At 37.8% G+C, this 144,179-nt stretch overlaps 3 protein-coding genes across 12 annotated transcripts; 1 reads left to right on the plus strand and 2 right to left on the minus strand.

Annotated features, from left to right (window-relative positions):
• Positions 1 to 18,042: 18,042 nt before the first annotated feature.
• IFTAP (intraflagellar transport associated protein) lies at positions 18,043 to 78,265 on the minus strand. Of its 10 annotated transcripts, XM_033205030.1 has the most exons (7): positions 77,783 to 77,922; positions 74,529 to 74,605; positions 61,917 to 62,075; positions 41,925 to 42,079; positions 39,223 to 39,288; positions 26,959 to 27,099; positions 18,062 to 18,315 (listed from the first exon to the last, which is right to left on the minus strand). In XM_033205030.1, the coding sequence occupies exons 3-7, from the start codon at positions 62,050 to 62,052 to the stop codon at positions 18,151 to 18,153; spliced, it is 663 nt and encodes a 220-aa protein (XP_033060921.1). In that variant the 5' UTR covers positions 62,053 to 62,075; positions 74,529 to 74,605; positions 77,783 to 77,922; the 3' UTR covers positions 18,062 to 18,150. The 10 variants fall into 10 exon arrangements, with proteins under 10 accessions (XP_033060926.1, XP_033060927.1, XP_033060921.1 ...); XM_033205027.1 differs by lacking the exons at positions 74,529 to 74,605; positions 77,783 to 77,922 and adding an exon at positions 78,105 to 78,265; XM_033205029.1 differs by lacking the exons at positions 74,529 to 74,605; positions 77,783 to 77,922 and adding an exon at positions 78,056 to 78,199.
• A 242-nt stretch (positions 78,266 to 78,507) lies between these two features.
• On the plus strand, positions 78,508 to 80,761 carry RAG2 (recombination activating 2). The gene has a single exon (XM_033205037.1). The coding sequence runs from the start codon at positions 78,529 to 78,531 to the stop codon at positions 80,110 to 80,112; it is 1,584 nt and encodes a 527-aa protein (XP_033060928.1). The 5' UTR covers positions 78,508 to 78,528; the 3' UTR covers positions 80,113 to 80,761.
• An 11,605-nt stretch (positions 80,762 to 92,366) lies between these two features.
• RAG1 (recombination activating 1) lies at positions 92,367 to 98,820 on the minus strand. Its single transcript, XM_033205039.1, has one exon. The coding sequence runs from the start codon at positions 98,813 to 98,815 to the stop codon at positions 95,684 to 95,686; it is 3,132 nt and encodes a 1,043-aa protein (XP_033060930.1). The 5' UTR covers positions 98,816 to 98,820; the 3' UTR covers positions 92,367 to 95,683.
• Positions 98,821 to 144,179: the final 45,359 nt, after the last annotated feature.

Consider the following 144,179-nt stretch of genomic DNA (forward strand, 5'->3'; position numbering starts at 1 on the left):
AAGAGGGCTTCCAAAAGAGGTAAGTAAAAATAAAGGCCTGAATCATGGCAGGCGGAATACAAAGGAGAGATTGAAATCAAAAGGTTATTTTTGCCCCTGCAAAATGGCTCTGGCCACCAATGTGGTGCTATAAACAGGATGGAGGAATATCTGGGTGAGAAAGAGGTGCTGCTTTAGAGTACAATGTTCCAAACATATGAGTGACTTGTGCATGCACAAGGGAGCCCGCTCCAGAGAAGACCCAACACACTCATGCATTTCTTCCCTTTCTCAGTGTCAGAGACCCTAGAATTTTCCTAGCTACAACTGGGTCACACCTGAGGCTTTCTCCAGCATGATAAGAATACCCAAGACCCTCTTTCAATGCACCCAGTCTCTATTGCTCATTTATTCAGCATCGTAAACTCATGTGCTTTCCATCAATATGCTCAACATTATAAAGGATAAAGCACTGTGTTCATCTCCATGTTCTGATAGTCTAGTCCTGATGCAACTCTGGCAGAGAAGGATGTGTCTGCTTGGTGTTTACCTCTTTTAAAAAAAGGAAATGACTTTTTCTGCAAAGTTAAAATAAGAAGAAATTTAACAAAGAAAATATTACACACATTGCAATAAAAATACACAAGATAAAGTTGAGGCAATCTCAGAAAATAGAGCAAGGAAATCAAAATAGGAAAACATTACAGTAGCAACATAAGAAGTTCAACATCTAAAAAGTGAACATTCTGGAAAGATAATAAAGAGGAAGTGGAAGGAAGAAAAAATTTCAAGAAAATTTCCCAAAACTGAAAGATCTAAATTTCCAGGCTAAGAGGCTACTGAGTACTCTGCACAAAGGATGAAAATAGACCTATGTCAACACATATCACCATAATCAGAATACGGAGAATATAAAATTGAGATCATATAAAGTTCCAAAGAGAAAAAGCCAAAAAGCCCTGTGCAATCTGGCCCTGCACACCCCTCTAGGTTCACCTCTTCTCAATCACCTCCTCCTAAGGCCAGTTCCCTTTCCACCCATATTCCCTCAAGTATAAGTCAAAATCACATATCTCTTCTGTTTAAAACCCTCTCATGGCTTACACTGCACTCAGAATACATAAAATACAAAGAAAACAGGGGAATTAGGCTTTAAGTCTGCCTCTAAAGTTTGATAACTCTTACGAGCATTAACATTCTTGATGAATGGATAAAGGATTCTGTTTTACAGACAGCTACAAAAATGAAATTGTTCTTCCTACCCACTTCATTTTCCCTTTCTAGTTCTCCTTTGGTCCTAAGTCCACATGTTTTAGTGCACAATGTTGGCAATATTGAAATGGCTCCACTGTCTGGGGAATATACCCTGGCTCTTGGTCTCAGTTGAGAAAAAATTTAGGACACGGACACACATGAGGAGTGGGTTCAGGAGCAGAAAGTTTAATAGAAAAAGAAAAGAGAGAGAAAATGCTTCCTCATGTTGAGAAAGCAGGTTGAAGAGGGTCTCTTTTGTGGCAGAATGCAATCGGTTTTGTACAGAGGGCTGAAGAGGCAGTGACTGATTTACATAGGCCTCAGGGGATTGGGTTGACCAGGTGTGCCATTTACTTAGCTTAGGAAAAGACTGGCCCACCCACCCTAGTCTTTTATTATGCAAATACGGTCTGGTGGCAGCCACGATGGTTGTACATGTGGTTTTATCTGGAGGCTGCTATGACACCTGGCACACGTGGTGACAGAGAAAAGAGGGTGGGAGATGCCATATTGGGTGGACCTGGCTTTTAGCCATAGGCATTGGCATATCAATGCTTGCAGGTTTGATTTTTCAAGCCACTTTTTGTTAGAAAAGAAATGTTTTAGGGGTTGCTTTTTATTAAAGGAAAATTTCAAGAACGTTCACCCTGTCTAGCTGCCTAAAAATAATTTCTTTTTCTTATTTTATTTTATTTTTATTATACTTTAAGTTCTAGGGTACATGTGCACAACGTGCAGCTTTGTCACATAGTATACATGTGCCATGTTGCTGTGCTGCACCCATTAATTCGGCATTTACATTAAATATTTCTCCTAATGCTAGCCTTCCCCCTGCCCGTTACCCCATGACAGGCCCCAGTGTGTGATGTTCCCCACCCTGTGTCCAAGTGTTCTCATTGTTCAATTCCCACCTATGAGTGAGAACACGTGGTGTTTGGTTTTCTGTCCTTGCAATAGTTTGCTCAGAATAATGGTTTCCAGCTTCATCCACGTCCCTACAAAGGACATGAACTCATCCTTTCTTAAGGCTGCATAGTATTCCATGGTGTATATGTGCCACATTTTCTTAACCCAGTCTGTCACTGACAGACATGTGGGTTGATTCCAAGTCTTTGCTATTGTGAACAGTGCTGCAATAAGCATACATGTGAATGTGTCTTTATAGCAGCATGATTTATAATCCTTTGGGTATATACTCAGTAATGGGATGGCTGGTTCGAATGGTATTTATAGTTCTAGATCCTTGAGGCATCACCACACGGTCTTCCACAATGGTTGAACTAGATTATAGTCCCACCAATAGTGTAAAATTTCCTATTTCTCCATGTCCTCTCCGGGCACCGGTTGTTTTCTGACTTTCTACTGATCACCATTCTAACCGGTGTGCGATGGTATCTCATTGTGGTTTGATTTGCAGTTCTCTGATGGCAAGTGATGATGAGCATTTTTTCTTGTGTCTGTTGGCTGCATAAATGTCTTCTGTTGAGGAGTGTCTGTTCACATCCTTTACCCACTTTTTGATGGGGTTGTTTTATTTTTTTCTTGTAAATGTGTTTAAGTTCTTCGCAGATTCTGGATATTAGCCTTTTGTCAGATGGGTAGATTGTAAAAATTTTCTCCCATTCTGTAGGTTGCCCGTTCACTCTGATGGCAGTTTCTTTTGCTGTGCAGAAGCTCTTTAGTTTAATTAGATCCCATTTGTCAATTTTGGCTTTTGTTGCTGTTGCTTTTGGTGTTTTAGGCATGAAGCCCTTGCCCATGCCTATGTCCTGAATAATATTGCCTAGTCTAACATTTAAGTCTTTAATCCATCTTGAGTTAATTTTTGTATAAGGTGTAAGGAAGGGATCTAGTTTCAGCTTTCTACATATGACTAGCCAGTTTTCCCAGCACTATTTATTAAATAGGGAATCCTTTCCCCATTTCTTGTTTTTGTCAGGTTTGTCAAAAACCTGGTTGTAAATGTGTGGTATCATTTCTGAGGGCTCTGTTCTGTTCCATTGGTCTATATCTCTATTTTGGTACCAGTATCATGCTGTTTTGGTTACTGTAGCCTTGTAGTATAGTTTGAAGTCAGGTAGCATGATACCTCCAGCTTTGTTCTTTTGGATTAGGATTGTCTTGGCAATGCAGGCTGTTTTTTGGTTCCGTATGAACTTTAAAGTAGTTTTTTCCAATTCTGTGAATAAAGTCATTGGTAGCTTGATGGGGATGGCATTGAATCTATAAATTACCTTGGGCAGTATGGCCATTTTCACAATATTGATTTTTCCTATCCATGTGCATGGAACGTTCTTCCATTTGTTTGTGTCCCCTTTTATTTTGTTGAGCAGTGGTTTGTAGTTCTCCTTGAAGAAGTCCTTCACATCCCTTGTAAGTTGGATTCCTAGGTATATTATTCTCTTTGAAGCAATTGTGAATGGGAATTCATTCATGATTTGGCTCTCTGTTTGTCTGTTATTGGGGTATATGAATGCTTGTAATTTTGCACATTGATTTTGTATCCTGAAACTTTGCTGAAGTTGCTTATCAGCTTAAAGAGATTTTGAGCTGAGATGATGGGGTTTTCTAAATATACAATCATATCATCTGCAAACAGGGACAATTTGACTTCCTCAATTCCTAATTGAATACCCATTATTTCTTTCTCTTGCCTGATTGCCCTGGCCAGAACTTCCAACACTATGTTGAATAGGAGTGGTGAGACAAGGCATCCCTGTCTTGTGCCAGTTGTCAATGGGTGTGCTTCCAGTTTTTGCCCATTCAGTATGATACTGGCTGTGGGTTTGTCATAAATAGCTCTTATTATTTTGAGATATGTCCCATCAATACCTAGTTTATTGAGAGTTTTTAGCATGAAGGGTTGTTGAATTTTGTCAAAGGCCTTTTCTGCATCTATTGAGACAATCATGTGGTTTTTGTGTTTGGTTCTGTTTATCTGCTGGATTACATTTACTGATTTGCGTATGTTGAACCAGCCTTGCATCCCAGGGATGAAGCCAAGTTGATTATAGTGAATAAGCTTTTTTTTTTTTTTTTGAGACTGAGTCTTGCACTGTTGCCCAGGCTGGAGTGCAGTGGCCAGATCTCAGCTCACTGTAAGCTCTGCCTCCTGGGTTCACAGCATTCTCCTGCCTCAGCCTCCCGAGTAGCTGGGACTACAGGCACCCACCACCACACCCAGCTAATTTTTTGTATTTTTTAGTAGAGACGGGGTTTCACCTTGTTAGCCAGGATGGTCTTGATCTCCTGACCTCGTGATCCGCCCATCTCGGCCTCCCAAAGGTGAATAAGCTTTTTGATGTGTTGCTGGATTCGGTTTGCCAGTATTTTATTGAGGATTTTTGCATCGATATTCATGAGGGATATTGATCTAAGATTCTCTTTATTGCTGTGTCTCTGCCAGGCTTTGGTATCAGGATGATGTTTGCCTCATAAAATGAGTTAGGAAGGATTCCCTCTTTTTCTATTGATTGGAATAGTTTCAGAAGGAATGGTACCTCTGGTAGAATTCAGCTGTGAATCCGTCTGGTCCTGGACTTTTTTTGGTTGGTAGGCTATTAATTATTGCCTTAATTTTAGAGCCTGTTATTGGTCTATTCAGGGATTCAACTTCTTCCTGGTTTAGTCTTGGGAGGGTGTATGTGTCCAGGAATTTATCCATTTCTTCTAGATTTTAGAGTTTATTTGCATAGAGGTGTTTATAGTATTCTCTGATGGTAGTTTATATTTCTCTGGGATCTGTGGTGATATCCCCTTTATCATTTTTTATTGCATCTATTTGATTCTTCTCTCTTTTCTTCTGTATTAGTCTTGCTAGTGGTCTATCAATTTTGTGGATCTTTTCAATAAATCAGGTCCTGGATTCATTGATTTTTGAAGGGTTTTTGTGTCTCTATCTCCTTCAGTTCTGCTCTGATCTTAGTTATTTCTTGCCTTCTGCTAGCTTTTGAATGTGTTTGCTCTTGTTTCTCTAGTTCTTTTAATTGTGATGTTAGGGTGTCAATTTTAGATCTTTCCTGCTTTCCCTTGTGCGCATTTAGTGGAAAATGGAATCAAGTTGGAAACCACTCGGCAGGATATTATCCAGAAGAACTTCCCCAACCTAGCAAGGCAGGCTAACATTCAAATTTTGGAAATACAGAGAATGCCACAAAGATACTCCTTGAGAAGAGCAACTCCAAGACACATAATGGTCAGATAAACCAAAGTTGAAATGAAGGAAAAAATGTTAAGGGCAGCCAGAGAGAAAGATCAGGTTACACACAAAGGGAAGCCCATCAGACTAACAGCAGATCTCTCGGCAGAAACTCTGTAAGCAAGAAGAGAGTGGGAGCCAATATTCAACATTCTTAAAGAAAAGAATTTTCAACCCAGAATTTCATATCCAGCCAAACTAAGTTTCATAAGAGAAGGAGAAATTAAATCCTTTACAGACAAGGAAATGCTTAGAGATTTTGTCACCACCAGGCCTGCCTTACAAGAGATCCTGAAGGAAGTACTAAACATGGAAAGGAACAACCGGTACCAGCCATTGCAAAAACATGCCAAAATATAAAGACCATCGATGCTAGGAAGAAACTGCATCAACTAATGAGCAAAATCACCAGCTAATAATGACAGGATTAAGTTCACACATAACAATATTAACCTTAAATGTAAATGGACTAAATGCCCCAATTAAAAGACATACACTGGCAAAGTGGATAAAGAGTCAAGAACCATCAGTGTGCTGTATTCAGGAGACCCATTTCATGTGCAGAGACACATACAGGCTCAAAATACAGGGAGGGAGGAAGATCTGCCAAGCAAATGGGAAAAAAAAGGCAGGGGTTGCAATCCTAGTCTCTGATAAAACAGACTTTAAACAACAAAGATCAATAGAGACAAAGAAGGCCATTACATAATGGTAAAGGCATCAATTCAACAAGAAGAGCTAACTATCCTAAATATATATGCACCCAATACAGGAGCACCCAGATTCATAAAGCAAGTCCTTAGAGACTTACAAAGAGACTTAAATTCCCATACAATAATAATGGGAGACTTTAACACTCCACTGTCAACATTAGATGGATAAATGAGAAAGTTAACAAGGATATCCAGGAATTGAACTCAACTCTGCACCAAGCAAACCTAATAGACATCTACTCTCCACCCCAAATCAACAGAATATACATTCTTCTCAGCACCGCATCGCACTTATTCCAAAATTGACCACATAGTTGGAAGTAAAGCACTCCTCAGCAAATGTAAAAGAACAGAAATTATAACAGTGCAATCAAACTACAACTCAGGACTAAGAAACTCAATCAAAACTGCTCAACTACATAGAAACTGAACAACCTGCTCCTGAATGACTACTGGGTACATAACGAAATGAAGGCAGAAATAAAGATGTTCTTTGAAATCAATGAGAACAAAGATACAACATACCAGAATCTCTGGGACACATTTAAAGCAGTGTGTAGAGGGAAATTATAGCACTAAATGCCCACAAGAGAAAGCAGGAAAGATCTAAAATTGACACCCTGACATCACAATTAAAAGAACTAGAAAAGCAAGAGCAAACACATTCAAAAGCTAGCAGAAGGCAAGAAATAACTAAGATCAGAGCAGAACTGAAGGAGATAGAGACACAAAAAGCCTCTCAAGAAATCAATGAATCCAGGAGCTGATTTTTGAAAAGATCAACAAAGTTGATAGACCACTAGCAAGACTAATACAGAAGAAAAGAGAGAAGAATCAAATAGATGCAATAAAAAATTATAAAAGGGATATCACCACTGACCTCACAGAAATACAAACTATCATCAGAGACTAATATAAACACCTCTATGCAAATAAACTAGAAAACCTAGAAGAAATGGATAAATTCCTGGACACATACACTCTCCCAAGACTAAACCAGGAAGAAGTGAAATCCCGGAATAGACCAATAGCAGGCTTTGAAATTGAGGCAATAATTAATAGCCTACCAACCAAAAGAAGTCCAGGACCAGACAGATTCACAGCCGAATTCTACCAGAAGTACAAAGAGGAGCTGGTACCATTCCTTCTGAAACTATTCCAATCAATAGAAAAAGAGGGAATCCTCCCTAACTCATTTTATGAGGCCAGAATCATCCCGATACCAAAGCCTGGCAAAGACACAAGAAAAAAAGAAAATTTTAGACCAATATCCCTGATGAACATCAATGCAAAAATCCTCAATAAAATACTGGCAAACTGAAACCAGCAGCACATCAAAAAGCTTATCCACCATGATCAAGTGGGCTTTATCCCTGGGATGCAAGACTGGTTCAACATACGCAAACTAATAAATGTAATCCACCGTATAAACAGAACCAAATACAAAAACCACATGGTTACCTCAATAGATGCACAAAAGGCCATTGACAAAATTCAACAGCCCTTCATACTAAAAGCTCTCAATAAATTTGCTATTGATGGAACATATCTCAAAATAACAAGAGCTATTTATGACAACCCACAGCCAATATCATACTGAATGGGCAAAAACTGGAAGCACTCCCGTTGAAAACTGGCACAAGACAGGGATGCCTTGTCTCACCACTCCTATTCAACAGTGTTGGAAGTTCTGGCCAGGGCAATCAGGCAGGAGAAAGAAATAAAGGGTATTCAATTAGGAAAAGAGGAGGTCAAATTGTCCCTGTTTGCAGATGACATGATTGTATATTTAGAAAACCCCATCGTCTCAGCCCAAAATCTCCTTAAGCTGATAAGCAACTTCAGCAAAGTCTCAGGATACAAAATCAATGTGCAAAAATCACAAGCATTCTTATACACCAATAACAGACAAACAGAGAGCCAAATCATGAATGAACTCCCAATCACAATTGCTTCAAAGAGAATAAAATACCTAGGAATCCAACTTACAATGGATATGAAGGACGTTTTCAAGGAGAACTACAAACCATTACTCAGTGAAATAGAAGAGGACACAAACAAATGGAAGAACATACCATGCTCATGGATAGGAAGAATCAATATTGTGAAAATGGTCATACTGCCCAAGGTAATTTATAGATCCTATGCCATCCATTAAGCTATCAATAACTTTCTTCACAGAATTGGAAAAAACTGCTTTAAAGTTCTTATGGAACCAAAAAGATCCTGCATTGCCAAGACAATCCTAAGCCAAAAGAACAAAGCTGGAGGCATCATGCTACCTGACTTCAAACTATACTACAAAGCTACAGTGACCAAAACAGCATGGTACTGGTACCAAAACAGAGATATAGACCAATGAAACAGAACAGAGCCCTCAGAAATAATACCACACATATACAGCCATCTGATCTTTGACAAACCTGACAAAAACAAGAAATGGGGAAAGGATTCACTATTTAATAAATGGTGCTGGGAAAATTGGCTAGCCATAAGTAGAAGGCTGAAACTGGATCCTGTCTTTACTCCTTATACGAAAATTAATTTGAGATGGATTAGGGACCTAAATATTAGACCTAAAAGCATAAAAACCCTAGAAGAAATCCTAGGCAATATCATTCAAGACATAGGCATGGGCAAGGACTTCATGCCTAAAACACCAAAAGCAACAGCAACAAAAGCCAAAATTGACAAATGGGATCTAATTAAACTAAAGAGCTTCTGCACAGCAAAAGAAACTAACTTCAGAGTGAACAGGTAACCTACAGAATGGGAGAAAATTTGTACAATCTACTTATCTGACAAAGGGCTAATATCCAGAACCTACAAATAACTCAAAGAAATGTACAAGAAAAAAACAAACAACCCCATCAAAAAGTGGGCAAAGGATATGAACAGACACTTCTCAAAAGAAAATATTTATACAGCCCACAGACACATGAAAAAATACTCATCACTCGCCATCAGAGAAATGCAAATTAAAGTCACAATGAGATACCATCTCACACCAGTGAGAATGGCAATCATTAAAAATTCAGGAAGCAACAGGTGCTGGAGAGGATGTGGAGAAATAGGAACACTTTTACACTGTTGGTGGGACTGTAAAATAGTTCAACCATTGTGGAAAACAGTGTGGTGAATCCTCAAGGATCTAGAACTAGAAATATCATTTGATCCAGCCATTCCATTACTGGGTATATATCCAAAGGATTAAAAATCATGCTTCTATAAAGACACATGCACAGGTATGTTTATTGTGGCACTATTCACAATAGCAAAGACTTGGAATCAACCCAAATGTTCATCAGTGGCAGACTGGATTAAGAAAATGTGGCACATATACACCATGGAATACTATGCAGCCATAAAGAAGGATGAGTTCATGTCCTTTGTAGGGACATGGATAAAGCTGGAAACCTATCATTCTCAGCAAACTATCGCAAGAACAGAAAACCAAACACCGCATGTTCTCACTCATAGGTGGGAACTGAACAATGAGATCCCTTGGACACAGGAAGGGGAACATTACCCACAGGGACCTATTGTGGGGAGCAGGGAGTGGGGAGGGATAGCATTAGGAGATATACCTAATTAAATGATGAGTTAATGGGTGCAGCACACCAACATGGCATATGTATGCATATGTAACAAACCGCACATTGTGCACATGTACCCTAGAACTCAAAGTATAGTTAAAAACGAAAAAAAAAAGTTTACATATGACCTTCCCATGCCACATTTTGGATGAATATAATTTATGCCGATTAAATGTTATGTAACTGATCCTTAGGGTGATTGTGATGGCACAACATTCATTTTCCCAAGTGAAAAAAAAAGAAAAAGAAAAAAAAGAAATACCATGCGCTCACCAGAGAAATGGAAGAGAGATGCTTATTGAGTTACTGCCTGCCACGTTTGCCAATCTTTTCTCACAGACCTGTTTCCTTGAACTGTAAAAATTTCCACACATCACATACACAGAGAACAGTCATAGCAACCGTGGATAGAAAAGAAAGGAAAATTTAGCAACAGGATAGCTGGAAGAGAGCTGTGAGATTAAAGGATGGATTTGAGATTCCCTCCATACTCACCACTCCAATGTGTCTATCTTCTGTTCTGATCCAGATCCTGGGCGAGAACCCAAAATGAAATGACTTCATTGTCTGGGGTATATATCCTGGCTCTTGGTCTCGGTCAAGAAAGAATTCAGGACACAGACACATGTGAGGATTGGGCTCAGGAGCGGAAAGTTTAATAGAAGAAGAAAAGAGAGAGAAAATGCTTCCTCGTATTGAGAAAGCAGGTGGAAGAGAGCCTCATTTGTGGCGGAACAATTGGTTTGTACAGAAGGTTGAGGGGGCGGTGGCTGATTTACACAGCCCTCAGGGGATTGGGTTGACCAGGTGTGCCATTTACATAGTCCCTGAAAAGACTGGCCCTCCCACCCTAGTCTTTTGTTATGCAAATGCAGTCTCCTTCTGTTGGCGGCCATGATGCTAGTACACATGGTTTTATCTGGAGGCTGCCATGACAGCTGGCACACATGATGACAAGGAAAAGAGGGCAGGAGATGCCGTATTGGGTGGACCTGCTGGCATTGGCATGTCAATGCTTGTAGGTCTGGGTTTTCAAGCCACTTTTTGCTAGAAAAGAAATGTTTTGGGAGTAGCTTTTTATTAAAAAAAAATTCCACTGAGAACTTTCACCCTTTCTGGCTGCCTAAAAATAATTGATTACTGATATTAATACAGTATTACATCACATGAATTGCTCCTGAATAGGATTTTCAATTTAGGACATCATAACAATGTTTCAAAAGAGCAATTGAGGAGTGGGTAAAGTTCCCATGAGAACCACGCTTCTTGGAAGTTGATGGTAAGTGAACACAGTAACATGTGAAATAATGTGACAGAGACAACCTTACTGAGAATTTTCTCAATTCTCTATGGGATTCTGATGAATAAAAGAAAGAAACTTGTTGAACATGGAACGGTTCTGTACAACAGGCCATGCTTTCCAAATTTGCGTTGGTCATCAGATTTTCATCAGTCTAGGAAGTGAAAAGCTTGTGTATGCCTTGAATACAAAAAGTGCTCAATATACATCTAACCAAATTGAATTGATGAAATGGACCTCCAAATTCTTCAAGCTACTAAGCTTATATTTTTAGGTTTGATTCATTTAGTAAATATTTATTGAACCCCTACTTTACTACAGGATCTTTTCAGGAGTTGGGACAGCTGCAATGTAAAAGCAGACTGGGTTCATGCCTTCTTGTAGCTCTTGTTCTAAAGGGAGAGTCGAATAATAAACAAAACAAGGGTGCACAGTGATAGGGATGGAGGCTTGTGGGAAAAAGATTAAACAGGGCTGTCAGAGAGAGACTCTGGGAAGATATATTTCACCTATGGTCTGAATAATAACAAGGATCCAGTCAAATGAAGACCAGGGAAGACCAATCAGAAGGAAAAACAAGAGTGAAAGCCCTAAGGTGGAAAGAAGGCAGAGTGTTTGAAAAACAAACAAAAAAAGTACAAACTGGCCAGAACACAGTAAAAACTGAGGAAGATGGTGCTAGATGAGAATGGAGAGTCACGTAAGGGCTATATTACATAAAGCTGGGTAAGCCATGGTGAGGAGCATGGAATGCTTTTTGCATATGGAGTAATATTTTTCTAGAAAATTCTCAGTAAGGTTGTCTCTGTCACATTATTTCACATGCTACTGTGTTCACTTACCATCAACTTCCAAGAAGCAAGCAAATGAAATGAAAATGTGTTTTTCCTTAACTTTTTCATATGTTTACTCAACCACAGTAACTTAACACATAGGGAAAAGTTCTTTTTTAAAAGAACTTTTAAAGAAAGAGGATACTGTTCAGGAGCACTACCTCACACCTGTAATCCCAGTGCTTTGGGGGGCCAAGGTGGGAGGATCACTTGAGCCTAGGAGTTCAAGACCAGTCTGGGCAACATAGTGAGACCCTGTCTCCACAAAAAAATTAAAAATTAGCTCGATATGGTGGCATGCACCTGTGTTACCACCTACTCAGGAGCCTGAAGTGGGAGGATCGCTTGAGGCCAGAAGTTCAAGGCTGCAGTGAGTTATAATCATGCCACTGCACTCTAGTCTGGGTGACAGAGGGAGATTTGTGTCTAAATAAATAAATAAACAAAATGAGAATATAGTTGTATGTGTTTGGAGGAAAATAAAAGAAAATTATTGACAAAGGAAATTGAGGAAATTCAATATTGGAGCAGAATTTTTCTTCTTCTTCTTGTGCTATGCCACACAAGATGGATCCTGAAAGTAGAAAGATCACTCAGTGTGTCACCATGCTGAACAAGCCAGGACTGGTACTATAGGCTTGAAGTGATATTTTCCACTTCTATTTAGTTCGTGTTGCAATGGTCACATTATTTAAAGGTACTTTAAAAATTTTTGTGTTCTTCCCTCCCATTTTGGTGTATACACCCAGATGCTTCTCCTTATCTTCTACTCTTTATTAATCTTATTTTCGTTGCCACAACCTAATCCATGTAAGCATTTTCCATCCTTGCAAGTACAGGATTACTTGGTTAGGGTTTGCCAACGAGTGTAAAACATACCATTTCCATCAATTTAAGGGATTGCTAAGACTGAAAGGCGGTCATGAAGAACTATTTGCTAGTTAGGGCAAGGGTAATGGTACAATGGAGACAAAACAATTTCATTCAAATGCTTTAAGGGACTCATTTTCCACTGTCACTTTTGCCATAATATACAATTTCCCCTCAAATAATTCAGGGATCCAAAATTGTCAAGAGGAATGAAGCCAAGACATAGTATACCAACCCTACAGATAGAAATGTTCCACCTGCCATCTTCTCTGCCTAGTTAAGTAATTAACTACTTCACTGAAATGTAGTTCTTTGTAAACACTTAAAAAGGTGGTTTTGTTTCTTCTATTATAAAACTATTTAAGTCCATAAAATGGAGATGTTGTAAAAAATGATGAAGTCTTGGCCAGGTGCAGTGGTTCACACTTGTAATCCCAGCACTTTGGGAGGCCAAAACAGGAGGATCACTTGAGGCCAGGAGTTAGAGACCAGTCTGGGAAACATAGGGAGACCCTGTCTCTATGGGGAAAAAAAAAAAAAAACAGTTTTAAAAATTTCCAGACATGGTGGCTCACACCTGTAGTCCTAGCTATTCAGCAGGCTGAGGTGGGAAGATTGCTTGAGGTCAGGAGTTCAAGGCTGCTATGATTGTGCCACTGAACAACAGCCTGAGTGACAGAACTTTTGTCTCTTAAAAAAAAATAAAGTCTTTTTTATTGAAACTACCAAAATGCTATATATAGAGAACCAAGAGTATCCAATCCTGTGAACAATTATATAACAAGGTTATCTCAAGTCAAAGAGTACACAGATTGCACACTAAGATCTTGTCTTAACCTCACAATTCCTCTCATTTCCACATTGCACTAGTCAAAAATCCTTGCTACTTCTGCTCCCAGATCTCATCAAATCTATGCCCTCCACTTTTACCCACACAAACTATCCTTTGAACTTGTCTCCCTATTGACCTATGTTCATTTTACCTCTCACATTCATGCTGAAGTTATCTTTCTGAAATGTTTGATTGTGTTATTCTTCTCATGAAAACATTAAATAGCTCCATATCAACTAGAGAATAAAGTCTACAGTACACAAGGCCTGCAGAATCTGGCTCCAATCTACATTTCTAATTTCCTCTTCTGCAGTTATCCTGTTTATCCCATAAACTAGAAAACTATGGTTTTACTTTAACCAAGCAATAGTTTGTCACACTCCATTACACCTCTGTGCACTATTCCCTTGGACTGGAATGCTTTTCCCCCTCTACTGCCTCAAAAAATCCTACTAATTATTTACAGCCAAGCTTAAACATCAGCTTCTCTGTAAGGAGTCCCTAGTTCTCCAAAACATAATTTTAAAACTCCAATGTGCTTTGTCCCAGTAGCTCTTGGTATACACCAGTCTCACAACAAAGATTACCCTTGACTACGGTGTTGTCAAATACAAATATGCATGCCACATGTGTAATTTCAGATTTCCTAGTGGTCTCATGATAAAGGAAAAAAGAAATTGGTGAATTTTAATAATATATTTTATTTAACTATTTAATCAAAAATAGTACCATTTCAACATATAGTAATACAAAAAATATAACAAGAAATTCACAATTTTTTCACTACTAATTCTTTGAAATCCAACACATATTTTGTACTTGCAGCATATTTTAAATTCAGACACTAAGCTGTGATAGTTAATACTGAGTGTCAACTTGATTGAAGGATGCAAAGTATCGTTCCTGGGTGTGTCCGTGAGGGTGTTGCCAAAGGAGATTCACATTTGAGTCAGTGAACTGGGAGAGACAGACCCACCCTCAATCTAGATGGGCACCATCTAATCAGCTGCCAGCGTGGCTAGAATAAAGCAGGCAGGAGATGGAAGAGCAGACTTGCTGAGTCATCTGGCCTTCATCTTTCTCCTGTGCTGGGTGCTTCCTGCCCTCAAACACTGGACTCCAAGTTCTTCTGCTTTTGGACTCTTCGACTTACACTAGTGATTTGCCAGGGGCTCTCAGGCCTTCGGCCACAGACTGAAGGGTGTACTGCCAGCTTCCCTACTTTTGAGGTATCGGGACTCTGACTGGCTTCCTTGCTCCTCAGCTTGCAGATGGCCTATTGTGGGACTTCACCTTGTGATCCTATGAGTCAATTCCCCTAATAAGCTTCTATATTTATATATATATATATATATATATATTATATATATATATACATCTTATTAGTTCTGTCCCTCTAGAGGACCCTAATACACTAAGCTGTTTTCCAAAATAACTGATCTGCATTTACATTTCATAAAATTTATAATTGAAAAAGTAGATTCACATACCCAAATTGTTCTAAATGTACTTGAAAGTTTTCTAATAACTGAATCAAATATCATTTATTCTGAATTAAAATAAAAATTAAATAGCTGAAAATCAGTTTCTCAGTCATAATATTGCAAGTACTCTAGTGTACTAAAATGCCGCTAGTGGCTATTACATTGAACAACATAGCTCTATTATAACTATTTGTGTACACATCTCTCTTCCCTACTTAATTGGACCATGTCTAACTTGCCTGTATCCTCCCCACTGCCTAAAGCTTGAACACACAAATGGAGCTTTATGAAAGCTTGTTGAATAAGTAAAAATAAATGTGGAAGTCACTTGACCCTAGGGCAACATGAAATCAAGAGCATTCTTTTGTAAATAACATAAATGGCATTTTTATGAATACTTACACACATTCACACACACACACACACACACATAAGCACAAGTACATGCACACAAGCACAGGCCTGCAGCATTATTCACAATGGCCAAGATATGGAAACAACCTAAATGTTCATTGATGGATGTATAAAGAAAATGTAGTATATACATAAAATGGAATACTACTCAGCCTAAAAAAGGAAATCCTGCTATATGTGACAACATGGGCAAACCTGAAGGGCATTATGCTAAGTGAAATAAGCCAATCACAGAAGGACGAATGCTCCATGTCCACTTACATGAGTTATCTATAGAAGTCAAACTCATAGAAGCAGAAAGGAGGACGGAGGTTGCCATGGTTTAGGGGAAGGGGGAAATGGAGAGTTGCTGTTCAGTGGGTATAGTTTCAATTATACATGAATACATTCCAGAGATCTGCTGTACAATACTGTGCATATAGGTAACAAGATTATATTGTACACTTAAACATTTAAGAGAGTAGAGCTCATGTTAAATGTTCTTACCACAAAAAAAAAAAAAAGAAGAAAGAAAAGAAAAGAAAAAGAAAACTAATAGTGAAAAACAAAACAAAAAAAATGACTCTGGTGTGGGATACTGATAGCAAAGGAGTCTACGACAGGGAGGCACAGTGAGTGTATGAAAACAGTGCTGTCCTCCTCAATTTTTCTGTGAACATAAAACTGCTCTGAAAAACAAAGTGTACTTAAAGAAGAAAAGAAAATCAGTTAAGTTTAAGTACATTCAATTTGTTACTAATTCCTACAATAATAAAAATTACTTGAAACATATTACTCCCCCTTCCTCTGGGCCTTCATCTCTCTTTTCTCCTTCCCTTAATGCATTTATGGGTATGTTACATAATTAGCATTTCATAATGCATTTTTATATTCTCTAGTTGTTTTGCCTTCTCAAGTTGTATTTTAAGCTTCTGGAGATAGAGCTCATTCCTTGTGTTGTGGGAAGTCAGGGACCCCGAACAGAGGGACTAGCTGGAGCCGTGGCAGAGTAACAATTGTGAAGATTTCATGGACATTTATCATTTCCCTAATAATACTCTTATAATTTCTTATGCTGTCTTTACTTCAATCTCTGAACATAAATTGTGAAGATTTCATGGACATTTATCAGTTCCCAAATAATGCTCTCATAATTTCTTATGCCTGTCTTACATCTCTTAATCCTGTTATCTTCGTAAGCTGAGGATCTACCTCACCTCAGGACCACTATTGTACAAATTGATTGTAAAACATGTGTGTTTGAACAATATGAAATCAGTGCACCTTGAAAAAAAAAACAGAATAACAGCGATTTTAGGGAACAAGGGAAGACAACCATAAGGTCTGACTGCCTGCGGGGTCGGGCAGAATACAGCCATATTTTTCTGCTTGCAGAGAGCCTATAAACAAACATGCAAGTAGGGAAGATATAGCTGAATTATTTTCCTAGCAAGGAATATTAATAATTAAGATATTGGGAAAGGAATGCATTCCTGGGGGGATGTCTATATATGGCCGCTCTGGGAGTGTCTGTCTTACGCAGTTGAGATAAGGACTGAAATACGCCCTGGTCTCCTGCAGTACCCTCAGGCTTATTAGGGTGGAGAAAAAATCCTGCCCTGGTAAATCTGAGGTCAGACCGGTTCTCTGCTCTCAAACCCTGTTTTCTGTTGTTTAAGATGTTTATCAAGACAATACATGCACAGCTGAACACAGACCCTTATCAGGAGTTTTTGACTTTGTCCTTTGCCTTGTGATCTTGCTTTACCCTTTGCCTTGTGATCTTTATTGGCCTCAGAAGCATGTGATCTTTGTTCTCCTTTTGCCCTTTGAAGCATGTGATCTTCATGACCTACTCCCTGTTCATACACCCCCTCCCCTTTTGAAATCCTTAATAAAACTTGCTGGTTTTGCGGCTCAGGGGGGCATCATGTTCCTATCGATATGTGATGTCACCCCCAGAGGCCCAGCTGTAAAATTCCTCTCTCTGTACTCTTTCTTTTTGCTTCTCAGCCAGCTGACACTTAGGGAAAATAGAAAGAATCTATGTTGAAATACTGGGGACAGGTTCTCCCAATATCCTTGTATTTTGTAACCATTATCACACATGGTTTAATGGTAATAAAGAAATGCAATCATTTAATGTATGACATATCATCAATTCTCAATGCCTTTTTTCAGTAAAGCCTTTCCCAATCAATTCCAGAAGCCAAATCTCTCAACAACACTCACATTGATAGCACTATCTCTGGACCTACCTAGGATCCAGACCTACTTCATATTAGCAATTTTTCTCTAATGTGCTACAATGTGTTTTCATGTGCAATTGTCCTTTACTCTCAAGGAAGTAGGATCATGTTTCTGACCTTTGGTACAGCACCCCACATCACCTAGTGCAATGCTTTCATCAAAATGGATCCTTCCATAGATGCTGCTTCCTGTTCCCATTTCCCACTCCCATCTCCTCCAACCAGCCACAAGATGCAGCAACAACATGGCAAGAGAGAATTCTGTAAGGGCTGCAATCTCCTTGGCCTTATTGCTCTATATCCCTAATAATAGGTAACTCTGATAAATGAGTGCACATATGTAAATTTCCACAAAGGGAATTATAGTAGGTTTATCTTTTATTCTCATGTTGCTTGAATACAAACAAAATTAAAATAAGCACATACACACAAAAAAATGCCTCTGTGAATCAGTCACAGGGTTCCTCTAAGTCTGGGCTGGTGTTCTTTCTCTTCTGCTTGCATAACTCTTGGATGGTCTCTATCTCTGCAGGACTAAACTTGGAGGTTAGTGTCACATTGTCATAGTCAAATTCTTCATCAAGTGAGAAGGGTTGAACTTCATCTCCAAGTATCTATAAAAGGTAACAAAGGAAGAAAAAACATACACAATCATTGTAAATGAAGATAAAGTTGAGAAAATTAACTCCCTAGTGATATTTAATTAAACCTTTTTTCAGACTTCAGCACTCTCAGCTGATTAAGCTGTTTTTAAGTAAAGGAATAAATTCAATTATTCAGTTTGACCTAATTTAAGCCTCTTAATATGCCCCATTTATACCATGCTGTATCTGAAAGAATATCATTAACCAATGCTGCCCAAGGCAAGAATCAGAAAGTCTCCCTTGCATATACTCATTATACATTTTACCACTTGTAGTGTCAGGACTAGAGAAGCATACAGAAAAACCAACAGTTATATTAAAATGTGAGAAAAATATACACTAAGATTTTTTATCAACCTTAAATAGATTTTCACCATTTGCCAAAAAAGATCTATATTAATAAAACATAATTTTTTAAAGATAAAAGTACACTACATTGAATACACTTCTTCAGATAATACCTATAACTCTTGGCTAATAACAGTAAAACTTGAAACATAGTTTAAATTTAAAAGTCCAGGATCTCTTTTTTCCTGCCAAGAATTTAAAAATATTAGTTTATCTATAAGTAAAGTAGTTACAAAGAAATGTAATAATTTTGAATCTATTCATAATTTGTGAGTTTTAAAGACTTCCTAAAGGAAGGCAGATAAAAAAGCATATTTTCCAATAAACCAAGAATATGCCTTAAATCTCTTGTATCACGCCCTAAAAAGCCTCTCCAAAAACAAATGGTGTGTGAGACAATGAAATCATCCAGTGCTTCTATGTAGCTCTACAATATGTATAGTGATGCTGAAAAAATCGAAAACTATGGTTTATGCAAGAATGAAAAAATGTCCCAAAGCTATAATCAGCTTTAAATATTCCTGCATGGAAGATGATCTCATTGAGTGGCTTATGCAATGTTAGTAAAAATGTAGCATGTAGCTCAGAAGCTATCTGCTGTTACTAAAAGTGAAAGAAAAAATAATGAGTAGTTATCTCCTACCTGTTCTGCAAGTTATGTTTTGAAGTTAGGTGTGCAGTGCTAATAGCAAACGCTCAGCCATTCATCATCCTTTCTTAGTAAAATCAGCAGGAGAACAACTTCTGGAGATGTGCTCATTTCCTCTTTATTAGAAAGGACCTTAGTGCTTTCCTGACAAAACTGCCACTGAGTTTCCATGGTGAGTTTCCACCATGTGCCAGCCCTGATACTAGGAACCACGTGGCATCAGCAGTGATATTCAAACAACCCTACCGGTAGTCACTGTTACCCCTACTTTATAAAGCTCTGAAAGGTTAAGTAACTTGCCCAAAATACAGAGTTAGTAAGGGAGAGAAGCAATATTTGAATCCAGGGTAATCTGCTTCAAATAAAGCCTTAGCTGCTCAACAGAAACACCAGCAAGAATTAACCTTGAAGTTTTCACTAAGCCAAGTCATAGCTCTTTGGAGGGAAGACCTTTTCTAAATAAGATGATCAATTCTCACAGCCTACCATTAGAAAACCGTACCCAAGGCTACGTGTAATACCATGACTAGCTTTTAAAACCCAGCTGTATACAAAAAGCAAATCAGCCCGCAAGGCTGATCAGTCCATTTTGATCACTTTCTGAGATCAAATTTATCATCATCACAGCCAAAGTGACAGTGGGACAGTCTTGCTTAGATGGCTCAAATGCAGAAACACACACACACAATGACACAAGATGTTCATTTCCTGAATGTTAAGTGTTCTTGCTATCTCCAGCTCTACTCAGCAGTAAGTACTGAGACCTGCAGGCTTGGTTGGCCACAACCCCATCTGGAGCCGATTCTAGCTGATCCTGGCAAAGCGTAAGGAGGAGAACCTGTTTCCACCAATATAGTCAGTCTGATGGGAATTTTGCTGCTTTTTCATGCCTGGGTAAAGGCCTTTCATCACATGTCTATTAAGCTTCAAGCTGCCTATACCAGCGTATGTCCCCTATACTAGGTCTTTAAATTCTACCTTGAAACCTCTAAAACTTGCCTACACCTTACTAGCCATCCTTACTAGATGCAGTCACTTTGTCTTCACCCACCTCTCACTTAGGGGGTAGGAATACAATTTCAAATTAGACAGATCCCTTTGCCATGTTAAAATCTCAGTGACACCATACCATGCCCCCAACTCCCTCTACAGAACACAAATAACCTCAGTTCCCGCCTCCCTCCCCTTACCTCTTCACTCAATAAACATCTATTATATAGCAGATTCTGAGAACATAAAGTGATTATAGCAAAATCTGTGTCTACATGGTTTCATAACTTCAAGCAGAAGACAGAAATGTAGGAATGATTTCAGTATCACGTGCTGTGCTCTCCAATACAGGAATGCAAAAAAGGGAAACAGAAGCACAGAGAGGAAAGTGCAGAAGCTTCATTTACTCTTCAATTTTTTTTTTTTTTTTTTTTTTTTTTTTTTTTTTGAGACAGAGACTCCCTCTGTCACCCGGGCTGGAGTGCAGTGGCACAATCTCAGTTCTCTGCAACCTTCGGCCCTCAGGTTCAAGCAATTCTCCTGCCTCAGCCTCCTGAGTTACTGGGACAACTGGCGCATACCACCAGACCTGGCTAATTTTTGTATTTTTAGTAGAGACAGGGTTTCACCACGTTGGCCAGGCAGGTTTCAAACTCCTGGCCTCAAGTGATGCACCCACTGCAGCCTCCCACAGTGCTGGGATTATAGGCATGAGCACCGCACCTGGCCTCTTACTCTTGATTGAGTTTTGCCACTCTCCAGAAAATCCCACTTGCCTCCCCACACATCACTTCACTTATTACCTACCTCATCCTAGCAACCCAGATAAAGTACGTCCTGTATTTTGGACTTACTTCTAAACTTTGATCAGGGTTCCCATGGCCAAGTTAGTTCTAGATACGGCCCAACCCATTGCCTTCTTAAGATTCTCCCTTCCCTGAGGTCTCAAACTACCCTGTGGCTATAATATCCAGACTTATGGTACTAGAGATATAGAAATGTATTCTTAAATGGAAACATCTTATTTTCCTTTAAGTTTTTTTAAAATACATTTACATTGTTCTCTGTTATGGACGATGATTCTCTTCATCAGTCACTTGGTACTAACCATAACAATAACATGGAATAAAGTTTTCAGCAAGTCAGTAAAGATAATGTCAACACAAAGATTATTCATTTATAATATCCTTCAATGTATAAAAATATACTTAAAATATAAATTTCTTCACTAAGAAATTAAGGGTTATTAACAGCAGCTATTGTTAGATTTTCTAGGCAATCAGTTAGATACTGAGATATTAAAGCAATAAATAAAGAATAGTAATAATGTCACATTTGCAATGCCAAAACATGACATTCAGGACACTCTGAACCATTTTCGGGATATACTGTAATGTGGCCAGTACATCATGTCAGAGGAATAGCCTCCTGCAATCATTCAGATATTGTACATTCTTTCCACAGACTCTACATTCCTATTAAATTCTAGTCACTGTGTTAGGTGCTGGGGATACAAAGATGAAGACCTATGTGAAATCACAAACAAATGAGATGAACTCATAAATCATTAGAGTAAAATGTGGTAAGAACAGGGTGATGGGAACACAGAAGGAATACCTGACCCAGACTAAGTTGGAGGGGATTGGGAAGGAATCAGAGAAGGCTTCTTGGAAGAGGTGATATCTAAGCCGACTCTTAAAGGGTAAACATTAGTTTACAAGTTGACAGAGAAGAGCTTTGCTGATGGGGAGTTTCCATGAGCAGACCATGGAAATAAGATGCAGAATTTCACATTTGTGAATCTGAAAGTAGGTCAGCATTGTCAGAGCACAAAGTGTAAGCTGGAAAGTGGCAAGAGACAAATATGGTGCCAAATCATCCTAGAGATGATGAAAAGTCACTGAAGAATTTTTTGAAGGCAGGGAAGACACTCCTTCATCCATTTAATTTTTATTAAGCACCTACAGTGAGACAGGTGCTGGAGTTAAAAAAAAAAAATGCCCTGCCCTATTGGAAATTATATGAGACAGATCACTATGAAGGTTAAACAGAAGGTAGATTTGAGTGGGATAAGCCTGGAGCCAGAAGAGTACTCAAGAACCTGCTAGAGCAGTTCAATAAGACATCAGGAGAAGAGGGGACTAGTAGCAGAGACTTGAAAAATCCGTAGAAAGTGAAATTGGCAGCACTCGATAAGTGACTGAATATGGAAATGTAAGAAAAGGAAGAATGCAGAAAGGGAAGCAAGTAAAGCACAGTTTAATTTGAATGTACCTGAAGGAATCTAGATGAATTGAATATACAAACCTGAAACTGAAAAAAAAAAAAAAAGGTCTGAAGCTAGAGATGCCAATTTGAAGATGAAGACGGATTCAAGTATGTAGGCTGTGAAGAACTGTATGTTAAGCACCAAACCCTAAGGCACACCAACTCATAAGTGATGGATGGAGAGAAAACCCAAAGGAGTCAGGGAAAACACAATTTGAGAAATACGTAAAGAATCACAGAAGAAAAGTGAAATGAGAACCAATGAAGCAAGAGTGCCAGAGGAAGGTCAATGGTGTCAAACATGGTAGAGAGATCCATTAAAAGGAAGACTGGAAAGTGTCCACTGGATTTGGCAATCATAAAGCAATTGGTGCCTTCATTCTGAAAACATCCAGGCAGGTGACTGGAGCCAAGGATATTTTACAGTATACTGAAGAGTCTAATAACTTTTCAATTCTGGATGAAAAGAGAGAAAAAAGAACAGACAGTAGCCAAAGAGGGGTCCAAGATTAAGGGAAGCTTGTTTTCCTTATTTTGTTTAATTTTGTTAAGGATAGGAAAGACTTAAACCTGTTTACATATTGATGGGAATGAACAAATAGAAAAGAGAGAATGACCCCAACCACGTTATTACTGTATACCAGAAAATCACTCCCATTTAGTGGTGAGGTTTGTTTATTTATTTGTTCATTTAATATACGTTTACTGTATGTCTACTATATGCATGGCACTGAGCTCGGTACTAGTTCTGACTCTGCATGTTAATTACGTAAGCTTATGATGACATGCATGAGTGAATTTAGTCTTCCAAAACAGGAGACACATAAGTAATTCAAAGTGAGCCCAGGTAGGTGCACACTGCAATTCACAAGATATCACTGTGATCTTCTAAATGATAGCTTTGTTTGTTTGTTTGTTTGTTTTCTCGAGATGGAGTCTTGCTCTGCCGCCCAGGCTGGAGTGCAGCTGCGCGATCTCGGCTCACTGCAAGCTCCACCTCCTGGTTCACGCCATTCTCCTGCCTCAGCCTCCCGAGTAGCTGGGACTACTGGCGCCCGCCACCGCGCCTGGCTAATTTTTTTGTATTTTTTTTTAGTAGAGATGGGGTTTCACCATGTTAGCCAGGATGGGACAGCTTTTCAAATACAGAAAGGTTGCATTTCTATGTATATATTTCAGTTATTGGCTGTTGTGGCATACTTTGGAAATTCTCTTCTTTCAAATTCAGTTCGTGTTAGGGTTCAAAGCCAAGGTTTTTAGATTACAAACTGAAATTATGATTTACTTCAGTGAAGACTCTGTGCAATGGAGCACTAAGTCCCCTGTTGCCAAACAAAAAACAACTATGAATTAAGTTATTAACTTGTTATTTTTGCCTAAGGAGCTGAAAGAAATATGTGGATTTCAGGTGTCTAATTTCAAATCTAATTGAAACCTTTTTGTAGCCTCTCACGGAATAAAATTTGTGGAGTATTGGAAAACTTTCAGTCTCCTTAAAGTTGCTCATGTGACTTATTCTAATAGAGGCACCGCTGATGGAGAGATTGTTTTCATTCATAGTACCACATAGGCAAATTAAAGAAAATAGAACTAATGCTTAAATCAATAATGGCAGCATTTAGCTGTAGGCTACCATACAAAGTAATATGGTAAATAAACTGTCTTTATAGGAGAAAACTTTTAGAGTACCATTATGAATTAGACAAACAGGAGAGCTCCTATTAAAATACTACACAAGTTTCTTCTATGACCTCTTCTACAGTTTTCAGGGGGAGGGGGTGGGTATCACAATTTTTTATCCTCCTAGTAACAACTCTCTTTGTTCTGTAGAGCAGCTTCAAACTTCGAAAGTTCATCAAAATGGAGTAACTAAAGCAAGATAATTCTATACACATAATTCTATACACAATTATGCATGTGTGTAGAACCAGTGGTAAAATTAGGGAAAAAATCTGAACCAAAAATTGTTAAATGTTTGAAGTGATGGATATGCTAATTACCCTGATTTGATCATACACATATATATGTACTAAAATATCACACTATACCCCATAAATATATACAATTATTATATGTTAATTTAAAAATAAAAAAACTAAATTAGGTAAAACATTGAGTTGGTCCAATTCATATCAGAAAGTTGATGGATTCTTAATAGGCGATTAAGAGAAAATTAGGAAGGACATCCAGAATATATTTTCAGCTTCTCAGATTGAAATCACACAAAGAAACTATCATCTCTAATCCCAAAATGGTCTTTCATTAAGCCCTTCAGAACCCATTTGCTATAAATTAATGATTATGCTCTTTTACTAGCTCTGGGTGCTTTAAAATAAGATGAATGTTATCAAACCAAGGCAGAGTTGGTACAGTATAGGTTGAGTATCTCTTATCCAAAATGGTTGGGATGAAGTATTTTGGGTTTCAGATTTTGGAATATTTGCAGAACATATACCAGTTGAGCATCCCTAATCCCAAAATCTGAAATCCAAAATGCTCCAATGAGCATTGCCTTTGAGCATCAGGTCGGCACTCAAAAAGTTTCAAATTTTGGAGCATTTTGGATTTTCCCATTAGGAATGTTCAACCTATACTGTGATTCTAGATGGTTGTGAAAAGTTACTCTAAAAAATAGTAATTAGAAATAAAAATTCCCAACCAAGATATTACTTCAGATATTCAAAAAACAGCAAAAGTTATTCATCTGTGGCTTGTATCATTTTGATTCCAACATTTTTAAATGTCCACATTTCTGGTAAGAAATTTATATTCCTCTTAACACACCATCATATATGGGGTCTCAACTTGAATTATACTCTATTTGATAGATTCTGTTTTCATTCATAGTACCACATAGGCAAATTAAAGAAAATAGAAGTAATGCTTAATCATTCAGTTTTTTTAACCCATTAACTAAAATCACTTTGTAACAATTTCAATAATTGTACTAGATTCTATATATTCTCTAATTGTACTGAAATAAAATTGTATTTCTATAAAAGTACTAGGTGCCATGTCTACTGGCTGGTCCAATAACTTGTATGGCCACAAGTGAAGTCAACAGCATGAACAAATCTTAAAAAAAAACTGATTCCTTCTAGAAATAGCCTTATAATTTTAGCTTTTTACAACTCAGAGAGAGCAATCTAAAATTCAAAAAGCATATTGAAAAGTGACTGTCCCTAACAGTTTAGCTGGTAATCAATTTGGGAGTTTATTATAAGCCTGCATGCATCCTGGATACACTTTCATGATGTCAGTGAACAAAAGTACTTATTAGAAAGTGGTAATTTAAAAGTGAAATGTGTGGATTATTTCTGACTGAATGGCTAATTCTATAACAGAATATCTTCTAGTAACAAGACTAGTACCTCATGATTAAATAATCCAAAAAGACCCTAAGGATTTTATTAGAAAGCAATAATAAAGAGCCCTTAACAACTTCTTGTGCCTGATCCTGCTTTGTGTTCCAGTAAGGAGGGTGAGAAAGGTCACTACCAGCGCTAGCAACAGCCTCTATTGTACAAGTTTATTAAGCATATGTAGAAGAGCTGCAAAATGATAGCAAAAGATGACTTACAAGTTGCACATTTGCGAAAGATATGCCATAGATTCCATTTTCATAGCTAGGTGACATTTCTCAGCCTCCCCTGTGGCTAGTAGGAACATGTGACTAAGTGGTCACCAATGACATGTGAGCAGAAATTAAGGACCTTGAGTCCTAAGCCTTGGGGAAACATGCTGTCCCCACGCTCCTCTATTTTGCCCTCCAGGTGTGATGATGACCTGACCTGGAATACGCAGGTGAGGATGATGTCCTAAAATATAATGGACATCCAGAAAGAAGGAACCTGGGTCCCTGATGACCCCCCAAAAAGGAGCCACCTGCTCATTTTAAGGGCTCTATATAGGCTGTTAAATAAGAGAAATAAACATCTATCGCTTTTCAGCCATTGAATTATTATTGGGATTCTCTGTTATAGAAGCCTGGCCTTTCCTTAACTAATTCAAAAGTTTATAGAACCTTATCAATAATAATAAAAACAGCCTGTTCAGACTAAAAAGGGCAAGAAAACTGTCTATCCCTTCTATTGTGTAGTCCTTGGGTAGCACAGATCTGTAGCATGGCATACACTGTAAAGCAAAAATGGTTTCCACATAAAAACATAATTGTGCTATGTGTTTAAAAAGAAATGTATGCATTTGAGATAGATGGCTGTGAGAGGGACCAATTAAGCAACTTGAATTTTATATTTTCCCAAATCTTAGAAAAATACAAAAGTATACAGCACTTCTTTGAAGGGATGAATTACAAAATCAAGGCAGTGTAGAGAATGACTGAATTCCCTGTAGAGTACCTCTTCCGCCTGTTTGTCCATTCTTTTTACAGCGGGCTTTGGCTTCACTTCACAGGTAGGAGGCTGGGCCACAGAAGGGATACAGAGAGGAATGCTGGTGCTTGCAGCCTGCTCCACTTCTCCTGGAAGAAGCAGCAAATCTGTTGGATACAAAACATTTCAATTGAGCCTTTCGCCAAGTTCACAATTTACCTAAATCGTTTAAATGCCCAGAAGTCAAAGAAAATGAAGCAAATATGCTCATGTAAAGTAGGTCCATTTCACAGTGCCTGTCCCCCTTTGGGAACTGGACTCAAAGGTTTGCCCTTTCCTCATAATAGAAGCCATTAGTGCATTTACTTTTATTCTATCATTGCAAACTTACGAGTCCCCCCAAAATGTCTGGAGGAGTACTGTTTTTGGAGTAACCTGACTGTCCCTTTTCCTCTCTACTCAATTTCTACTTTTATATGAAAATAAGGTGGTAAGATGTTACTTTTGCTTCATTTTCCCATATTTTCCTGGAGGGATAAAGAGAAAGAAAATGGAGTGCTGATTTCATCCTGTAACAATATGGCAATATTTCAAAAATATATATTAAAAAACAGTAACGCCAGAAGGAAAGTACTTTAACTTTCAGCAGAAAAAATGAAATACTCTGTCATATTCAGAATGCATGGTCTAATTTTCAACACTTGCAAAGAACAACAGCAATGGGTTTCCTGCGTGTTAAGCACAATCTCAAGAATTCAATAACCAATCTTGGAGTTCTGATTGACCCATTATAAGCGGATATGTCTCCTGATTTTTGCATGTGTGACAGTACATGGATGCATCACAGAAAACTGATGATCTTCCATAGCTTTCTTCAAGGAGGACAAAAAAACAAATAGAAACACAACAGGTTTCCTCCTCAGTCTGTTTTCATAGGACCAGAAGGTCTTGCTAGAACTAGCCAATAACTTGGAGCCGACTCTGGATGATGCTGCCCACTTCTCAAGGATGTTCCTAATTAAGGCACCAATTAAGTTCTCAATGGAAGTGATTAATTAATAACAGGCATGACTTGACTGCTGCAAATGGCAGCATGCATAGGGAGATAATTGAGTAGGTATTGCTGTTCAAAAACTGAAACTTATTTGAAATGAATCTCTCAACACTATAGATATCCCCTTCACACACACAAAAATATAATTACAAAATTCTATGACTCCAGCAACAGAGAAAACAGTCTGGAAATAGAATTGTGGAGGGGAAATGGCAAAGAAGGTAATTCTGCTATGGCTAATTATTGAAATTTTAGACTATGATTTCATTAATTAGCAGAAATAAAAACAATAATAATAGCCAACACTTACATACTCATCATTTTGTATGCTTTAGCTCAGCTAATACTCCCAAAGCTCTATTATTTCCTGTTTTACAGGCAATGAGCTCTAAACACTGACAGCAGCCTCACTCAAGATCCCACAGCTAAAAAGGGCAGAGCTGGGCAGTCTATCTACAGAGCCCATGCTCTTATCCTACAATGCCACATTACAAACTTCTTTTAAATAAGCATTTTCATTACATATTTTATTTTACTGGATCAAATTAAACACTCAAACTCAGAACCAAGAAGTGTCATTACTATAACACATTAGCATGGTTAGGCAACATTAAGTACATTTCCCAAACATTTCATACCCAGAGAAACAACATTTTAAAATTCAATGAGGTTAGTGGGAAGACTGGTTTTCTAATGCACCTATTTATGAGTTCAAAGCCAAACCCTCACTGAGCGTCCTTGTGTAATAGCCCAGGACTGGTACCAATCTGGTGAGGGACCCACCAACAAGGAAAGCAACAAGAGAAAGGCTTGGGCCTCTCAACATGAAAACCATTATCTACCTGACCCACTGGCTGACAGAGCAAACATCAGTTCAAATGTGAAATCAAAATCAATTCTGCTTTCAGGGCTATTTAAAATCGTTGTTCTGGCTGACAGTATTGTGAAGCGAGGAGGATAACTGCAATTTCTTTACTAAAACTTCATTTCTCTAACCTATTTGCCAAGAAAGTAGGATTTTCAACAAAAATGGCTTCTTTCATAATAATTCTACTGCCATGGGAACAATTCTTTCAAAATAACAAGACTCAGTATTCTCCATGTCTTAAATTCTTGTCATTTGTTTCTTCAGAGTAAAAGCGAAATGCACCAATGCATATCTATTAGTGCCTAACATAGCACCTCATACATAGTGAATTCTCAGCAAATACTTGGAGATAGAAAATGAATTTTGTACACCTCAACTTTTAAACTGAACAGCAAGTATCAAGAGTCTGCCTGCCAATAAGATGTTGTGGATGATGTAAAATGAGTATAGCCCTTACCCTCAAAAACTAAACGTTACAGGAATAAGACTTTCATATATAAAATCAAAGAATAATCAAGAAAAAATTGAATGGCTCTAACTCTAAAGATGACAGATTTATAAAAGGGCAAAAACAATAAGAATGAGAAGAGCCTGGCAAGGCATATGTTATAAAGAAAACTACTGCAATCATTTAGCCATTTTACAATCATGGGTGGGTTATATATATATTTATATTCTCTCAGGAGAAAAAAATACTGTATTAACCCATGGTAGGAAATGAAATTTCTGAAGTTCTCTGTATAACCTTCTAAAACAGAAATGCTTTAAGAGACTTAATCTGATCATATTAGTTGTTTCTGTAACAACCAAAGGCTTTGTTTTCATCTTAATGAAATGCCACCATCTTGGCATTATAGAGTCAGGGACACTTTCAAAAATGAATCTTGAGGTTGGACGGCAAGACTGGTTGAAGTATTTTAATCTCTTCTTTCTCAACCATATGTTTAGAAATTCTACTATTTAAAAAGTAGCTCTTCATGCCATTTGTCTCTGTATTTTGTCAATGATCAGAAAGTCAAAGACTACAGCCATGTAATCAGTATTACAAAGTGAGCAATCTACTTGACCTCTGAAATTTTACATACAATAATATTTAATCTGCCTGGCATATTTATAAAATTAACCAATCTGTTCATTTGTTACCACATAAAACGTCCAAAATTTCTTGAAAGTTTGGGCATCCTAATACAAAAAGGATATAGATAAAAAATACTTTAGCCATCCAGGCCACTTCTAAATAGAGCTTCCAGCTATGATAGTCTCGTTCAGTAGTTCTTATTCTTAAAAATTATTGAAGATCCCAAAGAGCTTTTGTTTATATGGGTTATGTCTATCAACACTCACCATATTAGAAATTAAAACTGACAAGTGTTCTAATATTTGTATATTAGAATCATTACAAATAATCAAGTTATGTATTAAAATAAGTATTTTTATTAAAAGTCTATTTTCTAAAAACAGAAAATATTGAGAAGAGAAGCATTATTTTACATTTTTTCAAATCTGTTATAATATCTGGCTGAACAGAAGAAAGTTGGATTCCCTATTTGTTTCTGCATTCAATTTTTGAAATATGCTGTTTTTTAGTTGAAGTAAAGACAATCCAGACTCACACAGATAGGCAGTTGGAAAGGGGAGGAGTATTTTAATAGTCTTTTTATATAGTTGTGGATATTTTTCTTTGATACTACACCACCATCTGAAAAATGATAAAGTTTTTCAAAAGTTATTTTCAATGAGCATTCTGAAAACATGTCAGTGAACTTTTTGTACTGCTACATTAAAATCCATTGGTCTATCTTGCACACTGAATGGATCTTTCTCCTATGTATAATTTTGTAAACATTATTAATTGGTCATTTGGAAAATACTGTTTCACTGTGTTATGTAGATCTTTCAAATTTTGACATATTTCATTATACAGTATAAAAATCACATTAGTTAATATCACCAATTTTGCCAGAGAAGCCTTTAAATATTGAGAAGCTGTCAAGCTCACAGTACTAGATACAAGTTCTCTAAAAATCTAATTTTCACTTGATGCATTGCCAATTTTATCATTGGCAATGAATACCATTAGTTATTAGCCTTGAAGAGACAGGCTCACTTTATTCATTTTTGAGAAATATAGTTTGTCAGTCATTCTTTCAAATAAAAATGGTGATTCATGAAAGAGAAAAATAAACTAGTTCAACACACCACTCAATCACCCAAGTGTTTTTCCACAACCACTGTATTTCAGTATGTAACAGAAGTGCCATATGAACACTTACTATTTTGGCACAAAAATAATTAAAAAGAGGTATACTTAAGAATCAAGATTTAATAAAATTAATAATTTTTACTACATCAATAAATTTTCAATGAAAACTGGCATTTGTTTTTGATTATAAATTTATGACAGTGAAGATGAAAACTGCTAGTATAACTTGGTGCCACAAACTTGATTCAGACTAAGGTGCCAGCATCTTCACCCATCATTGTTTTTCCAACTTCAATGCAAACATCAACACATGACCTGCCAACCTCAGGGTTTCTGAGGGATTCCCAGACCACATCCTCAGGAGTCTGCTGGTCTAGCTAATGTCAGTCCAACCCTCCCACCATCAACAACTAGAAAAGCTAGATAAATTACAAAAATCAACTATTTAAAGGCATTGGAGAAGGATGAGGAACCAAGATTTCAGCCACAGTTCCTAAATATTTGTTGAATAAGAGTCCCTAGTCATTCAGGGGTAGCCTAAAGCTGCTTAAAGTTGCAAATTAAGAAATACCTCTTTTAAAAAAAAAAAAAAAAAAAAAGAGGTAACCAATGTCATCATTTGTATGCACTTGCTCATTAATGGCAATTAATCCCATTAATGGACTAAAAATGACTGGACATTGCTATGGTTAGGATATGGGTTGTTTGGCCTTAGCAAGTCTCATGTTGAAATTTGATCCCCAATGTTGGAGGGTAGGGACTGGAGGGAGGTGCTTGGTTTGAGAGTAGATCCCTCAGGAATGGCTTGGTGCCATTCTCTCCTGAGTGAGTGAGTTTTCGCTGAATTCTCACTCTTAGTTCCCAAGAGAACTGACTGTTGAAAAGAGCCTGGCACCTCTTTCCCTCTCTCTCAGTTCCTCTCTAGTCATGCAGTTTCTGCACATGTGACTACCCTTTGGCTTCCCCAGAAGCACATGCTGGCTCCATGCTTCTTGCACACTCTGAAGAAGCATGAGCCAAATAAATCTCTTTTCTTTACTCAGCCTCAGGTATTCTTTTACAGCAACATAAATGGACTAAGGCAGAAGTACAGCACTGGAGAACCTGAAAATAAAAATCAAACAAGGCTGCCAACCTTTGAGCAGGAATCAGTGCCCATTCTCAAGCAATACAATCAGTCACAGCATAAGTACACCCACTGGCCAAGAGATGTGTGTAAGACAGCATGAATCTCAGAAGTAGATTAAAAAAAAAAAAAAAAGTCTCTTGAGCTACTTGGGCTGGGCCCACTGAGGAAGCATAAAAATAAAGATGAACAGAAAATCTTCCTATTCTAATGGTCTCAGCACAATAACTAATAACTGATCCAAACAATAATCGTGCTGGGTAAAAGTTTGGGCCAGTTTGTCTGAGGCCTGACAGTCACCAGGTTAACTACCTTATCTCAAATTCAAAAAAGGAAGAATAGGTTAACTTGATATCAAATAAATACAGTGCACAAAACTCTGTGGCAGACGCTAACCTCAGAAAACTGCTTAATACCATTGCTTAACAGAACTGGCTCCACTGAAAAACCGTCTTCAATCTTTCCACCTGGGCTGCCAAATGATAAAACAAATATCAGAAAAGAATCATGCTCCTAAATCTTGGAGAATATTTATGAGAGTGAATGGGGTGAACAAATAAAGTCAGTGGTAGAAAAACAATATGCAAACCACTTCCTTGTTGCCCCAGGCAAATCTGTTGCTTAAACAATAACAACAGAATCTAATCAGTAAACCTCCCAGCTGCCAAAATTATACAAGCAACTTGACTATTTAAAATGTCACATTTCCCATCTGATATAAATATTTGCCTTCTGCTCACATTCCTGAAGTGTAATACAAATTAGGCCCAAAATAAAATTCACCTTGGCACAAACTATTTAATTTCTTTTTCCTTTAAATGACCCAGATTGTGCATTATGAAAGTTGTAAAGCCCTGGTGGCCTTTTCAGTAATTAGAATAGATTGCTGAAGCCTAGTTTGACTTTCAGCATAGGCTTCGCACATCATTCTATGTGTGGGAAGGTCTTGACTAGTTCATTCAAGTCTTGGTTCAGCCTCAGTAATCTTTTATACACAAATATAAGAAGGCTGTTATCTGATTTCTGGAAAAATCATATTAGTAAGATGTTTTTATCAATATTTTAAAATAAATCTGCTAATTGAAAAATGCAACTTGAAAAAAATATTTAAAGAAAGCAATGTGAAAATACTGGAGAAGGTAAAAAGGCTAATTTAAAAGATTGACGGGCTGGGCACGAGGACTCATGCCTGTAATCCTAGCACTCGGGGAGGCCGAGGCAGGTGAATTGCCTGAGCCCAGGAGTTCAAGACCGGCCTGGGCAATGCAGTGAAATCGTGTCCCTACTAAAATACAAAAAAATTAGCCGGGCGTGGCGGCATGCACCTGTAATCTCAGCTACTTGGGATGCTGAGGCAAGAGAATTGCTTGAACCTGAGAGGCAGAGGTTGCAGTGAGCTGAGATCATGCCATTGCGCTCCACCCTGGGCGACAGAGTGAGACTCCGTCTCAAAAAACAAAGATTGACATAAGAAAAATCAGATCTGTTGGCTATGTTGGTTTATGTCTATACACAGACTTCTCATATTGGCAAGAAGTGAAAAATTTAAACCATTCACAAAACCACCCAAAACATGTACTTTTGTGCCCTCTTATGAAATTTATTTTATATTGCATATGTATTACATGTAGACTAGAACCATTTGTATCCACGTGTTATCCTCAAATTAATTATATTAATATATATTTTATATTATATATAACATAGATTATATGTTTATATGTTATATATAAACATATAATATATTAACACATTATATATACATAATTATGTTATATTATTAATATTAACTTACTAATAATATTATATTATTATAAAATTATATTTTATTATGTATTATTATTATATTATGTTATTATATATAATATAGGAATTCAGGAATTGAACTCAACTTGCACCAAGTGGACCTAATAGACATCTACAGAACTCTCCACCCCAAATCAACAGAATATACATTCTTCTCAGCACCACATTGTACTTATTCCAAAATTGACCACATAGTTGGAAGTAAAGCACTCCTCAGCAAATGTACAAAAACAGAAATTATAACAAACTGTCTCTCAGACCACAGTGCAATCAAACTAGAACTCAGGACTAAGAAACTCAATCAAAATCGCCCAACTACATGGAAACTGAACAACCTGCTCCTCAATGACTACTGGGTACATAATGAAATGAAGGCAGAAATAAAGATGTTCTTCGAAACCAATGAGAACAAAGATACAACATACCAGAATCTCTGGGACACATTTAAAGCAATGTATAGAGGGAAATTTATAGTACTAAATGCCCACAAGAGAAAGCAGGAAAGATCTAAAATTGACACCCTAATATCACAATTAAAAGAACTAGAGAAGCAAGAGCAAACACATTCAAAAGCTAGCAGAAGGCAAGAAATAACTAAGATCAGAGCAGCACTGAAGGAGAGAGAGACACAAAAATCCTCCAAAAAATCAATGAATCCAGGAGTTGGTTTTTTGAAAAGATCAACAAAATTGATAGACCGCTAGCAAGACTAATAAAGAAGAAAAGAGAGAAGAATCAAATAGATGCAATAAAAAATGATAAAGGGGATATCACCACTGATCCCACAGAAATACAAACTACCATCAGAGAATGCTATAAACACCTCCATGCAAATAAATTAGAAAACTTAGAAGAAATGGATCATTTCCTGGACACTTACACTCTCCCAAGACTAAACCAGGAAGAAGTTGAATCCCTGAATAGACCAATAGCAGGCTCTGAAATTGAGGCAATAATTAATAGCCTACCAACCAAAAAAAGTCCAGGACCAGAAGGATTCACAGCCGAATTCTACCAGAGGAACAAGGAGGAGTTGGTACCATTCCTTCTGAAACTATTCTAATCAATAGAAAAAGAGGGAATCCTCCCTAACTCATTTTACAAGGCCAACATCATCCTGATACCAAAGCCTGGCAGAGATACAAGAAAAAAAGAGAATTTTAGAGCAATATCCCTGATAAACATCGATGCAAAAATCCTCAATAAAATACTGGCAAACCGAACCCAGCAGCACATCAAAAAGCTTATCCACCATGATCAAGTGAGCTTCATCCCTGGGATGCAAGGCTGGTTCAACATACGCAAATCAATAAACGTAATCCAGCATATAAACAGAACCAAAGACAAAAACCACATGATTATCTCAATAGATGCAGAAAAGGCCTTTGACAAAATTCAACAGCCCTTCATGCTAAAAAACTCTCAATAAGTTAGATATTGATGGGATGTATCTCAAAATAATCAGAGCTATTTATGACAAATCCACAACCAATATCATACTGAATGGGCAAAAACTGGAAGCACACCCGTTGACAACTGGCACAAGACAGGGATGCCCTCTCTCACCACTCCTATTCAACATAGTGTTGGAAGTTCTGGCCAGGGCAGTCAGGCAGGAGAAAGAAATAAAGGGTATTCAATTAGGAAAAGAGGAGGTCAAATTGTCCCTGTTTGCAGATGACATGATTGTATATTCAGAAAACCCCATCGTCTCAGCCCAAAATCTCCTTAAGCTGATAAGCAACTTCTGCAAAGTTTCAGGATACAAAATCAGTGTGCAAAAATCACAAGCATTCTTATACACCAATAACAGACAAACAGAGAGCCAAATCATGAATGAACTCCCATTCACAATTGCTTCAAAGAGAATAAAATACCTAGGAATCTAACTTACAAGGGATATGAAGGACCTCTTCAAGGAGAACTACAAACCACTGCTCAGTGAAATAAAAGAGAACACAAACAAATGGAAGAAGATTCCGTGCTCATGGATAGGAAGAATCAGTATCATGAAAATGGCCATACTGCCCAAGGTAATTTATAGATTCAATGCCATCCCCATTAAGCTACCAATGACTTTCTTCACAGAATTGGAAAAAACTACTTTAAAGTTCATATGGAATGAAAAAGAGCCCATATTGCCAGGACAATCCTAAGCCAGAAGAACAAAGCTGGAGGCATCATGCTACCTGACTTCAAACTATACTACAAGGCTACAGTAACCAAAGCAGCATGGTACTGGTACCAAAACAGAGATATAGACCAATAGAACAGAACAGAGCCTTCAGAAATAGTGCCACACATCTACAAATTTCTGATCTTTGACAAACCTGACAAAAACAAGAAATGGGGAAAGGATTCCCTATTTAACAAATGGTGCTGGGGAAACTGGCTAGCCATATGTAGAAAGCTGAAACTGAATTGCTTCCTTACACTTTATACACAAATTAATTCAAGATGGATTAGACTTAAATGTTAGACCTAAAACCATAAAAACCCTAGAAGAAAACCTACACAATACCATTCAGGACATAGGCATGGGCAAAGACTTCATGACTAAAACACCAAAAGCAATGGCAACAAAAGCCAAAATAGACAAATGAGGTCTAATTAAACTAAAGAGCTTCTGCACAGCAAAAGAAACTACCATCAGAGTGCACAGGCAACCTATAGAATGGGAGAAAAATTTTACAATCTATCCATCTGACAAAGGGCTAATATCCAGAAACTACAAAGAACTTAAACAAATTTACAAGAAAAAAACAACCCTATCAAAAAGTGGGTGAAGGATATGAACAGACACTTCTCAAAAGAAGACATTTATGCAGCCAACAGACACATGTGGCGATTCCTCAAGGATCTAGAACTAGAAATACCATTTGACTCAGCCATCCCATTACTAAGTATATACCCAAAGGATTATAAATCATGCTGCTATAAAGACACATGCACACATATGTTTACTGCAGCACTATTCACAATAGCAAATACTTGGAACCAACCCAAATGTCCATCAATGATAGACTGGATTAAGAAAATGTGGCACATATACACCATGGAATACTATGCAGCCATAAAAAAGGATGAGTTCATGTCCTTTGTAGGGACGTGGATGAAGCTGGAAACCATCATTCTCAGCAAACTATCGCAAGGACAGAAAACCAAACACCACATGTTCTCACTCATAGGTGAGAAATGAACAATGAGATCACTTGGACACAGGAAGGGGAACATCACACACAGGGTCCTATTGTGGGGAGGGGGTGGGGGGAGGGATACCATTAGGAGATATACCTAATGTAAATGATGAGTTAATGGGTGCAGCACACCAACATGGCACATGTATACATATGTAACAAACCTGCACGTTGTGCACATGTACCCTAGAACTTAAAGGATAATAATATTATTATTATTTATTATTATGCATTATTATATTAGTATATATTATTATATGCAATGTAATATATTAATATATCAATATTAATGTTGATTATTAATAGTGTATTGATATCAATATAATATCAATATTGTATATTATATATTATATTATATTATAATATTAATATTATTATAATATTAATTATATACATCAGTATATATACCAGTATATATGCCAGTATATATACTTATATTAATTAATATTATATTATAATATAAAATGTTAATTATATTAATAATATAGAATATTAACTGGCAATCTGGGGTGTTGGTTAAAATGCAGATCACCAGATGCCACCAAAGACCTTCTGAATTAGATTCTCTATTGGGAGGGAGATCCAGAAATCTGCATTTTTAACAAGGTTCCCTCTCCCAAATCACCCAAAACCCAAAACAGTGTGCTTCCTCTACAAATGTAGCTTCCTGACAAGTCCTTAGTTCTCCCTTCTAATCCAACTGGAGTCCCTATGCTGCTCTTATAGAAATTCAGAGCCACTCAGCATATTAAAGTTAGAGAACCTCTCCCTAGAGGATGTGATCCCTCTAGACCTCTGATTTCACTTAAACCAAGTAAGTCATTAAAGAATCTGCAACATCTACTGGTTAATAGTGTGTTTGAGAAGCAATCCCTTCATGGAGTAGTGTGATGTTTGAAAGCAGAATAAAAATGTTCATTGCTTCCAATTACCAAAGCCTCTCAAATTCAAGCAGCTGAAGAAGCTAGAGTCGAGGTTTATACAACCAATGTATAGATAGTCACCATCCCCAAACCAACTTTACCCAGTCACTTTAACTTCTGTCTGATTATAAATAAGCCATCCTTCCAACACTAATGACCATAAATCATGTTTATGACTACCTAAAGACAGTAAACAATAGTTAAACATCGACAACCAAACCTCCATGGAAACTGCTCCTTCTGTAAAGTTAGGCATTGACTTTGATATATTCTGGCATATTAAATCAGGAATGAGTGTTTAAAAAAAAAAAAACCTCCTGATTTTGAACATATTTCAAACGTCCTTTGAGAAACAAAGAATATCTATGCCTATCCAGAAATGTTAACTAGAAAGAAAAAAGTTTTCCTCTAAATAAACATCAACAGACTAGCATAAAGTCTTTTTCAATCCAGCCCATGTGGAAAAATGCCTCAGAAGAAACATTTACAATATATCTTTAGTATTAAGGGTTTAATTTACATAATAAATATTTTTAAAAGCAAAAAAAAAATGGATTTTCTTTTATTTTCTTTCAACTAGCTCACTGAAGCCTGCATAGATTTTCTGTCTAGGCTTGGCATGTTATTCTACATGTGGGACGGTCTTGACATTAGTTCACTCAAGTCCACTGAAACTTGGTTCAACCTCAGTAACCTTTAATATCAGGCAAGACAGCCTTATTTTTGTGATCAATTCTGATATTTTTATGATTTTTATGATCAATAGGTATTTCATGTGTCCCTCAAAAATAATCTCAGATTACAAGACTGTACTTCTAAGAAATAAAGAGTTGACTTACAATGGCTCCACTTGAGACAATTACCTAAGAATCCTGTGATGAATTGTTAGTGCAAGGGCACACCTTTATTTCATTTAAGACCAAAGATTTCACAATCTTCAAAAAGCTTTGACCTTTCAGCTGAAATTTTTGTTATTGAAAAAAATAGCTCACAACTTTAGTTTTTCCTATCTTAGGAGAGGTGGAGGTAAGAATTGCCAAAAACAGGAAAGCTGTCTAAAGCCTTATTTGTAGTTTCTAGAAAGAGGTCATATAGAAAGGAAATAGAAAGCATACTCACTCATTTGGGGTTTAGTCTCTTCATCCGTGTCCAAATCTTCTAAATCTAGGAAATTGTCTACCTAGAAAAAAAAGAATTAACATCATTTTAAAGCAGAACAGACCTAAAGAAAAACTGCAATGAAAAGTCAATGAATCCACTCCCACAACACCTAACTGAGCAGCGGAATCCACTTTTCTCATTAACTCTTGAGTCCCAGCTCAAGGCTTTTGTGTTCACTGTGCTTTCCCAAGAGACATCTGAAAGAAGTAGTAAATTTGAAAGCTGGCCTGGATTTTGTAGGCACCATAGTCAGACCTCTGCACTGAATGGGAAAAAAGTAGTCTGAGACTTTTTTAAAAGGGACTTTGTTCCAGATTCTATCCCAGAATGTATACCACCACCATGACAGTCAAAAACAGTGTTTCTGGGTTTTGTTTTCATTTTATTGCTTTTGCCTCTCAAGCAAATGGTGGTGGTGGCTCCGGCTACTGTCATAACAGCAGGCTTTCTTACAGCACCCTGAAGAGCCAGAGAGAAGAAACTAAAGAAAACAGGAGAGAAAAGTTCATTCAAAACAAAATCACAAGAGAGGTGAGCAGGGCAAAAACTCAAGTGTTTTCTCTTTTGAGCAAATAAAACTGAAAATTACTTCAAAGGCAAAAAGCAGGGCAAATGACCTTTACAGACACAATAGCAGCATTTAAATGAAAAACTATTCCACATGGAATACTGCTTTCCACTGCAAGCTGACAATGAGACATTTTAGATTAACAAAATGGTAAGATTTAGACAGGAACTAATTCATCTCAAGTGAATATCAAAGAGTGTAAATAAGAAAATGATCTCACCACTGGCACGAATGAGACCTAGTGAAGGAATAAGGTGGCAATGCCTTTTATGCTCATGACCTAAACATGTGCATAACAAAATACCATAAAATTACAAATTTACATTTAATAATTGTAATTCAAAAGACAGGCTGGGTCTTTCTTCCCTCAGCTCTACCTGTGAGACCATAGCTATTACATAGGAATTTTAAATGGTACTTCCATTGCTTTTAAGTACATACCTGCAGTTATTATCTGGCATCCAAGAGAAGGCAAAAATTTATCTTCCATATAATAGTTTCACTACTGAATTTTGAAATTCTCTCATATTATATTGTTATTTACTTAGTGGTGTGTGCTAAGGGGGACTAGAGTCATGTTCCTGTATCAAAGCACCCCTTTCATTTATTAAGCTCTAAGGAAAAAAGATCCAGAACCCAGCTGACCAAGAATAGTTTAAGATATTCAAACACCAATGAATCAAAACAAAACAAAACAAAACTTGCAAGGACAAAATCTGCTGAATTCTCCAACTTTGTATAAGGGACAGTAAATGAGTCCTGTGTTTTTAGTTTGTTATGTTTTTGGTTTTTGCCAAGAAAATTGAATCATGCCTTACCTTCACCTTTTCTGCCCAATTCAGATCACCTGAAAAGAACTGCCAACTTTTTGGCCTTCATCCATCACTATCTGAAAAAATACTCTTTGGCCTTCATCTGTCACATATTGATGGAAAAATGAAACAACCGAAAATAAAGCTGATCTTGTAGCCCTTCAGATGACAAAACTCCCCTTCCTGTTTGTTAATTAGCTAAGCATAACAGACCAAATTCAGTAAGCCATAGCAGAGGTCAGGGAATAGGTTTCAGGAGCTCTGATTCTACTTCTGTCCTACAGACTCATCCACAGTGTAAGCTACAATAGACTGCTTAACCTTAGTCTTCTCATGAGTAAAACAGGAATACTTCCCACTCCTATCCCATCCCAATGAACCTCTGATGAACAAATCAGAGAATGCTAACACAACATTTTCAAGTTACTAGAACACAATGTCATTCAACCATTCTTTTTTTCTCACGTGCTGGTTAAAGACTCTCTATATAATATAATCCCAGTGGTCAGTCATTGCCAGTAAAGAGTGAAAAAAGTTCATATCCCACAATTATCTCTCTGGAAGCAAGTTCTGGAAATAAAGAATTATAGGCATCTGCTGTATATAAACATATTTCTAACACAGAGATTTTTGTTCCCTTGTAAAAAAAAAAGAACACAATATACAATTCTGTCTACGATATTGCAAGGAAGACATGACGAAGCAGATATTAGAAACTTAAATGGCTTAAAAAGCAGAACAGTTTCCACTATAATTCCTTGATAATTAAAAACCATAGCTGAGGAGAATGTGAAGAGTTTATAAAGTCTTCAAGATTGGAAAAAGAGTATCTAACATTTACTGACCAAATCTTAGAGAAAAACAAAATAACCGATTCCACCTTGAGTTTGAAAGAGATGAATCTAGGAGAGGTGAAAGAAAGCCCCATTTTACACAGGTAATTATAGAAAGGAACTCTTTTGTCCCAAATAGAAGAAGATAAGCTAAAAGAAATAATTTCAATAATTTATAGATAGCAGATCCTTAAGAACTTTTTAATAAAACTTGTGGATAACCAATTATCATCATAAACAATAGCTGTCAAAATCATGAAATACATGTAATGATGACCTTCAATAAAGTGCCCCAATGGTACTCCTTCTAGAATTAGGAATTACAGATCTAACAACTATCTAGTGTTTAGTAGGGTCTCTTTTTTTTTTTTTTTTTTTTTTGATTCATGAAGAATTCTTTTCTTCTGAGATTGTTTCTATAAATGTACTGTGTTGGCATTACCTGTTCTTCCAAACACTGTGATGAAGTACGAAGAAAGATGGTTTTATTTCTAAGATGGCAGTTATTTGCTTCATTTTTGTGAGTAACTTTTGCTGAGGTAAAAATGTTTTCTGAAGAATCAGTTCCAAACACTCCCCTTTTGGACACACGATCCTCTGAAATAAGAAGTTATGCACTATTAGAAAACATCCACAACACCCAGTCTGGTTTATTTTGTGTATATTGAGAAAGTTCCTTGCAACAGAAAAGAATACTTTTCAAAGAATTCTACAAACCGAACCCTTGAGGCATTACGCACTCTGAACTGTTAAAATTGATTTCTAAAATTGGATAGAAAGATAACATTATGTCACTCAACATATATTTACTGAGTGCCTATTACATATCTAGCACTGTTGTTGGGCGGTGTTAAAAAGTTAATAAAATACGATATTTGCGAGACTCTTAGACATGACCTATCCCATCTTTTTCTAAATTTGAGGGATTTTTTTCTTTATATGAAAGCAATTTATGGATGATTTTAGAAAACTTGTGAGGGAAAAAAGTAAAATATGAAAATCACTCATAATCCTACAAGCCGGAAAGGCCATAACAAAGTTTTTTCAGTGGTTATCTAAAATTTTTTATGTATCCATGCACTTCTAAAAATCCAAATTCAATCATACTGTACATAACTCAACTTGCCAGCAGTATCTCTTTTCAGGTTATTGAACATTCCATGTAATTTTAATAGTTATCAAGAACTCCTTTGTATAAATGTAAGATAGTTTATTTAACCAATTCCTTATTCTTGACTGTTTAAAATTATAAACATGAACATATTTGTACTAAATCCATGTACATTCATAATTATCTACTTAGGCTGAGGAAATCATCTAAGAGTAATCCTAAATTAAGAGACTAAGACAATTATATCATGATGCTATTAAAAGAAACGTGGGGGAAAATAAAATGAAATAATTTTGGTAAAAGATAATGAATCTAGCTTTGGCCATGTGGCATTTGAAGTGCCAGTTGAAACTGTAGTGGAAATGACCGAACAGCAGCTGCAAATGTAGGTTAAAATCTGGGACAGATTTCACAGGAGGTAAATATCTGGTCATCAATTACACTGAGGTAATAGTTTAAGCCATAACATTATTTTTAATACTAACAGTAATATTAAAATTAATAATCAGGGTTAACATTCATTGAGTGTCTGGCACTCTTTTGTGAGCATCTCATGAATTATTTCATTTAATCCTCAGAATACCACTAAAAGTAGACACTGTTACTATCCTAACTTTACAGATGAGAGAACTAAGGCCTGCAGAGGAAGAGTAACTCACTCAAGGCTATACAGATGGTTAAGCAGCAGAGTGGGGATCTGAACACTGCCTTTTGACTCTAGAACCTATCCTTCTAACCACTGTGTCTTGCTACCTGCATTAATGCAGCAAATGAAAAGAAAAGGTCTTTAGAGAATGGAAGAAAAAAGAAGCAGAAAGGGCAGGGGGTGGCAGGGAGCCAGAAAGGAGACAAAGAAAAATGGCTTACAATAGTCAAAGAAGAACTAAGGGTGCAGGGTACATTCCAAAACTGAAACTTGCTTCTTCTGCCAATAGCAAGTACAGGAACCTACGTCAATGATCACTAAAAGAGCGATAAAGGAATTCAAAAGAAGTCAAGTGGCAGAAATCAAGCCATTGTTGGATTGGGCAATCCTACTCCATCCCCTTCCTAGCCTCTACTATAAAAATGTTCCAGAGACCCAGCAATTGTTTTATCTGTGAGTTCCTTAGGAACATCCCTAACTGAAGGAGTTACAGATAGCCTGACCCAGCACAATGCCCATGTTTGTTTCTCTTGACCGGTCAGTGCATGGCATCAAAATCAGTGAGATTCATGTTGTTGTAATGATCACAGCCTGGTACAAATCCAGTTAGCATCATTTGTTTGCTTCTGAATACCCTATCATTGGTAGAATTAAGACTTGTGAAGATATCTTTAGGACATAACACAGATATGCTGAGAGGAAACAGAGATAAGGTGACCTAATCTATAATACATCATTAATAAGCCAGAGAGGGAAGACACAAATATGAAATGCATCACACTCTCTTTAAAAAGGTCATATCCATAAATAACACCAGTTCAGGCCAGCTCTCTACTACTGCCTACTGCACCAGCACCAGTGACTTCAAACTAGCTACTAGCGGGAGAGGTGGCCCCTGCCTTTTGCCTCAACAAATCCTTGGAAGTTCTGGTGTGAAGCACTCAACCTTGGCTTCTGTGGGTGGAGGGCTGGGGGGTGCTGAGCAAAGTGTGGGTAGGGTTGCTAAGAATATGCTGGAGTAACCAGCCCTATACAAGATGAGATAAATGACGAAGAAATGATCTTAGGCCTTAGTCTCCCTGACTTCTTCTACTTTTACAGCCACAGAGATGTCCTGAATCAGTCCTAGGGCAAAAAGCACTGGTAGCAGAGTAGAGCAAGATAGGCACGGAGACACTTGGAAATAGGAGTTAACTGAGGGATGAAAGGGTTCCTCAAACTTCATCAATGTTGAAAGGAAAGCAGACTTCCTGTGGCTACTGCCATGCTTTAGTGCCCTATTCTAATAAAAGGTGAAACAGTTTCCGTTTTCCCTGCTCATCCTTTAAATCAAGTATAACCTAAATCTAGTAATTACTAAGAAAATACTATGTACCCAGCACAACACTATTGTAATAATCTATTGACTTAAATACTTGAAAAGCACAGCGATGTCTGAAAATCAAAGATGTTCTACAAGGACGAGTTCTATTTGTTCTCACAATCACTCAGTGTACTCTCTACTATTTCCAGTAAAACACACAGGTTATGTGACAGGTAACCAGATGAAACTCCTCTGAAATAAAGAACAAAATATAATGAAGTCTCGGCTTCTGATCCTGATGTTGGACTATTGTTGGGATCTCAGATCTAACAAAAATTCTTTCACTCTTTTAAAAATTCTCCTTTTATAAACACAAAGTTTTCATTTTTAAAAGACTGGATGATGTAGAAAAGAACTTGTTCGCTCTCTGACAAAAGCTACAGTTTAAGGCTCCTTTCTAAACTTCAAAATTGGTTTCACAAGAATATATGCTATATCCCTCCTAAGACTCAGAAGTGCTCCTTCTAAAGGTTTTTATCGTTGTTTTTAAAATCCAGCAAATAATAAATACCTTGGCACAATGAGAAAGGAAAAAAAGTAATTTTTCAATATGATAATGTCAAAATGGCAGATGCTGGCATAGCCCAGAATCCGAAGTGGCTGAAAGCCTGATTAAAGAGCCAGATGCCGCTTCCTATAGCAATCCTGGTGCAATCCAAAAGTGCCACCCAAGTGTTTGACTCATCTTCTTCTGTTTCTGTTTTTCATCAGGGTCCTTTTCCACCCTTTCATCTTATCCCTAATGTTTCTTGCTTTGAAATAAATGTCAGACATAATACGGTTTAGAAATCTAACAGCAATATTTCAGAGAACAAGTAGGTTATTGAGACCTGAAAAAGCGTTTCTTTGGGCATTTCTGAGTCAAAACTTCAATACAGATGAGACAAAAGTTTTTTTCTAAAGGTTTTTCGAGGTTTCATTATTCTGAAGCAATGGAATTTCAATTTCCTTTTGATACCAAACAGACCAGCTTCCAACAGATCTCCCTTACAAGGCCCCCACTACACCTATAGGGTCTAATTTCAGACCAAAGGAAAAGGTTACACACCTTGAAAAGGTTGAAACTTTTGATGTCTTGATAAATTAAACACTAACCACATATTGATTATATATCTTCCAGACAAAAGTGATTTTTTTAAAGAATTCAATTTCGAAAGAAACTTTTTTAAAAATTCAAATTAATCTGTAAAAAAAGCCAGACTAGTGCCCATGCAATGAGAAGCATTATCACACTTGCAGGAGAATTTTCACAGATCAGCACAACCAACATTAGAATTCACAACCAAATCTGCCAGCAACCTCAGAGTGTCTGTTCTTCCACACTCTGGTCAATAGCAATATAAATCAAGAGCATGTTCTCAGTTGAGAGGAGATATTGAATATATTGCTAGAAGGAAAGAAAAATTCATGGGGGGACAATTCTGTACAACACTAGGCAATTGCAAAAAGCCTTCTGCAAAGAGAATTGGGGATAAGCAATCATGCTGATAACAAGGTTGGGTACTCTGAAAGTCAGGGCGTGATTTTTGCATTATACTCCTTGCCTACAGCAATGTTTCTCTGGACAAAAATATTTGCTCTTGATTTGTCCAGCCAAGCTACTTCACTCCACTGCTTCTTGATCTCATGCTCCTTGGTATCTGGCCTCCCCTGGAGCGACAGTCGTTAGAACTAAATAAGCAATTTTAAAACCAATCAATCACAAATCAGAATAAATCCAAAGAAGCTAAATTTGGCTGACAAATGCTTTGTCTAAATTCCCTTTGCAGTGCTCTGAATTCCAACTGTTTTATGTTCCTCATTTGAAAGGGCACGGGGAGGAGAGGATTACCTCAGTCTGGCCAGTCAGGAATAACTGTGCTTTCCCCGAGGCTGGATGACAATTGACTCATTATTCACAGTCATAGCCATCAATCTGCCAAGGCACAAATGCACAACCCTGTCCTGGAAAAATGTGTGTGAAAAGTCCCAGATGAGGGACACAATTGCGGTAAGTTGAAATTTTTGAAATGTCCAGTGTTAGGCACTTACAGAGAGAAAAATATGAAGAGAGTGTAATGTTTCTGAAAGCTTACATTCAGACAGAAAAAAAATTCTATGTGGTGGCTGAATTACGGAGCTCATTCAATCCAAAAGTTATATTCTGGGTCATCAGCTATGTGCAAGGTGACAAAGATGGTTAACATTCAGTCCTTGTTGTCCTTACAGAGTTTACAAACTAGGAAGTTAAGCTATATGTGCAAACCACCAAAATAGAAGGCACCGATGGCAGATGATATAAGGGAGGTACAAGACAAAGAATGGTAAAATCATAATTGGTTTGGGAGCATCACAAAAGGCTTCACATAGGACTAAGGCATCTGAGCTGGGCTTTGAAAGACAGCTACAATTTCAACAGGTGAGCACTGTGAAGAGGTCATTTTACACAGGGAGAATTCCCTGAGCAAGGCCCTCAACATGGGAACGCACAAGGCCTGAGGAAGAATCGCCGATTATTCCAGGAAGATTTGGGGACACATGGATGGGGTATATTTGGAGGGCCTGACAAAAACTCTGTGCTTGATCTACATCCTGGGGAGTCACAATTAGAGCTGTACTCTAAGAAGACAAACGGACAGAATGGATCAAAGTGGTTCAGGTACTAGAGACAAGAAAGTGTGGAGCTACCACAGTAACCCAGGTGAGAAGTAAGGGGAGCTTCAGCTATGGTGGCAGTGGTGGGAATAGAAGAGATTTAGAAGAAAAAAAGAAGAGTTCGCAAGTGAGTTCTCTTTTGTTTTTAGAACAAAAATGAAGGCACTATCTCCAACTGATTATGTTTCCTCTCTCCAGATATCACAGAATCATCACGTTATCTTTCCACTGCAATCTGTACGATACTTTTACATATAATTTGGCATGCCCTTGATAACTTTTTTTTAAACAATCTCTGTGATGGTGGGTGCAAATAACAGCACGATGGCAACCTGTCAAGTAGATAACAGTTTGGTGCTAAGAGGCCACACATACCCATCCCATAAAATGAGGTTACCTTCCCAACTGACTTAGTCAAGACCACAGAAGAGGTGGCCCACACTGGGAACAGATGCAGCATATTTGAGCATAGCCTCCCACAGCTCCAGGATTCCTAACAGAGCAACAGCTGCTGGTGACAATGTCAGCACAAGGGAGAATCTGTTACATCCAAGTTTGTTTCTTTTTGCACTGCAACCCTTTTCTATGCTAAGTTTACAAGTCTATGCATAATTGATTTATTTTCTTAATAGGTAATATTTACAAACAAGTAGGATCCTCCTAGTTCTTGAGCTAAACCCAGGATCACAAAGACACATGCTTATCTGGTGAAGAACCCAGGGAGGATCTAAGTATCCATGAACAATACCCCCACTTCCCCACAGCTTTACTGGGTATAATTTACACACCACAAAACTCACTCATTTTAAGTGTACAATTCAATGATTTTTAGGAAGTATACAAAGTTGTACCACCATCACCACGATTCCATTTTTAGGTCATTCCATCACCCCAAAAAGGTGCCTGGATCCCATTTGCAGTCACTCCCCATTCCTACTCTCAACCACAGGCAACCACTAATCTACTTTGTGTTGCTATGTATTTGTCTCTTCTAGACATTCCGTATCAATGGAATCTTATGATATGTGGTCTTTTGTGCCTGGCTTCTTTCCCTTAGCGTAACATTATTGAAGTTGGTCTGCTGGAGTGTGTATTAGTACTTCCCTTCTCATTGTCAAATAGTCCATTGTATGAATAGTACCAAGTCTTATTTTGCCACTCACTAGTTGATGAAAATTTGGAGTGTTTCCACATTTTATACCCCCTTAATGATGATACTGAGTTTGACCTAAGGACTGTCATCACTAATCGAATTCCATGCTGTCTCACATGACAAAATAAAACCACAGGGTAACTATGCAGTTTCACTTCCCTCTACACCCAATGGAACAAATGCTGATGCTCATTGAGGCTATAATTCTCTAATCACCTTATCTCCACCATACCATCAGAGTCACAGGATCAGGCCACTCTCTATCACATGGCCTGTTTTCTTCAAATTTATATGAAATAGTCTGAAATTACCATCCTAAATTGTTCATTGCCTGTCTATTCCCACTAAAATGTATCCCTAAGAAGAGCAGGGATCTCACCATCAGGAACTTACTCATAGTTCCTGTAAAGTAAAATATTCATTCTCCACTCTAAAGGATGGGTAACAATTAAGACTGAAACATAGATTGATATTCAGCCCTTCAACCAGGAAGTTCTACACTGAGAGTTCACCATGTGCTTAACACTCTGCTAGGCTGGAAGAGGAGTTAAGAAAATGATACGACATGGCCTCTGCCTATAAGAAACATATCATCTAGTCCCTTAAAATTTTTACCCACTCAAAGACACAACATTTTACATATCTTTCAGTTCACATTTCCATGTTTAAGAATGTATCCAAAAGAAATGATTAAGTACGTGGGTGAAGATTTCACTGCAAAGCCAAAAATGTCTGATTTATTCCCTTGAACATTTTTATTTAATCGAGGACATATGTTTTTGCAGATCTTTGAACCAGCATTTCCATGGGTGAAAATGTATCTAAAGGCCATAAATAAGAAGGGTGCAAAGAATGCTGGTACCAAAATCAATCAATAAATAAACGCCAGAACGCTTGCAAGGACCTACAAACCTATCCATGCCCCATCTTTCCCTACCTCCATGCCCTCTAACCTCAGCTTCCACTCCCTTCACCTTTGCTCATGCAACTCCAGCCTCACTGGCCTCCTTGCTGGTCCTCAGCTGGGCAGGTGCTGCTATGACCTGGCCTCTGCACTTACTGTTCCCTGGGCCTCAAATATCTGCAGACTCACCTCATTCCAACTTTATTTAAATTTTACCTTCCCAGATCATCCTATATAAAACTGACCCAGAAGTGGCACATACCAGTTCCCCTCACATCTCATTGGCACAAACTTAGTCAAATGACCATACCCAGCTTCAAGGAAGACTGGGATGTAATCTTTATTCTGGCTGGCCATAGAGTAGCTAAAAATTCTACAGCTATAGAAAGAGTATGTTTATTGTTTTGCTGTGTGTGTGGGTGTGAGTGTGTGCATGGGTGTGTGGGTGTTGGTGCCTCTGAGTATTTTCTAATTTTTCTACTATGAATAAAAAAACTAAAAACTATACTTATATTTGCAGAGGCAAAAAAGCATTTCTTCTAACGAAGTTTCTAATCCTCAATCTAGGGAGAATACCTACATGCATCTTCTTCCTTCTTAAAAAGTTTTTCCTGGAAATAATGAAGAAGGAGGAAAAAAAAAATATATATATATATATATACACACATAGATATACACACATATATATAATTTTACATTTTTTTCTTTTCTTTTTTCTTTTTTCTTTTTTTTTTTTTTTTGAGACAGAGTCTCGCTCCGTCGCCCAGGCTGGAGTGCAGTGGCGCGATCTCGGCTCACTGCAAGCTCCGCCTCCCGGGTTCACGCCATTCTCCCGCCTCAGCCTCCCGAGTAGCTGGGACTACAGGCGCCCGCCACCTCACCCAGCTAATTTTTCATATTGTTTAGTAGAGACGGGGTTTCACCGTGTTAGCCAGGGTGGTTTCGATCTCCTGACCTCGTGACCCGCCCGTCTCGGCCTCCCAAAGTGCTGGGATTACAGGCTTGAGCCACCGTGCCTGGTCAATTTTACATTTTTTTCTATTGTAGGTCAAGATTCTCTTAATATTTAACTTTGATGTCCCTCTTTTAAATCACAAATAATTACCCTAATCATAAAATTCTACTCTTGTGTAAGTCTTTAAACCTACCAAGTACCTTTGTGTATGAAATATACAACAGAAAAGTTACCAGAAACAGCGAAATGATTGGAGGGGCAGGCATTTCCTGAAAGTACAGGCAATGAGATGCCTCCACAGCCTGGGTGGTCTCCCTAGTTTCTTGTCTGTGCACTTGCTAATGGCAAAACACTCACAAAGAACACAGTTCTGGCAGCAACAGACAGAAGTAGCAAGGACATTTCCCTGTAATGGAGTAGCTTTGACCTATAGGCACATGCACTATAATCCTTCAGACTTGGAACAGAACGTGTGCTGAACTAAAGCCCACCCTAAAATTCTGTAAGCTATAATATCCTAGCCTCTGTATCAGCAATCAGCAAGATCATAGTAAAATTATTCCTATAACTCATCATACTTTTTCATTGTCAAAATGCCTTTTAAATAATATACAATGGTGACATTCAACAAAAATGTCATATTTAAAGTAAAATAATTGTTCTTATGCTTTGAGTGGGGTGGGGAGTGTCACAATTTCATGAAAGCTATAGACCTTATTCATAGGAAAAATATCATATATGCAAAAATGGGCACAAAATGTTGAAAAATTCATTTATCTCCCTAAACTCCTCCCTGATTTCATTTAGAGTAAGAAACTATTTCTCAAAGCTGGTCTGAAAGTCCAAGTTCCTGATCTGCACACTAGTAGAACTACTGAATCTTGGGGCAAGATCCCTAGGAATCTGCTTTTTGATAAGTACCTTCCAGGTGATTTGTATGTAAGGTAAAATTCCCAAGTAAAGATTCCATGAAGTAAAATCTAACAATGGTAATTAAAAAGAAGAATCTGATATTTTATCTTTTGTCGACGCATGTAAATACATTTGCCTGATGATTGTGTGTAGACATAGTATTGCGTCCATCCACCAGAGGCCAGTGTGGGATCATTCCCTGAATTGTACTCTTACATCATACAATATACCACGTACATGTATACAATACAATATGTACTACAAATAGTTGGTTTTAACTACTTTAAGAAATGGGGTATAAACAACTAACACGGTAGACAATATTTTACATTTTTTATATTTACATTCAAGATTCCTTTCATATTTAACCTTGATGTTTTTCTCTTTCATATTAGAGAATTAGAACCCCTCATCATAAAACTTTACACATGAGTGTTTAAAATTTACCAAATACTTTCATGTATATTTCATCAGATTCTCACCATAACCATTTGAGATATACCAAACAGGCAGAATCAGCCCTGATTTACAGATTGACAGAGTAAGTGACAGGCCTGTGGTCTTAAGAAATTAGTATATGCCTGGACTAGTCCCCAGGTCTTCTGACTCCAAGGATAGAAGTGTCCCTTCCCATTACACTGGCCCTGCCCATAACAAAATGAGAACTATAAAAGCAATAAAGTAAATTATTTATAAAACTAAATATTGGCAACCTAAAAGATTTTCCTTCACCCTAAGATCATGCCCTATTGCCTACCTGCACAAAGTTGCATTTACTCAAGGCAACCTCTTTAACTCACCTACATTGTGAAAGTTAGGAGTAATTTTTCCCTCTTTTTAGAAAAGTAAATATTCTTAGAAGTTTTCAAACTCTCTAAAGTAGAATAACATCTGCTGAACACATTTGTAATAATATAGGACTCAGACATTGGCATGTTGCATTAGAGCAGTTCAAGAGGAGACCTAAATTATACATGTCTTTCACATTCTCTCATTTTTTTCAGGAAACTCCAGGACAGCCTTCCCCCGTTCCCCCCCAAAAAAATAGAGCTTAAAGTAAAATAAGAAGGAAAAAGTCTGAAAATTCACTGTTCTAATCATTCTTATTTTTATTTTATTAACTCATAGAGTATTTATTAAATCTAAAACTGAGACCCCAAAACCAATGGCAATATTCTGGATATGATGTTAATCAACATTAGGCAAACAGTTGATATTGTCTTACCAAATCAACCTCTATACAATCTATAAACATATAAACATATAGATTGCTATTCTGCCTTCATACATTTAGAGCATTTGGGAATCACACCATCCTTTATAAGCAGATTGCAACAGGAATGACATATCAGCTGATGAATTTTTCTAGGGTAGGGACCCTGTTTTGTTCATCTGAGTATTCCCAGATTCTAGCTCAATGCTTAAAATACAGAAGGAACCGTCAATACCAAAATGACCTCAACATTAGCAAGAAGACCTGGATTGACACTATAATTAGGGACTAAACTCAACACTCAGAATTAGATGACTCGCTACAACCCCAATTTTCTAAATAGTAGTTAATATACAATAAAATCGAATGCAAAAGGCAAGTTAAGTCTGGAAAACACATGAAAATGGTATAATGATTCCTCTCTGTGCTAAGGATGCATGAACTGCAAGAAGAGTGAGCTGATGGGCGTCACTTAAATCTACCTCCTCTGGAATGAATCCAAATTAAGGGAAAAAAAGACACTAAAAACCACAAACTAGACAGATTGTGGTTTGATTTTCATATAAGGGTTTGGTTAAAATGAAGTTTCCTGTTTGTATCCCTTTGGGTTTAGCTGACCATTTCAAAGAAAATATTATTGTTTCATGGCTAAAAGAACATTTTGCTAAAACCATTCAGATCTGAAACATGCCCATTCAATTGAATCAAAGGACACAGTCTTATGATCACCTCAGTTTCAAGTGGAAAAATTGACCCTTTTCCTTCAAGTAATGATACACTTAGCAACAAAGAATAAAAATAATGTCTCAAATTAAAGAGAAATGCATATAAAACAAATATGCACCCACTTAATACTGTTTAAGTTGGCTATTTAAAGATTGATAATGACCACCTTAAAACTTTATTTAGCTATTAGTAGCTCTCTTCCATTCTGTAAAAGTTTAAAATCCCATTTGTCTACAAAAGTTCAACTCTTTAATTTATATGTACATATAAAATATATCAAATATATATAAATTGAAAAGATGTGTATCTTTTCAAGTAAATCAAACAATTTTATTCTTTTCAAAGAATCAAAGAAAATGATTATTTTATTTGTAGGAAAAATAAATATTTTTAATTCCGATGTCTTCACTGAGAAAGCATATTAGAAAAGATATTTATTGGAACAAAATACTATGCATTAAAAACGCTGCCAAAAATAAATGTAATGATTATAATTCAAAATGTCATACTCATTTAAATACATTTTCTTTCCTTATCCAATTACATGTTAACTACAGCAATCACAAAAAACAAATGATTATCTATGGACCAAATATTCATGTTGAAATGAATATGAATTATAACAACTTCAGCTGAAGGTTTATGCTAATATATCTAAAACAAAATGGCTTGATCAGCTCAAAATCTGTCATAATTTGAAAGGGGAAATTTCCTTCTGCAACTGAACCAGCAATTTTTTGTGTGTTTCATAATTTGTCAATTTGTTCCCTAAGTGTAGTGATTTAGTGATGACAAAAGAAATACAGAAACAAATGAAAATTGCTTAATTACAGCTTGCAGATGTTCCCCCAAAGAGAAAAAAACAGGTTAATGCTGCTGATGCTGTTTCTTCCACAGGACTCTGCTATAAATTAATTCACTTCATTCAATATTTTTTTCCTTCAGTGTTCTATGTGATGTTTGATGTTATGTTGTGATAAAGAGATTACATACACATAGTTACTGAATTTATGATCAATATAAAACTATCAACATTTTTTCTTACCCTTTTACTCTTTTTGGCAATACTAAAAAACACATCAATAAAAAGCTTTAAAATAACATCGCTTCCTTACTCGCTCCCTTGGGATGCAAGATTAATTAATTTTTTCTTTATTGCCTAGTTACTTTTATTAGCAAGTCCTTATGTCTTCTGCAAATTTCTCTCGAGGTAACATTATCCCCATGGCCTATGTCCCATGGCCTATGTCTTCAGTTAAAGTAAGTGTATTGCTATTTGCTGTGGTATTTTCAATTATCTTCTCTTTACTGTTAAATTCACATTTGCAAAAGCGCTTCCCGAGTTGTCTTTTTTTTTCTTAATGTGGCTAACGTTAAAAAGGAAACAGAAAGGCACTGCAAATGGCCTGTGAACTAAAAACACCACTCAATATTCAGTAGGGAATTAAATGACTGATAACAACAGCACAGCAAATGCGGCTTCAGTGCCACCTGGAAGCATAAAGCTGGTCAGTTCGTTTCCAACTTCCTCTGACAGGCAATCTGCCAGTTGCAAGGGTATCAAAACAATGTTAAGACCTCTGGTGTCTATCTAATACATGACAAAAAATAACTGCAAAAGGCTACACAGCAAGGATTATTTTTCTTGTTGTGTTTTCTTTTAGGAGAGAAAGCTGTTTTTATGTTCTACTGAAATTCCTTTCCTGCTCTGAAATTGGTAAGAGGGCCAGCTGCTTTCTATATTTTTCTCTGTGGTATTTTTCTACAGCAGATTTTAAATTCATTCTTCAGATTGGGAAAAGCCTCTCTTTGTACCCTCATGGAAGTTTAAAGATGCATTGCTAATGTTCAAATTCAAAATAGCTTTGGGGACCAAGATGATATGTCAGCTTTGGAAATGTGTTGTTTTATGTGCTGTCACCGGTTTCATTTTTAATTATATTTTTTAGAAGCTGTCAAGTATAAGTAGTGATATTCTTTTGGCTGAAATGACAACTCAAAATTTATCAGTCCAGAAGTGTAAACCAAATCCCAACCCAAGATTCTAAGCTCTTGACAGAATGAGTACTCAATAAGGAAAAAAAAAAAAAAAAAAAATTTAAAAGACTCCCGAAATGAGAACTGTGTAACTTTGAAGAAGTCACTTGGCCTCTGTAGGCCACAGTATCTCCCAGGCACAATACTTGTGATTCTTCCTTGATTCTTTCTTCTCCCTAATCCTCTGCCAGTCACCTGTTACTAAGTGCTGTCAGTCATTCCTTCACTGGCAGCGTCTCCTAGGCCCTTTTGCTTTCCATTTTCTCCCCCACTACCCTAGTCCAGACCTCCAGCGATGTACTTCTGCTTAGCCCCCGGCTAGTCTCCCTGACTTCAGATGTTTTCTCTACTTCTTCTTTGCTCTACCTTTCAAAATCACAAGCAGTGTGTATTACTGGGTTTTGATTGTTTGTTTTAAAATTCTACTATGGTTCCCAGTTACATAGTATATCAAAATCCAAACTTGAGCATCATTACACAGCCTCCTTTTCAGGCTCTCCCTTCTGTGCCATCCACTAAATGTGGGTGTTCCTCAGGGTTGTACCTAAGGCCCTCCTGTCTGCCAGCCTTTCTGTATTCTCTTTTCTTTTCATTGCATTTATTCAACCAGTATTTAAGCATCTACTCATTCTGCCCCACCAGGCACTGCTTTAGATACAAGTGTAATAGTGGTGAAAACCCACAAGACACTAGCTGCATGGAGTTGATACTCTAGGGAATACAGGGTAAGTGTATTTTGAGGTAGCACATCCATTCCTGTTGGCATATATTATCTACACAGCAGCGACCCCAGGTCTTGAGAAGAACTGCCCGATGCCCTAAGGAAGGCAGAGAACAAAGTGGTTCAGGGTGTGGGCTTTGAAATCACACTGACTAGGCCCATAGTCTAACTCCATCTCTTCTTATGAGGACAGCAGTCATATTGGGTTAGGGTCCATCCTTATGACCTCATTTAACCCTAATTATCTCTTTAAAGGCTTCATCTCCCAATACAGTCCACGTTGGGGGTTAGGGCTCCAACATGTAAATTTGGGAGGCACACAATTCAGTCCATAACAGCAAGTTACTTAACTTTATGCCTTGGTTTCCTCATCTGTAAGTTAAAAATAATAAAATGATAAAAATTAAAATGCAAGAAAAAACTCACTAGGTCATTATAATGATTAATCGAGATGATACATGTGAAGTGCTAAGCATTAATCCCTAGAACTTAATGCTATCAGTAGTAATATTAGACTTGTTTTGTGATAATCTCTCACTCACAGATGTTTCTGTGAGAGAGGTATAATTGTACAGAGGAGGGTAAGATGTCTGGAGTTTGAATCCTTGACCTGACCTCAGGCAAATTATTTAATCTACAATGACTTTCAGTTCCCTGAGCTATAAAAAGGAAGAATAATAGCTAATTCTTTGCATCATTGTGGCCATTAAATAAGTTACTCGAGACAAATACTTAGTAAATATATCCATAAGTGAATCTAAAATAAAGAGCACTAGACAGCCTCTGCCAACTCTATAATTTAAAAAGAAACATACTTTAAGCAATTATCTGATATTTTAAAGCAGTACAGACAGTCCTGCTTTTTAACAGACTGCATTATGAGAATCTGTAGCCTAAATCAGTGGTTCTCAGAACTAGTGGTATATCAGAATCACCTAGAGAGCCTAGAGAATATAACAATTTTAGACTCCTTGCTATAGTTTCATTTAATAAGCCAAAAGCCTAGAAATCTATACTTTTATAAAAGTCTGTCATCACAAAAGTCTTCCTGATATTCAGCCAAGTTTGAGAACTACTTGTCTATAGTAGAGCTGCTTACATATGTGGTTTTATGCTTTCAAGTAGACATGGTAAAAAATAAATATGCAAATAAAATGTAAAGTTAATTTTAATAATTTATTTTATTTAAAGTAATTTTCTAAAATATTATCATTCAAATATAGTCAATATAAAAATATTAAGATATTTTACATTCTATTTTTATACAAATCTCCAAAATCCAGTGTACGTTTATGCTTATGGCATGTCTCAATTCAGATCGTAAATTTTCGTCAGAAATATTTGATCTGTATTTAGATTTCATAAAATTTACATTTAAAAAAATGGATTCACCTACCCAAGTTGTTCCAAACACCTTTTAAAGTTTTCTAATAAACGAATACCAGTTTTTTAATTTAAATTTAAATTAATGTAAAGTAATTAAAATTTAAAATTCTGTTTCTGGATAGCACTAGCCATGTCTCCAATACTCAATAGTTGCATGTTGCTAGTAGCTACTGTGGTGGACAGTGCAGGCCTGTATGATCACAAATCATACGGTTACTACACCACTCATGAAATCTGTAATGCTGGAAAAGCACTGGCATCGCTCCTTAAATAACTCAATGTGAATTAAGTAAATATAGATTAATTTCTCTATGATTTTACAATATTATTAAAATCTGAGAAAAACTGAAACATATTCAGTGGTTTTGAAACTCTGAGAGTTTGGAACTATCAAAGGCCAGCCCTCCACCAATTTATAAAGCCACAGGCATAGCCATTTGTCCTGAACATTCAGACACACAATGTTCTACCTAATAGGAAAATCAATTCCAATATTAACAAGTATGAAAAGAAAAAGGGAGGCTGAGTTGACAGGAATTTTTTTCAAAGATATGTTAAAAGAACAATAAAATGCTAAAAGCACAAAGTATTGCCAGTGAAGTGAGAATAGCATAAAGAAACTAGGAACGAAATTACACATCAAAATCTGAAATAAAATCTTTGATCTACACAGAAGAAAACAGGTTAAAGTAGACAAATATGGCAGTGAATAGAAAGCTGTTATTATGTGGCAATATAAAAACTCTAGAATCACTTGGAAAGCTGGATGCTATGCACGTGAGAGAGAAACAGAGATTTGGAAATAACTACTGTAACTCCTGACAGTTACCATATGTAATAAAATGGAGTTGAAAAGATTTAATGTCAATTTCTAAGTCATTGGCTTCTTAATTATACAATTTCTGTGTGACAGCAACATGAGCAGTAATTACCACTCTAAAAGGTGGGAGCAAATGCTTCCCAAATGGGATCATGTTGTAATCCTGGTGTGGAAGAAAATTAAAAGAAATTGCCTTTTTCTTTCAGCAGTTTAGAAGTAACTCTAAACTTTACTAAAGCAAGGCTACATATTCGTCTTGAAGATGTATTGTTTAAAGGAGATAGAGATATATCAGTACTAAAATCAATGCAACCATGACCCAAAGAACCATCACTAGCGTAGGCATTTTAACATCGTTCAGTTTCAGCTCTTTTCTGTCAAACTTTCCTGGTTCTACTTAATGTCTTGAAGCCCAAGGCAACTTTGGGTTCAGTAATTATCCCAGACTCATCTCAAGCAGCCCCTCTGATGACTAGACTTTATTGCCCTTCCTCCAACCACAGGCTAGGTGGCCCTCCTATAAACTCTCAGTCTCCACTGTGATACTTATCATGCATTAGTCTAATTTCCTGCTTGCTTATTTATCTCTATCACTGGATTATGAGTGCTTGAGAACACAAACTATATTTTATTTACTTTTTAATCTTCAGCACCTAAAATGCTATCTGGACCACAACAAGACACTCACAGATTTAATGAATTAATGAATTAATAAAAAATCAAATATAAGTATTTACATCAGTGTTTCTATAACCTAGAAAACATGATAGCAATATGACAGGCAAGAAGAAAGAATCCTTTTTTCCTTTTAAACAGATATTCTAGAAATTCCCATAAATTAGTTACATTCACAGAGAAACTGAGATACAAAAGATTGAAACTTAGCTGCTTATCTTTATACACAAGGTCAACAATATAACGATGTCTTTACCAACTATTAAAAAAAAATCTGCATGCTAATTTTCTAATACATATCTTACAATTTGATTTACCCTCCTGAACGGAAGATACTACTGAGAATTCACTTATAATTGGCCGTTTAAAACTAATAATTAATGTCTCTTTAAACATTTTTATAGAACATTGTCTTTATTATCAAACATGTACCACGGTTTAAAAACCTAGTTGCTCTACAAAAGAAAAAACTACAAAACGTGATCAACATAAATGTACTGTAGTGAGAATTATGCTATAATATTAACAGTTTCCAAATGTTTTCCAAGAGTCTGAGGCAGTAATGAGAATTTCTTTCAACAAGACTATAATTTAACTTTTTCCAGAGAAATATTTTTAATAGGATTACTGACCCTTTTAACATTCTTGGAAAGAAAATGAATCCCATAAGCACTCTGGTGTATAACTATTACAAAAATAAATAGAACAGTCAATCAGTGGAAATGGTAATGGACTTGAGAAACTAAACTTACTAAAGAAATGTACATAAGTATGCATGGTGATAGCCACTTTAACAGAGAAAAGGCTCAGTGTATATCAACAAAACAACTAATCACACTGAGACAAATGAAGGGCCTGCAAAGAAGCAGGGAAAATGGGAATTTTGGAAATACAGCTTTACTGTCTTTCTTACACAGAACTAACCACATTTACCTTGATCAATTCTGCTGGCTATCACTCAACTCTTAGGCCTGTCCCTAAGTCCTGGTTTCTCAGGAGGTATTTAAATGTTTCAAGGGAAAAAAGGACACTTACTGATTTAAGAGACATTTTTACACTCACAGCTCTTTGTGCTTTAAGAGGAATTTTTTCAGGTCATTAGTTTATAATGTGCACTGGTGCCTAGGGATATTTTGAAAGAAAAAAAAAAAAAAAACTAGTATGCTTGAAGATGCAGTTTATGGGACCTGCATCATCATTTATTTCAGTTCAATTTGGGGCCCAAAACTGAACCCAAAATGGAAGTTATCACATCTACAACAGTTTTTTTCTCAGGATGCAATGATCATACTGGAATTTGAAAACAGAATAAGACCCCTTTTCACAAAAGTAAATGTATTATAACCCCCTAAATATATCAAAGTCCTTGCAAAAAGTTTTTATTCTTCTAGGGTACAAAAATAAAGTCAGTCTTACAAACGATGTCCAAAATAACATGAATTATCAAAATGTCATTAGCATACCAAAATTCATTAATTCTGCCAATTTTACCCTTGTTTCCACCACCCCACCAAAGCCATTCATACTGCTATGTTTAGGTCCAGAAAACGCAAACAAAATTATCAGTCTCGAACAAAGCAGGTATCTTCCTAAACCCAGGTTCATAGACTAAAAGATAATTTGGTCATTCTCAAGATTAATTTGATCTACATATCATGTCCAAACAGATCATTCAGTCAGTCCCAAAGTTAACTAGCTAGTTCCTAAATTTTTCATTTCCACTAAGTATAAACAAAACCACCACATCTATGTTTTTTAAGTGTAAACGAAACAGATATCAATTATATTATATCTTGCCTGATAAAAGAAACAGGTTAGAATCACATTTTCTTTTCATTATAACTACTACTCCTGTTTTATATTTATACATTATAACTATAATTTCATTATAACTACTACTCTTCTTTTACATTTCTTTGGTACACATGAATCATTACTCAAATCACGAAGTCTGGTATCTCAACAGTGTCATGACCTCAGAGATTATGGAACTCCCTGTTCTCACCCTTAGGTACACATTAGAAACACCAGAGGAGGTTTTATAAAATACGAATCCCTTGATCCTAGCTGAGCTTCAGAGTGGGCTCTGATGTCGATACATTCTAAAAGCAAGTCAGGTGAGTCTAATGCGTAGCTAGGTAGAGAACCAGTGGTCTCAAAAATGTGGATCAATGACCCAGAAAGGATCAAGGTTGAGAGCAAGCCGATGGCAATCTGAAGCAGAATCCAGAAGGAAGATAACAACTCAAATGCCACTTGAATGAATGAAGCAGACAATGTAAGCACACATTTTTAGACTGTGTGAGTACCAGAGAGCACGACAAACTAAGGAGCTCACTGGGCAAGGGCTCCTGAGCTCTAGCTGACATTGCCATGAGGAAGTAACAGATATTCTCACTGGATCCCACCCAAAAAAAAACACAAATCAAGATTTTCATGTAAAATTACCCAACTTTCAAATGTTGGCCCAATTACTAAAACAGTAACACTGGATGAGAGAAACAAATAATGAAAAACACAACATGGGTTTGGCCTCATCTCATCCAGTCTAAAGGGTTGTTTCCACTGTACAGAAACCACAACAGGAGCAGCAGCAGCAGCATCACAACAGCAATACCAATACCTAACACTCAGTAAGTACTTATTATGTATTAGTCACTACACTAAGAATTTCACATGGATTATCTCAATTAACCTTTCTCAACCTTTGAGAGAAGTATTATTATTATTCCCCTTTTACTCAAAAACTACCCCCGCCCATGATCACATGGCCAGTAAGTGGTGACCCCAGGATCCAGAAGTGTGCAATGTAATCCATCGTCTATACTATGCTATTTCTCTTTGAAATTTTTTAAAATAGGCTTTTAACAACCTCTACTCTTTGCATTTGTCTTTCTTAAAAAATAAAAGAATTATACTAAATGATTTCTCAAGTCATTTTTAGTTATCAAATTCTGTGGCTCTGACACCATCACATAACTCTTGGATGTATGAAGACTAGTATTTATATCATCAATAACATTAGGGCATTGGTCACGAGTGCCCTAGTAAGAATTACCTGATAAACGAATGGAATGAATGTTCACTAAACAGTCTTTCTTAAGAGGCAGCAAAAACATAAACTTATAATAAAATTATTTATCTCTATTGCTACAGAAAGTTTACCTCTCCATTTTACCTTGTGAACGATGAGCAAAAGTGTTCAGAAATTCTTCATCATTTGTTTGGTCATGACAATTAAGGAATTTATCCAAGACTTCTTTGATTAACTGATCTTCATTCATTATTTCCAATCCTGACACATGGGCAGACATTTCTATTCACGAGGCCACAGTATCTGCAAGACAGAAAAATACCAGCTAGAGAGCAACAGGCAATATCAGCCCCTTTGAAAATATTCTGGATGGGTAGGTTGAAAAATCCCAAGGCTCCAAAAGAAAGATCAAGATAGTTACTAGAGCAACGACCTCTAGTTCAAGAGATCAGAGTTTTATTCATATCTTTGCTGCTGAATTGTTAACTATCACAATTTTATTTTTTTGCTTCAGTCTTCTCATTACTATCTTCTTAATTCATAAGAATGTTGTCATATATTCATAAGAATATTGTCACCCAATTACACAATTAGAAATTCAAAGTCTTTCAAGGAAGGAGGAACTTTAAAGAGTACTCAACTAACCACCCATCCAATGACAATAGCTTAGTGACTTATTTAGCAGTTACTGTGTACCAGGTGCTGTTCTGAGCAATTTTTTTTGTTAATTATCATAACAGTCCTAGATAAGGTCACAGAGTCAATACACAGAAGTGCCAGTTCAAGAAGTCTGATCCTAGAAACCATGCCTTTAAACACTTCGCTATCCGTCACTGTATTCTCTGGGTGACCTGCCCTCCCCCCCACCCTCACCGGCCCCTGCCTTCCCTACTATCGCTGACAAAAGTTGATTTGCCTGTGCATCAACACATCCAGGGACTGGTAACTCTGAACATTCCAAAAAAGCCTTTGCACAGCTCTGTTAAAAACTTTTTAAATTAAGCCTAAATCTGTCTCCCTGAACCCTATCCTAACTGGTTTCTGAGCCCCTAAGGTTGTACTGAAAAATTTCAGTCTTTCTTATACATGACATCTTTTCAAATATTTGAACAAGGTTATACTGTCCTTTGTCAATCTTCTGATTTCATTCACTGAAACAAATTTATTTTTCAAAACTCAGCTCAGAATTCCGTTTCTCTCCGAAGACTTATCCTTCCATCTCCCACTACTGCAGGAAGAGTTAATCTTAATCTATCTGTGCTCATTCTGTACTAGGGTCTACTGTTAAATTTATCGTGCCATATTGGAAATAGTTGTGTACATTTCTCTGTTCTCTACTAGACTCAGAGACATAAAAGACAGAGTCCACATCTCTTCATCTTTGTATCCCAAATGCTTGATAGCTCAGGATGTGGCATAGAGCTGGCAGTCAATCAATATTGAGCTAACATTACTCATTCAGCAGTACAACAGTCAAGTATTGCTAGAAGCTGGCAAAACACTAAATTTTACTTGCTCAATTATTTCACCCGTGCCCTATATGACATGGTTTCAAGTCCTTAAATCCTCCTGATCAATCTATCTGGAAAACGTTTCACACTGACTGCACCTCTTTGTATGTACCATCCACAACTGAACACAAGACTCCAGATACGATGAGATTAGACTAACTCACATTCTCAATATTCCACTCACGCTATACAGCTAGCGCTCACATTCACACTGGTAGTGGCCATTCCACATTGTCATTCATTTAGCACAGTGTTAACCAAACACCTGTCAGCTGAAACGCAATGCCTCAATCCAAGCACAGTTTGGACTTCATTTTCACTTAGGATATTTCACCTTGTTAAACTCCATTCATTCTATATAAAGTATTCTTACATAGCTTTGAGAAAATCATCTACAGAAAGCAGATATGTAATTACTGCCTAAGTAGCCAGTATACTACATGGGGTACCATAAAAAGTAGGGGTTTCTCCAATACTGTAAGGAAGGGAGAGCACCAAGCTTCCTTCTATCTGAAACAAGAGTACACATTTGTTAATTTTTTCTCCCACTTTCCTTTATACATTTATCATTTTAAAAATACAAATAGCATGTGTATGATATAAAATTATAGAAACCTTTAAGTATCTCCTGACTCTGCCAATTCCCAACCATCAGAGGTAAATGCTGTCAAGAGTCTAAAGAATGTACTTCTAAATCTTTCCCTATAATGTTTATAGAGAATAATAGATTTTTTCTAAAAGTGGAACCATATTATATGTCATTCTTTACAGCTTTAATTTAATAAGTTATCATGGACATATCACCACTTTAGTATATGCAGATCTAGCCTATTCTGTCAAACAGCTGTATAGTCACAGCCCAGCTCTGCCACTCACTGTGTAGCACTGGGCAAGTTACTTGACCTCTCTGGGTCTCTGTTTCCCCGTATCTATAAAAAGGGATTACATCCCAGTACTTTGGGAGGCCGAGGCGGGTGGATCACCTGAGTTTGGAAGTTCGAGACCAGCCTGAACAACATGGAGAAACCTCATCTCCACTAAAAATATAAAATTAGCCAGGCATGGTAGCACATGCCTGTAATCCCAGCTACTCGGGAGGCTGAGGCAGGAGAATCGCTTGAACTTGGGAGGCAGAGGTTGTGGTGAGCCCAGATCGCACCATTGCACTCCATCCTAGGCAACAAGAGCGAAACCCCGTCTCAAAAATAAATAAATAAATAAAAGAGATTACAGCTGTACAGGTCTGTATTTCCTTAACCTCAATTCCAAAATACCAAAAAGCTCAGGAAAAAAAAAAAAAATTCATAAGATAATGCCCAAATGCATTTGGGGGCAAGACCTGACTGAATTAACATGAGAGTACTTACAGCTTTTATTCTACTCAGCATTACTATTCATATATTTCCCTGTAGAAATACCAGTGTGCTTGCATATAAGGTGCTTTCCCAGAACCAGCCTAGAGATTTTGTATAATATATGGCACATGCACTGATTACCTTTCTAAACTCCAAAAAGTTCTGATTTCTGAAGCACATCTGACCCTGAGGGTTTAAATAAAGAATCGTGAAGCTACACATGCCTCACAAGATTACTATGAAAAATAAGTACGCATGGCATCTCAAAATATGTTAGCCAGGATGATGATGATGATGGATCAGTCTTAGGATTCTGTCCTTTGCCTACACAAAGACCTGTTATAACTGTGCCCACTCAACTTGGAAGGCAGTGATGTTATCTAAAGATAAATCAAGATAATTCCACATGTATTACAACCCCAGATAAAGCATGGAGTTGTAGAGGACTGAGTGAAAATTAAAAGTGTAGCTGGGTACCAACTTAAAACAAAAGAAACGGTTTCAAGCTATTTGTACCTAAAAAAGTTAGATATATGAAAAAGCATTGGTTATGGCTTATGCACATTTACTTGTAACACCGCCAAGGCTTTAGCCATGCAAAGCTGAATAAATTGTGTTTGCAGTAGCTAGACAGTAAATAATGATGAGTAAACTCAAAAGTGGCTATTATTTCACAACATTAGCATGTATACTTCATTACAAGAATTGCAATGTCAATCTGCTTTTCCAGAATTGGAGCCTAGAAAAATTTCAACGGTTTATCAATCTCTTCTTTAAAATCATCTTTGGTAAGTTACTTCAGCAAACAAATACCAAACAGATGCAGCCAGGTTGTGGTTTCCATTTCTGTAAATGTCTTCTCATAATGCTTTAGGAGTGTTAACAGAAATTTCTTTAAACTTCTTTTCCACTTCTCAAATTGGCATATTTTGAGTACTATTCCACACATCTCAGTAGTACTAAAAGCAAACAATTAACAGATTGTGCCAGCAAAAATTCAAAATCCTTCTAGGCCTTTAATTTTATTTGTGTGGTTATCTCAATACAGAGATGACATGCTTTTATTGACTATTTTATTTATTTATTATTTATTTATTTATTCATTTATTTTGAGACAGAGTCTCACTCTTGATGCCCTGGCTGAAGTGCAGTGGCGTGATCTTGGCTCACCGCAACCTCTGCCTCCCAGGTTCAAGCAATTCTCCTGCCTCAGCCTCCCGAGTCACTGGGATTACCAGGTGCCCGCCACTATGGCTGGCTAATTTTGTTTGTATTTTTAGTAGAGACAGGGTTTCGCCATGTTGGGCAGACTGGTCTCGAACTTCTGACCTCAGGTGATCCACCTACCTCAGCCTCCCAAAGTGCTGGGATTATAGGCGTGAGCCACCGTGCCCGGTCTTATTGACTTTTTAAAGGACTTCTGGAACATCCAGTTTCACAAACTGTCATTATTTGAAGAGTTTAACAATACCCATCTTCAAATTTAGAACTTGCCTTTTCTACAAAAATACAAACCTAATATTAAAAGTCCCCAGGGACTGACAGAACAGATAATCACTTATCAGACAGTCAAGTGGTTTATGCAAATCCTAGTGGTTTTCTAAAAGGAAGCAATGCATTTTCAATTACCATTCACATACTTTTGTGTTTTTATCATGAAGTATTTTTCTAAAAGAAAAAGGGGGAGAGAGAGAGACACTTGCCTGGATAAGAGAATTCTTTGTTTTGGTTTGGTTTTTATGTTTTAAGGCTTTGAGCTCCACATGAAAGACTCAAAATGTCTTGTGATAAGTAAATGTGTATAAATATCTGCTGGTAAATCACAAGCAACACTTTCACAATCACGGCCCCCAGAAGGAAATACAGGGAACATGCACTGCTCCTTGGACTATTACACTTCACTTGAAGACCACAGGCCTGGTAAGGAACAGGGTTCACTTTTTACCAAGTCAGTGAGAGACAGAAAAATCATATAACCTCCCTAAAGTCTTGTTTTCTGCTATCAAATAATGAAGCTAACAACCACCTAAGCTAGTTAATGTTATGTGCTCTCTGAAAGAACATTATTATGAAATATGGTATATGAAATTGTCAGCACTGATTCAGCACATCTTTGATGTTCACCTTCAGATACTTGTTAATGAACTTACTCAAACAAAATGCAACTTTCAGACACAATAGTCGACCTAAAAAAGTAAATCACCACGAGCTTGCTTCTCTGAAAGTGCATAGCGTACTTTTTAACAGCACTAGGGTTATATGTCTGCAAAAAAAGCGGGGGGGGGGCAGTGGTTCAAAACTCTGAGAGTCATGCAGGTCTATCAAAGCCCACTTACTCAAAATTGTATTCTTCTGCTCAGTAACAATCTACTGCTATACCAAAAGGTAAGATGGGATATTGTCAAAATATTATCACTTTGCCTAAGGAAATAAAACTATCAACATTTGTACTTCAACAATTGTATAAGGTGTGTGTCCTTTTATATTTGTGTAAATGGTCAAATCTCCAAAAGACCAAACTGCACTCTAACTGCAGAGATTTAGTAAGACTGCACAGATGTGATTAGAACAGACCTAATATGAACTGATGTCTTCCTCCTTGACTGAACTACAATTTTGCATCCTCTAATTTTTTTGTCTTTCAGATAATATCAAGAAGAAAGAAAAACATCCAATGAGAAATTCAGATTGTCTGACTTGAGAGAAAACCGAAGGTTATCTAGTCCAATCATAGGAATAAATGAGTATGGGAAAGAAACTTCATGTGGGGTTTCTGTCAACTAATGACTCTACTGATGAGCAGTAACGGGTAGTTCTCTCATCATAAATAGTAATGAGATGCTCATGATTATGAACTTTAAGGCATATCTGAAGCCTCAGGAAATTGAGCACAAAGCAGCAATCTTACCCTGGCAGGTATATTCATGCCTCCATTTGTGCTCCATACCCTAATGATATTCAAAAGGCCAGAGGCTGAGCACGTATTATACCATTATATATTAGAGACCCACCAATACAAATGAGACAACAAAAGAAGAAACAAAAGGAATAAAGGGAAAGCAGAATATAAAACAAAACATCTCTTACAAAATAGAAAAGAACCTACACTCCTTTATTGTTTTTCATCAAGATGAAATAAAAAAACATACAATTAGAGCAAAAAGTATACACTGCACTTCAAGTCATGAGCTTTTATCAAAAGCCTTTTCTAACACGTAAAAGGCATCAAACTCTTCATTATCACCAAAAAAGTTGATAGTATAAGCATCTAGACTTCTATATATTATTAAATTCCCCTAGGTATATAGCCCTTTTCAGTGAATATTAAAGGAAGTATTTGGAAGGAGGTAGGAAAGGTTTGGGGATTATTGTTGACTACAAAGCTTTAAGAGACAGATGAACTGCATTCCATGCAGCAGTCATAGAAGTATGTCTTACTAGCTATATGTTTCTCCTCGACAAATTCTCACCAAAACGAAGACAGCACATCCATCCTAAAAACTGCATATAATTTTTAAAATGTGGGTTCAGATTATAAACAAAGATACCACAAAGTATGCCTTAACAAAAACAGATCTAGGTTCTTCCCTAAAGAGATTTATAATTTGCATATTCTTTTTTGTTTGTTTGTTTTTGAGACTGAATTTTGCTCTTGTCACCCAGGCTGGAATGCAGTGGCGCAATCTTGACTCACTGCAGCCTCCACCTCCTGGGTTCAAGCGATTCTCCTGCCTCAGCCTCCTGAGTAGTTGGGATTACAGGCACACACCACCACACCTGACTAATTTTTGTATTTTTAGTAGAGACAGGGTTTCACCATGTTGGCCAGGCTGGTCTCAAACATCTAACCTCAAGTGATCCGTCCACCTCGGCCTCCCAAAGTGCTCGGATTACAGGCATGAGCCACTGTGCCTGACTGTAATTTACATATTCTATACAACACTCCATTTTTGTAATAGCAATAACTCCGATTTTTATGTTATACTATACTTATGCAAGATGTTAACACTGCAGAAGGCTGGACCAAGGATGCATGAGACTTCCCTGTGCATCTTTGGAACCTTCCTATGCTCTTTGGAACCTCCTGTGAATTCATTTTGTGAATCTATAATTATTTTTTTAGCTTAGAAAGGGGAATGGAAACAGACGAATGATAAGTCAATTAAAACAAAAGATATTTAGGAAAAGTAAATTATCACTAAAAGTTTACCAAGAATGTTAGAACCAAGTGTGTTGCTTTCCCCCTACAGAAAACTCTGGGAGACAGACTAATACTGATCTATACAATTACATGCATAAACAGAAACTTTCCTCTTGAAAAATTTGCTTCCCTTTCCTGTTCATTCACCCAAGCTACTTTAATGAGGTTTCTTGGGCTATCATTCATTAAGCCCTGCTGTTCATCATCTGCAGATTGTATAAGACCGGTTTTATTTCCCCAAGTATACTCTTTCTCCTAGCTGTTTAAGTCAATCCAGAAATGTCTGCATTGACTCACTGAGGCAGGTCAAGTAAGTATTAGACTATTTTCAGTTACACAGCTATTAATTCTATCAAACAAAGAAAAATGCAAACCAGTGAAGCATTTGAACTCTCCCCACTTACTCCCTATTATTTTTTAAAAACAGATTAACTGTGTACACAGAATCTGTAGGATACACTTATAAGACAAATCTCAGGAAATCCATTGTTTTTGAAATCAGAAAGTCTGCCTTTTCACAACCATTTTTCTTTCTTTTTTTTTTAAGAATTTACAGTTGTGTGGAATTACAAGTAAACACCATACCTTCACCCCCTAACAAAACTCCTATAAGCACACTAACTGACCTCTAGACATTTATCAAGAAAAATCTGCCATACACGTATTTCAACCATGTCCAAAACTGATCTCCTAGCCTCGGAAATGCTATCAACTATACCAGTGAGTTATGGGCGGTAACAGCGAGTAATTCAGTGAACATTTTCTTCAAGACTTCTGATAAAACTGTGAATCCATAAAGCAGTAGGGTTTCTGAGTCAACTTTATAGCTCTATAATCACACAATATTTCAATCATAAAAGATTAGCTCAAACATAATCCCACCCTCACATAAGATACAGTGTCCCACTAACGGTTACTTTATCTATACTGCATACTATGACACAAAGGCATCCACTCTTAATTAAAGTTGTCCCCTTCTCTCCAACTTCCTGAGCCTGTTAGCCACCTGCACAGCGCACAGGACTTTAAACAATACCAAGAAGTCTACTCTAAAGCAAAACCCACACAGCTGGTTAGGAGCAGGTGTAGACCAACTGAACTAAATCACCTAGGAGTTCATTTCTAAGTGTTTCAAAATGCCAGATCTTGCAAATAAAATCAACCTTTATTTCACTTGGCATTCTCTTAAAATAAGTAAGATTTTAGATTTGTTTCCCAGCTATTTTGAATTATAAATCCCTGAGGCTGTGGAATAATAAATGGGCTGTAAGAGGTAATACAGTGCTTCCCCAGCTTCCAATTTCACTCAATACTTTATTTGCAATTTTGCCTCAATGTACAAAACATAACATACACATGCACATACATATACAAATAATTTCTTTTTGCCAATATGGTTTCTATACTCAAAGGTAGAAATTAAGAATCAGGTCAGGTGCAATAGCTCATGCCTGTAACTCCAGCACTTGGGAAGGACAATAGAGGGGGAACACTTTAGCCCAGTAGTTCAGGACCACCTGGGCAGTATAGTGAGACCTTATTTCTACAAAAAATTAAATAATTAGCTGAGCATGGTGGTGTCCATCTGTGGTCCCAGCTACTTGAGAGACTGAGGTGGGAGGATGACTTGAGCCCAGAAGGTGGAGGCTGAGTTGAGACAAGATTATGCCACTGCACTCCAGCCTGGGTGACACAGCGAGATCCTGTCTCAAAAAAAAAAAAAAAAAAAAAAGAATCGCAAACTCCTTCAAACTCCTTTCCTTCTCTAAAAATAAAATATTCCAGTAAATTTTTTTCTAGCAAGAAAAATTTTCCAGCTAAACTCCTCTGAAATTTTTTTTCCATTTTGTTTTCAAGCAAAGAATCCACCTTAAATCAGAGAGCATGAAACTTTTATAGGAAGATACCAGTCATTCTGGTCAGGTGGCCATATCTAATTAATTGCTTTAAATAAAAAATGTCAAGTCACTTGTCATGTTCTTCTCTCGATATCCATCATACTAACTGTAAATTGCTTCCCTCTATATATTTCCTCTTCCTTCCTCTTTTCTTTGTCAGTTTCAGTTGTGGCTCCTATTATGGAATTCATTCAACAGGTCAAACATCTCCCTTTCCAACACAATTTATCTTACTTCCTCAAAACTCTGCCACTTAGTAAAACAGTAATCATTGTCTATGCTTATCCTAATGCTATGAAAAGTTGCCACCGACATTATTTCAAACGCTAGTTAACTCACTGAGTGATAATGAAGTTTAAGCTGTTTCTCCATTTATAAAATGGGGATAGAAATGTTTGAGAGATGCACTACAGTTCTTGAAATGCACTGTCATAAATTCTGCCTCCCTCCAACCCACCATGTCCACAGATCCCTGCAGCTGTGTTAACCTTGTCAAGTTATGTAAACTTTTCTGACCCTGAGTAGTTTGAGTGTAAAAATAAAGAGATTGGGCTTGAGGCTGGCTTCCATCTTTTTTTTCCAATTATGTTTCCTTTTTGGTCCAATTATTATGCCAGGATATCCCATTACTAAGTTTTTATCTTTCCTATAAAATAACGGTTGTTTTACTCTGTAATTTCACTGACTTGTATTCTTTGATTGTGTACTGGTTTTTTGAAATTTACAGAAGGATAAATCAATATGTTCTTATAGGAGTTTGAATTTGATTTTGCCTCAAGGCTTAAAAATGGGCTGAAAAACTTATAATTGTGATTTCTTAATGAACTTCTAAGAACTTTTAAGAAAAGATGAATGTGGCAAGAATATAAGGCATGTTCATCTGCAACCAAAAGTTGCTTCATTCTACTATCATATATGTTCTTTAAGGCAGTGGTCCCCAACCTTTTTGGCACCAGAGACTAGTTTCATGGAAGACAATTTGTCCATGGACCACAGTCAGGGGGCTGGTTTCGGAATGAAACTGTTCCACCTAAGATCATCAAGCATTAGATTCTCATAAGGAGCACTCAACCTAGCTCCCTCGCATGCGCAGTTTACAATAGGGTTCACACTCCTATGATGATCTAATGCCACACAGCAGATCTGACAGGAGGCGGAGCTCAGGCAGTAAGGCTTGCCAACCTGCAGCTCACCTCCTGCTGTGAAGCCCTGTTCCTAACAGACTACTGACCATACCTGTCCTTGGCCCAGGGATTGGCAAACCCTGCTTTAAAGGCAAGACCTGTGTCCAATATTTTTTCTAATTCTCCACATGGCTTTATACATAGCAGATGCTCAATAAATATAGTTTACTATTTTATATTTAGTTTCAATGCTGAGAACTTTGGGAGATCAGGGACCTTGTATGAGATCACTGTAAGTCTAATGCTCTCCTAACGGTATAGCAAGGACTTGGAGTCTTAAAACCCATTTTCAAATGTGCTACTAATTTCTAGTCTCCTCAGGAGACAACTACTCGTTCAGCAACTAATTGTTACGCTAAAAATGGCCTGTTAGTAAAATCCAAAGGCTAAAACATGTCTAAACCTACCCATGGTTTCTATTTTTGCATTTCTTATTTTATATTTACAGTGGAGACATCCAATATATCAACTTTATGACAGTTGTCCTTCTTGTTGCTCTAATTTCAAGTATCTTATATATAAAACACATAAACAGGTTAGAGAAATAACCCAACATCCTTTTGCAGATTAAAAAAATCATCATGGAAGGCACTAGAAGAGATGATGATGCTGTTTAAAGGAGGGGTCGACATTTCAAATGATGAGAATCAACCAAGCAATTGAACTACTCACATCTGTTTAAAAAAAAGTCAACCCTGAAAATATACACAGTAAAATTTTGCAAAAAAATTAAAGTAGTCATCATTAGGTAAGATTTACTGTATACATTCTATATACTAGACATTTTAATCCATTAAGCCTTAAAACAAGGTAGTTACTACTCCCATCTTAGAGATAAGAAAACTGACACTCAAAAAGGTCACAACATTGAAACTCAAACCCCGATTTGCCTACCTCTGTTCACTACATTTTATCACCTCAGCCATATGGAAACTGATCAAATGACCAACAACAGTGGAAGGTCAGGTAAATTATACTGCAATTACTTAATGTAATGTTATGCTACTATTAGAAATTATAAGCTGGGCACGGTGGCTCACACCTGTAATCCCAGCACTTTGGGAGGCCATGGCAGGCAGATCACCCAAGGTCAGGAGTTTGAGACTAGACTGGCTAACACAGCAAAACCCCATCTCTACTAAAAATACAAAAATCAGTTGGGTGTCGTGGCATGTGCCTGTTATCCCAGCTATTTGGGAGGCTGAGGTAGGAGAATCACTTGAACCTGGGAAGCAGAGGTTGCAGTGAGCCGAGATCATGCCACTGCACTCCAGCCTGGGAGACAGATGGGACTCCATCTCAAAAAAAATTTTAAAAGGTAAGAAATTATAAAGGTAATTTTTTGCTATCCAGATCATTGTGGAATATTAATCTCTTCCTTGGCTAAACACTTTACATACATTATCTCATTTAATCTTTTCTCAACAGCTTTTTGAAGTAAATATTTCTATTATCATCATTTCAGAGACAGAGAAACAGAAACAGAGGCTAAAGTATTAAGATGACTTTACCTGAAAAAGTAGCAGAGCTAGCAGAGAAAACCAGGTGAGCTTGACCCCAAAGCCCATTTTCTTAATCATTAAACTGTATTATTACACAGTAGCTGCTGATATTAAGTTGGTAGAGGGCCTCGAATATTTATAACTCTTTCCTTCTGAGTCTTGCATTAAAGAAAATGAGGCCACAAAAGAGCACTTCAAAGTTAAAATGAATAGCACTGGTATTAGTGGTCTCTGCTTTAGGACAAATAATTTCTCATTTGATTCCAAACAGTATTTATTTAAACCACAGAAACTGTATGCATTTCTTCTGTGTTTTTCTAAATGTTTTTAATTTTTAAAAATCAAGTTTTGACCAGATTTCTTTTTATCTTTACAAATAGTGAATTGTGTTGCCATTTTTGCTAGTAGTGAAATAGTTAAATCCTGAGGGTACACCCTGGTGGGTAACTCCCTCACCATCTAAAGAGAGAGAGAGAGAGAGAGAGAGAGAGAGAGAGAGAGAGAGAGAGAGAGAGAGAGAGAAAATGGTCACAGTCAGTTACTCCCATTAGATCAGTGTTCATGAGAACATCTGTAGGCACACATACACACTCTCTTTACATTCAGCCTTCTGCTTGCCACAGTCATAGTGCGCAGTCAGTGAATCTTCCCCAGGTGCTGACAATTAATACCTGGTTTAGCGGCAAAGATTCAGAGAGGCGTGAGCAGCCCCTCTGGCTTTCAGGTAGGTCTGATACCTTCATTTCTACCAAAGCTAAAAAATGGGAGCCTATGTTCATAAACTTTAAGGGAATGAAGATGCCACATTCGGCAGTGTGTTAGTTACAAATGGATTTGGTATCTAGATAGGGAAGGGATGAGTAGAATTTGGAAAATGGGGGGCTTTCTGTTCTCTGGCAGCTTCAGGGATTTAATTCTTAGGCCTTTAGAGCACTATTATTAATCTTAGTACATAAATCGTTCTCTGGCCTAAGTATAGGAAGGAAGACCTAATCCTGCTTTTACTGCCAGCAAAAATAAAATAATGTATGCCTCAAACCTGATTAACAGTGCAAGACAGTGATATTCACACATTAAATGCCTGAAGTTACTTACACGAGGTTACCTGCTACTCTGGAGCAATCAGGAAAACATGGCCAGCACGGATCAGCAAGATTTAATGTTTCAGAGTACAGTATCTTTCTTTGGAAAAGAAAAAGTCGGTTCAGATGTGGGGAACTATAAACCCAGACCTCATACCATGAGTCCTTTTATTATACTCAACTATGCCCTAGCATTACAGTGAATAAATGAAAATCTCCCTGCTGAAGAATGTTAGCATGGGGTTGGGAAAATTGTATATATTTATTGGTCCTATATTTCTGTCCTTTACAAAGAATCTTTAATGTGTTGACCTTGAAACCTCCCTCAGCTGAAGCACACGGTCTTATTTTTTTAAATCTGTCTGTTTTATATAGCCTATTAAAAGGAAAATATTTCAGTAGGTTATTTTAGATATAGTATAATCATTCAAAAACTCTTTTTAAAAACCAAGATGTGACTAATACAGTCATATTGAAATCATGGAAGAGAAACAACAGTCTACTCCAGTGAAAAATATATTCAAGTCAATAAAGCAAAATTTCAAAAACTAAATGGGCAAAATAATGTGAAAACATGTTCCATATTCCTGTTTATTCTTTAAATGCATACATCATCTGGTTAAAGTGAGTAATCTAAAAATTACTCACACTTGAACTGTGTTACAAGAGGAGGTAATTCATCTTAGCAATAAGAAACTTTACCACTGTTTTTAGGGCCTTGAAATTATGAAATGAGCCAAAAGCAGGGCATCAAAGGGAAAACAGGTGAAAAGCCCTATCTCAAAAATCTTTAGGGGCCTAGACTAAGTTACAAAAGTGGACAATCCTCCTTACGTCTTGCCCAAGAAAATGTTTCTGTGTAATCTACAACAATCATGTTTTCACTTATGAGAAGCCAAAATTCCTACAGCAATCTTAAAGTGAAACCAAAGGGCGACAATGAAAACATTGTTTTAAAAGCAAGTGTTCTTGAAAAATCCCACAAAGGGATTTTTCAAGTGGTAATGGAATCCATTACCACTGTATGGCTTGCCTTGTAGCTCAGAAGCAGTCACCACAGGTGTTTGAAACAAGCTGGCCTTGGCTTCGGTGTTCCCCCTACCCAAATTGGAACAACTCTCTGATCATAATCACTCAGGCTGAGAGTAATCACCTACAGTTTTCTGAAGTGAGGGTCAATAAGGTCTCCTTTTAGTTTCTATGAATAGCATTTTTCATAGTTGCTCAGATGCCTTCACTCATGTAGGCTTGGGTCGGCCATGATATAAATAAAACACTGCCCAGATTATTTTTAAGCAGGACAGGTTGCTGAATGTACAACTGAGGGAGAGAGGCTTAGTTTCATAACTTTGATAATAATGCTTCTCAGACACCATTTCCTCACCTGCTTTAATAACCCACCAGATAACTGTTAAAAGATCACCCCCTTAGGAGTCTCCCAAGTAGACTAAAAATAATAACTACAAGAGATTATTTAGCAGTAAATTACAGCTGATCTACAGAAGTTCCTAAAGCAAAAAAAAAAGAGAAACCCACCAACATATCATTAGAGTGACCAGAGATTCTAAATAGTTCAAGGAATCTTTGCAGAAGGAATAAAGATAAATTAGATAAATTATAGTACCAACTAACATTTATTGAGTGTTTATGTGCCAGGCACTGTTCTATTTGACTTACACATGCTATCCCATTTATATCTCAAAACAGCCCAGTGAATAGATACCAAGATTATCCCCATTTTGCAGATAAAAATAACTGAGAGAAAAATAACTTGCCCAAGGTGGTTACACAGCAACTAAGTGTTAGAGCCTAATTTGGACTCAGAGAATTCAACTTTAGGGCCTGCATATTTAATGAAGATTAGACAAAGGGTGACAAAAAGAATAAAATATTAACTATCTTCTGTTAATAAATTAACTACTACCAGCACCCTCATCATATATGTTTATCCAATTCCAATTCTTTTTAGTTCAAATGTTTATCTATCTATACCCATTGACCTGATTCCCAGATCCTAAAGCCCCTTCTCATCCTCTCCAACCTTATCAACTGCCATTACTGGCTGGTGCATATGCACTAGACCTTATTTTTTGGTAAACTTTTTAAAAATCATAATAATAACTATCATCTACTGTGTGCAAATCCCTGTTCTAAGTGCTTTACGTACATTCAACTATTAATCATAACTGACATCAATATACGAGGTTGGTAAAATTATTATCTCAGTTTTCAGATGAGGAAACTGAGGCACACAGAAGTTAAAGAACTTGCCCAAAGTCATGTAGTTAGTGGCAGAGCCAGGATTTGAATCCAGCCAGTAAGCATTCAGAGTCCATACTCTTAGCCATTGTTTATACCGCTTTTGAACCACATTAAGAATTAACTCTTAAAAGTCAAGTATTCTGTACTATTTTGTTTCCTTTAAAATTTGGTGCACAGGACTTCACACTGCAAACAGGCAGTGTATTCCACATCTCTCTAAGGTGAACAATAATAAAATAGAAATTTATCAAGCTTCCTTCATCTAGTAAATATTCTTTTTGTTGTAACCCAAGTATGAAATCCTGAATAATTCAAACATTTCGCTTCTTAGCCCCTGCTTACTTACTACAGAATTATTAAAGAATTACCTAAAAGTTTCTGGACTGGAAAGATGTGAAAAAGCCACTAACTCTATTTTCTTTTTTTTTTTTTTTTTGAGACGGAGTCTCGCTCTGTCGCCCGGACTGGAGTGCAGTGGCCAGATCTCAGCTCACTGCAAGCTCCGCCTCCCGGGTTCCCGCCATTCTCCTGCCTCAGCCTCCCATGTAGCTGGGACTACAGGCGCCCGCCACCTCGCCCGGCTAGTTTTTGTATTTTTAGTAGAGACGGGGTTTCACCGTGTTAGCCAGGATGGTCTCGATCTCCTGACCTCGTGATCCGCCCGTCTCGGCCTCCCAAAGTGCTGGGATTACAGGCTTGAGCCACCGCGCCCGGCCACTAACTCTATTTTCCTAGAATGAAGATGAAAAGGAGATGTGTTTAGGAACCGTCTCTGCTTCCCTAAAAGAACCCTAAAAACAGTAGTAAAAACAGTGAAGAAAACAAAGGGCCTTTAAAGTGCACTCGTTAAAACCTAATAACTGTATTTCAATTACTAAATGTAGAAGTGGTAAAAATCATTAACAGGCAATGTCTCCCCTGCACTCGAGGGATTCAAAGACCCATCTTTCGGTTCTGTAAGACAGTCACGGCTCTTGTAACCTCGGTGACCCCTTCAACCTCCCGCCCCAAGCACCTCCGAGGTCCTCAGGGGTGTAATTTTGAGTCGCGCTCCTAAGCATCCAGACAGGCAGGACACCGTAACGACATCTCTGCCGGGAATCCCTTCAGACTGCGGTCTCCAAGCAACCGCACTCCAACAGAAGCAGTTGTGCTTCCTACCGGGTCATCTGTTCAAAAGTCCCCAGGAGAGGCTCCAACAATACCAGGGTAGCGGTTTGCCCGACACCGCTCCGGGCGCTGCAGCCTTCCGGCAACCCGGATGTTGGGTCGGTGTAGCCACTCTCACCTCCCATTCCCTAGTTTTTCTCCTTGGCTCCCATCTAGTCACTTCGCACCTTCCGCTAGTCTTTATTCAGAGACACATTCCAGGAGTCCCCTCTCCCAGAGCAACAAAGACAGATTTCCAAAGCGACACATCCCAGAGAAAACGGATTCTTGGGAAATGTGGTTCTTTCAGCTGACGCGTGGTGACTCTTTAAGGAAAAGGACTACAATTCCCAGAAATCCTAGGGCGCATAGTTCGTGGCCAAAACATGTCCCAGTTCCTTGGATGGCATGGCAGTAAAGGTTCTGTGGCTCTTTACTGACCTAACTCCTTGGATTTTCCTCATTCAGTCCCACTGCAAGCGTGTGGGAGGACTGTAAAAAAATGCTATTTACATGTGAAGGAATCTAAATACGATGATTTATATGAAGCGATCTCTAAGTAATTTTATTTTATAATTCTTTCAGACAAAAATCTACTTGCCATCAGAAAATATGTCTCTGCAGATGGTAACAGTCAGTAATAACATAGCCTTAATTCAACCAGGCTTCTCACTGATGAATTTTGATGGACAAGTTTTCTTCTTTGGCCAAAAAGGCTGGCCCAAAAGATCCTGCCCCACTGGAGTTTTCCACTTGGATGTAAAGCATAATAATGTCAAACTGAAGCCTACAATTTTCTCTAAAGATTCCTGCTACCTCCCTCCTCTTCGCTACCCAGCTACTTGCACATTCAAAGGCAACTTGGAGTCTGAAAAGCATCAATACATCATCCATGGAGGGAAAACACCAAACAATGAGCTTTCAGATAAGATTTATGTCATGTCTATTGTTTGCAAGAACAACAAAAGGGTTACTTTTCGCTGCACAGAGAAAGACTTGGTAGGAGATGTTCCTGAAGCCAGATATGGTCATTCCATTAATGTGGTGTATAGCCGAGGGAAAAGTATGGGTGTTCTCTTTGGAGGACGCTCATACATGCCTTCTACCCATAGAACCACAGAAAAATGGAATAGTGTAGCTGACTGCCTGCCCCATGTTTTCCTGGTGGATTTTGAATTTGGGTGTGCTACATCATACATTCTTCCAGAACTTCAGGATGGGCTATCTTTTCATGTCTCTATTGCCAAAAATGATACCATCTATATTTTAGGAGGACATTCACTTGCCAATAATATCCGGCCTGCCAACCTGTACAGAATAAGGGTTGATCTTCCCTTGGGTAGCCCAGCTGTGAATTGCACAGTCTTGCCAGGAGGAATCTCTGTCTCCAGTGCAATCCTGACTCAAACTAACAAGGATGAATTTGTTATTGTTGGTGGATATCAGCTTGAAAACCAAAAAAGAATGATCTGCAACATAATCTCTTTAGAGGACAACAAGATAGAAATTCGTGAGATGGAGACCCCAGATTGGACCCCAGACATTAAGCACAGCAAGATATGGTTTGGAAGCAACATGGGAAATGGAACTGTTTTTCTTGGCATACCAGGAGACAATAAACAAGTTGTTTCAGAAGCATTCTATTTCTATACATTGAAATGTGCTGAAGATGATACGAATGAAGAGCAAACAACATTCACAAACAGTCAGACATCAACAGAAGATCCAGGGGATTCCACTCCCTTTGAAGACTCCGAAGAATTTTGTTTCAGTGCAGAAGCAAATAGTTTTGATGGTGATGATGAATTTGACACCTATAATGAAGATGATGAAGAAGATGAGTCTGAGACAGGCTACTGGATTACATGCTGCTCTACTTGCGATGTGGATATCAACACTTGGGTGCCATTCTATTCAACCGAGCTGAACAAACCCGCCATGATCTACTGTTCTCATGGGGATGGGCACTGGGTCCATGCTCAGTGCATGGATCTGGCAGAACGCACTCTCATCCATCTGTCAGCAGGAAGCAACAAGTATTACTGCAATGAGCATGTGGAGATAGCAAGAGCTCTACACACTCCCCAAAGAGTCCTACCCTTAAAAAAGCCTCCAATGAAATCCCTCCGTAAAAAAGGTTCTGGAAAAATCTTGACTCCTGCCAAGAAATCCTTTCTTAGAAGGTTGTTTGATTAGTTTTGCAAAAGCCTTTCAGATTCAGGTATATGGAACTCCTGAACCTATTTTAAAAATCATAACATTGATTTTAAAAGTATGTTTTTATTTTTGTTTATTTAAAATGCCTGTTTTCTTTTAGTTACATGAATTAAGGGCCAGAAAAATGTGTTTGTAATGCAATGATAAATAAAGTCACTCTAGAACCTATACATTTTGAAAATATTTTACCCAAATACTCGATTTACTAATTTATTCTTAACTGAGAATTTCTGATCTGACTTTTTTTATTCAACAAAGCTTAAACACCCAGAAGCAGTAATAATCATCAAGATATGTTTATATTTCTTATATGAGTCTTGGTAACAAATAACCTATAGAGTGGTTATGACAAATTTAGCCAATAATGAAATTAGCACACAAAAGAATTAATTATTTTGTGTAATATAACAATTCGGCAGTTGGCCAAAACTTAAAAGCAAGATCAACTACATCCCACACCAGTGTTCTTTATATACATTCAAGCAACCCCTTGGTTTATGCTTATGAACAAGTTAGTTCCTCATAGATTTACAGATGTAGATATAAATATAAATATACATATACAGATACATATATATAGATAATGTTCTCCACTGACATGAACGAAGAAATAAAGAATTTACATCAAGTTTGATATGTTTTCTTGAATTATTTGTGTGCATTTTCTTTAAGGATTTGCCCTCCCCATTAAACGATTTATGAATGGTGTGCCAAAGTCAGTCATTTTAACTAATTATTTGTGGGCGTTTTCATGGAAAATTGAAGCCCATTGCTGCTTAGTACTCTGGAAAAAGGAAATGAGTAAGAATACAATAAGAAAGACCCACCAAATAAATCTCGTGGAGAATAATAATATTGATTATTTCCCAAAATAATATAAGTTAGAATTGCATCGCATTTACAGGCAGAAGATTTAAATAGAGGAAAAGAAATATATTTGTGTGCATGTGTGTGTAGTTAACATGTGGAGATTGCTGCCAGTGAATATTATAAAATCAGTGATCTTGCCAAGGTTTAATTAGACACTCGCTAGGATGAAACTAGTTGAAATGACTGTTAATTTTAAGGTTTCAAGACATCAATTGATAGCTAGATTACCTTAAAAACAAATTTCTTTCCTCCTGGAATATTTTCCTGAAAAAAAAATTTTTTTCTGGAAAAACCTTAACTTAAGAGCTTCAGCCACAGTTACAGTGAAGACTCTTACTCCTCATTGAAAGTCTACAGTGTGTAAGGTACAACTAGCAAATTTAGGGGAAACATGAATTGTACAAGAGATGAAACGCTGGAGCACAAGTTCTTCTGCTGATAGTTCCATGTCCCAGATACTGAAGTTAATTTTGATAAACTGAATCATGTTCACTCTGTTTCAATAATGTTGCTCGCTGAATATTCCTGTTGAACAATTGTTGCACGTTGATTTGATCTTTTGTTGTTTCCATCACCTATGTAAAAATAATAAAATATAAAAATCTTCTGTTTATATTGATTTACTCAAGTTATTAAGATATGTTACCTAAATAACGGCAAAATTAAACTAATTTTTTCAGGATCAGTCCACTTTGATTTTTTTTCTAATTGTTAGTAGAAAATGGCACAAGTTGGAGCAAAAATATGCTTTACAGAGTCCAAAAGTGAAATTTCCCCAAGGAGTAGGTATATTCTCTCTTCTTGATTTGTATGCAGTGATTCAGTAGCTGAAGAATTATTACCACATATTTATTTTGTAGCCAATGCATCCACATATGGTAATCTAAGTGATTCAATTGTGAACTCACTGAGTTTCTTAGTCAAACTCAGATCTCACCAGCATAGCTGCTTTTGGGGGAGGGTGTGTGTGTGTGTGTGTGTGTATGTGTGTCAACAGCAGGCATATTGGTTATACAGATTATATATTTGAGTAAAATTAAGTCTTTTTATGTCATCTCGGCAATCAGTTTATTCGATGTGACTTTAAGATAATGTCGCTGCTTTTTTTTTTTTTTTTTTTTTTGAGACGGAGTCTCGCTCTGCCGCCCAGGCTGGAGTGCAGTGGCCGGATCTCAGCTCACTGCAAGCTCCGCCTCCTGGGTTCACGCCATTCTCCTGCCTCAGCCTCCCATGTAGCTGGGACTACAGGCGCCCGCCACCTCGCCCGGCTAGTTTTTTGTATTTTTTAGTAGAGACGGGGTTTCACCGTGTTAGCCAGGATGGACTCGATCTCCTGACCTCGTGATCCGGCCGTCTCGGCCTCCCAAAGTGCTGGGATTACAGGCTTGAGCCACCGCGCCCGGCCATGTCGCTGCTTTTCTAATAAGCTAATGCAAACATTCAAATAAGCCACGTTAGAAGAGCAGACACCTATTTCAATAATATTGCCTTTGCCAAAAGTGTTTCAGGGACTCACATTTCAATCGATCACTTTCAGAATCCATGGTTCATTCCCTTGAAAATGTTCAACAGCTGTACCTCTTTCTTCATTAAAGATGGATTTAATTTCTGGAAACAGACAAGTGTCATTTGAAATCTAGCAGAGTGGGATTTTCAGTATTACACTACCACTTTAGGTCAAAAACAAAGTGTGAATACAAGCTAACAAAATGGATTTTCTGATATGGCTTATGAATGGGTTTTAAAGGAAAGTCCCAAAATTGTTTACACAAGACTACAGGAGTAGTATCAAGCAATAAGTATATGGCTTCCCAAGGTAATCATTTCAGGGGACTATATACGTCTGTAAGTACAGGTGAGTTCAATGTGTTAGGGGAAAGGGAAAGTATAAAGAAAAAGAAATTGTTATTCCAAAGGCTCTGGGGAGAGATGAAGCTTGTCACATTTGAAGAACTGAAAGGTCAGCCTGGTTAAAACACAGTAAACAAGTAGGGGTGGAATGGCGTGAGCCCAGAGAGCCTGGCAGGAGCTAGGGATCCAATTTTTCGTTAGTAAAATAAAATCACTAAGGGCCAAGCACATTATTATAAACTGAAAAATAATGTATACTCTTGTTATATGTGTGTTCAAAAACATAGTTTCATCATTCTCTATCATTGTGAAATAAATGCAGACACTGAGTAAAAATTATTTAAGAGGATATTTGCCAGAGATTTTACCATAATAAACATACATAATACACATTCCAACTGACAAATACAAAATCTAGACCACACATCATCAAGGACTACATAAAAATATTTTAGGCAGCCTAAGTTCTATTCACTCTTTATATCCTAGTTTAGATACCTCCTCCCTCTAGAAGACTTCTCTGAACCCCACTATCTTTTACAGCTTAAATACTCAGGGTGCAAGAAATAAACCTGGCTGAATTTTTCTCTAACTCAGCTTACATACTATTATGCATCTCTTTGACTATATGCTGGAAATATAATTTCAACAATTTTAGAGTTCTACCTATTTTCACCCAACTTTTCATCCAAGTTCCAGGGAGAAATATAATGCTGAGTTGTCAGGAGAGGGGTGATGAAAGGTGAAGTATCTGGTGCTTAGGGTCATCTTTCCTTCTCATCAACTTCAGCTACAACATCCATCGCCATTATCAGACTTGGAGGATGATCCTGAATTGCAGCTCAGTCTTCACTGCAGGTTGTCCTTATGTCTAGCCCTCTCTAAGCTGTTTTCTGGTCTCTGGTGAGCTAACATGATGACAAGGAAATCATTCTGCCTCTTCCTTTCCCAGCATGGCCACAGTTCTCTGTTTGGGACCATCTAGGAACTTGTTTATTTCTGTACCTTTCTTGGGCACATCCTACTACTGTTGCAGCTTTCTGGACCACAGAGTCTTGTCCAAACTATCACTGGCTAAACACACATCACCAACCTTTCACCTCTGGATGTTACTTGTTTCCTAGGCTCTATCACGGAAGTAAGATGTACATCCCCACTGCTCCTAACTCCCAGAAACTAACCTGGGATTCCTAGTGCTCTCCCCAACTCCACAACTCAGTCCAAGGTATATGGTATGAAGAATTCTTTTCCCTGGGACCTACACTGTCTGCTCATTCCATCTTTGTCTCAAATTCACTTCTCAAAAATCTTTATCTAGGCATGGAAACAGTTTCTTGTCATGTTGCTTACCAAATACGTATTTATTGCATGAAAGAATGACTATTGAATGACTGAGGGTGTGACAGAATAGCTCTTACTCATCAGATACTCTTCAAAACATAATGCTAATATTTTCCATTTTTTCCATTTCCCCATGAGGCATAGACTATTTTTCCTTTTTCTTTTTTTCTTTTTCTTTCTTTTCTTAGGTTTCTTTCTTTTTTTAAGATATGGAGGATCACTGTCACACAGGCTAGAGTTCAGTGGCACCATCATGACTCTCTGCAACCTCTAACTCCTAGGCTCAAGAAATCCTCCTACCTCAGCTCCCAAGTAGCTAGAGCTTCAGGTGCATACCACCATACCCAGCTAATTGTTTTATTTTTTGCAGAGATGGGGTCTTCATATCTTCCCCAGGCTGATCTTGAACTCCTGGCCTCAAGCAATCCTCCTGTCTCAGCCTCCCAAAGCACTAGGGTTATAGGAATAAGCCACTGCACCAACTTCCTAAGCATAGACTTTTCACACTCAAATCTTGGATAAAAGAAAGATCTAGGAGGAAAACTAGTCAAGTACTATCTCGCAGTATTATACAACACAGAGTCCATCACATCCTCCTTGGTGCTGCTTCAACACCTTGTAATTATTTCTGTTGTTACACCTAAATGAGTTAAAAAACTACTACTTGGCAAGTATTCTAAGTGTCTGACTCTTCCAATCAACTATGAGTTTCATGAATACTAGAACAATGTTTTTATAATTTTTATGTCAAGTACTTAACATAATGCCTAGTATACCTTAGGTAATGTGTTGTTAAGCTGAATTGAATTAAATACATTACTGAGTTGTATCTGACTTTTATTGCAAGTAACCAAAGTGACGTATACTTTTTCTAGCATAACACTAATTATGCTTTGTTACATTTGTTATAACTACTTATAACTTATCTTTTCCTCCTCTTATCTCTTAATTCCATCATGACAGAGATCTTAATTATTTATTATTGAATCTCCAGCATCCAGCAGAGTGACTACTGCTAAACATACATGTGTTTATATAGATATGGCATATATATATATATATATATACACACACACACACACACAAAGAGAGAGAGACAGTAAAAACTTAAAGCAACTAAAGAAGCAAGGGATATGAGCTTAAAGGAGACCAACAAACTTCTGGCTGATGGCAAAGGTAAGAATAAGAAAATATGCATTAGGGTAATTAACACTAGCTGCTATAACGAAAACTCTCAAACACTTCAGTAAGTCATTTAAAGTTTATTTCTTGCTCACGGAAAATCCAATGCAGGTGTTCTTATCAGGTTATTCACCTGAGTGACTGTCCTCCAAGATTTGTCTCAGGGATTCAGGCTTTTTCTATTTGGCAACTCTAACATCTTTATCTCCATCGTGTGTCCTCAAGACTTCAGATACAAAAAGAAAAAAAAGAAAGAAAAAGAGAGAACGTGGGGAAGGCACATTCACTTGTAAATATTTCAGCCTGCAAATGATACATCATTTTCTCTGACTTTCATTGGCAAAAGCTAGTCACATGACCCCACCTAGATGCAAGAAGGCTGGGAAATGTAATTTAACTGTGTGTCTATAAAAGGGAATTGCAAGTGTCAAGCATTTAGCCAGCATCTGACATAGTATACATTTTAAACATTCCAGCTGCAATAGCCCCATTTGCCCTGAAATAGTAATGAAAGGTACTAGAATAGCTCTTGTAGGCTACAAACAAAAGTACATGCTGTGTGATATGGTTTGGCTCTGTCCACACCCAAATCTCATCTTGAATCACCATGTGTTATGGGAGGGACCGGTGGGAGGTAATTGAATCATGGACCAGGTCTTTCCCTTGCTTTTCTCATGACAGTGAATAAGTCTCACAAGATTTGATGGTTCTATAAGGTGGAGTTTCCCTGCACAAGCTCTCTCTTTGCCTGCTGCTATCCATGTATAAGACATGACTTGCTCCTGATTTCCTTCTGCCATGATTGTGAGGCCTCCCCAGCCATGTGGAACTGTAAGTCCATTAAATGCTTTTTCCTGTATAAATTATCCAGTCTCAGGTATGTCTTTATCAGCAATGTGAAAATGGACTAATATACAACCTGTGTATACTTATTGCCACTGCTTTTATTACCTTTTATTACCTTTTGCAACCTCCTAACTGGTCTCCCTGCCTTTGCCTTGCCTTCTTCCAGTCCTCTAACTGTGCTGAAATCACAGGGAACATTCAAAAATAAAAGTCTGATGTTTCATTGATGAAAACTCTTCAGTGACTTCCCATCTTCCATGAGAAAAAAAAACATCCAAATGCCACATTATGGCAAGATATGACTCTGTAGGCCATCCTTCCCTTCTACGCACACCCCTGGTACTTACTCTCTATCAATGCTGGAAATCCTCCACCTGAAAAGTTCGTCTTCCTGGTTAATAACTATCATCTTTCAAGATTTAGTTGTTCTTTGTAAAGCCTTTGGTTTAAAAAGTGTGGAATACTCACCCCTCTATCCAAACCATCACTTTTCATAGCACCTATCAACTTATAAACATTTATGTATATGCCTGATCTTCAAATAGAGAAGCTATTTGACAATAGGCTTCTTAAAAGAAAGTTTCTCTCTCAGTTGCATGTTCTTAACAGAAGGCATAGAGTCTCGTACATTATAGTTGCTCAATGAATGTTCATTGAATTAAATTAAGTTCCATCTATAAGGACTGAAATTTATTCATTTCTGCAGCTATTGTCTTACTATCTTTCTGATTCTTTAATATATGAAGGAGGAGCTGTGGAAATAAATTATGTGTTCTAAATATCTTGATCAATTAAAATATCTCACAGAACTTGGAAATCAAAAGTACAGCAAAATTCACAGAAGGTGATGAGCTCTTAGGTTATATTTATTCTCCTTTCTGGTGAAAAGAGTTCACACAGGATTAGAATAGATATCATGGTAAATTTTGATAGAATAGACAACCGTTGTAATACACAGTGACAAGAATTCCACATTACTTATATGCCACAAAATTCCACTCTAGCATAGAATATTGCTTTTTGGCTTGGACTTCACCATAGATGATAACACATTTTCCAAACCTAATTCTGTCAAGAAACATCTAACACTGCACACTTATTTCTAAGAAAACCAATTCTTCACCCTGTCTCCAGATATCAATCCAAAAAAATGTATGTATTCACTTAAATCACAATTTGTGAGAATAGAAAAGTTATCAGTACTACTCCTTTTAAGAGGATGGTTAAGAATAAAAATCTCCTGAATCCATGGCTCAATTCTTCTACCAGTAGGCTTATTCATGGTATACATCAGTAAGCATTTATTGAAAATCCAAGATTGACATTAAATATTATGAGACCTGCAAAAGAAATATAAAACATAAGCCTCACCTTTAGTGAATTTATACTCTCACTATAGAATGGGGAAAAGGGGTAGGACAAGAGAGTTGTGGACAATAAAATAATAGACTCAAATGTGAAACTGTGTAGTCCAGGCTGTCCGTGCAATAACAGTTCATTTTTTTCTTTAACTTGGGATATACTGGGAAAATTAAGAAATTGGGCTAAAATATTTCCAATTGTTTTAAATTTAAATTGTTTTCTTTAGCCCTGCTGAAGAGATGTTGTGATCAAGATAACTGGAAATGTAGAAAAGACTATTTGAAATGCTATGCAAAATGTATAGTGATAACTTAAAAGAGGCAGGGTTTGTGTGTGTGCAAAAGATGGCTAAATCATCAATTTTCAATTACGAAAAACTTTTAGTTGCTTGAGGAAAAGATGAAAAAATGTCTATGTGAGATTAAGTATTTACTTAGACCTGGATCAGACCTCAGTATAAAAATAATTTGCAGGTCTTGGCCTCCAAGTAAGTTGGCATGTATTTTGAGATGGCACAAATATGTTGTCATCATCAAAAAGAAGAAAAAGATTATGTAAAGGCCAAAAGGGGGGAAAAAGAAAATTTCCAAAGAAAGAAGGAAAAAAGTCAGGGAAAGAAACACTGACTTGGTGAAAAAACAAATGAGGCTATCAAGGACTGAGAACCTTCCTTCATCTCCTCCTGCCTAGAGTTGGGCACAGTCATCTAAAGAAGTGAGACATGTGAATCAGTAGGCAGGTATCATTGAGGAGAAAAAAAAATTCTTGAAATTGCTACCCCATCATTTAGCTTCATTTGCACAACTCTTCTCAAACTTGGATCAATTCCCTCATACTTTATAGCTTCCAAAAGAATTTCACTCGTGCCCCACTGCTGTTGTGGTGTGGATTGCCTCATTGGCCCACCTCAAACTCTTCAGTGGTTTTATTCCTTTGCACTTCTGATAGCACTCAAGTCCATTCGGTCCTGCATTATAAAACGTCTGCCTGATTCTCCAGAGCAGCTCCTCCTTCAGGTTGCTCCTGAACACTTACCTTCCTTCAGTTCCTAAACACTGACAATTGCTCTCCCCTCACAGAGTCTTTCCACAGACTAACTTTACTCCAGGTCTCTCACTCCAGGTAACCTACCTGATCTCACCCACTCATTTTCCCAGTCTCCACTGAAAAGTTCCTTTTCCCTAGATGCTTTATCTGACACTGCAGGTTAAATTCTATCGTCCTATTGTACTTCATACTGCACCTATTGTGCTCTGATCACATTTAGTGTTTTTCCTTCATGACACCTACTAGAGTGTGTGGCAGTGCATTTAGAGTCCTATTGTTGATTTGAAGTCTATCTCTCCCCAGCTGTTTGCGAGCAGAAACTGTCTATGTTCTTCACCACTGTTTCTCCTCTGCCAAGCCCACATTGCCCACAGAAGGCATCCTACAAATATGTATTTAATATATAGGCTGAAGTAACTAGAAAGGGTGAGAAGGATGCAGACTTTATCTGGGTCTTAAAAGGTAAGAAGGTGCTACATTCTGAAAGGTAGAGGTAGCATTCAAATATTCAAATGTTTAAAAACTCAGGTCCAGAGGCCTCCAGCAGTGCTGCAAGTTACTTGCTGGACTGTGGAGCGATCCACAGTTCCTGAAAGATAGAGTAGGGCTGTGAGAGTAGCAAAAGGGCACTTGGGTCTTGGGCCACAGGCTATTTACCTACAAACATATTTCAATATTTTTTAAAAATGGTATAGCTGTAGAGAGACAGCCAGACTGAATCTCAGCCCTGAATGGAAGGGAGCTAGGAAACCTCCAGCTAAGGTGGGTCTATGGTACTTAAAAATGTGTGGATGTGGCTCTGCCATTTTCTAGCTGACATAAGCTTCAGTTATTTCAAGTGTAACCTGGAGATAATAGGAGTATCCACTTCAAAAGGATCAAATAAGAAAATGTATGCAAAGTGGTTAGCACACAAAAAAGTTTGGTAAATGATAGCTATTATTACTATTATTTATTATTATTATTAAAAGCACTGACTAAAAGCACTTGGACTGTAGCCAGTTCTGCCATTTTCTGAGTGACCCTGGAAAAGTCAACAACTCTGACCAAAATTTTGAGTATATAAGTGATGCTGTTCGGATGTTTGTTCCTCCAAATCTCACCTTGAAATGTAATCCCCAGTGTTGGAAGTGGAACCTGGTGAAAGGTGATTGGATCACAGGAACAGATCCCTCATGAATGGCTTGGTGCTCTCCTCATGATAATGAGCAAGTTCTTGCTCTAAAAGTTCATGCAAGATCTGGTTGTTTAAAGTGTGGAGCACCTTACTCCCACCCTTGCTCCCACTTTCAGTATGTGACACCAGTGTCATGCTTTCTGAACAACCTGTAGAACTGTGAGCCAAATAAACCTCTTTTCTTTATAAATTATCAAGTCTCAGATGTTTCTTTATAGCAATGCAAGAATGGCCCCATACAGAAAATTGGTAACAAGGAGTGGGACATTGCTATAAAGATACCTGAAAATGTGGAAGTGGCTTTGGAACCGGGTAACAGGCAGAGGTTAAAATTGGAAGAGCCTGGAGGGTTCAGAAGAAGATAGGAAAATGAGGGAAACTTTGTAACTTATTAGAGACTGGTTAAATGGTTATGATCAAAATGCTGATAGAGATATGGATAGTGAAGGGTAGGCTAATGAAGTCTCAGAGGGAAATGAGGAAGCTACTAGGAACTGGAGTAAAGGTCACCTGTGTTATTCCTTAGCAAAGAGCTTGGCTGCATTGTGTTCACATCCTAGAGATCAGTGAAGGTTGAACTTAAGGGTGATGACTTAGGGTATCTAGTAGAAGAAATTTCTATGCACCAAAGTATTTAAGATGTAGCCTGGCTGCTTATAACAGCCTAAGATCAAATACAGGAGCAAAGGAATGACTTCAATTTGGAATTTATGTTTAAAATGATAGCAGAATGTAAAAGTTTGGAAAATTTGCAGCTTGACTTTGTGATAAAGGAGGAATTCAAGCAGCTACAAAGCAACCACTGGCTTCAGAGATTAGCGTGACTAAAAGAAAGCCAAGTGCTACTATCCCAGACAAAGGGAAGGTCTTGAAGGCATTTCAGAGATCTTTGAGGCAACCCCTCCCATCACAGGCCCAGCGCCTAGGAGGAAAGAATGGTTTCGGGGGCCAATCCCAGGGTCCTGCTACCTTGCACAGCCTTGGGACACTGCTCTCTGCATTCAGGCCACTCAGCTCCAGCTTTGGCTCAAAGGGCCCCAGATACAGTTCAGGCTGCAGCTCCAGAGGGCACAGCCATAAGCCTTTGGCAGCTTCCACATGGTTTTAAGCCTGCAGGTGCCCAGAATGCAGGAGAGAAGAAGGCTTGGCAGCTTTGCCCTAGATTTCAGAGGATGTATGAGAAAACCTGGGTGCTAAAGCAAAAGCCTACTCCATGGGTGAGCACTTGCAAAGAGCCTCTACTAGGAAAATGCAGAGGGGAAATGTGGAGTTGGAACCCGCATACAAAGTCCCTACCAGGTTATTGCCTCGTGGAGCTGTGGGATGGGACCACCACCCTCTAACCCCGAGATGCTATGGCTACCTGCAACTTGCAACCTCAGCAGGGAAAAGCTGCACTCAACTCCAACCCTTGAGAGCAGCGATGGGGGCTGCACCTTGCGTAGCCATAGGGGTGGAGCTGCCCAAGGCATTGGAAGCCCACCGCTTGCAGCAACATGCCTTGGATGTGGGACGTGGTGTCAACAGACATTATTTTGGAGCTTTAAGGTTTAATGTCTGCCCTTCTCGGTTTTGTGTGGGGCCTATTACTCCTTTCTTTTGGCCAATTTCTACCTTTTGGAATGAGAATGTTAGTCCAATGCCTCTACCACCATTGTATCTTGGAAGTCAATAACTTGATTTTTATTTTACAGGGTCAGGAAGAAATTTGCCCTGAGTCTCCAATGATGCGACTCTAGACTTAGGACTTTGGGACTTTTAAGTTGATACTTGGAATGAGTAAAGACTTTGGGGTACTGTTGGGAGGGCATGATTGTATTTTGCAAAGTGAGGAGAACATGAGATTTGGAAGGCCAGGGGCAGAATGCTATGTTTTGGATATTTGTCCCCTCCAATTCGCATGTTGAAATGTAACCCCAATGTTGGAGGTCAGGACTGATGGGAGGTGATTGGATTATGAGGGCAGATCCCTTACGGATGGCTTGGTGCTATTCTCATGATGATGAGCAAGTTCTTGCTCAGCAAGTTTACGTGAGATCTGGTTGTGTAAAAGTGTGCGGCACCTCCCCACCCTTGTTCCCATTCTTGCCGTGTGACGCTCCTGCTCTCCTTTCCCTTTGTGCCATGATTGTAGCTTTCTGAGGCCTCACCAGAAGTTGAATTAGATGCTAGTGCCATACTTACTGCAAAACTGTGAACCAATGAAACCTCTTTTCTTTAGAAGTTACCCAGCCTCAGGTATTTATTTATAGTAATGCTAAGAATGGCCTAATAAGTATGTGAATTTTCTGGAGAATAAGTCTGTATTTTCACTAGTCTCAAAAAAGTTAAAAAACAAATAAAAAGATTTACCATTTATCCTATGTATCTGGGGGAAAAAATTGTCTCATCTCCATTAGGATAAATTTTTCACATAATCATTATTCGATTGTCCTTTAATCCAAAGACCACCAAATTTATTCTGTATTTCTCTCAAAGTAAAAGATATTAATTTTTAAATGCTGTACTCAATATTATTATTAATATTTGAATAGAAATTACAAAACATACTATTTTCAAATCTTAAACTTTTATTTCAAATATTCAAATGTAAAATTGCCGACAATAACCATAATATTAATGAATGGAAATATTAAAATATAAAAATAAGTATTGAAATTCATATTTCTTTTTAATTGAAAACATTTGACATGGAAATACAGGTCCCCTGCATCAAATAAATCCATTGCATCCTGGTACCTGAGTTTTCTCTGAAATAGAAAAAATAAAAATAAAAAAGGCTCTTGGAAGCCATTAAACAAAATGTAAGGTTATTTGTAAGAAAATAAACTGAAGTGCAATTCTACAAAACAAAAAATATTGCCAAAAATGATCTCTGAGGTATATTTATGTAGATTACTAGTTGAAATAAGAAAATGTAAAATGGGTACAAGGTATCTACTCTTACTTAAAATCTTTTAACATGAAAAGAATACACCATCTATCATACAATCACTGAAGACACACACATATCTGCAATCAAAAACCACCTGCATCCAAATGATGGTTTATTCCTCCCAACTACCACTGGCGCTTACATATCCTGCCTCTTATCTGTGTGGAATTTGAATTGTTTGATGTAATGCAAGACCCACACTCTCAACCAAAACAATCTTTATCTTCATCTATATCTTGTGGGAAAAAATTTGAGGCAAAACTAAATTCCAGTTCACATGGAAGAAAAAGACATCTTTTTCTCCTCCTCTTGCTTCTCAGGGCATGTTTATTAATCTGAAGGCTCCTTTTGACCTCACCGACCAATCATCAGTTTTCATCAGCCATTATCACTGGTCCCTGCAATGCCCCTGAGTGGCTTGACAGGAAAACTTGTAGAATCAGGTTTCACAGGAGAAAAATACATTGCACTTCCGAAGTCTCAGTGTATACTTCACACGCACACACACAAATGCTCCATTCAGTGTGGTGAATTTCCCTGGAGTATGTAATTGCACTTGCAATAGGCATTGTTAAAAATAAAACTCTAGTATAAAACTAGGGTCTAGCATATTGCAATCTCAACAATAAGGGCAAAAAAAACATAGGTAGCGTTTCTACATATTGAAATTCCTGCAGCCAGATGTTCCCAGGGTTTATCAAAATGTGATCTGATTAAGGGATTATTGGAACGGTTGTGCTATAAATCATGCTCTTAGTCACATGCATTCAAAATAGCTCCTACAGTGTTAGAAAAGGATAATTTGATATGGGAAAGTATTTACAGTGCCACCAATAGAGTAAAAGAGTAGAAATGGGTAAAAAAAAATCTATAAACCAGCACTACCATGCTTTAGGGAATAGGATAATTATGTGAATTTAGCTGTTTATTAGTGCAGAGACATACTGGAAGGATTAAGCAGTATGAAGGGAAAGGGTGGCTTAGTAGCCCATTCATTTCCAAAAACAAACAAAACCAAGAGTTTTCAAAAAAACTAATGTTAAAATATGTATGTGTTTTTGACAACTAAAGTAGAAGTGACTTTGATATTCTGCATATAAAAAGCAAGGAAAACTGCTGTATTTGTTAATGAAAGATACTGAGTTGAATCCCTGCAGAAGCACCAAATGCATACCATTTAGGATAATGTCACTGATGCACTTTTGACAACTAAATTATCAAGCTCTTTGATATACTGTGTATGAAGAGTAGCAATTATGGCCAATAAAATCAAAGGAAGAAAAAAACTAATTAACGCTAACGTATCATTATGACTCACTAGCATATAAAATTCCATGCCTGCTCTACATTGCCAGCAACCGGCAAATCCCAAATTCCTAAGGATGCAGATAATAGTTGCCAAATAACTGGAGCCACAAGAGGATTAGGGGGCTCTTTGGAGCTTTTGTGTTGCTTTCTTCTATCAAAAGGGCCAGAGCACACAAATGACTTAAAAACTTGCTTACTCCTGCCCCATAAAAATGTAATCCCAAGGTCATGTGCTACAGTGATTAGTTGTGAATCCTAAACAAATTCTGATGTTACCTTATAAACATAGTGATTAATTTGTGGTGGAAAGAAGGGCTTTGGAGACAAAAGAGCTGTGTTCAATTTCCAAGTCAAGTATTTATTACCCCTAAATAACTTTCAGCAAATCATTTAAACCCCCATCAAATGGAGATAATAACAACACCTACTCCTCAGAATTGTTGTAAGGAAAAATGAGTGTGAAAACATTCCTCAGAAAAAGCACTGTGTAAATGTTAACTCTTCTGCTGTACTGCATTTGGACTCCATCTAAACTTAGCAGATGGAAAAATACAAGGTTATCCTGCTACATAATTCTGAATCCACTGAAAGTAAACTGATCATTATAGAAAGAATACATTGCAAAGGAGAGGACTCTATGAAACCTAGATTTAGAAAAATTGATTCAGGTTTCATTTGGAGAAAGTCTGGCAAAATATTTCAGTAAGATATGAAATATATTTTTAGACATCAAGCTAACCTATATTCTTACAAGTCTCTGTGGCTTTAAGATTGTATGCAGAAGGTGTAAATTTGGAAACTCTAAATTACATGAAATTAAAAAGCAAAAATAAAGAATCACACTCTGATAGCTAAGTAAATATATATTATCAAAACATGTAATAACTAACTGTAGCTAGCAGGTGTATTCTAAATTCATTATTAAAAAATCCATGACAGCAGATGACCTCCTAAATTCTGAAGGTTATAATAGATACATAATTTAAATATAAAAAAGGACTGATTTTCTCAAAATTGTCCTGATGTAAAGTAATTCTGCATAAATATAACAAATGGTAAATGCATTGAGAGCACTCTGTAAAGGTCATTGTGCTGTACAAATATAAGATAGTATTAGAAAAATTTAAAAAGCTCTTTTGAATCTTATAGAACAAGCCAAGATATGTAAAATTTTAAAAATGAAGAATTATTCAAAAATGAAATAGAAGGCACTTATATCTCAATACAAAATATAATAAATCAAGGGGGAAAAATGAAAACCACAAGACCAATTTCTTTCCTGGCCTCGCAGGCTGTTCTTTGATAACCTTGGCTTTGATTTTCACGACAGTTCCCCAGCACACACAGATCTTTGTTTACTCTCGTCCCCTGCAGTTACTCCTGTTATGAGTTATTGAGCTTTCAGATAACTAATTTTTCCTGTTGCTTTTTGGAACTCACTAAAAGGCTCAAGCAACCAGCTCGTCAGTTTCCATTCCTGACTTGAGAGCATCTGTAGCATCTCGCTCCAACCTACCACCTCTTGGGTGGTGAAGCCCCGTACACAACAGTAAAGGGTGCTAGGAGAAGCCCTCAATGCAACCCAGAGGGAAACTCAATTGCAAAAACCAACTCATAAGTGGTTGCCCTACTTAAAATTCCATTGAATCTTGGCTTTCCAGAGAGTCCTCTATGCCTAATGGGTCCCCTAAGCTTGCCTGAGAGTCCATGTTAAACCCAGAGGTTTTTAATGCATTATGAGCATTCATAAACTTCTGGAGGTATTTGGAGGTGTACAGCCAGTGGTGTTTCAGGACGTCTTCCATCTCATAGCATTTGGACTGCCTGGCATTCATTTTCCGGAAGCGCCTAAACAGTTTGTTACCAGACTCATTTCCCTCACTTGCCCACGCCCCAATGGAGCCATCCCTCTCAATAATTTCAGGAACATGTGCCAGAGTTTTGTGAAAATAATTGGTGATTTTTCCCTCATACCTATACTTGAACTTGGTAGAAAGGAGCTCAGCAAAACGCTGTGAATTGAAACTGTACTGGCAGAGGGATTCTGGGCACTCTTTAGCAGGGCATGATGACCGCCACACCGGTTTCATCTTGAGGTAAAGATCCATCAGCTCCCTCAGAGCCTCGTGCCTCTCCTCCGAAGGAATTAACTCACAAACTGCATCCACAGTCTCTTTGGTCATGAGCTTCCTGGCAAAGTTGCCATTCATCCTCATGATTGGTTTGAGGTTCATCTTCTTCCGGAGATGCTTGTCCAGTGTGGCCTGCCACCTTTTCCTTTCCTCTTTGGAAGCATTGGGATTCTTATACACCTCCCCTATCTCTAGCTGGAAGATCTTGTAGAACTCAGCTGCATTACCAATGTCACAGTGGAGTGCGTCTATGGAAGGGACTGTCTCAATGAAAGGTTTGGCTGAGACCCCTTTCACCCGATCCCGCAGTTCTTCCACAGACTCATGGTAAGGATTGGAACGCCAGACCTCATAACGTTCCAGGTTCTCAGCATGGCTTCTGGTTATAGAGTGGAAGACAAGATTTTGAGAGGCTTCCAGACGGGTGGCATCACAAAGAGTACAAATGTAGACTGAGCCAGAAGCCTCGAGGCCTTCCACTTCCCGCACAAGTTTTTCATCATATCCGGTACCCCTGAAGATGAACTTGAAAGTGCGTAGAATGCCTCCCAGCTCAAGCATTAATTCACTGCTCTTCATGGCCTCCCTCTCGGCAATGAGAGGGCTCAGGATGGCAGTCAGGGTCTCGTGGTCAGACTCATCTGCCAGCATAAGGCACAATGGCTTGCAACACAGTTCAGAGTTAGGTTTGGCTTCCTCAAATACTTTCACATTCTGAGAGCTGTGGGCGATAGTAATTTTCATGATTGTGAATGAAAAACGGACTGCCTTTTCTGGAACTACTGGCCCACTCCCGTGCTTCTCACTCACATCTCCCATCCCATCACAAGACTCCTTCACCACCACTGTGAAGGGGCCATTCAGGTAATCATCAAGGTCTTGGGATCTCATGCCTTCCAAGATGTCTTCTTCCATGTCCATCAAAGCAGACACCAAAGCTGAATCATAGCGGAACCTCTTTGCAATGGTGTCCACTGGGTAATCATCCACAGAGGATGATAGTCCAGACAGCCCATCAATAATGCCAACATCAGTGCTGGAAGACACATTCTTCAGAGGTGGCTGCCACTCAAAGTGGTGGTAGCCCGGCAGAAGTACCTTCTCAGCATTCCGAAGGGCATGCAAAGGCTGAAAAATCTGTCTCCCTGTGATGGCTTTCACAGTCCTGTACATCTTGTGGTACTGACTGCAGCTGAGGAAGGTGTTGACACGGATGGCCAAGCAAACAGCTGGTTGCAGCCCAGAGCCCTTTCCCTGCATGATGGCCTCCAGCTCGTCGGCTTGCCTGTGCTCATTCCTCGCCCTCAGAGCCAGCAGGAACAAGGTCATGCACACCGACTTCACATCTCCACCTTCTTCTTTGTCAGCAAAGGCTTTGACTTGCAGCTTGAGCTCCCTCAGCCGGTGCTTCTGAGCTCTCCGAGTCAGCGACAGAAGATGTTGGCGGGGCCGGCCCCCTTTATTAATGTGCACAAAATTCTCTTTTGATTCCTTGTGACTTGAGACATGGTGATTATATTTTTCCAAACTGATCTCCTGATTACACTCTTTTGCTGGACATTTCACCATCAGGGAATTCAAGATGCTCAGAAAGGACTTCACTGGACTCTCCAGGTCAGTAGGGAAGCATGGATATCGGCAAGAGGGACAATAGCTGCCCATGACTTTGAGGCATCTGAGAATGCAGACCCGGCAATAGACATGCTTACAGTTGGTCTCCACAGGGTCGGCCAGAATGTGTTCACAGATCTGGCAGGAGATGGATTTCACGAAGTGCTCTGGAAAGTCCACTGCAAGGAGCTTGGTACTAAGATGTATCTTACTGCAGTTGGTGATCTTCTTCATGACATCCTTGCTGTTGGTCCTTGCCTGAGCTCTTCTCTTGCGCTGAGGGGCTTGTCTTGCTTGGTCAAGCACAGTTTTGAGTTTTTTGCTGAGCTGCAAGTTTGGCTGAAGACTCTTCCTCTTGAGTCCCCGACGGGCAGTGTTGCAGATGTCACAGGATGGTGTGTGGGGGTGCCACTCCACGGTCACATTCCTCGGGAAGTAAACCTCACAAGGGGCACTGCTAAACTTCCTGTGCATGATGCTCCAGCAGTTATGGCAGAACTCAGTGGGGTGGATCGAGTCAACATCTGCCTTCACATCAATCCGGAAAACCTTAGTAATGAGGTCTGGCCAGGAAGTAGCTCTCTTTTCCTTCTTTCGTAAAAGGCCTAGGGTTTTACCATCCACAGGACCATGAACTGGATATCTCCTGTTGTGCTCATCAGTTTTAAAAGAATTCCCACAGATGCGGCAGAGATGTCGAAGGTTGGCTTGATGGATGGCTTTAACTCTTGCTTTCCCACTGTCATGAAATTTCTTTGAAAACTTAGGATGGGCTTTTAACACTGGCTGATTTGGGACCAGCTTCTGACCATCAGCCTTGTCCAGGACTGCTGGAGATTGCTCCAGAGAGGGTTTCCCCTCAAAGGAATCCTTCTTTTCCCTTTGAGCTTCTTCAGGTGTCTTTTCAAAGGATCTCACCCGGAACAGCTTAAATTTCCATTCTGAAAATTTAATATGTGGGTGCTGAATTTCATCTGGGGCAGAACTGAGTCCCAAGGTGGGTGGGAAAGAGGCCGCCATGCTGGCTGAGGTACCTGAGAACAATGAAAACAAGTCATATTAAGACCAATATCAATATCCCACTGATGTATCTTATAAATAATAAAAATAAATACATTCAATTATTTATTCATGTATTCCAAAAGATATGTATTAAATATTCTATCTTAATATATCATGTTAGGTGCTGATCATAGAGTTATTTCCTGTTCTGACAGTGTTTACGGTTACTTATACCTGTTACACACATATAAATGTTTAGATATATACATGTAAAGTTTTATTTCCTTCCACAAACACCTTAAGGTCTTTGAGGACAGAATCTTTGATTTATCTTTGTCTTCCCAAGGGTCCTAGTATACATTAGGTGCTCAATAGTTATTTGTTCAGGAAATGTAAAGATGAAGTGGCTATTAACACCAAAGAAAAGTAATATTTTCCACATTGTATTAGCCTCATTGCACTAGCTGGACAATATATTTCCAGCTTTTTAAAGCAGTCTTCCGGGAGGTTGGTTGTTTATTTCTTCCAAATGGGTCATAAAAGGATGATAAAGCTGCAAACCCAAAGAAACTAATTATTCACTACTTGAAAGGATCAAGTGAATTTTGAGCTTTATGAGTGCAAACTAATAATAAGTATCATGGATAGTAATTATGCTTACAATTTTAATTAGTGAATGCTGTTGTAAATTATAAGACTGTGTCTACATTAGAAACAAAAACCACAGAACTCTAAACCTGCAACAAACCAGCGTGTACATAAACTGAGATTCTGAGGGACTTTTAAAATGAAAAATTCACATGGTTTCAGATAAAACTCACACAGGTCATCCTGAAAGTCATTGTCGGTCGATGGTCATTAGCACTATAGTTTGCAACACAATAAGAAGAGGTGGGAGTATTGTTTCTCTTCTGGTAAAAAACATTTTGGCAATTGCATATGCCAGGAAACTCTACTGATTTCAGTTGTAGTGCACAGATCACTAGCGATGCAGAAAAAAAGCCTAACAATGCCATGTGAGGTGTACTCTTTAAACCCAATTAGACGAATCTTTCCCAAATTACTTAGTACATAATTGTAAAAAGAGCAACTATATTTTCAATCCATCATCCCATCCACCTATCTCAAATTTGCCTGGGTTAACTCTTTCGACCCACCAGTTATGTCAAGTAACATATATTTTCTCCTCAACTGATCAACTAACAAAATCGATGAGAATTTTTATAGTCACATAGTTATGGAGACAAATTCTCAGATGAACACATTTTCAGCAGGGGTGGGATTAGGGGGTACAGAGGGGCAAGGGCTAACCTTGACAGCTGCTACCAAAGACTCTTTTCAAGTCCCTGCTTTACTGAAGTTTGTTCCATCTTACAAGCATTACGCATCAGAAATTGGTGTTTTGGGGCATGGGTGCAGTGGCTCATGCCTGGAATCCCAACACTTTGGGAGGCCAAGGTGGTCAGCGTGAGACCAGCCTAGCCAATGTGGTGAAACTCCGTCTCTACTAAAAATACAAAAAACAATTAGCCGGGCATGGTGACAGGCACCTGTAATTCCAGCTACTCAGGAGGCTGAGGCAGGAGAATTGCCTGAATCCGGGAGGCAGAGGTTGCAGTGAGCCAAGATCCCACTACTGCACCCCAGCCTGAACAACAGAGCAAGACTCTGTTTCAAAAAAAAGAAATGGGTGTTTTTCATAAAAATTAAAAGCACATTTCTAAGACTTGATTAACAGAGAAATCCTATTAGATTGTTACCTATGCAGGACTATGCAAGAGTTAATACACAGCCATTTCAAATTTCTCATTAACCTCAAAAAATATTTCAACTGCAGCCCAACGAACACCTCAAAATTGCTTATAGTTCCATTCTGCTTCCTAATTATCTTTTGTGGCAGGTGCTAGGTCTTTCCCTGTGGTTTCCCTGCCTCTTAGGTTGAACTCAACCCCAAATACCTTCTCATTCTTTTAGCATTTTACTTCCCAGCCTATTCTTAAATCACTTGCTCTCTGGTATTCCAAGATAATATTTTGAGTAATTCTTTTTAAAATGCATGACCGTCTCTAGAGTTCATCAAGTTTAATACTGACTTTCAAATTGAGTAAGTCAATCATAAGGCATGGTGGGTGGTAGGATCCCTGGAACTATCTCACTTCCCTACACATTTCTCCCCTGACTCCCACTGACCTGAATTACCACACCAAAATCTACCAAACTACATTTGTTTAAATACTCCTGTGGAATGCAACCAAAGCAAAAATGGACAAATGGGATTGCATCAAGTTAAAAGCTTTTGCACAGCAAAGTAAACAATCCACAAAATGAAGACAAAATCCACATGATGGGAGAAAATATTTGTAAGCTATGCATCTGACAAGAGATTAATAACCAGAATATATAAGGAGCTCAAACGACTCTACAGGAAACAAACTAATAATCCAATTTTTAAATGGGCAAAATATCTGAGTAGACATTTCTCAAAGGAAGACATACAAATGGCAAACAGGCATATGAAAAGGTGCTCAGTATCACTGATCATCAGAGAAATGCAAATCAAAACTACAATGAGATGTCATCTCATCCCAGTTAAAATAGATTTTATCCAAATGACAAGCAATAATAGGAACGTAAATTAGTACAGCCACTATGAAGAATAGTATGAAAGTCCTCAAAAAAACTAAAGATAGAATTATCACACGATCCAGCACTCCTACTACTGGGTATTTATCCAAAGGAAATCAAATCAGTATGTTCAGAGACATCTACACTCCTGTGTTTATTACTGCAGTATTTTTTATCCTTCCTTGTGATTTTTACTCCCTAAAATAGACATGTATTACTTTTGGTAGAAAATAGAACTTTTAAGAACTAGGTTTAGATTAGATATTTTTTATCTATTCAATTAGCAAAGATTAAAACTACTTATATGGTTCAGCATTAATGAAGGCATGGAGAAATTAAGATATCTCCATACATTCTTGGGAGGAGTATAAATTGGTATCAAATGCCTACTAGACAATTTAGCAATGTCTTTAAAATTTTTAAATATATTATCTTTGGTGCAATAAATCTCCTTTTGGGAAGTTATCCAACAGAAACATTTCCACAGGAATACAACAATATTTATATAAAGACAGAGAGATTTGTTTCAAAAACTGTTACTTTGAAAAAGCAGGAAACAATATAAATAATTACCCAAAGGGCATTACTAAATAAACTATGGTCCAGACATACAGTGGAAAACCATGCAGAAAATTTAATTTTCTGTATGCATTGATGCATATGTGCAATTTCTGTATGCATCAGTGACATGGAAAGATGCCCACATGAAAAACGAGAGAATAGAATGACAATAGCAAGTATAGTAGGATTCTGTTTGTGTATATATGTTTGTATTTGTACATATATGAAATCACAGAAATTCTGAAAGGATATGCACTAAAATCTTAACAGTGTTTAATTTCTGAAAAAAATAGAATTGGCATTGATAAGAGGGCCTCTTGCACTTTTTATTTTATTCATTTTTGTATCATTTGAATTATTCAAAACAAGCAAGTACTATTTTTATTAACTTTGTAATACATTTATTCTGGATAAAACTGTTTTAAAGACTAGATTTATATGTACTTATAGTCACTTTTCCATATTTTCTTCTAAATTTCCCCCAGAAAAGCTTAAGATCTGGCTAATTTCAAATCTGAACACCACCCTTAGCTTCTCATTCTTTTCGGATAAACATGTAGAAAGCAGGCTAAAATATGGACCTGTAGACAGCACGAAGTTAGGATTGTGAAGGAGTTATCTTGGACTCAGATTTTGACACTCAGAAACTTTGCAAATGCTTGATCTCCTCTCTTCTAACAAAAGATCTCAGCAGCAGACCAGCCTCAGGATCTCAAAGGCTGAGTGGTTGGTGCTGGGTCAGCCCTGTCCCCACCATGCACTGCCATCTCAGCATTGCCATCTGACATCAGAGCTGCAGGGGTGCCTCCCTCCACACAGCACAGATTCATTTTGACAAACTAGTTTAGGGTGGCTTGGACAGTGCAGGAACAGTAGTTTCCAGTGAGTGATATGATTAGTTCGGGAGGCTAGGGCACAGCAGCAGCAGCAGCCCCCTGTTTCCATCCCAGCTGCCCACCCTACACACACACATACACCCCATTACTTGGCCCACAATCTTCCCTCCTAACATCTTCAACTTAGTCTGTACACAATTTTCAAGTAATAACTGTGCTCAAGTGTGACCTCTCATTATCACACCTGTTCCACTTATTCATTCACTCTGCAAATACCATCGCCTGTCTTTTGTCAAACATCATGCATCAAAAACGTGACAAAATACAAAGGCTTTTTTAAGTCCCAAGTATCCACAAAATAACACTATAATCCTTGCTCTTCCTTCAGACAACCTCTTGCATAAACCACTTCAGAAAGTGAAATTTATCATCACAATCCCTGGCCAGGAATCCTGACTCAAGAACAAAACCTCAAAGCAGGATCTCTACCATGGCAATTCTCTAAATTAATACAAATCAGAATCATGAGTGAACTTGTTTTTAAAAAGAAATGCAGATCATCAGGTCCCAAAGAGTCTGGCTGTTAGGGAAGGAATCCAGGAATTGCATTTTTAAACATTCAGTGATTCTAAAATGAGCAGATATTTCAAGAAACATTGGTCTCCTACTTAGGCCAATCTAGTTCAGGAAATGCCTGGTAATACTTGTTCATACCTGGGAAACCACACATTTCCTCCCACCCTAGAACTTGCGTTCCTGACTATTTTTCTTGCCTGAACTAACAGTATTTATTTCCAAGAGTCTCATACCTTACCTTCTGCTGATTTGTACACATTCATTCAAGAAGCACTCCTTAAACCCTTCCTCTGACAATAGCATTCATTTATAGTAATTCAGATATTTCGCATCTTTCTATGAACCTTCAGTGGCCCTAAACTTGGCCTCTTATACCTTTTTTATTTTCATACATTAAAAAAAAAATTGATGTAGCTTTGCTCATTCCATCCTCTCATCACCTGGAAGGAAAAAAAGCTCAAGCACGTCTAGTTAGAAACATAAAAATGTAATAAATATTTTGGCTCAAGGCATGAAAAGTATGAGTGTTACCTTGCTCAGCAGGCTGCCTGGCCAAAGTGTTGAGATGTCTGCAATTTGATTGATATTACTCAATACCAAAGAGAAGGCAAAGTGTGTTCTCTGCTCTCTCCTTGCTCTCGTTTCTCAGAACATGCTGCTGAGCTGTTTATCAGCTTCCACTGTCCTTCCCAGCCTCCCCCACCATGGAGGGCTAACCACAAATGATGGCAGCCAATCACAAGCCAGGAGACCCCAGCTCCAGCTGCCACCTGGCTCTTTAGGAAGCTTAGTTCAGAGGAGGCCTGAGTGTAGAACGATGTGTGAGTTTGCTGGGGCACTGGCTGCCAGTTCCCTCCCTGAGAATGTCTGGGTTGGAAATGGTCTTGTCAGTCAGTATAAGCCCCAGTTTATGCCAGGGTTCTATATCTTCTACATCTCAAAGGAAATGCTAGTAGTGTATACCTCAAAGAGTCAATAATGCTACATGATGAGAGTTGTTATAGGAAAATACTTGAAACGATGCCTGCCTCTTTGTGAATGTTCATCAGATATTAACAACACTATGGGATTTTTTTTATTATTATCTTGAAATGGTATCCAAACAATCTCAGAACATTTCAACCTGATCAAATCTTGCTGAGGAAGGTTGATGCTCCTTGCAACTACTCTAAGTTTAAACATTATTCGAGTATGGAAGTCAACAGACCTGGATTTAAATCTTGACTTAGGCCTTTGATTCATTGCTTAGACTTTATGAACCTCAATCTCATCACCTGCAACCTAAGATTAATAATATTAGTCCCCATTATTGAGAGCAATGGGCCAGGCTTCTAAGCATTTTATGTGTCATTTAATTTTCACAACAATCGTACGTATTTGATAGTATTATCTCTAAAAAGAAGTGATAAAAGTTCAGAGCAATGGAGTGACTTGCCCATGGTCACACAGCCACTACCTAGTGAAGGTGAGGTGGAATTCCAAAGCTCATGTTCTTAATCACTCCATTATGCCATGAAAGGAGAATCATGAAAGCCACTTTGTAGTAGTAGTCTAAGGAAAACTTAAGAATGAATAGGTATATACACACCTCTGTCTCTGTTTCAAAACCCCTTTATAATTCTCAGACCAGCTTTATCCTCAAAGTCTTTCTGTGTTCAGCTAATAAGTGAGAGATTCCTTGCTTGTCTGATTCTCAAAAAAACTGTCAAGGAGGCAGGTGCAAGGATTTCACTGGTCTGTGCTGCCCTCATTAGACGCTCCTCTTACATCTCCACTCTTTTGCATTTGGACCTGTCTAACCACACAACAGACCTGGAGCCACAGCTTCTACTCACTAAAGACAAGGCAGAAGCCACTGCAGTAACATTGGGGGAGAGGGGAAACTGGTCTGTGGCTTCTAGGTGCTTCCGTGTGTTTTTCCCTAAGGATATGCAGCCTTACCTGAGGGTCATATTTAGGGCAACATGGCGAGAAAAGGCAGCTGAGAGCTAAGAATTTCCTGAAGACAGTGTTCATGTCCAACAGAACCATCAGGAAGCAAGCTTTGTGGCCCTGGGCCTTCCTTACACAATGAGGTCAAGTAGAGAGGAGTCATGACATGACTTACATGCAATAGGGTGTCCTTCCTACCCATCTTCCTGCTCCTTAAAATCTTGCATCTCCAATGGACTTACAGAAAGAAAAAGAAAAGGTCAGATGTTCATGCTTCCCCTTGAAGGAAAGAGCAAAACAATAATATCTCACATTATTAGAACAAAGCACCAAGTTCAAGGATTAGGCTTCAGTTCTGTAGGTTCACTTGGAAATTACGTGAAATTAAGGTGACAAAATGCACCGGTTTGTTTTGGACTTTCCTTGGTTTAGAATCAAGAGTCTAAGGTGAACAGAGTTGGTAGGTTGCCTGTAACCTCCAAACCAGAGTTAGAAAATTTCCCTGAGCTGAAAAATTTACAGATAGAATCCTTTTCGATTTTTCTTGAAAAAGTAAGCTGGTCAAAGGGACTCATCAAAGAACGGTGGGGGTGTGAGGTTCAGACCAGATAATGGAGGAGCTTTCTCTCTCTCTCTTTCTCTCTTTTTTTAAATCATATTTAACATCCTGTATTGCTGAATTTTTCATCAGCTATATATACTTTTATAATTAGGAAAAATCACAATATTTACAAATAATGTACTCAATGAATTTCAAATGAGACATAACAAAATATTGGGTGCATATGAAGATACAGTTTTCTAAATGCTTTGTTTAATAAAAGTCTGGATTTGTATACATCACCAGTATTTCCATGTTTCTCCCAATTTCTCCCATCCATGTTGAAATCAAGGCACTTGTCTCCTGCTGAGAAGTGAGACCTCCCTTGGATTACCTGGAAAAAACAAGTTAAAAGATGCCCCATTGTCCCTCTGCCTGGACACTAACATTTTATTCACTGTCTTTATTTCATATATTTTCCACGTGACAAGAAAACCTTGACTTGCATCATAAAATAGCAAAGTCAGAGCTGCCTAGGATGCATGTTGTTCCAAGCAAATTAAAAATAAAACACAGCCGACATGTATTGGCCAATTGTTGCAAGAGACAAAGAATGAAAAGGGTGAACTAGAGCCTGGACAATTTGGTGCCAAGTTCCAGCCCTGAGTACAGACCTCCCAGACTAGTGATTAGCTGTTGTTAGTCCTGGAAGTGCCGACAGGCCCTTCACTGGCCCTGCTCCTCCAGGCAATGTGCTCCCTGCATCCCTGCTTTCACCTGCCTCTCCATCCAAGCCCCAATCCCCCTTAGCAGGTTGCCTACACTTACTCCCCTTGGCTCCCAAAGGCCCTTTTAAGTAACCTTTCAAATTCAATTTCTTCCCAGACAGCAATGAGTTCCAATTGCTGATAACAATCAAAATCTACTCCTGCAGCCATGGTCTGAATGTGTGAACGCTGCATTTTGACCTCTTATCATAATCCAGCAGATGCCATTTACAGACATTGAGATTACATACATAAGCATGTATCTATACATCTCTAACTAGCAAAACTCTTGTCTTCTAACATCACCAATTTGAAAGCCAGAACTAGAAGGGAACTTAGAGGTTACTTGCCCCAATGCATGTGTTTTATTTATTCCTGAAGGGCAAAGTGTTCCTGTTCAATGTCACAGAAGGGAATTAGTAGCAGAAATAGCATTACAAATCTGATCTCCCAGCTCCCAGAACAACGTTCTTTCCACTACACTGAAAAGGGAACACCCCTCCCTAACTCGCCCAAGATGCATCTTAGATGGTAAAGAAACTCAAGCTGGCAACGGAGCAGAACCTTAACAGGTCGTAGCTGGATCAGAGCCCTGGGTGAGTATGCAAACTCGCCACCCTGCACTGCTGGCGGAGAGACAGCATCTCCACACACTCATTTCTCCCCCTTTCTCTGTCTTAAAATTGTTTTCTAATTAACTCAATGTGAATTACCCCGTTAGTAAAATTTCTAATGCGTTATTAATTGCTCTAAACATCAACTGCAGCTCACTCTCCATGCTTTCAGGAGTGCTTCTGCGGGCTTTCTGATTTTAGCTACGCTGTTTTCTAAGCAGCTAGTGCCACCGTGTGGGCAAAGAAAAGTCTGTATTCTTGACTATCAGAAAAAGCCATGAGAAAAAGTCTCAGAAGTTGTTGAATCCATGAACTGGTTAAGAATGAATTATGTGTTTGTTTCTCTTCTCTTCTCTTCCCTCTTCCCCTTATCCCAACCTCTATTCTCCCTACCCCCCGCTTCCACCATCACTTACCTTTGTAGAAATCCCCCACAATTCCTATAGACTAGGAAACAGAGCCAAAAGCTTAAAAGGTCAAAGTTACTTGCACAAGACCCCACACTTCATTAACTCCAGTCTTCCATAAAGGTCAAGAGACAACATAGAACTCCATTCTCATTGTCTTGCTAATCCTGACCAGTCCCAGAAAACATGTAATAAATACCTTCTCCTTATTCCTCAAACAAGAGAAGACATGAGGACCATGTCTTATTTCATAAGTTGAACAGTTAGTGCTTACGAACAGTTAGTGCTTCTGGAGAGAGATAGAAGAGGAGCATCATTTTCTGGTTATTTTTACACAAAATCTACTTTTAAATTGTCTATGTTTCTCAAAAAAATAGTTTCTGATTTACAATGCGATTTAAATGTTTGTCTTGTTATACATTTTTCTTGGAACATTCTTTTCACTCAAAGAATGCATTTCCAAAAATCTCACTTTGCCATTATCATTATAGAAAAAAAGTCTTCCTTTCCACATGTTAGAATGGCTAACAGGAGTCGTTATATAAATTTAAAGACCCATCTGAATTAAATATAAAATAATTTATATAAATTTTTATAAAGACCCATCTGAATTCTAGTGATTCTTGTCTATAAATCAGTTTCAAAAAGTAACTTTGCTATGTAGCAAATAAGAGGAGACTAGTTGAGCTGTGCTGTGGTTGAGATTTGCAGTCCTTTATGCTGCTATCAAAAGGGATTTACCTTTATTATTCTCAGGCCTCCCTCGACCTTTCCAATCTCTCCAGTGACCTCTCCAAAAAGTTATCCAATCACCAACATAAAAACCTATGATTGTCCTTAATTAGCATGTATCATGTGTATTATCAGGAAAAAAAAATGTTCTCAGCAACATGGCAAGACAATGTGAATAGTCCTCAGGCCTCCGAAGCCTCTTTGTAACTCCTCTGTTGCTCATGGGCCATACTGTCATGTAGAGACTGTGTGTAAGATGCCAGGAGTCAATTCTAGGTGCAGTGACCTTTTGGCCACCTAGGCTCATAACCCCCTGTCTCCATAAAAGCTATCTATCTTGATAATAATAATAATAATATAGTATATAGTTACAATAATTTGTGGTTGCTGTCTGTTGACCTGAAGGCAGGTGTTAGAGGTGGAACAGTTTCATCTCAAAATTTATATATTAAAGCCCTAACCCCCAGTACTTCAGCATGTGACTGTATCTGGAGATAGGGCCTTGTACTAGTTAGGATTCTCCAGAACAACAGAACTATGAGAAAGAGAGAGAGAAAGATTATTACAGGAATTGGCTTACACAATTTTGGAGTTCGAGAAGTCCTACAATCTGCTGTCTTCAAGCTGGAGAACCAGGAAAACCAGTAGTGTAATTCAGTCCAAGCCCAAGGTCCTGAGAGCCAGGAGCATGGATGTCTGAGGACAGGAGAAGATGGAAGTCCCAGCTCAGAGAGAGCAAATTAGCCCTTCCTCCACTTTTTTGTTCTATCTGGGCCTTAATCACATTAGGTGATGCCCATCCACATTGGTGAGAGTGGATCTTCTTCACTCAGTCTACTGACTTAAATGCTAATTTCTTCCGGAAATATGAACACAGACATACCCAGAATCATTTTAGTAGCTATATGGGTATCCCTTCGCCCAGTCAAGTTTACACATAAGATTAACCATCACAAGCTTTAAAAGGGGTGATTAAGATGGGGTCATTAGAGTGGATTCTAATCCAATCTTACTGGTATTCTTATGAGAAAAGGAAATTTGGACATACACACAGAGACACCAGAAATGTGTGTGTACAAAGGAATGACCAGGTGAAGACATAGTAAGAAGGCAGCTGTCTGCAAGTCAAGGACAGAAGCCTCCCAAGAAATTACACCTGCCTTATGGAAATTGGATCACACAATTATGGAGATTGAGATGTCCCACAATCTGCTACCTTCAAGCTGGAGAACCAGGAAAACCACTGGTATAAATCAATAGATCAAACTTTGATCTTCTACTTCAATCCTCTATACTGTGAAAATATACTTTGTTGTTGTTTAAGCTACCTAGTCCATGGTATTGTGTTATGGTAGCCCAAGCCAACTAGCAGAGTGGGGATCAAGTCTCTCATCTTGGGCATTTCCTTCATCCACCCACCCAAGGAGGAAGAAGAAGAGGTCAAATTGGAAGATACTCATTGGGCTTCATTCTTAACGAGCAAGTATGATTATCATGACCATTATTATAAATCTAATGTTGAGCTGTGGTGTGGGATACTGGTTAAATACCCAGGCATTGGAGTGCCATAACATTGGTTTAAATTCTAGCCCCACCTCTTGCAACTTGTGTGATTTGGGGCACATTTCTTAACCTCTCTGACTCCATTTTCTCATTTGAAGATGAGGATAATAATATGAAGCTGGTAACGTTCTTGGCAGAATTAAGTGAGTTAAAACATTTGAGGTGCTTAGCACACTGTTAAATACAATGTTATCTTGAAAACTCACAATCCTCCTCAAAAACCCACTTCTCTTACAGTCTTTCTCAGCTTGCTTAATGGCAACTCTACATTTCAAGGCAAACTCTCAGAATTATATTTCATTTATCTCTTCCTCTAAATCCTCATGCCCAATCAGTCAATAAATTCTAATCTTGTTAAAACTATAAGTCAAATCACTTTACTTCTCTAATCAAAACCTTCCTGTGGTTCCCCACCATGGTTAGAATAAAAGTGAAAGGCCTCTCAAGGGTCAACAGGGAACACGACTTTCCCTGCCTTTTCCATCTCTTTTCCCACTTACCCGCAGCCACAGTAGCCTCCTTGCTGATCCTCAAAATGTCCAGATATGCTGACACTGGCTATTCTCTCTGCTTAAAATATTACTTTAGACACATTAGGCACTGCTTTATAGTCGGAGTCTTCAGAAAAACAGAGCCAATAAAATAGAGAGATGAGGAATTGGCTCACACAATTATGGAGGCTATCACACTCTGCCATCCACAAACTAGAGGGAAAGTCAGTGTTATAGTTTCAGTACCAATCCAAAAGTCTGAGGACCAGGAGCACCAATGGTTCAAGTCTTAGTTTAGTCCAAGGCCAGGAAAATAATAATGTCCCAGATCCAGCAAGTAGAAAGAGGAAAAAAGTTTCCATCAGGTAGAAAGAGGAAAAGAATTCACTCTTCCTCCTCCTTTTTGTTCTATTTGGTTCTTCCATGAATTGCATGATGCCCACCTCATAGGGGAGAGCAATCTGCTTTACTCAGTCAACCAGTTCAAATGCTAATATCATTCAGAAAAACACTAACAGACACACCCAGGAATAATGTTTAGGCAAATATCTCTGCACTCTGTGATCCAGCCATATTAACATACACACAAAAAATGAATAAACAAACCTGGAGTAATTGGTAGGGCAGAAAGAGCTAATGAGATTGTGAATCAAGAGTGATGAGATTGGAATCAAAGGCTGAAGAGTAGCTCATCCAAAGACTCCCCATTTCATCCTCAGTTCCCTCTGTGGAATTCTGGGGAAAAGGAAGCTGTAGGAGACCATGCTCATCCGTCTGCCTACAAGGCCTGGAGAACCAGGCACCCTGTACAGTGTGGTAATGAAGGTGTAAAGAAGCCCCAAGAAAATCCATCTTTTCCTTCCTCAGCCCCACATTGTGCTCCAAGTGGATGAGCCATTTGGACTGTATCACCAGAAGGCCCTCAACCTCCAGCTTCCAGTTTAATCCAGCCATTGGGCAATACCATAAATACGTGAGTATGGCAGGAGGAAGGCAGTATAATTGTGCCTCAGGAAGGCACATGGGAGATGTTGTCAACAAGATGGCTGCCTAGAAGTGTCAAAGCTCACCTCCTCCACAAAGAAGGACCAAAACAACAAACAAATAACTACACTTTGAGTGTCTAAGACAGAACACTGGAATTCAGTAAGGAAGTGATGAAGCCCTCTGAATCATGGAGACTCAAGATGGCAGTATAAAGAAGGAAATGAAGCACCCAGCCAAGATCAGCTCAGAGCCAAGAGGGATTCCCTATAGTGGGGAAAAGGGGGAAATGTAATCAGGAGATCCCTAGCAGTCCTCATTTCCACTGCAGATGCCTGAAATCCTAGCTACAAAAGACTCTCACAGTCCCTAAGCCCAGTATACAAAATCTGCCTGAAGTCTACACAGCTCCATTGCTCCACAGTAGGAAATCATGCTGGGTTCTCCACTCCTCAGGACCCAAGCTGCTATGGAACTGCATCATGCTGAGAACAGAGCCACTGATAAAGTGAATCCTGTTTTGGAAGTCAGTGTCCTGGCATCTCCACCTACCTGGAGCTCTGCCGTCATTCCATCATGATCAGGCAAAAGACTACAAAGCCAGGAATCCAAGACTGTATCTAGATTCAGTGGTTCCGCTGTAAACCCTGCACCTAAGCCCACACAGTGACATGCACCCCAAGGAACAGGTGGTCTAGAATAGGAAATAAACCTCCCCCAAGACCAGGGGCACTGCCATGCATACCCCCATTGCCCAAGGACTGATCACCCAATGCTTGCCACCACTGGCAATACTGTACTGAAGAACTGCAGAGCTGCTATGCCCAACACATGCCCTACCAAGGCCTTAGAACCAGTCCACCTGTCATTCTCCAACCCCAGCAAAACCACGTCACTGTCTCTACAAACACCACTGATTGATTACAGTCAAAGAAATCACATGGATACTACACTACTGCAGCCACTCAGAACCAAATCCAAACCACTTTACCCAATCAACACTATAGGACAGACTCACAGGAAAAAGTCTTTCTCTACAAAAGCTAGTCCATAAAATTGGAAGAGGCAACTGCTCCAGCAGATGCACAGATGCTAACAAAGGAACACAAGGAACATGAAAAAAAGCAAGGAAATATAACACCTCCAAAGGAGTTCTCCTATAACAGACCCTAAAGAAGCAACTCTATGAAATGCCTGAAAAGGAATTCAAAATAATGAGTATAAGAAAACTCAGCAAGATACAAGCAAATACAGATAGACAATACAGAAAAACAATTTATGACCTTAATGAGAAATTCAGCAAAGAGATAGATACCATTAAAAAAACAGAAATCTTGGAGGTGACGAATTATATAAATTGAATAAAAAATATAATCAACAGCTTCAACAACAGACTGGATCAAGCCAAAGAAAGAACTTCTGAACTTGAAAACAAGTCTTTGAAATAACCCAATCAGATGAAAAAGAGAGAATGAAAAATAAAAAAGAATGAAGAAAGCCTTGGACTTTATAAAATACTGTTATGTGCACAAATGTTTAATTATGGGAATTCAAGAAGAAGAAGAGAGAAAAGGCAGAGAAACTCTATTAAATATTAGCTGGAAACTTTTCAAGTCTTAGGAAATATGTACACACATGAACTCAAGAAGTTCAAATGCTCCTAAACAGATTCAACTTTAAAAGGTTCTCTCTGAAGCACTCTATAGTCAAACTGTCAAAATTCAAAGACAAAGAGAGAAGTGTAAAAACAGCAAGAGAAGAGTGTCAACTCACATATAAGGGAATCTTCATTATACTAACAGCATATTTCTCAGCAGAAATCTTGTGGGCAAGGAAAGAATGTGATAATATAGTCAAGGTGCTAAAAGAAAATAAAAAAACTGTCAGCCAAGAATGCTATACCCAGCAAAACTATCCCTCAGAAATGAAGGAGAAACAAAGTCTTTCCCAGAGAAGTAAAAACTGAGGAAATTTATCAACACTAGACTGATCTTACAAGAAATGATTAAGGGAGCCCTCTATCTGGAAGCCAAATGGCAATAACTTCCATCAGGAAAACAAACAAAAGTATAGAACTCACTAGTACAGCAGATACACAGATGAGAAAGAAAAATTAACTAAACTTTGTCACCAAGCAAACCACACAAAGATAAACAGTAAGAGAAAAGAAAAGAGGAGGAGAAATGCAAAACAACAAGACAACAATAAAATGACAGACATAAGTCCTCACCTATCAATAATAACATTGAAAGTGAATGAATTGAATTCCTCAATTAAGAGATATAGACTGTTGAATGGACAAAAACAAACAAGACATAACCATGTGCTATTTACAAGAAACTCATTTCAACTACAAAGACACACATAGACAAAAAGTGAAGGGATGGAAAAAGATACTCCATGCAAATGGAAACCAAAAGTAAGTGGGAGTAACTAATGCTTATATCAGACAAAATAGACTTTTAAATCCAAAACTGTAAAAAGAGATGGCAACATTATGTAATGACAAACGAATCAATTCAGTAACAGGATATAACAATTGTAAATTTACATGCACCCAACACCAGAACACTCAGATATGTAAAGCAAGTATTAGATCAAAAGGGAGATACAGACTCCAATACGGTAATAGTTGGAAACACCAGCAGCCTACTGTGTCAGCATTTGACAGATAGTCACAATAGAAATCAACCAAAAATGGATTTAAACTGCAATATAGACCAAATGGACCTAACAGACACTTATAGAACATTTTATCCAATACCTACAGAATGTATATCCTTCTCATCAGCACATGAAACATTCTGCAGGATAGATTATATGTTAGGCCACAAAACATGTCTCAACAAATTTTTTAAAACTGAAATCATATCAAGTATCTTTTCTGACCACAATAGAATAAAACTGAAAATTAGTAATAAGAGAAACTTGGAAACTGAAAATTTTAAATGTTATTGAAACAAATGAAAATAGAAACACAACATAGCAAAGCCTCTGGGCTTAGTAGGTATTTAATAAACATTAAGTGTTACATGGGAGTAATGAAAAAGTACCCTTCCCTTAAAAATATTGGAATTAGGTTCACCTCCTGAGACTTACACTGTAAAATCAATATACTATAAAGTCTGATCCATAATAGATCAGAACAGACATATGAAAGATCATATTAAAAAGACAAAATGCAGTGGTTTCCAACTTGAACAAAACTTGAGTATAGATATTAAAATATGAAACAAAGATATTAGCCAAAGTGAGATGGTTCATTATGTTATGGGTTGAATTGTGTCCCCTTCCTATAAATTCATATGTTGAATTTCTAACCACCAGTACCTCAGAATGTGATTGCATTTGGACTCTTTAAAGAAGTAATTAAGTTAAAACGAGGTCATTAGGTGAGCCCTAATCCAATATGACTGGTGATCTTAGAAAAAGAGATTAGAACACAGACACACACAGAGGGAAGACAATGTGAAGACATAGAGAAAAGATGACCATCTACAAGAGACCTGTAGATAGACACATACACATGCCAAAGGAAGGGAGTCATAAACCCAAAAACTGCCACTTTCTTATCATTGAGGCAAATACAGCTAGAAGAATACCTCAAACTATTATTGTCTGAATTTACTGCACTTTTGAATTGTCCAACTAAATCCATTTGCTTTGATTGCATTCTCACCAAGCAACATTCTGACTACAATTTGATTTTCTGTAGGTGACTTGCTATCAGTTCCTTTCCCATCTGTCCAATACTTTTGCCAACTGAGAACAACCTCTTCCTTCATAGAAATCTGATGTTGCTATCCGTCATCTGGCCCTGACTCCTTCACCGAACCAAGGCCAGCCAATCAAAAGTTCCCAATTCCTTAGATAAAGTGATGGATCCAGGGTTAGTCATATGACTCAAGTAGGCAGAGTACTTCTAGGGGATTGATATGAACAATGGAGAGAAAGGACACTTTTTTCTCTCTTGTTCTGTGATACCAAAGGATCTCATATGCCTGGAGCTGCCAAAGTTCATCATGTTACCTTATGAGAAAAACCTACATGAGAATGAAGTCCAACTAGGCAAGAGAAGGAAAAAGGCACCAAGAAAAGACTGATGACATCATTTAAACTCTTGGACACAGATATGCCTGAAATAAACTCCAACTTCACATGCTTCTCGTAGTAAAAGCCAAGCAATTCCATTTCCTGTTTAACCTAAGTTGTATTTGGTTCATCTAACCATCAAAACCTTAAGTCCTAACTAATATATGTGAAGATCTTTTCTTCTGCCATTGTGAATGATCCCTTGAAACTAGGCCTTTCTAAAAATGTGGTCATCTCATAAGGAAAAGTTCAGTTCAATCCATGGTATGTTTGGAATTTTAGAGCCTCGTTGATGTCCTAAATAAGTCTCTTTTTTTCTCTTAGGGTAGGTCAAATTTGGATTTCTGATTAAAGCAAGTATGTGACCATCTTTTGATTTGGTACACAATTCTTAACTGGAAAACCAAAAACCTTTTATTATTATTATTATACTTTTAAGTTCTAGGATACATATGCAGGACATGCAAGTTTGTTACATAGGTATACACTTGCCATGGTGGTTTGCTGCACCTATCAAGCCATCATCTACATTAGGTATTTCTCCTAATGCTACCCCTCCCCAGCTCCCCAACCCCCAGCAGGTCCCATGCATGATGCTCCCCTCCTTGTGTCCATGTGTTCTCATTGTTCAGCTCCCACTTATGAGTGAGAACATGCAGTGTTCAGTTTGCTGTTCCTCTGTTTGTTGCTGAGAATGATGGTTTCCAGCTTTGTCTCTGCAAATGACATGAATTCATCCTTTTTTATGGCTGCATAGTATTCCATGGTGTATATGTGCCACATTTTCTTTATCCAGTCTATCACTGATGGGCTTTTGGGTTCTTTCCAAGTCTTCGCTATTGTGAACAGTGCTGCAATAAACATATGTGTGCATGTGTCTTTGTAGTATGATTTATAAATCCTTTGGGCATATACTCAGTAATGAGACTGCTGGGTCAAATGGTATTTCTGGTTCTAGACCCTTGAGGAATCGCCACACTGTCTTCCACAATAGTTGAACCAATTTACACTCCCACCAACTGTATAAAAGCATTCCTATTTCTCAACATCCTCTCCAGCATCTGTTGTTTCCTGACTTTTTAATGATCACCATTCTAACTGGTGTGAGATGGTATCTCATTGTGGATTTGATTTGCATTTCTCTAATGACCAGTGATGATGCGCTTTTTTTTTTTATATGTCTGCTGGCTGCATAAATGTATTCTTTTAAGAAGTGTCTGTTCATACCCTTTGCCCGCTTTTTGATAGGTTGTTTGTATTTTTCTTGTAAATTTGTTTGAGTTCTTTGTAGATTCTGGATATTAGCCCTGTGTCAGATGGATAGATTGCAAAAATTTTCTCCCATTCTGTAGGTTGCCTGTTCACTCTGATGATAGTTTCTTTTGCTGTGCAGAAGCTCTGTAGTTTAATTAGATCCTGTTTGTCAATTTTGGCTGTTGTTGCCATTGTTTTTGGTGTTTTAGTCTGAAGCCTTTAGTCATACCTATATCCTGAATGGTATTGCCTAGGTTTTCTTCTAGGGTTTTTATGGTCATAGGTCTTCCCTTTAAGTCTTTAATCCATCTTGAATTAATTTTTGTAAAAGGTGTAAGGAAGGGGTCCAGTTTCAGTTTTCTGCATATCACTAGCCAATTTTTCCAACACCATTTATTAAATAGGGAATCCTTTCCCCATTTCTTGTTTTTGTCAGGTTTATCAAAAACCTGGTTGTAGATGTGTGGTATCATTTCTGAGGGCTCTGTTCTGTTCCATTGGTCGATATCTCTATTTTGGTACCAGTATCATGCTGTTTTGGGTACTGTAGCCTTGTAGTATAGTTTGAAGTCAGGTAGCATGATGCCTCCAGCTTTGTTCTTTTGGCTTAGGATTGTCCTGGCAATGCGGGCTCTTTTTCGGTTCCATATGAACTTTAAAGTAGTTTTTTCCAATTCTGTGAAGAAAGTCATTGGTAGCTTGATGGGGATGGCATTGAATCTATAAATTACCTTGGGCAGTATGGCCATTTTCACGATATTCATTCTTCCTATCCATGAGCATGGAATCTTCTTCCGTTTGTTTGTGTCCTCTTTTATTTCGTTGAGCAGTGGTTTGTAGTTCTCTTTGAAGAGGTCCTTCACATCCCTTGTAAGTTGGATTCCTAGGTATTTTATTCTCTTTGAAGCAATTGTGAATGGAAGTTCATTCATGATTTGGCTCTCTGTCTGTTATTGGTGTATAAGAGTGCTTGTGATTTTTTCACATTGATTTTGTATCCTGAGACTTTGCTGAAGTTGCTTATCAGCTTAAGGAGATTTTGGGCTGAGACGATGGGGTTTTCTGAATATACAATCATGTCATCTGCAAACAGGGACAATTTGACCTCCTCTTTTCCTAATTGAATACCCTTTATTTCTTTCTCCTGCCTGATTGCCCTGGCCAGAACTTCCAACACTGTTGAATAGGAGCGGTGGGACAAGGCATCCCTGTCTTGTGCCGGTTTTCAATGGGAGTGCTTCCAGTTTTTGCCCATTCAGTATGATATTGGCTGTGGGTTGTCATAAACAGATCTTATTATTTTGAGATACATCCCATCAATACCTAACTTATTGAGAATTTTTAGCATGAAGGGATGTTGAATTTTGTCGAAGGCCTTTTCTGCATCTATTGAGATAATCATGTGGTTTTTGTCTTTGGTTCTGTTTATATGGTGGATTACATTTATTGATTTGCATATGTTGAACCAGCCTTGCATCCCAGGGATAAAGCCCACTTGATCATGGTGGATAAGCTTTTTGATGTGCTGCTGGCTTCCATTTGCCAGTATTTTATTGAGGATTTTTGCATCAATGTTCGTCAGGGATATTGGTCGAAAATTCTCTTTTTTTGTTGTGTCTGTGCCAGGATTTGGTATCAGGATGATTCTTGCTTCACAAAATGAGTTAGGGAGGATTCCCTCTTTTTCTATTGATTGGAATAGTGTCAGAAGGAATGGTACCAACTTCTCTATGTACCTCTGGTAGAATTCTGCTGTGAATCCGTCTGGTCCTGGACTTTTTCTGGTTGATAGGATATTAATTATTGCCTCAATTTCAGAACCTTTTGTTGGTCTATACAGAGATTCGACTTCTTCCTGGCTTAGTCTTGGGAGGGTGTATATGTCCAGGAATTCATCCATTTCTTCTAGATTTTCTAGTTCACTTGCATAGAGGTGGTTATAATATTCTCTGATGGTAGTTTGTGTTTCTGTGGGATCAGTGGTGGTATCTCCTTTATCATTTTTGTTGTGTCTATTTGATTCTTCTCTCTTTTCTTCTTCATTAGTCTGGCTAGTGGTCTATGTATTTAGTTGATCTTTTCAAAAAACCAGCTCCTGGATTCATTGATTTTTTTTAAAAGTTTTGCGTGTTTCTATCTCCTTCAGTTCTGCTCTGATCTTAGTTATTTCTTGTCTTCTAACTTTTGAATTTGTTTGTTCTTGCTTCTCTAGTTCTTTTTACTGTGATGCTAGGATGTTGATTTTAGATCTTTCCCGTTTTCTCCTGTGGGCATTTAGTGTTATAAATTTCCTTCTAAACACTGCTTATCTCCAAACTAGCACAACAGGCCAACATTCAAATTCAGGAACTACAGAGAACACCACAAAGATACTCCTCAAGAAGAGCAACCCCAAGGCACATAATCATCAGGTTCATCAAGGTTGAAATGAAGGAAAAAATGTTAAGGGCAGCCAGAGATAAAGGTTGGATTACCCACAAAGGGAAAGCCATCAGACTAAGAGCAGATCTCTCTGCAGAAACCCTACAAGCCCAAAGAGAGTGGGGACCAATATTCAACATTCTTAAAGAAAAGAATGTTCAAATCAGCCCAACTAAGCTTCATAAGCAAAGGAGAAATAAAATCCTTTACAGACAAGCGAATGCTGAGAGATTTTGTCACCACCAGGTCTTCCTTACAAGAGTTTCTGATTGAAGCACTATATATGGAAAGGAAAAACCAGTACCAGCCACTGAAAAAACATACCACATTGTAAAGTCCATTGACACTATGAAGAAACTGCATCAACAAACGGGCAAAATAACAAGCTAGCATCATAATGACAGGATCAAATTCACACATAACAATATTAACCTTAAATATAAACAGGCTAAATACCCCAATTCAAAGACACAGACTGGCAAATTGGATAAAGAGAAAAGATCCATCCATGTGCTGTATCCTGGAGACCCATCTCCAGTGCAAAGACACACACAGTCTTAAAATAAAGGGATGGAGGAAGATTCACCAAGCAAATGGAAAGCAAAAAGAAAGCAGGGGTTCCAATCCTAGTCTCTAATGAAATAGACTTTAAACCAACAATGATTAAAAAAATACAAAGCAGAGCATTACACAATGGTAAAGAGATCAATGCAACAAGAAGAGCTAACTATCCAAAATATATATGCACCCAATACAGGAGCACCCAGATTCTTAAGCAAGTTCTTGGATATCTACAAAGAGGCTTAGACTCCCACACAATAGTAGTGGGAGCCTTTAACACCCCACTGTCAGTATTAGACAGATCAACAAGACAGAAAATTCACAAGGATATTCACGATTTGAACTCAGCTCTGGACCTAATAGACATCTGGACCAAGTGGACCTAATAGACATCTACAGAACTCTCCACCCCAGAATTCACCACATAATTGGTAGTAAAACACTCCTCAGCAAATGCAAAAGAACGGAAATCGTAACAAACAGTCTCTCAGACCACAGTGCAATCAAATTAGAACTCAGGATTAAGAAACTCACTCAAAACTGCACAGCTACATGGAAACTGAACAACCTGCTCCTGAATGACTACTGGACAAATAATGAAATTAAGGCATGCGTTCTTTGAAACCAATGAGAACAAAGACACAACGTACCAGAGTCTCTAAGACACAAAAAATAACTTGTTTTTTAAAAGTTTATACTGTTAATTGCAGCATGGTTTGTTACAATCCGTTGAAAAGAGTCTAAATGTCTGCCAATAGAAGAACAGAAGCTGGAAAAAGTACAAAGTGATCCAACTTGTATGGACAGCAATTTGGCAATAATTGTCATAATTACATATGCACTATGTTTATCTTCTAGGGCTTTTGTGACAAAATATCACAGTCTGGGTGGCTTAAATAACAGAAATTTATTTTCTCACAGCTCTGGAGGTCAAGGTGTCAGGAGAATTGGTTTCTGGTGAGACCTCTCTCCCTGGCTTGCTGATGACCATCTTGCTGTGCTCTCATATGGTCTTTTCTCTATGATTCACTTTTTGGTGTCTCTTTCTCCTCTTACAAAGACACCAGTCACATTGAATTCAATCCACCCTTATGACCTCCCTTAATCTTACTTCCCTCTTCATAGATCCTATCTTTAAATACAGACACACTGGAGGTTAAAGTTTTAACATGGGAATTTTGGGGGGACACAATTCAATCCATGCGCTCACTGTTTGATCTGCAAATTCCACATCTGTTTAATTTATCCCAAGAATATTCAGATATATTTTAATGCAAAAAAAGATATGTGTAAAAAAATATTTATTGAAGTTCTGTTTGTAATAATAAAATATTGAGAACAGCTAAAGCTGTCACTGGATAAATTCTAATCTATCTTTTCAACGGAATGTAATGCAACCATTGTATTAGTCCACTCTCACACTGCTATAAAGAACTGCCTGAGACTGGGTAATTTACAAAGAGAAGATGTTTAACTGACTCACAGTTCCACATGTCTGAAGAGGCCTCAGGAAACTTACAATCATGGCAGAAGGCAAAGGGGAAGCATGGTTGCAGAAAAGAGAGAGCGAGGGGGGATCCACCACACACTTTTAAACCATCAGATCTCATGAAAACTCATTCACAATCATGAGAACAGCATGGGGGAACCCCTGCCATGATCCAATCACCTCCCACAGGGTCCCTCCCTCGACACATGAGGATTACAATTCTAGATAAGATTTGGGTAAGGACACAGAGCCAGACCATTTCAACCATTAAAAAGAAAAAGAAAACTACTTAAATGGAACGGTCTTCAAGAGCTGTTGTTAGTGGGAAAAAGCAGGATACAAAACAATGTACATGACATCATTTGGGTGAAAAGAGAGGGAAAATACAAAAACATATTTTTGCTTATATATGCATCAGATATCTCTGGAAAGATGCAGAAGGACCTATTAACACTGGCTGTCTTCAGAAAGGGGAATAGACCAGAGAGAAATTCTTAGATTCCTCTGGTACCATTTCAATTTTGGAAGGTTCTATGGTGGAATTTGTTCCTTACCTCCAGCCCCTAGAGCTGCTTTCTTTGTGTTCTATCAGAGTGGCCACATCACTCCAGTCTCTGCCTCAGTGGTCTCCTTGTCGACCCTTCTATGTTAATAATCCCCCTTCTTCTCTGATAAGAACACTTAGGATTGTATTTGGGGTCCATCTGGATGATCCAGGACAACCTCCTTAACTTAAAATCTTTAACTTGATCACATCTGCAGTCTCTGCCACATTTATACGTCCCAGGAATTAGGCCCTGATATCTCTGAGGGCCATTATTCAGCCAAATGCACCTACCCTAAAAAAATGGTTAAAGGAAGTTTACTGGTTCATGAATTCTGGAAAATGTTCCATACAAATATAAATGTTAATAGAGGAAACCAGGTAGGGTGTATATGAGAATTCTCTATACTATCTTTTCAATTTCTCTGTACCTTTGAAACTCTTTTTTAATGTCTATTGAATTAGAAAACACCAAACATGCAACTAACATAAAACCAAGGAATTGTGCTTCTGGCCATTTATCCCAGAGAAATGAATACTATGTCCACACAAAAACTTGTCCACAAATCTTTATTGCATCTTCTAATTAGTCTGTTGACACTCATTACACAGAAAAGAAGAAGTTCCCCCCAAAAAAAGATTGATTTGCCTTAACCCGGGCCTTCTGAATTTAGTGTATTCCATAAATAATAAATTTGGACTAAGAGGTAAGTCATCTTATTCCCCACGTGATCAATATTTCTTGAGCTAAAGAAGTAGGTTAGAAGGAGAGATGGAAGGGAGAGGCCAAGTAAGAGAAAGGCTGGTAAGAGCCTCCAAGAAGGGCCCCTGTGCCCAAGCTACACTTCTACCTCAGTCAAGAGCAGGGTAAGTGCCACAACAGAACCACCTCCCAATAAGTTTTGGGATCTGAGGGTGGAGAGGATCTGACTTCCTGGGTAGAGCCTGGAAAAGTGAGCAAATCCCACAGTTCTGCTATGGCATGCCAGCATGTGGCCTGGCAGCCACAGAGGCAGTAAAGCTGTGTGGGGTACAGGGCATCAGAGGGAAGAGGCAAGCATGCTGTGGGTTCTCTGATGCTGGACTGGTGAAAAAGACACAGAAGTAGTTGAGAGGCAACCTCACCTTTCCAAAGAGGAGGAGGAGGCAGAGGTACAGTCAGATGAACAGGGTGATGTCCACAGAGACTGGGGTCTAATCAAGGCTATACCTAAGACCCTGAGAAGGTCAGCTACGGTCTGAGACCCTGAGAGGATGTCAGCCAGTTCCCCATCTGCCATCCCTGAACCATAATGTCAGAAATGTAGGAGTCACCAAAGAAGAAGGAGATGGGGGAAGAAGAAAGATCCAGTAGTGACTAGTTCAATCTGAAGTGACAGAGAAAACTAAGCATTGATTAGATTAATTTTTCCTGCCTTTGAGTTGATGGGGATTCCTAATGGAGATTCAGCTGGCTTAGGAAAATTAAAAAATGGACTTATTTGCACAACTGAGATCTGTAAATACTTTGCATGTGAATTTTACATGTACGGGTTTTTTCTATTTTTTTACACTGGAGGTATATAACATATAGAGCAATAATTATGTGATTGATTAAAAGGAACAAATTCAAAACATCGTTTATGGCCCCAAGCTCAACAACCATTGACACCAAGCTTTATTGCCTTCATGTGGCACTGCTAGTTCATGTGACTGAAAGTCCTGTTTTCTGTACCATTCAATGCCACACAAGCCACTCTCTTGATTCTCCTCCCACTGTTCTTCTCCCTGTCTTCTGGGAACAAGCAAAGGAGTGGCTGGTCAGAGACCTTTTCTGTGCAGCAGGCATGGTCCAGATCCATAGAGGTGCCAACCTCTGGTTACTTCTGGGGCAGCCCCTCTCCCTCTTGGGCATCTCGGTGATAACAGATGCCACTAGTTCACTGTCTATCCCAACTTTCCCAATTCAGCCTCTCAGCAAAACATTCCAAAAGAGGCCTCAGTTTGTGTGCAGAAGGAAAGGGGAGGGGATAGAGGTTGATAATAAACTATGTCAGCATCTCTGTGTTACCCTGTGTACCACCTTCACGATCATTCCCTTATCCAGATATCACCTGCAGCATTATGTGTTTAATATTTGTCTTTAAAGAGACTCACTTTGTTCAGCTAAATTAATTTATATAAAGAAAGACTTTTATATGATATGAAATGGTAGTAACAGAAATACAATGTAGGAGAGAAAATGCTCTCTTTATTAGAGGGGGAAGATAGTGAACGTGAGAAACAAAGTCACCCATCCAAACCCAAACAATGAACTCAGAGGCCTCAAGAACAATGAAAGTGAGACTTTTAATGACCGTCTTGCAAGATCAGGTGTCTGATAGGCAGGCACACCCAGCACAGTTTCCACAAGCAATTTATCCCCTAGTGCACAGGTCCCTCTTGCTGTTCCTTATAGGCTAAGTACTATGGGGTCACAATCTTCCCAGACGTTGCCTATTCATTGTTGGGTAGGGGCCATAGGTGGGTTTTTTTAGGGTTGTCTGGCTGCATTTTGTTGCAGCTGACAATGCGTTGCAATCCTAGTTAGCTCAGAGGCTCTTCCAGTATTTGACTTATGACCTAAGTAGCTGGGCAGGCTGATAAGAACAGACAAAACAAGCTATTTTGAAGGCTAGTATGCTTTTTTATTAGACTAAACTTCTGGTTCGGGTGAGGGCAACTAAGAGTGGGGGCAAGAGGGAGAAGGGAGAGGCCAAGAAGCAGGCATCGGCTATCCAAGCAGGGGCCCAGTATATCCTGTGTCTTCTGTAGTTTGCTGACCTAAGCCAATTCAAGGCACTTTGTCTTGGATATGGACCACTGTATACATTACTTCCTTTAGTGAATATAAACAGACGTGTCAAAAGGCCTGCCAGCACTAAACAGATACTTTCTCCATCCCCAAACCAAAAAGATGGAAAGAATGTTGGACATGCAATTCAGTGTTAATGTGTGTTCAACATTAATGTGTATCCATGTAAAATCATCTTGTGTGCCATTTGAAATCATTCCATGTGCCACAATAAGACTTTGTGAAGCACCAAAGATTATGACGTCTAAGAATCCTCCTAATGTGACCTGCCTGTGTTACGAGTCATTTCAATCTGTCACTGATCAGCTGACAATGGAAAGTCAATTCCAGAGTACGCCCAGTGGGTGGCAGGACTGAACCGAATGCTGCAGATGCAGGACTTTCTTAATATAGCTCCATTGTTTACAGCCCGCAGCTGTTGTTTACAGCCCGCAGCTGTTGTTTACAGCTCAGCGCCACCCTTCCTCCTCACCTGCTATTTGTCTACATCTGCCTCTAGGTCCCTGAGGAAAACAACAGACCAGCATATCATGTCATGTGGAAACCAGAAATGGGGACTCCTAAATACTCATGCTTGTTGGGAGAGGGCCCCAGTCCCTCTTCCCTCACACCTGGTGGAGTTTGAATTCACCTCTAAACCTAGGTGGGAAACAGAAGGATCAAGATCACTGTGCCCCGGAGTCCAATTTGAGGATTTAAACCAATGAACTGTCGAAGTCAAAATAAAAAATGTAAAGACGAATCTCTGAAGTGTAACATTTTATCTGAGAAGAAAGAATTGCAGTTCAGACCATATACGAAGACTGGGCGGTCTTCGGTATGTCCAAAGAACAAAGAGAAGATTGGGGTTTCATTTTAAAAAATGAAGAAAAGAGGCCGGGCGCGGTGGCTCAAGCCTGTAATCCCAGCACTTTGGGAGGCCGACGCGGACAGATCACGAGGTCAGGAGATCGAGACCATCCTGGCTAACACGGTGAAACCCCGTCTCTGAGCAGAGATAGCGCCACTGCACTCCAGCCTGGGCGACAGAGCAAGACTCCATTTCAATAAATAAATAAATAAATGTTAAGTATTGCTCTTTGAAAAGTTCACTGGCACTAGTAAGGCTCTAGGGGGCTGACAAGCTTCAACTGGTGAGTGACATTGGTGAGTAAAATTAATCTTAGACCTGTAGCAGGTTGTCTCAGAAACCATTAGACAAAACCGGTTGAAGATAACAGCAGGCAATTTCAGTAGGCAGGTTTGCCGAGAATTACATTCTTGGAGCAATGTTGTATGTTCTGAGTACTTCTCCCCCCAGCTTCTCGACTCTATTTTAGTTAGGTATATAACAAGAATGACTCAATTTGTAGGATCAGTGTTCCCACCAGTCCTCCAGCACTTTTAAGCATAAACATTGTGCTAGACAGGAATTATAGAATATAATAACCTGCTGCTTGCAAGCTACAGGTTAATTGGGCAGATGATATTAAAGCTATTGCTATTAATGGATGGAACAAAATAGAACATAACTGCAAAGTGGCATGACAGAAACTAAAAGAAAAGTAAAGTTTCAGAGGAGATTCATAGAAGACCAAATGAATTCTTCTTTCCCAAATGTCCCTTTAAAATACCTGTGATTTACATTTAACAGGAGAGAAAATTCAGCAGTACTTGATATTAGTAATAAAAACGAATTGGGTGTGATGGCTTATGCCTATAACCCCAACATTTTGGGAAGTCAAGGTGGGCAGATCACCTGAAGTTAGGAGTTCAAGGCCAGCCTGGCCAACATGGTGAAACCCTGTCTCTACTAAAAATATCAAAATCCGCAGGGCGTGGTGGCAGGTGCCTGTAGTCCCAGCTACGCAGGAGGCTGAGGCAGGAGAATCCCTTGAACCCAGGAGGCGGAGCTTTCGGTGAGCTGAGATAGCGCCACTGCACTCCAACCTGGGCAACAGAGCAAGACTCTGTCTCGAAAAAAATAAAAACAAACAAAAAAACCTGGACGTATGGCAAGATCCCCAGAAGTCTCTAACAATTAGCAGATGATGGGTAGACAGAGTCTATATTAGTCAACTAGGGCTGCCATAACAAAACACCACGGACTGGGTGGCTTAAACAACAAGCATTTATTTCTGACACTTCCAGAGGCTGGAAGACAAAGACCAAAGTGTTAGCAGGCCTGGTTTCTCTTGAGGCCTCTCTCCTTGGGTTGCAGATGACTGCCTTCTCGCTGCCTTCTTCCATAGCCCTTTTTTCTGTGCATGCATCCCGGGTGGTGTCTCTCTTTTCTTATAAGGATACCAGTCTTATTGGATTAAGACCCCACCCTTATGACCGCCTTTAATCTTAATTACCTCCTAAAAGCCTTATCTCTAAATACAGTAACACTGGGGTTGGGCTTCAACGTACAAATGTGAGGGGTACACAATTCAATCCACAAGAGTCTCAATCCATTCATTGATTTTTGCAGAGAAAATTGCCTGGAAGAAAAACAGAAGAAAAAGACTGAGAAGGAGAGGAGGGAGGGAAAAAAGAGAAAGTGTATTAATGATTGAATTGAGGCCTCTTCCCGAGCCACAGGACAGCCCCATGGACAGCTTCCAACTTGGAGGTGGGTGGGAAGGGAGGTGACCCTGATGAACTGGGCAGCCCAGAGCAAAAGGGCTTTCGAGCATTAAGCTGAACTGAAAGTCTGCCTGAGATAAGAAGCTGTCACAAGTATTTGAGAAGCAGACTTCAAAGGCAAGAATAAAAATGTATTTCAGCCACACATCACTGCACTAACCAGGAAATCAGCCAGAGGAAAAAGGTTAAAGACCCCTCAAAAAAACTGCTCTAAAACTTCACTGTGCCTTTTTGTAACTGCAGCTTTAGAGCATGTAAGATTTATGCTGAGTTCAATGAACATGTATTTGTTTTACTATCTAAAACAAAATGCATGGAACTAAAAGGAACCTGCAAAATATACAACAAACCAAGAACCTACCCCATTAGCTCTTATTCTTCCAAATAAGAACCTATTGAATAGAGCAAGAACAATTTCAATGCGAGTTTGTTTGCTTTTGCATTGAAGAGCTTTGCATTTGGAAAGAAAGCTAGCGCTGCCTTTCCTATATGTGGTAGATTAGGGTTTTACACCCAAGCAGGAGCTGCAGCTAGCATTTGGGACTGCAGCTGGACCCTGGACGACACCCCGAATAGTGATGGAGAATTAGGCAGCATAACCGTTCTTTAACACTACTAGCTCTACATAGAATTCTCCTCTTTCTAGGATCAATAATAGAACAAAATCTACGTGATATCTATGAAGAAATTCTACAGCACAAGGAAAAACATTTTTAATGACTAAATAATTTAGTAGAAAAGGCTTTTTCTAAAACGGAAGAAAAGTTGCAACATTTTTTCTTTTGTTCCTATAAGGACTTGCCTCAATTGAACAAGTAAGGGCCTTGATAAGAAGATCAATCAAGAAGAAAGTACAATGAAACTAACACCCAAGCAAAAGGGGTAAAATAAATTTATGCTTTAAAAAACAATTTTACAGCTTGGTAATGCAGAAGATAAACTGAAGAAATAATCTAGGATCATATAAGAAATGAATAAAGAGATGAAAATAATCAGAGAAAAAGATGGAGATAGATACTATAGGATAAGTGAAATGGTGAAAAGAAATCCAAGAAATGGTGGGTGTTCCCCCCAAAGATAACTGAATCAAATCAAATGAAATGGAATGCAATCATTATTCAACATATAATTAAAGTCAGTTTTCCAGAGCTAAAACAAAGCTTTAGCTTTTTAGGGCTTATCACCATACTCTCATAAAGATAATGAACAGAGATCTCCTCAAGGTATAAGCTATTAAAATTTTAAAATTTAAAGAATAACAAAGGATCTTGAAAAAATCTTTTCCAAAGAAAAATAATTAACTTTGAAGCACAAAGATAAGGAAGTATGATAATATAAAATGACGTTTTCTATGCTATTTTTTATTTGATTTCTTCTGTTTAAGCTTCACTGATGTATAATTGATAGACAAAAAATACAAATTGATATACAAATTGATACTCAAAAATGTATACATTTGATGAGTTTTGACATGTATATACACCCATGATACCATCACCACAATCAAGACCCTAAATATGTTTATCACCTCTGAAAATTTTCTTATGCTCTTTTACATTTTGTTTTCTTTTGCTTTTGTGTGAAGAACACTCAACACAAGGCCTAAACATATTTATTTAAACATATTTTAAAGTGCACAATACCATATTGTTAACTATAGATACTAGGTTATAGAACAGATGTCTAGAACTTACCCATCTTAAATAACTGAGGCTCAATAGGTATAAAGATTTTTTTTTATTTCTACTAAAGTTAGGAAAATTATTTCTGCCTCTGAATTGTTTTATTGTTGTTGTTGTTGTTTGTTTTGTATTTAAAATAAATACATTTACTTCATATATGTAGTCTAACCATAATTTTTTATTTACTTTATAAAAATATAAATATTTTATTTACTTTATATATCCTCATCCTTTCACCTACCTATGCTATTTTTTCTTCTTAATTTATGTCTTTTTAACACACTTTGAAATATATTACACATACAAAATGTTTTTCTGCACAGTATGATGAATGTTTATAAAGCAAATACCTATAGAACTACCACAAAAATCAAGAAATAGTACCTTAGATGCTCCTTTTTACTCACATCTTGGAGTAAATGTTTATTGGTTTTATTTTAGACTTTTCATATCTAGAAGTACCTCCCTAAGAGCAAGATTTCTGAAGTTTGTGTAAATAAAAGAGCAATAAATGTTATTTTTTCTGGCTTCTTTCATTCAACATGATGTTTAGATTCAGCCCATTTGTTGTGCATAGTTCTATTTTAGTCGGTTTCATTGCCATATTCTATTGTATAATATATCAAAATTTACTTAAGCTTTTTACAGTGGGTAGCCATTTGAGTTGTTTCCAGTTTTAACTAATAGTACTTCATTTCATTAGGTTTTTCATAAGTTGTTTACAATTGGATTTGGTGTTTTAATCCTATCCTTCCCTTGTAATAGGTGACTTCCATCCATTTATATTTATTATTACAATTGATTCACTTGTTTCTATTTTTTATTACTTTAGCTTCCCTAACAAGTGAAAGACTCACGTAATTAACTCTGTAGGAGAGAAAGAACCTGATAGATATCCACCTGGTCTAGCAGATCTGAAAGAGATGAATGCATGATAAGGACCAGAAATTAAATTATACACAATCCACAATGATTAGCTAACAATATCTTTCATGGGTTAATGATATAGCATTGAAATGTTTAAAACAAAAAGAGGCTGGGCGCAGTGGCTCACACCTGTTAATTCCAGCACTTCGGGAGGCCCAGGCGGGTGGATCACAAGGTCAGGAGGTCAAGACCATCCTGGCTAACACGGTGAAACCCCATCTCTACTAAAAATACAAAACATTAGCCGGACGTGCTGGTGGGCGCCTGTAGTCCCAGCTACTCAGGAGGCTGAGGCAGAAGAATGGTATGAACCTGGGAGGCGGAGCTTGCAGTGAGCCAAGATTGCGCCACTACACTCTAGCCTGGGCGACACAGCAAGACTCCGTCTCAAAAAAAAAAAAAAAAAAAAGAGAGAGACTATAAATGGACAGAAATTCACTTGTAATAAGAAAGCACACTACTATGTAATAAACTATATGTGTGTATATATTTTACTTATTTATTTGAGAGGGAGTCTTGTTCTGTGGCCCAGGCTGGAGTGCGGTGGCTCTATCTTGGCTCACTGCAACCTCTGCCTCCCAGGTTCAAATGAATTCTCCTGCCTCAGTCTCTCGAGCAGCTGGGATTACAGGCACGCACCACCATATCTGACTAATTTTTGTATTTTTAGTAAAAACAAGGTTTCACCATGTTGGCCAGGCTGGTCTGGAACTCCTGAGCTCAGGTGATTTGCCTGCCTTGGCTGCCCAAGTGCTGGGATTATGAAGCCTGGCCTATATGTGTGTATATATTTAAACATTGCATATATTATAATTAATGTGTTGAACTAGAAATAGACATATCTCAGACTTTACATCTTATTTTTTAAAAATGCTGACAACTTCTTTCAGGAATCCATGGAATTGTTGAACTTGAAATAGATATATATCAGACTTTACATCCTTTACATTTTTCCCTAAGAAGTGAAAGACTCACCTAATTAACTGTGTAGGAGAGAAAGAACTTGATAGATATCCACCTGGTGTAACAGATCTGAAAGAGATGAATGCCTGATAAGGACCAGAAATTAAATTACACATAATCCACAATGATTGTGATTAGAGTGTACTTTTCATGAAAGCCAACAACTTCTCTCAGGAATCCATGGAATATTTACAAAAATTGATCACATGATAGACCTTGATGCGTTCCAAAACAACACAATTATATGGAACAATCCTCCAGTCAAAATGTAATATAATGTAGTCAAAGGTAAAGATAAAATTCTGATGATTTGAATGTTTTAAAACTTAACCCTAAATGGCTATTAGATCAAAGAAAGAAGTAAAATTACAATTTTAGTCTATTTGCAGGGCAATAACAAAGAAACTACCACATGTTAGAACTGCTAGGATATACCAAAAGCCTTACTAAAATATAAATTGATAGACCTAAATGTATATGTTTTGAAAATATAAATGAAATAGGCATGCAACTGAAAATTTTTAAAGGTTTAAAAATTAAATACATTTTAAAAAAGAAAGAACAATGAAAGGAGAAAATAATTGTGGTAGACAGATTGATTGCAAAACAGTCACAATTCTTCACCCTTCCCTACATCTTTTGCAATGTAACTTTGCATGTCCTCTCAACAAGAAGTAGAATCTATTTCCCCACTCCTTGATTCTAGATTGGCCTTCTGACATGCTTTGGTCAATAAAACGTGGCAGAAGAGAGGATTGCCATGGCAGTGGAAAAGATCTGGTATGGCAAATTATACATCCTAAAGTGACACATGTGACTTCTGCTCACATTTCACTGGGAAAACAAGTCATGTGACCATACCTAACTCCAAGGGAGCAGGCCAGTACAGCCTTCCCATGGCCAGAAGGAAAACTAGAAACATTTGGTGAGCAAAACAGTGTTATTATTGTATGAAATCATCTTTGTTTCTTGTTGCTTTTTTTTCCCTCTTTCTCCACTGGAGTGTACTTTTCATGAAAGCAAGGATCTTGCCTGTTCCTGCTGTATCATACAAAATTATTTGGTAATGAATCTGAAAATTTTACTAATGCAGAAAAATTTCTAAGACTATAATTTGAAACATAACTTGCTTAAGAAGTAGCCTATCCGAAGAGAGCAATTATGGAATAATTACAAATATGAAATAGATCTAAATATTTAAAAATTACCTCCAAAGAGTCTTCAGGGATCAATATTTTTTTTACCAATAAGGTTTCAAAATTCTAAGGAAAAGCTAATTATAATGCTACATTCATTTGATTTAGGTTATTTAAAAAACTAAAAATACCTTCAGGAATCAAGTGTAAGCCTTTACCAAAACCTGAAAAAAGTAATATTACTTTAAAAAGTGGAAATTTTATCTGGATGATTGGATGGATATTAGGACATCTGCTAGTAACTAATAAATAATTAAATATAATTAATATCATACATATGATCACCTTAATCAAAAGTGAGGGATGCTTATCTCAATGTCAATAATAAGCATCACTATCGCAAATCAAACCATCAGCCAGAATCCTACTTAACAATGAAAGAATAGAGGCATCTCCATTTAAAAATCAGATGAAGATAAAGGAAACAAAACACATTCACCATTATTCAACATTGTCTAAACATTTTAGCTGAGATCATGATATGAAACAGAACTAAAAAATAATCCATGAAAAGGAAGAAACAAAATTATCATTATTCTTCTTCCATATGGTTGCCTATTTAGACATTTTAGGAATAAACTGAAAAGTCTTTGAATTCATAAAAGTTTAGTAAAATGCATATAAAATTAATGCCCCTGAATGTTAAGTAGGTGCACTGTGCACTGCTTACCAATATGCCTCAGTCCAATTCGACAGAACACACGCATACACCTGTTACGTGAATTGGATTTATTACTTACAGACTGGCAACAACGGCAACATAAGCTGAGGATTCATTGTAAGCTGATCTTGCAAGGCTCAGGAAAGTTGCCCAAGACAGATGGAATCTTATTTACAAGTACTCAACTAGCACAACAGCTGAGGGACCCCAGAAAGTAGCGCCCTCTCCTCTGGCTTTGTACTATGGGGTCACATCACATGCTGGGCCTAAGCGTTGAAAGACGTCCTGTTTCTATGGGGAACCAGAACAGAACTGAGGTTTTTCTGGCCAGTTCCTTCTTATCTCAGGATGTTGCATTCCTAGCACATTCTGCAGCTATTCTTGAGAACTACAAGTGAAAAAAAAGGGAAGAATTAAGCTGTTCCAACCTCCCAGAAAACTGTCCTGCAACTATAATAGCTTTCTTGCATTTACAACAAAATATATACAGCAGTTTTCCCCTATACATTTATACCTATGATAAAGTTTAATTTATAAATTAGGCATAATAAGAGATTAACAAACTAATAACTAAATAGAACTATAACAATGTACTGTAATAAAAGTTATGTAAATGTGCTGTCTCTCTTTTTCTGTGTGTGTCTCTCTCTCCCTCTCTCTCAAAATATCTTATTAAACTGTACCTACTTTTCTTCTTGAGATCTTTTAAATTCATAACACAGACGGCTGGCTAAGTGACTAAAGGACAGGTAGCATATACAGCAGCAAATAAGCTGGGCAAAGGAACCAGGTAAGATTTCATCACACTTCTCAGAACATTGTGCAATTTAAAATTTATAAAGTGTTTATTTCTGGAATTTTCTATTTAATATTTTTGGGACATGGTTAATTATGGGTAATTGAAACCACAGATAGCAAAACCACAGATAAGGTGGATTTCTGTACTAGAGACAAATTTCTGGAAAGCATCTGTCCTAGATGAAGTTATTAAAATTATGCTATTGAATGAAATAGAAAAGTGTTTATGATACATTGCTAGATGGAAGGAGTGTACCATATACTAATATGGTACCATTTTTGTAAAATATAAATATAGATATTTTAAAATGATCAACATAAAATTAACACATATAATACTTCACACAAAACACATAAAAATATGCCAGACAGACTGGAATGACAGACATAAAGTATTAGCACATAGTATCTCTAGTTTAGAATATTAAAAATAGCTTTCAGTTTTTTCTCCATATCTTTCCATTTTTTCCCAATATTTCTAGTGATTTTCTATTCAAAATAATATATTTAAAGGAAATTCAAAAGGAGATGTATTTGGGGAATATATCTCATTAATAAATGCAATAAAAACATTAAATATCAAGAAATAATCTTAAAAATATTCGTATATAACTGCCCTAGAAATCACATTATTTTCCTGAGAGATAAATGGAGAATTAAGAAAATGAAAAGGTATTTTGTGGATAAAAATATATAAGCATTCCTCAATCTAAAACTCAACATCACACTAAATGGAAAAAAACATTACAAGCATTCCATTAAAGTCAGAAAGAAGAAGCAAGACTTTCATCTGCATTGCAATAAAGTATATAATATTTTGAAGGTTTCTAGTTCATGTCATTTGATAAGAGAAAAGGTTATTGAATGGCTACAGGAAGTTCTTTAAACAGAAAGAAAATGACTAAGTATCTTGGACCATCAGTAAAAAAACATGGCAACTAAAATATCAGTAAATACAATAGACTTCCCTTCTCCTCTTGCATTTTCTAAATTATGTTTGATAGCGAAAGCATCACCAAAATTATGTTTGATGGCAAAAGCATCACCAAAATTATGTTTGATGGTGAAATGTAAAGGAGGTATGTTTTCTACATTACACTCAAATTAGTAAAATGATACCAGTAGACTGTATAGACTGTTAATATAAATCATATGTATACATATATATAATGTAATGTCTAGAGCAAAAACGTTAAAAATCTATACAAAAAGACATACCACTATATTAAAAATCAAAATAGAATTCTAATGAATATTTAAGCAATTCATAGAAAAAAGAAAACAGAGAAATGAAAAACAGAGATAAAACAACTAATAAAATAGTAGACCTAAGCCATAACATACCAATAATTACATTAAGCAAATGGTCTTAATATACCAATTACAAGACAAAGATTGACAGAGTGGATTAAAAAACATTCAACTATATGTTGTCCATATGAAACCTACTTCAAATATAATAATAAAGACAGGTTGAAAGTAAAATAATGGGAAACGTTTCATGTAAACATTAACCAAAAGAAAGCAAGAGTAGGTAGCTCTATTAATAGCAGATAAAATAGATGCAAAGTAAAGAAAATTACCAAACCCAAAGAGGATCTTATATAATGCAAAAAAAATCCTTAATCTGTCAAGAAGATGTACAGTTCTAAATGTGTATGCACCAAACAAATGTGTATGCACCAAACAATGTGTTGAAAATTACGTGAAACAAAACTGAAAAAAAACTGAAAGGAGAAATAGACAAATCCGCAAGTATGGTTGGAGACTTTAACACCTTTCTCTGAGCAGTTGATATAACACCTAGACAGAAAATTGGCAAGGATATAAGAAGAACTCAACAACACCATCAACAAGTAGGAACTAATCAACATTTACAGAGCACTCCATCCAACAACAGCAGAATACACATACTTTTGAAGGCCCTAGGGAAAATATATCAAGAAAAACCGTTAAAAAACTCAACAAATTTCAAAGAATCAAAGCATATCAAGTGTGTTCTCCAACTAAAATGAAGTTGAACTAGAAATCAATGACAAAAAGTTAGAAAAAAAAAATCCAAACACTTTGAAAGTAAACAACATACTCCTAAATAACCAGTGGGTCAAAGAAGAAACCTCAAAGAAATTTTAAAAATACACTAGACTCAATGAAAATGAGAATACAACTTATAATTCATAGGACACAACTAAAGCAGTGATAAGAGAGAAATCTGTAGCTCTAAATGCATGTATTAGAAGAGAGAAAAAGTCTCAAATCAAAAATTTAAGCTCTTCAAGAACCTACAGCAAGAAGAGAAAAAGTCAAAGCAAGCAAAAGGAAAGAAGTAATAAAAAGAGAAGCAGAAATCAATGAAATTGAAAAGGCATACCTACATAGAAAATCAATAAAACAAAGACTCATTATTTGAAAATGTCAATAAAATGGACACAATTTGCAAAACATCTTGCAAGATGAACAAAGGAAAAACAGAAGTAATAAGTTACCAACATCAGGAATGAAACGGGGATAGCAGCATAGACTGCAGATTTAAAAAGCAAAATAAGGGAATAATAACAAACAACTCTACACATATAAATTTAACAATTAAGATGAAATGGACTAATTCCTCAAAAAAACATAAACAGCCACAGTTAACCCAAAATGAAATAAATAATTTAAGTAGTTGTATAGTTATTAAGGAAACTGAAATTGCAATTTTAAAAACCTTTGAGATAGGTAATCTCCAGAACTAATGGTTTCACTGAAGAATTCAACCAAATAGTCAATTAGGAATTGACATCAATCGTACACAATCTTTTCTGGAAAATAAGAGAAAAAAAAACTTCCCAATTTATTCTGTAAAGCCAATATTAACCTTATACCAAAATGAAATAAAGATATTACATGAAGAAAAGTCTAGATCAATATCCTTCCTGAATACAGATAAAAAATTCTTAAATATACAATCATGTCATCTGCAAACAGAGACAGTTTGACTTCCTCTTTTCTCAATTGAATGCCTTTTATTTCTTTATCTTGCCTGATTGCCATGGCCAGAACTTCCAATACTGTGTTGAATAGGAGTAGTGAGAGAGAGCATCCCTGTCTTGTGCTGGTTTTCAAAGGGAATGCTTCCAGTTTTTGCCTATTCGGTAGGCAAAAACCCACTGGCTGTGGGTTTGTCATAAATAGCTCTTATTATTTTGAGATGCATTCCACTGATACCTAGTCTATTGAGAGTTTTTAGCATGAAGTCCTGTTGAATTTTGTCGAAGGCCTTTTCTGCATCTATTAAGATAATCACGTGGTTTTTGTCGTTGGTTCTGTTTATGTGACGGATTACGTTTATTGATTTGCGTATGTTGAACCAGACTTGCATCCCAGGGATGAAGCCGACTTGATTATGGTGGATTAGCTTTTTGATGTGCTGCTGGATTCGGTTTGCCAGTATTTTATTGAGGATTTTTGCATCGCTGTTCATCAGGGATATTGGCCTAAAATTTTGGTTTTTTATTGTGTCTCTGCCAGGTTTTGGTATCAGGATGACGCTGGCCTCATAAAATGAGTTAGGGAGGATTCCCTCTTTTTCTATTGATTGGAATAGTTTCAGAAGGAATGGTACCAGCTTCTCTATGTACCTCTGGTAGAATTCTGCTGTGAATCCATCCAGTCCTGGACTTTTTTTGGTTGATAGGATATTAATTATTGCCTCAATTTCAGAACCTGTTATTGGTCTATACAGAGATTTGACTTCTTCCTAGTTTAGTCTTGGGAGGGTGTATGTGTCCAGGAATTTATCCATTTCTTCTAGATTTTCTAGTTCAATTGCATAGAGGTGGTTATAATATTCTCTGACAGTAGTTTGTATTTCTGTGGATCAATGGTGATATCCCCTTTTCATTTTTTATTGTGTCTATTTGATTCTTCTCTCTTTTCTTCATTTTTAGTCCTGCTAGTGGGCTATTTTGTTGATCCTTTCAAAAAACAGCTCCTGGATTCATTGATTTTTTTGAAGGATTTTTTGTGTCTCTATCTTCTTGGAGTTCTGCTCTGATCTTAGTTATTTCTTGTCTTCTGCTAGCTTTTGAATTGGTTTGCTCTTATTTCTCTAGTTCTTTTAATTGTGATGTTAGGGTGTCAACTTTAGATCATTCCTGCTTTCTCTAGTGGCCACTTAGTGCTATAAATTTCCCTCTACACGCTTCTTTAAATGCATCCCAGAGATTCTGGTATGTTGTGTCTTTATTCTCATTGGTTTCAAATAACATCTTTATGTCCGCCTTCATTTAGTTATTTACCCAGGAATCATTCAGGAGCAGGTTGTTCAGCTTCCATGTAGTTGTGGGGTTTTGTGTGAGTTTCTTAATCCTGAGTTCTAATTTGATTGCACTGTGGTCTGAGAGACAGTTTTTTTATGATTTCTTTTACATTTGCTGAGCAGTGTTTTATTTCCAATAATGTGGTCAATTTTAGAATAAGTGTGATGTGGTGCTGAGAAGAATGTATATTCTGTTGATTTGAGGTGGAGAGTTCTGTAGATGTCTATGAGGTCCACTTGGTCCAGAGCTGAGTTCAAGTCCTGAATATCGTTGTTAATTTTCTGTCTCATTCATCTGTCTAATACTGACAGTAGGGTGTTAAAGTCTCCCACTATTATTGTGTGGGAATCTAAGTCTCTTTGCAGATGACATGATTGTATATTTAGAAAACCCCATTGTCTCAGCCCAAAATCTCCTTAAGCTGATAAGCAACTTCAGCGAAGTCTCAGGATAGAAAATCAATGTGCAAAAATTACAAGCATGCCTATACACTAACAACAGACAAACAGAGAGACAAATCTTGAGTGAACTCCCATTCACAATTGCTTCAAAGAGAATAAAATACCTAGGAATACACTTACAAAGCATGTGAAGGACCTTTTCAAGGAAAACAACAAACCACTGCTCAACGAAATAAGAGAAGACACAAACAAATGGAAAAACATTCCATGCTCATGGACAGGAAGAATCAATATCATGAAAATGGTCATACAGCCCAAAGAAATTTATAGATTCAATGCTAACCCCGCCAAGCTACCACTGACTTTCTTCACAGAATTGGAAAAAACTACCTTAAATTTCATATGGAACCAAAAAAGAGACCACATAGCCAATACAATCCTCAACAAAAAGAACAAAGCTGGAGTCATCATGCTACCTGACTTCAAACTATACTACAAGGCTATAGTAACCAAAATAGCTTGGTACTGTTACCAAAACATATATATAGACTAATGGAACAGAACAGAGGCCTCAGAAATAACACTGCATATCTATAATCATCTGATCTTTGACAAACCTGACAAAAAACAAGAAATGGAGAAAGGATTCCCTATTTAATAAATGGTGCTGGGAAAACTGGCTACCCATATGCAGAAAACTGAAACTGGATCCTTTCCTTACACCTTATACAAAAATTAACTCAAGATGGATTAAAGACTTAAATATAAGACCTAAAACCATAAAAATCCTAGAAGAAAACCTAGGCAATGTTACTCAGGATATAGGCATGGGCAAAGACTTCATGACCAAAACACAAAAAGCAATGGTAACAAAAGCCAAAATTAGCAAATGGGATCTAATTAAACTAAAGAGTTTCTGCACACCAAAAGAAACTATCAGCAGAGTGAATAGGCAACCTCCAGAATGGGAGAAAATGTTTGCAATCTATCCATCTGACAAAGGGCTAATATCCAGAATCTACAAAGAACTTAAACAAATTTACAAGAAAAAAAAGACAGCCCCATCAAAAAGTGAGCAAAGTATATGAACAGACACTTCGCAAAAGAAGATATTTATGCAACCAACAGACATATGAAAAAATGCTCATCATCACAGGTCATTAGAGAAGTGCAAATCAAAACCACAATGAGATACCATCTCACGCCAGTTAGAATGGGAATCATTAAAAAGTCAGGAAACAACAGATACTGGAGAGGGTGTGGAGAAATAGGAATGCTTTTACACTGTTGGTGGGACTGTAAATTAGTTCAACCATTGTGGAAGACAGTGTGGCAATTCCTCAAGGATCTAGAACTAGAAACACCATTTGACCTAGCAATCCCATTACTAGGTATATACCCAAAGATTATAAATCATGATACTATAAAGACACATGCACACATAGGTTTATTGTGGCACTATTCACAATAGCAAAGACTTGAAACCAACTCAAATGTCTATCAATGATAGACTGGATAAAGAATATGTGGCACATATACACCATGGAATACTATGCAGCCATAAAAAAGCATGAGTTCATGTCCTCATGAAGCTGGAAACTATCATTCTCAGCAAACTATCACAAGGACAGAAAACCAAACACCACATATTCTCACTCATAAGTGACAGTTGGACAATGAGAGCACATGGACACAGGAAGGGAAACATCCCACACTGGGGCCTGTCAGGGGTTGCGGGGAGCAGGGAGGGATAGCATTAGGAGAAATACCTAATGTAATTGATGAGTTGATGGGTGCAGCAAACCAACATGACACATGTATACCTATGTAACAAACCTGCACGTTGTGCACATGTACCCCAGAACTTAAAAAAAAAATTCTTAACAAAATACTTACAAATAGAATTCAATAATATATGAAAAGAATTTTACAACATTTATCTCAAGGATGCAAGACTAGCTCAATATTCAAAACCCAGTCAATGTAATTGACCATTCTAACAATTCTGAAAAGAAAATCACAATTACAGTGTTCTTATATAACATAGTTCTAGAAGTTCTAGCCAGTACAATAGGCAAGAAAAGGAAATGAAAAGGGTACAAAACACAAAGAAATGAAACCGCTTCTATTTGCAGATGACATGATTGTCTATGTAGACCATCTATCTCACAGAATTCACCAAAAAAAAACCCTCCTAGAATTAAAAATGTGAGCTTAGCAAAGCAACATAAGATAACCGCTAAAAATATAAATTGTATTTCAATATACTAGCAACGAAAATGTGCACACTGGAAAATGATTTATTTATTTTTGTAATATCATTTAAATTGCTCAAACAAAGCTTAGCTATAAATCTAACAAAACATGTACAAAACATGTAAAAGACTTGCATTCTGAAAACAACAAAATGATGATGAAAGAAGTCATAGAAGATCTAAATAAATTGAGACATACCATGTTCATTGGCTGAAATATTCAACATAGTAAAAGTATCAATTCTCCCCCAAATTAATATACAAGTCTAACACAATTTTATCAAAATACTAGTAAGAATTTTTTAAGATTTACAATATTATTCTAAAATTTATATGGAAGGTAAACGAACTAAAAGAGCTTAGGGAATTTTAAAAATCTAAAGTAGGAAGAATTTGTCTACTTGACTTTGAGACTTATTATATAGCTACAGTAATCACAACTTTGCAGCATTGGTGGAGGGATAGACACAAAAATCAATGAAAAAAATGAGAAACCAGAAATAGATCCACATAAGTACACCCATTTTTTTTTTTTTTGACAGTGGTGCAAAAACAATTAACTAGAGAAAAAATAGCCTTTTAAACAAATGGTACTAGAGCAATTGAATATCACAAAGAAAAGAAGGAAAAAAGAGACAGGAAGAAGGGAAGGGGTGTAGGGAGAAAGGAAAGAAAGGGAAAAAAGAACAAGGAAGAAAAGAGAGGGAAGGAAGGAAGAAAAGAAAGAAAGAAGGAAGGAAGAATAATACTTGACATAAGTCTCATCTCTTATATACAAAAACTCAAAATGAATCCCAGTAAAAAAGACTAACAATCCAATTAGAAAATGGGCAAATGATACGAAAAGACCTTTTTGCCAAACAGAATACACAGATGGCAAAGAAGTACATGAAAATATGTTACGTGTTTTTGCCATTAGGAAAATGCAAATTAAAACTACATTGAGGCCAGGTGTGGTGGGTCATGCCTGTAATCCTCAGCACTTTGGAAGGCTAAGGTGGGTGGATCGCTTCAACCCAGGAGTTTGAGGCCAACTCTGGCAACATAGTGCGACCCCTGTCTCCACAAAAATTGCAAAAAATAGCCAGGTGTTGTGGTGTGTGCGTGTATTCCCAGCTACTTGGGAGGCTTAGGTGGGAGGATCACCTGAGCCAGGGAAGGTGGAGGCTGCAGTGAGCACTGATTTCATCATTGCATTCCAGCCTGGGCAAGAGAGTGAGATCTTGCCAAAAAAAAAAAAAAAACAGCACACTCCACATTGAGATATAACTACACATTTATCAGGATGCCTAAAATAAAAGCTAAATCACTCATACATTGCTAGTGGGAATGTATCATGGTAGAGACACTCTAAATACCTATTTTGCCATTTCTTTTTTTTGTTTTAATTATACTTTAAGTTCTAGGGTACATGTGCACAATGTGCAGATTTGTTACATATGTATATATGTGCCATGTTGGTGTGCTGCACCTATTAACTCATCATTTACATTAATTATATCTCCTAATGCTATCCCTCCCCTCTCCCCCAAAGCTAAAATGCAAGTACCATGACTCAGTAATTACACTCCTGGATTTAGCCCAGAAAAATGAAAATTTATGTTCACACAAAAACCTGTCACAGGAATGTTCATAGCCAACCCCAATCCAAAAATCTACACACTATATTATTCCATTCATATAAAATTCTTGAAATGATAAAATTATAGAAATAGAGAACAGATTAGTAGTTTGAGGAGTTTAAAGGTGGATAGAGGAGGAGAGAGTGTGTGTGGTAGAAAAGGGCAACGTGATAGATGGATCCCAGTGATAGCAGAAATATTCTATAACTTGACTGTACAAATGTCAAGATATTGTCATATTAGCCTACAGTTTTGCAGGGTGTTACCATTGGTAGAAACTGAGTAAAGGATAAATGGAATTTCTCTCTTACATCTTACAATTGCACGTAAATTTACAATGATCTCAAAATGGAAAGTGTATTTTTAAAAAAAAATACTATGCAATGGCCAGCAAATGCAATTGTGAACTTAGACTGGATCCTGGATGGAAGCCCAAGCCAAACATCCATCTCTAAAGGATATTTGAAGTACATTTGCAGAAATGTAAATATGGGTGTGTATTGGATAATGTTTATTATATAAGTTAAGTTTTCAAGTGTGATAATTATATTATAGTTACATAGAAAACTCTCCTTGTTCTTAGATGTATTAGTCCATTTCACACTGCTAATAAAGACATACCCAAGACTGGGCAATTTATGAAAGAAAGAGGTTTATTGGACTTACAGTTCCACATGGCTGGGGAGGCCTCACAATCATGCTGGAAAGCAAGGAGGAGCAAGTCACATCTTATGTGGATGGCAGCAGGCAAAGAGAGAGCTTGTGTAGGGAAACTCCTATTTTTAAAACCATCAGATCTTAAGAGACCCATTCACTATTATAAGAACAGCACAAGAAAGACCCACCCCCATGATTCAATCATCTCCCACCAGGTCCCTCCCACAACACTTGGGAATTATGAGAGCTACAAGATGAGGTTTGGGTAAGGACACAGAGCCAAATCATATCACTGCACCCCAGCCCCTCCCAAATCTCATATCTTCACATTTCAAAACCAATCATGCCTTCCCAACAGTCCCCCTAAGTCTCAGCTCATTTCAGCATTAACTCAAAAGTTCACAGTCCAAAGTCTCATCTGAGACAAGGCAAGTCCCTTTACCTATGAGCCTATAAAATCAAAAACAAGTTAGTTACTTCCTAGGTACAATGAGGGTACAGGCGGCCAGGCGCAGTGGCTCAAGCCTGTAATCCCAGCACTTTGGGAGGCCGAGACGGGCGGATCACGAGGTCAGGAGATTGAGATCATCCTGGCTAACACGGTGAAACCCCGTCTCTACTAAAAAATACAAAAAACTAGCCGGGCGAGGTGGTGGGCGCCTGTAGTGCCAGCTACTTGGGAGGCTGAGGCAGGAGAATGGCGTAAACCCAGGAGGCGGAGCTTGCAGTGAGCTGAGATCGGGCCACTGCACTCCAGCCCCGGCAACAGAGCGAGATTCCATCTCAAAAAAAAAAAAAAAAATGGGGGTACAGGCATTGAGTAAATACACTTGTTCTAAATGGGAGAAATTGGCCAAAACAAAAGGGCTAAAGGGCTCATGCAAATCCAAAATCCAGCAGGGCAGTTAAACCTTAAAGCTCCAAAATGATCTCCTTTGTCTCCATGTCTCATATCCAGGTTACACTGATGCAAGAGGTGGATACTCATGGTCTTAGGCAGCTCCGCCCCTGTGGCTTTGCAGGGTACAGCCTCCCTCCCAATTGCTTTCACAGGCTGGTGTTGAATGTCTGCAGCTTTTCCAGGCAAACAGTGCAAACTGTCAGTAGAGCTACATTCTGGGGTCTGGAGGATGGTGGCCCTCTTCTCACAGCTCCACTAGGCAGAGCCCCAGTAGGAACTCTATGTGGGGGCTCTGACCCCACATTGCCTTTCCACACTTCCCTAGCAGAAGTTCTCCATAAGGGTCCCACCCCTGCAGCAAACTTCTGCCGGGGTAGCCAGGAGTTTCCATGCTTCTTTCCGAAATCTAGGCAGAGGTTCCCCAACCTCAGTTCGTGACTTCTGTGCACTTGCAGGCTCAACACCACATGGAAGCTGCCAAGGCTTAGGGCTTGCACCCTCTGAAGCCATGGCCCGAGCCATACCTTGGACCCTTTTAGTCATGGCTGGAGCAGCTGGGACACAGAGCATCGAGTCCCAAGACAG

Source organism: Trachypithecus francoisi, unplaced genomic scaffold, assembly GCF_009764315.1.
Source record: "Trachypithecus francoisi isolate TF-2019V2 unplaced genomic scaffold, Tfra_2.0 Lachesis_group8, whole genome shotgun sequence".
Classification (NCBI taxonomy): Eukaryota; Metazoa; Chordata; class Mammalia; order Primates; family Cercopithecidae; genus Trachypithecus; species Trachypithecus francoisi.

Coding starts and splice junctions, on each gene's coding strand:
- IFTAP (XM_033205027.1), bottom strand. CDS start 62,052: ATGTCTGCCCATGTGTCAGGATTGGAAATAATGAATGAAGATCAGTTA. Junction 39,289..41,924: donor CACAGTGTTTGGAAGAACAG/GTAATGCCAACA, acceptor TTTTTTTTCTAG/GTAGACAATTTCCTAGATTT. Junction 27,100..39,222: donor CTAAACCCCAAATGAGTGAG/TATGCTTTCTAT, acceptor TTGTATCCAACA/GATTTGCTGCTTCTTCCAGG.
- RAG2 (XM_033205037.1), top strand. CDS start 78,529: ATGTCTCTGCAGATGGTAACAGTCAGTAATAACATAGCCTTAATTCAA.
- RAG1 (XM_033205039.1), bottom strand. CDS start 98,815: ATGGCGGCCTCTTTCCCACCCACCTTGGGACTCAGTTCTGCCCCAGAT.